Below are 143,826 nucleotides of genomic sequence, written 5' to 3'. Positions count from 1 at the left end.
TCAAAGGCAGCAGCCAAGAAGGGCTGAATTCGAACTCTCTGCTGCCATTTTGCAGGCTCTGAGCCAGCCGGGAGAAGGGAGACGATCTGGGCAAAGCAAAGGGGAAGAGAGATTTTTTCTTTCCGGCCTCCGTCCCAGAAAAGACCAGCAGGGAGGCATGGAAGATGCAGGAAAACGGATCAGCTCTTCTCCCCAGTTGGGAATCCTCCCCCTGCGGCTCCCCCTCCTCTTCCGGGCTGAGGAAGAAGCCTTCTGCTGGGGAAAGGTCTCCCCTCCCCCGTCCCAAATCCAGCTCTGGTCTCCAGGGACAGGATGGCCGGAGCTGCTCCGGGACCCCCAGGTGCCCCATCTGAACTTCTGGGGTCTTCCTGCTTCAGCCACAAAGGATGGTGGAGGCAGCCGCCGTTTTCCCAGGGCCCCTCCGGGTAACACAACTCTTGAAGTGGGGATGTTGTAGACCAAAACTTGTGTGGTTTCTTCCTGTCGATTGTTTGTCCTGAGGCTTGGCCAGAATTTTCCCTGAGGCCCATTTCCCAGAATGACGGGGAGGGGCTTTTCCCCACCTCTGCTGCCCTGCAAAGCCCCTTTTCCATGGGGCAGACATGGAACCTCCTGGACCTGCCAAGAGGAAAGTGATTTCTGGAGACCAGGAATTCCCTCGGCCTGTTCCAGGAGCTCTTTACCCCCTCCAGACAGGGAGAAGCTTCCCTTGTCACACGAGATCCTTTCCTCTCTCCAACCGATCCCACGGATCTGGATCTTGTTAGGAAAACACCTCCAGATTAAAGAGTAATTTCGGGGGTGCAATCCGATGGGATGCAGCTGCCCCTCTTCCCCCCAAATAACCAGCATTACCCCAAACACAGTCCTGGCTAGGCTGTTTTCTCCTTTGGCTTTGCAAAGGGGGATTTTTCTCATTTCTCTTGATCTGAAAGGGTTCAGGGCAGCCAGCAGCACATTCTGGGGCCTCTGCCCACCTGCTCCGGGCACAGAATCCGCCTTCGTCCCTTTGGGCCAGCACCAGCGGTTCTTCCAGGGTCCCTGGTTGAGAAGGGCGTCCAAAGTCCCTGGGATCTCTGGTCCCTCCAGGCTGGCTCTTCAGGACCAGGCAAGCATCCCTCTCTGGGGTCTCAAGTGGGTCCCCTAAGTGGCTGGAGGGAGTCTGCCCAGAGATCCCTTTCCTGTAGTTGGGCAGAAACGGCCCTTCCCAACCTTCTCCCTCCCTTTTGGCCTCCCACCTGCGGAGGGGAGGGGGATCCAGCCAGGCTGAGTCTTGGATGGGATTAGCCCTCCAAACTCACAATCCAGCTGAGGGGCCATAAGGGGCCAGGCAGGCAGACTGATTGACAGATGTAACAGTAGGGGGCTTAGATCCCACTCCCTCCCACGAGGGTCCCCCAACCTCCCCCCACCCAAGTCTTGGAGAGGATTGACCCACCCAACGTTCTGTTGGAGATCCATAAGGAGCCCAGATAGACACAGAGACACACAGACAGAGGGAGGGGAAGGCTTGTCTCTCTCTCCCTCCCAGGAGGGATCCCAAAACAACCCCCTCCCAGCCTGCTGCAGGGAACCCCTAGCAATGCTGCCAGCAGCTCCTTTCCTGCAGGGAAATCCTGGATTGTCTGGGGGGGAGTGGGGGGGGACAGTGACCACCCACCCTTTTCTTGGCAATGCTGGGGAGACCCCCGAAGGGTGGGATTCATTCCTTGGGCTCCCAAAGAGCATCCAAACTTTCCTGGCAGGGAGAGGAAAAGAAGCCGAAAAGGAGAGAAATTCCTGCATTGGCTGTAATTGTGGCTGGGAGGAGATAGGAAACCCCCCTCCTTGCAAGACCCCCCCCCACTTCAGCCTTCCCTCTGGTGGGACCCCCTTCCTTGGGATGCTCCTCCTGGCCCCTCCCTCCCTGCCAGCCCCCTTGCAGCCTCTTGGCCCTGGAGGGAGGGCTTGAGGGTGTCTGGGTGCAAAGGGCGGGAGGGGGGAAGGGGACTCCCATGTCTTTCCATCAGGTGGGGGAGCAAGAGAAGCAGAGACGGGCAAAGGGCAGACATGCATGCTCAGTTCCCTTTTGAGGCTCACAGGCTGCTAGGACTTCGCTGCCTGTGGAGGGAGCCCCCTGGTGGTTCCTGCAGGCCATGGCAGCTCCGCTTGCAAGAGATGTGCCTTTGCCTCTTTCATGCCGCCATCCAAATGGGGTTGAGATCTGATGGGTGGGGGGAGGTGGATGAGGGGACACACAGGAGAGAAAAGCCCAATGCCAGCTGACAGCCTGTAGTCCATGTGCATAGGCCACCTCATCTACGCCTGTCTGACTGAGGTGCAGCGCAAGGGTTAAGGCCAGAGATGTGTTGAGTCCTAGAGTGGAAAGGAGCACCGGCTTCCTTGCAAAAGTTCCTCCCACGTGGAATTCTCCCCCCTCCACCCAAGAGCGACTGCGGGCAATGTTCTCTCACGCATGCTCTGAAGCCTTTGAAGCCGCTGAGGCGGCTTCTCCAGGGCAATTCTGCGCGTGAGGCTCGGAGGCTTCCTTTAAGCGGGTGGTGGTGGTAGGGGGGCTGTCTCCGAGGAAGGGGGGTCACGCAAAACAATCCTGCTTTACTCTGCCTCCCCCCTGCAAGGAGGCAGTGCAAGGAGGACTTGGCCCCTCCCTTTTCCCTGCATTGAACTGTTTGGATGGGCACTGGTGGGGCTTGGCATGCAGGCGCCGCCAGGGGTATTTTGGTGGGGGGGGCTGCGGGGGGCTACATGGGGCCTTTCTGGGTCCCCCCTTGGCACGGGGGGGAGGGACTCTTGGTGGCCGCTGCTAAAAGAGCCTGGGTGACCCTCCCCGTGGGAAAGGAGTGGTGGATTTTCCCATGGGGCGAACGGGGAAGAAGTCTGGTAGTAAGAGGGAATTATGGGTTCTGTGGTCCAGGATATCTGTTGGTGGGTGGAGTTCTGGGGTGATTCTAGTGTTTCTTTCTCCTTTCGCCTCCTCCCCCCTTTCTCTCATACACACAAACTATCACAAATCTCAGAGTAGAATATTGATAACTACCCAGCCCAGCAAAGTGACGTCTCTCTTCCACATCTAGGGGAGCCTCAAAGGTCCCATTCCCAGCCAGTTCCCAGTGGAAGAGGGAGAAAGTTCTTACCCCACCACATCTGGAGGGCCCAGGACCCCCAACCCTTCTACACCATAAAGAGGGGCTTGCGGGTGGGGCAGTGAAGGGGGACAATACAAGGGACTCAAGAAGAAACTTGCACCCCTTGGAAGAAAGCAGAGCTCTCTTTTGGGAAGATGGAAAAGGGGGGATCTTTTCTGGGGTGATCCTGGGTGGCAGAAAGGGGGCTCCCTTTGCCCTCAGCTCTCCTTTCCCCCAAAGTAGCCCCCTTTGATGGGAAGGGATCCAGGCAGCCCTGATCTTCAGTGGGGAGAGAAATCCAGAGTCTGAAATTGTTCAGTGAAACTTTTTGCCTGAAGCCAAGTTTTCCAGCAGGAAAGTTTTCCATTCCGGGGCCTTTGGGGCCAGTGGAGAGAAGAGAGAAGCTGCCTCCGACTCCCTGGGTCTCTGCCCAAAGTCTCCCAGGAGGATTCGGCCAAACAGCAGAGCAGAAACTCAGAGGGTAATAATTCTCCCTCTCAGGAGGGATCCCTGGATAATTCAATGACTTCTTGAACTCTGAGATTGTTGGCCGTTTCTCTGGAGGGAAGTGAGAGGGAAATAATTCCCATGTGGTTCATAATGATAGGGTAGAGAAGGAATTAAATCTGTCATCTAGAATTGAGAGCTTTGGGATCTACAGCCTTGAAATTGGCCCCAGAGGGAATACACAGCACCTGTGGCTGAAGATAAAAAGAAATTTGACATTTGTTGGCATAGCAATTAGAGAGAAAACCTCAGGGGACAGTTAATGCCCGAGCATGTCACGGATCTGCTTGTTGAGTTGGAGCCAAACTTTACTTTACTTTGAAAGCTGATGCTCAATGACAAAAGGGCTGATGTAATAGTGTGGCCTGACTCCAAGAACTAAATGAAAAAAAAATAGTGAAAAACTACTTATCAGAACTTTGCATAGTTGGAAAAAAAAAACCCCACATGAACAGAAAAACAGAGAGAGGGAGAAGTGAGAGAAAACCAAGTGAAAAGAGATGGAGAAATAAAGAAAGCAACTCACCCCTGGAAGGGAGGGAGGGAGGGATATGGAAAACTGCTATGCAAAATCCCCTTCAAACTTCCATTCTCTGAGACCAGGGAATGAGGCAGGGGAACATGGGAATGTCCCATGTTCCCCTGCCTCCCTTTCCCATGCCCAGGCCAGGCAAGGGGGCTCTTGCAGGGATGCCAGACAGGACTCTGCCTGGATGAGTGGGGAGCCCCTCTTGGGAGAAGGAAGCTGGGGAGCCTCGTGTTGGGGAAGGAAAGCAGAGCAAAATCTCCCTCCAGGTTGCATCTTCTGAGTCCTGGAAATGGGGGAGACCTTATCCCATGTTCCACTGCCACTTCTTTCCATATATGAGGCACTCGGAGGAAAGCAAAGCCCAGACCCGTAGAGAAGGCCCAGGATGGCCAGGAAGGAGGAGGGGATCTGGGGCAGCTCCCCACCCTCCACCCCCCATTCCTGGTGTTGGAAGGGAAAATCATCTGGTTCAGTTCCAATCCGGAGAAAGACGCTGGAAATAAAATGGAGGCTCCTTGGGAAGAAGGTCCATTGATTGATGAAGCAGAACCACCAGGGCTCTGGACCTGCTGGACAACTAGCTGGACGAATGCCAGGATTTTATGCAGGTCCTGAAATGCTGCTGGAGGTGGGAGGGGTTGTGCAATGCTTGAAATGCCCTTAGGAAATTGTGCCATGTAGTGAGCTCTGTGTCTTCTGCTAAATGGTGGTGGATTAATTCTAAAGACCGAGTTTGCTTTCTGACTTTAAAAGCCTCTTTCTCCATTTCTCCTTTGGGGAAATATAATATTCTGCCTTTTTCATATTTCCCAAAATATTTCATTCTTCGGGGGGGGAGGGGGGCTTCCCACACTGGGAAGAGTTGAACCTGGTTTATGGGTCCCAGGGTTGCATGTTGGGGGGATGCAGCCCCCGGGGTTTCCCCAGCCTCACTTGGGCTCCGTGTCTTTCCAGGAGAGGCTCCTGTGGGGGAGAAGCCATGCAGGGCTGGGTCTCCCAAGGGGGATCTGGGGTTGCCCAGAAGGGAGAGGGAGGGAAAAAATTGTGTCTGGCTTATTGAGCAACGTGTGAGTTAGCCAATTCTTGGTGCAGGGCTTTAACCCCTTATAGAAGGGAGGAATGTAGAGCTGCATTTTTCAAACTTGGAATTTTAAGATGATCGGACTTTAATTCCCAGAATTTTCTGGCCAGCATGATGAAGTCCCTGCATTGTTGGGTGGGGAATTCTGGGGGTTGAAGTCCATTCATCTTAAAGTTTGAAAAACACGGATGCAGGCCAACAACTCTCCACATGTTGCCTCCATTTTGGAAAAGAACAAGCACACCTGAAGAGACCACCAGTGATTGCATAATGCAGAAACTGTGATTTGTTATGGCCATCAGAAGTGCCACAATTAATTGGACTGACTAATAACTCTTAAGACCCTGATCCTGATTTGGAAGCCCTCCTGGTTGGTTCTAAGAACTCTCTAAGCCAACATTGAGCAAAGGACTTGGAAAAAGCCTCATGAAAGCAGCAGCCTCCATTCTTCCTCCCAACGCCTGGCAGGAGAGAGAGAGAGAAGGGAACCCAGGGAGGGTCACAGCCACATTCTCCCTTCTTCACTTTTATGGGATTCATGCCCAGCCTTTCTGCTCTGGGGAGCAGCCCCAGTATCCTGAGCCATGGCCTCACTGGGAATACTGGAAACCAGCATCCAAAGCCATCTCTGGGGCTCCAAGTGGGAGGAGGGGGATCAAAGTGTCAGGCCTGCCTCCGTTCAAAACCCGAGAAAGTCCCCCCCCCCGACTCCATTGAAGTAGAGAAGAGGTCCTTTTACTGAGTTTGAGATGGTAGCAGCAAAAGCAAGGCAAGATCTGATTCAAAAGGCTTGAAAGTTACAGGTTGAAAGTTTCCCCAAATCCCATCCCTCCCCCCCCCCCAGGGACCCAGGCTGAAAATCCAATCCCTGTCCCACATAGTGTCGTGTGGGGCACATCTTCAGGTGTTTTCGTCCACCGGGAGTCCTAGGACGGTTGGCCTTGACTGGGTGTAAACAACTCCACTGAGCAGCGCAGTCATTCATGAGAGCAAACCTCCCTTTTAGTTCACATGGGTCTTCACCTCACCAGCTCAGCCCCCCAACCCAAATGCCGTACCCCACCCCCTCCCATTACTATGGCAGCTGATAACAAGCATGCATCCAAGGAGAATCCCAGGCTGGAGATCCGGCTGATACAAAGTCACCAATTCCATCCTCTGAACACACAACCACAAAGCTCTGCAAGTCTCTTATCAAGGTTTGTCCAGAAATTGTGGGAAATCACTGAAACCCCCAACCCCCCCATCCCTAAAGACGCCTCTCTGTTCCTCTGCCACAATCCCACCTCTTTTCCCTGAATGCCAAACTCTGATCCAGTTCACACATCCCACCAACCCCCCTTCGCTTATTTATTTATTATTTTATTTATTTATTATTTTATTTATTTATTTAATTTGTCAGCAAGTACAAGGAAACAAGTATCAGTATAAACATAGACATGGACACATAAACAAAATGCCACAAATAAATGGATATAAATTAGCAAACCACAGCCATAAATACATGAAATGAGTACATATAGGATCGGATACGATAGAATAGAATAGAATAGAATAGAATAGAATAGAATAGAATAGAATAGAATAGAATAGAATAGAATAGAATAGAATAGAATAGAATAAGAATGGAGTGGAGTGGAGTAGAGTGGATAGGATAGGATAGGATAGGATAAGATAGGATAGGATAGGATAGGATAGGATAGGATAGGATAGGATAGGATAGGATAGGATAGAATAGAATAGAATAGAATAGAATAAGAATGGAGTGGAGTGGAGTAGAGTGGATAGGATAGGATAGGATAGGATAGGATAGGATAGGATAGGATAGGATAGGATAAGATAGGATAGGAATAGGATAGGATAGGATAGGATAGGATAGGATAGGATAGGATAGAATAGAATAGAATAGAATAGAATAGAATAGAATAGAATAGAATAAGAATGGAGTGGAGTGGAGTAGAGTGGATAGGATAAGATAGGATAGGATAGGATAGGATAAGATAGGATAGGAATAGGATAGGATAGGATAGGATAGGATAGGATAGGATAGGATAGGATAGGATAGGATAGAATAAGAAATAGGAATAGAATAGAATTCTTTATTGGCCAAGTGTGATTGGAGACAGAAGGAATTTGTCTTTGGTGCAGAAGCTCTCAGGGTACATAAAAGAAAAGGGGGACAGGTGGAGGTGGAGGGGGAAGGGAGGTGGAGGGGGAAGGGGAAGGGGAAGGGTGGGGATGGGGAGGAGGGGAGGGGCAGGGGCAGGAGGAGGGGAGGGAGGGGGAAAGGGAGGGGGAGGGGAGGGGCAGGGGCAGGAGGAGGGGAGGGAGGGGGAGGGGAGGGGCAGGGGCAGGGGCAGGAGGAGGGGAGGGAGGGGGAGGGAAAGGGAGGGGGAGGGGAGGGGCAGGGGCAGGAGGAGGGGAGGGAGGGGGAGCGGAAGGGGAGGGGGGAGGGGGGCTGGGGGACCTTAGGGACCTCTGGAGAAGCGGGTGGGGGGTCCAGGGGAGGCAGTGGAGGGTCGAAGGGGAGAGACTTCCAGACATTTCCTATTCTAAGGACTGAAGTCGAGAGGGGAGGCAAAGGGGGCAGGAACAGGCAGGGCCTTATGGGAGGAGAGGATCTTCTGCACTAACTAAGCTGAGGGAGGGAGGGAGGCGGCCTAGTTCAAGGCCATCCAGGCCTAAACTTTCTCTCCTCTGAGGACTCTGAGGGCTTCCATGGGGAGCAGAGACTCTCCTCATGAAAGGCCTCGGCCTCATAAATACAGCCAGAGCCCACAGGCAGCTCGGAGGCCCCGGAGGGAAACCTCCAGGAGGGTGGAGGGGCTCCTGCTTGGGCTGGGGTCTGGCTGGATGACCTCTGGGGGCCCCTCCAGTCCTGGATCTTCTGGGGCTCCCCTGAAAGAACCAGGAGGGGCTGCTGGTCTCCCCCCCCCAAACCTCCCTCCCCCCCTTTGGGGAACCTTCCTGACTCCTGGCTGGAGAGGAGAGAAAATCTCCCCTCAGCTTTTTTCTCCCCTCAAAATGGAGGGAGGGAGAATCGGCTCAGGAAAAAAGAGGCCATGAAATGGAGGAGGCTGCGGGGTCTTTGCCTGCTTTAGCTGTCTTGCTCGCTGCCTGTGGGGGCCAGCTGGGGCTGAAAGGCCGGACTGTAGGCTGCCCCCTACAGGCAGCGTGAGGGACAGCTAAAGCGTGGAAAGAGGACCTCGAGTGGTGGACAGGGGATTCTGGGAGTTGAAGTCCAGAGGCCTTTGCGGAGGTTGAGCCACCTGCCCTGGGAGGCCCTGCACTGGACACTCGGACAGATGACCTCTACTGAAGGGCCCCCAAGGGGGGGAGGCCCAACCCCCCCCCCGTCCCCTTTTCCCTGACTTCACGGGGGCAGGAGGGGGATATGGGACACTGGGGGGCAACCAGGGAATGAAGGATTTTTCCCTCTTTTTTAACATATATATAAATATTTCTTTTCCTCCTCCATCAGCAGAGGATCTAAAGCCTCCACCTTCTTCCTTCTGGTTCCGTTGCTGGGCAGAGGCCGAGGCAGGGCCGGGGGAGCCGAGGGGGGAGGAAGGGCCAGGCCTCCCTTCCCCCCTCAGAGCCTCCATCCTGGCTTCTCTCCTCAGGGGGGACCTGCTGGCCGATCGGCCCAGGAAGCTCTTTGGGGGCCCCGAAGCCTCTGGATCTGGGGGGGAGGAAGGTGGGAGCCTGGATGGAGACCATGGGAGAGAAGCCAGAGAGGCTCTTCCTCCTGCGAGGCTCCTCTTCAGCCCAGACTCTCCTCCGCCCAGTGTGGGGAAAGGTCCCCCCGGCCTCCCTGAGAGGAAAGCGGCCCGAGCCGCCCCTGCCCCCCTCCCCTGGGCCTCTCCTCGGCCCCCGTCTCTGGCTCCCTCCCCTCTGGGCCCCTCCAGGCTCCAGGGAGACCCGGCAGAGACCCTCCGGGAGGAGAGGAGCCCCTTCCCAGGCCTCCGCCTGGCCTTCCACCCAGAGCCCCCAGGACCTCCTAGCCAGGCCCTGAGAGGAGAACCTGGGATGGGGACCCTCCTCTTCCTACAGATCAGCCCCCTCCCCAGTTCACCCTCCTGGGCAAAGGGGGACATCTCCATCTTCCTCATCCAGAGAAGAGACACAATCTGTGAACAATGGATCCCAATGAACCAGGGACTCAGGTGCCCCAAGAGCAGCTTCAAAGCACTCGGAGGCTTTTTAGAGAAGGGGGCTTCACCCCACAGCCTCAGAGATGGGAAAGTCAGAGGGGTCCCCCTTTTTAAAATCAGCTCCAATTTATGAAGTTCTGACATGAAAGAAAATCCCAAACAGGCCCCACTCTTCAGCTTAGGCAGAATCCAAGGGGACTGATTGCTTCCTTGGCATTAAGAAGAAAGGCAGCACAAGAGTTAAGGGTCACCAACCTGGAGTGGCACCAAACTCCATACTTCTGGGTGACCTTCCCCTGCAAGTCCCTGGAGACAAGAGATCCGGTTGAAGGACAGCAGAGGTCAATTCCCTTGTTATTGGACTATCTTTCTCCAGCATTGCTTTCCTGACATGTCCTGACAGGAAGGACCACAACCACGACAGGAATTAACCCCAGGAGTGTAGTTGTGGCTTTTCACAAACAACTTTTTCTCCATCCTCTCCTCTGCACATGGAGCCCAGAAGAAGCTCAGGATCCCAAGAGGAGAAGTTGCTTCTCCCTGTAATTAATAATGATTATCTGGGCCTTGGAGATCTCCATACCTGTGATAGAGAGAGCAGATTGAAGCCATATGCAAAGGATCTTGTATCAGAAAAGGAGAATTTTGTCAAGCTCTGTGGGAACAAGTTTTGGGACAGGCAGGATCTGTGCTCTTGATTGTATCATTTTCTCCTTTCCAGGTGAAGCTGAGTGTTTCTCTGTTTATGTCAGGAAAGTCGCTGGCATTTCCATCTTCTGAGAGTGCTTTGAATTCTCCCAACTGTTCCTGTTAGAAACAGGAAGAGGATTAATAAAGCTCCATGAATTATGGACCTCCTTCTTCTGCTTCTGATGCTGTTTGTGTCCCATCCAGTCTCTGGGAAGCTGAGAATGAAATGCCCTCTGAGTTTGGAGCACAAGGATGGACAACAACCATGGAGCTTTTACAGGCCAGGAGACCATCTCATTGGTATAGTCACAACTGAAACATTAATATCGCCTATAATGTTGCCTTTCCACAGTGCTCCAATACCTTCTCATTCGTAAGTCATTCAGGGTGATGGAGCTGCATCCCCTCCTAACACTCTCCTTCTTTTCTTCTTATTTCACTTACTTTTATATTGCAGGACTTGTCTAATTTCCTGAATGATTTTGATTTCTATAACTTGCCTCCTTTTTTATTTTGTAGAAAAGACTCAAATCCAAAGATGGGGTTATAAAAACCTGAAGGCAATGCAGATTATTTTCCTCTCCCTGTTCACTCCTGAATTCATCAGTTGAATTCATTTTGTGTAAAGGAGGGACTGAAACAGTTGTAGTTGCCTCTGCCCAGCCCATTCCCAGATTTCTATAACCAATTATTGGTTTTGGGTCAATATTGGCTTAAGACTCAGTAGGCTTGTGGAGGCAAAAAGGAATAAATTATTTTAATATGTTTGTTGTTACTGTTGATAATTACTTGAACATTTTTTTACAGTGTGCTTTCTTACCGTTTTTTATACACCCTATCATTCATTTACAACATTCAAGAGGTCAACAAGAACTCCCAGCTCCTGCACAACCTTACACTGGGCTACAACATCCATGACAACCATTTGAGCTCTTTACACACTTCAGATGCCTTGCTGGACATCTTCTCCACTGGAGAAGCCAATGTCCCCAACTACAGCTGTGGAAGGAAGGAGAACCTCCTGGCTCTTTTTGATGCAGCTAGAAGGGACATCTCCATCCAGGCGTCAACATTAGCAGCACCTTACAAAGTCCCACAGGTTTGTGTATCTTTTTTCTCTCTCTGGTAAAGTGAGGGGTGGGTGAGCAATAGATGCAATCATGTCTTCTCCATGGAATTCAAGAGCTGCTTTTCTCCATATTAGCAAACATGTCAGATATGTTTTTTTCTCTTACGTTCTTGTTCAAATTTCTCATACAAGGCCTGAAAAGCAATAAGGTCATTGAAAAGGATTTTCTCCCAGCTATTCAAAAAATATCCTATTTGTGGATAAACTATTGGCATGTTGATTTTCACATAGATATAACACCTGCCATATGCAGTTGTATTCAAGCTGGCAATAGTAGCATCTCTCTCTCTCTCTCTCTCTCTCTCTCTCTCTCTCTCTCTCTCTCTCTCTCTCTATATATATATATATATATATATATATATATATATATATATATATATATATATATATATATATATATATATATATATATATATATATATATATAAGAAATCTAGCAATTACAAGCCAGTTAGATTAACAGATATTGTGGCTGAAATATATTGAGATTGGGTGGAACAAAAGTGAATTCCTTACAGAAGAACAAAAAGGTTTAAGTAAAGTAAAAAGTTTCATAAAGTTGTATAGTAATCAATCCATTAATAATCTAATATTGTCAACAGATTAATTTTGAAGTATCTAATTACACAATATGTCAGTCGGGTAAACCACAGTTTTCTAGCTTTTATAGATGTTAGTGCAGCATTTGACACAAAGAGCAGATCAATATGATGGAGGAAATTGATTGCCCGCAAAGTGTAACTAGCCTGTTGGCCCTGATCCAAGCCCTTGTTTGAGAGGGAGGTTGGGGCTCAATGGAGCCACGAGAAAAAGGATCGATACTTACCAAGGGGTAACGCAGAAGAATGAATATTTGAACCCTTGTTTTTCAGTCTGGATATTAATGACTTACCAGGACTAAGGAAGGATTCTCATGTATATGGCTAAAGTGCTAAAATATTTACTTATTTAGCATATGGCAAAGGTATAATTAGCTAGGAGTCTACAATGTTAGTACATAGTATTTGGTTCGCTGCCAAAGAGTGCGAGTCCATTCAGTTTGTGCCCATGAGCTTCTCCAGGGTTCACCACAGGGGGTGAACCAGCTCCGCACCAGAAAGCCGAGAGGTGTCCTGTGGCATCATCTGGGCCTTCTCTCACCACCGATGGTGCCTCACAGTTGGGTGTCACATCCAAGCAAGTCCAGCATTGTTAGGGGCCTGACATCTGTACCAAACATGCGACATTTCCCACCAAAGCGGTACCTATTTATCCACTAGTGTTGTCACATGCTTTTCAACTGCTACCGTGTTTCCGTGAAAATAGGACGTGTCCCGAAAATAAGGCCAAGCCTGATTTTTGGGATGGCATAAATATATACCCTCCCCCAAAAATAAGCCCTAGTGATGGGGAGGGCATGGCCAGCACAGGAGACAGCCCTTCCCTTCCCCGGTCACCTCAGAGCTTCTCGGCCCCTTAATCAGATCAGCTGAGCAGCTCAGGCTGCCATTCACAGCTGATTCTCGGCTGCTGCTCAGGCCGCTGCCTCCAGCAAGCGTGGCCCCTTTTGCAGCCAATTGCAGCTGGAAAAGAAGCCGGAGGCCAAGCGATGCACCCTATACGCCTCACACCCTCCTTACCTAATAGTGAGAGTTACAGCAGGCAGTTCTGTTCATGGAACAGCTGCCTCATGGGTGCCGCTCCGGCCGGCAGCTCCAGCAAGCACGGCTGTTTTTGCCATGGATTGGGACCACTTCTGCAGCAGGAGGCCAAGCGATGCGCCCCATGTGCCTCGCGCCGGCCTTCCAAAGGGTACTGTAGCAGCAGCTATCCACAATTTTTTAACCCTTATTTCGTCCCGACCGTACTGGGTAGGTGGGCAGAAGCTGAGACAAGTGATGGGAGCTCACCCCGCCATGCAGTGGTAGAACTCAAACTGCTGGAACAGATCCAGTGTCTTCAAGCCACTGAGGCTCCTACTTGCTAAATACACGTTGGTTTAAACTGATAGTAGAGGACAATTATCCTGTGGGTTAGATTGCGTAGACCAGGGGTCAGCAACCCACAGCTCCGGAGCTACAAGTGGCTCTTTGGGCCCTCTGCCCTGGCTCTCTGTCCCATCACTGGTTGGCCCGGTCCCTCATTTCTTCTTTGGACTCCAGCCCGAAGCGGAAAGAAGCGAAGGCAGCCTTATGCACAAATGTGGCAGGTTCACTCCTGCACTCTCCTCCCCTCCTTCCCCTCTTGGGCCCCCTGGCCGGCTGTGGCTGAGCTGGGAGCGTGCGCAGGTAGAGGGAGACCCTCCTCTCCTCAAGCGAGTGCCAAAGCTCAGGAAAGGTGGGTACAGGGCGGGCAGCGGCTCCCTTAAGGAGGGTCTCCCCATGCGTGCGCATGCTCCCAGCTCAGCCACAGCTGGCCAGGGGGTTACGAGAGGAGGAGGAGGAGGAGGGTGAAGGAGCGAAGGTGCCCTGGACCTGCCTTCGTCCCACATTTGCACCTAAGGCAGCCTTCACTTCCTGCCGCTTCGGGATGGAGTCCAAAAAACAAAATAAGAGGGGCGGGGCCAATCAATAATGTGAGAGGAATGGAAACACCTCACTTTGAAATGGCAGCACAAATCCCCAAGGTAATTCCTATCTATGTCAGACAAGAGGGAGAGGAACACATTGCTTTGGCAATTCCCATGACTTCCTAATACGCAACTATGACACATCCACCTGAACTTTTCAATGGCCTCAACAGAGTTCAAGTTCCTCCCTCAGGAAAGACGCTCCCTCCGCGCACGGCCAAAGAGCTGCCAGGGGTGGGCGATGACATGGCCAGGTGATGACTGGAGCATTAGTGCAGGAGAGAAGCCATGTCCTGTTAAGACCCTCCTTAAGCGAGCGGCCGCCCACCCCACACACCCCTTTGCTGTCCTTTGCTCCCAGCCAGGGAGTTATGAGAGGAGAGGGGAAGGAGGAGGACGGTCACCCGAAGGGAGGGGGAAAGACACACACACACACACAGAGACATAGAAAGACATAGAGAGATACACATACAGAGTGATACATAGAGAGCAGGTGTAAGGATTCCCTCTCCTTCCAACTTAAGAAAGTAAAGACTCTTGAAACATGATAGTTCAAACACAAGTGTGAAGATGTTTTCTTTACTAGTTTCCCTGAGAACCTGAGCAACCATGCATTCACACCATTATCCTTTAAAGTCTCATCTGTCCAAAGGAGAATGTTCCAGAAGTCTTGTGGTCTCTTCAGGTGCAACTTGGGAAACCTCAGCCGTGCTGCCATGTTCTTTTTAGAGAGAAGTTTCCTCCTGGCAACCCTTCCAAACAAAGCAAACTTCTTCAGTCTTTTTCTGATTCTGCTGTCAGGAACTGGAACATTTAACAGGCTCACTGAGGCCTGTAGAGTCTCAGGTGGAACTCTTGGTCTTTTTCTGCCATGTCTCTGAGCATTGCACGGTCTGACCTTGGGTGAAGTTGCTGGGATGGTCCCTCCTGGGAAGATTGGCAGCTGCCTCAAATGTTTTCCCCTTCTGAACAATCTTCTTTGCTATAGAATGATGGACATTAAATTGTTTGGAAATGGCCTTGTAGCCCTTCCCAGATTGATAGGCAGCAACAATGGCTCCTCTAAGATGACTGCTGGAGTCTTTGCCCTTTGGCATTGTGTTAACACAGACCTCAATGCTGGAGACCAGAAAACTCCTGAAACTTTGGCTTTTATAGAGGCCGTCACACTTGTGATGATCGATTAATCCAGGTCCCTTGATCAGCAGCACCAGGCTGCCTCTCAGCCTCTTCACACCTATGGAAGCAGTCAGGGTGTCCTTAGCCTTTCACACCTGGCTTCTCCATTTCGGCTCTCTTTCTGTAAAATAAAGGAGGACAGGGTGTTATATCTCCTGTGTTGCTGTTCATCTGAGGTTGCATTTACCTACTTTTAAGAACTGCTGAAGACCAGGTGCTTTTTACTGTGTCCTGATACATGAAACCAAAGAACTCACAGAGGGTCTCCTTCCTTTTCCATATGGCTGAATTTCTTAGTGTACAATTAAACCTCTGGAACCTGACAGAGTCCCCAAGTTCTCTGGGTTAGAAGATGCAGAATTTCAAATAAAGCTCTCTTGGATGATGCATTGTGGAAATTGGGATCGTAGAAACACCCAGGAGCATAGAAGAGTCCAAAGGCAGATGCATGAATAAATGCGGTTCTGACCGGATCTCCTGATCCAGTAGCAAAAATCCCTGTGCCACCCCCTCCCCCCACAAGCCCAGCTCAGCTGTGCGATCATCAAAGGCTTTTTTTTTTTACTTTTAAAAGCATTTTTTCTACAACCTGAAAAATGCTTTTAAAAGTTAAAAGAAAAGTTGGCCACGCCCACCCAGTCACATTACCCCCCCACCAAGCCACGCCCACAGAACTGGTAGTAACAAATTTTACATTTCACCGCTGGTTCAGTCCCTAACCAAGTATCCTACAGGGAGTCCTCGATTTATATCCATTCATTTGGCGACAGTTCCAAGTCCCACCGCCATTGCAAAAAAGCCATCTATGATGGGTCCTCGCACTTACGACTGGTGCAGCATCCCCTTGGACACAAGGTCACTATTTGGGTGCCTGGCAATCAACATGGATTTATGACCAGGAAAATCAGTGGGCGAAACGGTGTTTGTGTCATGACTGCAGGATTCACTCAACAACCCCAGTGATTCACTTAACAACGGTGGCAATAAACATGGTAAAATTCAGCACAACTCACTTAACAACCGCCTAGCTTAGCAATGCCATTTCTGATCCCAATTCTGGTCGTAAGTGGAGGACTAGCTGTAGGATGCAGCAGCAGGCTGATTTGGACAAGCTTAAGCAGGGCTGGGAGACCACCAGGAATTGCCAGGGGTAGGTTGAGGAGAAGGCAGTGGCCAACCTATCTTGCAAGCTATCAAGAAAAGGTGGGCCTTTAATGACTTTGAACCAATCAGTAAGTGACTCTGAGTTCTAGTCCCGCCTTAGGCGTCAAAGGCAGCTGGGGGCTTTGAGCCAATCACCAGGAGGCCCCGATTTCAATTCCCAGGGCCTAGCTAGGACTTCAGGGCCAGACTCTATGCTGCCCCCTACAGGCAGTGAGTCTCAGCTGAACCCTGGCAAGAGGGAGGGGCTGTGATGGGGGGAGGGGCTCTCTGTGTCCAGGAGTTTCTCTCCTTTGCTCTCGGATGGGGCTGCTCTACCCCAGAAAGACCCGGGGGGGGGAGGGGGCACTTGGGGTCCTGCTGCAAGACGAGGCGGCAGTGGGGACCAGCAGGGCCTTTGCCCAAAATCTGCCCTGCCTTAACATTGACAATGGTTAAGGCATCAGGCTAGGAAGCAAGAGATCCTGAGTTCAAGTCCTGCCTTAGCCCTGAAAGCCAGCTGGGTGACCTCGGGACAGACACTCTCTTTCAGACAAGCCCACCTCACAGGGCGATTGTTGTGAGGAAAAGAGGAAGAGGAAGAAGAGTTGGAGATGTTCACCTCCTTTAGTTATTTGAAAAAATAATAAAACACTGGGGAAAAATCTAACAAATATTAAACCGGCTTTCCTGCTTCTGTTTGCATGGATTCTGTCCTAGCCTTGTGCAGATACAGGAATTTCTCTTCTCACAAGAAGGAAGAGTTTTTTTTTTAATCATCCCTTCCAATTTCACTCACTCCCTTTTTTTGCAGCCTTTGGGGGCACCAGTGGGGGCATCGGACCCCCTCCCAGTCCTGGGACAAAGCAGGTTTCTCTGTTTCTTTGGGAAAGATTCCTTCCCCACTCAGAGTCCGACTGAGCCCCATCATCCACTTCCCTCCCTGCCTGGGATCAGCTGAATTCCTCCATTCAGACAACAGGAAAAGGGGAGTTTGACAGAGCCTCCAGGTCAGTCTCCATTCTTCCACATGGAAAGGTCACTCTGACCCCTCCCCCCCAAGCCAAATTCCCCCTCGGTTCCTGGACACCTCCAGACATCGCTCGGCTGAGCTCACAGCAGGGCCAGGGCGGCTGAGAATTGGGTTGGAAGGGACCACAAACACCCCACAAACCTTTCCAGACACAAGAGACTCTTGGACACAGATTGTGGTCTCACACACATTCCTAAACGGTGCCTTTATGTGGCAGTGGGAAGGGATATGGGCTCAATCTTACAACACTCATCCTGTAGGGCTGCCCCATCAGTTGTCCCTGGTGGCAGATGGAAGATTGTGACTCCCACTCCTGACACCAGTTTGTGTGGAATCAAACACAGGAGCCAAAAAACCAATAATCCAGGTTCACTGCAGTTGTGATTTATTTAGCGTCCATTGGAGGAATTTTGCTCCATAAAATAGTGGGAGGAAATATTTACAGATAGAAGGATGCACTCATATTGTTAGTTATCACCTTTAAAGCGCTCCATGGCTTAGGACCTGGGTACCTACGAGACCGTCTTTTGCCACCAATAGCCTCCCACCGACCAGTTCGTCTCACAGGGAGGGACTACTCAGGGTACCGTCAGTCAAATTATGTCGACTGGCGACTCCCAGGGGGAGGGCCTTCTCTGTGGGGGCTCCAACCCTTTGGAATGAACTGCCCCCGGAGATACGGAATATCCCTGATCTCCGTGCTTTCCGCCGTGCCCTCAAGACCCTGATGTTCCAACAGGCGGGGCTAAACATATGAACATGTGAATGATTTTTTTTTTTAAATGTTATCTAATTCTGGGTTTTATTTAATTGACCAAACTAAGTAATAATTTTAATTAGCAATTTTATGATGTTTGTGTGTCTATATTTTTCTTGACTGTACACCGCCTTGAGTCCTACAGGAGAAAGGCGGTATAGAAATATAATAAATAAATAAATAAATAAATAAATAAATAAATAAATAAATAAATAAATAAATATTTATACATTCCAGGAAAGGAGGAGAAAAGGACAATCATACATATGCATATTTCATTTAATAGATGATGTGAGCATGAATATTCAGAATTAGGGAGACTCAAGTTACCTCCCCAGCCTTGTATTGTTGCTACCCTCAAGAAAGAGTTATTGTGGAGACTTCCTGTTTGCTGCTGGCCGCCGCCAGACGTTCCTTAGGGATCGTCAGCTTCCACTGCCTGTTAGAGCCGCCTTCACAACGGAACGGCGGCTCGAAAAAACTCCGTTCCCATGAGGAAACGGAGATAGAGCCGGCAGGGGTGGGTAGAACTCTCTGCAGAGTCCCAAAAGTTTTTCTTTTACTTTTGGGATGGAGCGGATGAGATGCCCCATATCCCCAGCCGTTGCTCCGGGCTTTGGGAGACCTCTGCTAATGCAGAGCCAGGCGTCAAAAGCAAGCTTGCGAATTTGACAGATTACTCAAAGAAAATGTGAGCTGGACCTGTAATACTGAAGCGCAAGTATTTTACTTATCTTTTAAAAATTACTTAAGAGAATAGAGGAAGAGAAAGAGGAAAAAAGTTTCTTTTTAAAATGGCGTCTGCCGCGGCTGGAGAAGAGTTTGAGAGGGAAAGTTCTTCCGTTTTTTATTATTACAATGTAGCGGAATAAATACCACTGGCTACATTTGTAGACAAAACTCCGCTCCTGTTTTTGTTTTTCTCTTTTTTCCCTGGAGGCTTGAGTGTTGCTGGCTGGAAGTCTTTTGTCTTGTTTTTTTTTTTTCTTCTTCTAACAAAGCCTGCTTAGGCGGAAACATGGCACTGAGGCTTGTGAAGTCAGACAAACAAATAGGTGGGGGGGATTCCCCCACCAAGAATTTAAAGCAATATGTTTTAACTCTTCAGTCCCAGAAACCTGATTTTAATATAATAGAATTTCTCTTAGAGGAGATTGAAAGAAGGGATGAGATTGTGAATCAGCAACTTGAAAAATTTAAGCAGGAAACTAAGGAATTGGTGAAATCCAAGTTTGACTTTTTGCAGCAAAAAATTTTAAAATTGCCAGAATTCATGATTCGGTTGGATACAAATACTAATTTACTAGAGTCAAAAATGGATGAAATTCAAGATAAATTGGACAATAGATTTCAAAAAATTGAAAATGATTTGTTAAATATTCAGGATTATAGTTCAGAAGAAAAATTTAAAATGGATGCTGACCAAAAGTCTGGTAATGTAGAATATCTGGAACAGAGGATTCAAAAAGAGGTTCTAAAGATACAATATAATTTCACAGAATATGCAATAAGACTTAGAGGTTTGCAGGAAAATAACAGAGATGACTTAAGGAAAATATCTTCTGAATTTCTAGCTGGGATTTTAAAGATTCAACCTGAGGAAGTGTTTTGTAGGATTGACAGAGCTTATCGAATAAACTCTTGGACTGCCAAGCAAAGGCAATTGCCTAGAGATGTGGTAATCTATTTTTCAGATAAAGAAATTAGGAATAAAATTGTGCAAAATTCCTTCAATTCTAATTTGCAATTGTATGGAAGAAAGATTTGGATTTACAAGGAACTCCCACCTAAGATATTAATGGAAAGGAAGAAATTTGGCTTTCTGGTGTCTGAGTTAAAAAGGAGAAATATTCAATTCCGGTGGGACGTCCCAGTTGGTATTATATTGAGATATCAAGGAGAAAGATACCAGTTAAATACTGTTGAAAGGGCGGAAGAATTTTATCAAAATAGGTTGAAAATGAATTTAACGTCTTCAGATATAATACAGGATAAGCAGAAGGAGCTGGAACTAAAGACAGAGACTGTACCAGATAAATTGCCTTTGGATTTATCGGATACCCCAGCTGGATTATCTACAAATTTGAGAGAAGTGCCATCTGATTTTAATGTGATGACTTATCAAGGCAAGGACAAGCATGGAAACCAATTAGAGGATATACAAGGGATAAAAAAGAAATGCGAGACACAAAAAATTAGGATGGAGGTCAAACCCACAAAAAGAAAACAAAAAAAGAAATAGGTTGTACAAAAATAGAAATTTCTAACCCAAGCAACAGTGAAGCCAGTGATTTTAAAATATGAATGATTATGTGAAAACATAGAGGAGGCGACATATTGGTCAATATCATCCTGAGGATAGTGGCAGATCTCTGCATTGCCGTAATTTTGGGACATGGAAAGAGCCTCAAATTGATGGTTTTGAATTATCTATTTTGAAACTTCTTTTTGTGTTGATAAATATATTATAATTATCTTGAATTATAAGGCAAGAGAATCACATTGGGACATGCAGAAGATCGGGTTGTTACCCAATACGATGATGGAAATTAATAATCCTGATGAAACCCACAATTATTATTATATGGAATACAATTATAATGTCACTCGGGTGGTTGTTTTTACTTTTATATATATAAGAAGATGTTTACTACTGATGGGGGCAGATATGATTGGAGATCTTGAATAAACTGTTGCATCCGCAAGCTATGTCACCCTATTATGGATGTTGGTTTTAACAATCCAGTGGAAAGACTTCAAGAAGATATTATATGGACTATAAATTTAAAGTTATTGTCTTTTCTTTTTTTTATTTAGATATAATGGAATATATATATATATATATTTTTAAGTAGTGTGGGCAGTGAATTAAAGATATCAAGAATTGTTGTGTATGGTAAATTTGTAAGACAGTGGGTGAATAAGCTAGCTACAGACTGATTAGTTTAAGAAAAGGGATTTTTAAGTGATACATTTAGGGGAGTGGAGGAAATGGATAGAGTGGAATAAATGTTAAATTAGATTTTATGGGGAGCCCGCTTTGAAATGTTATTAAAGTAGGACTTATTGTATAGTTTTAAAGTGGAAGGTGGTTTTGAATTGTTGCAATAATGCATAGATATAAAACACTATTATGCTAAATTAGAGTTATTTTATAATAGTTATAGTATAATGTGTTTGTTTTTTTTTGTTTTGTTTTTTTTTCTCTTCTTCTTTTCTGAAATGTATGGATAAAGGGGGATTTATAATACTTTTAGTAAGTAAAGGTCAGTATTTTGAGGAGGGAGTAAGTAATCTGTTATGAATTAGGGTTTTTTTTTGTTACGAAGAAGTCACAGGGGGGGAAGGGTGGGGAGGGGGGGTTAGGGAGGGGGGGGAGGGGGGGGAAAAAGGGGGAAAAATTTGTATTTGAAAACCTTTTCAATAAAAAAAAAAAAAAAAAAGAAAGAGTTATTGTGTAAACAAAAAGAAACCTCTCAGTTGCGTTGCCAAAGCAGTTTTTGGTGAAATGTACTGAGAAATGAGGGCATCAACATTGCTCCATACATTCCTTCTATATTTCTGTCTTGCTAACATGCTCCCATTTCTCCAAGAAATTTTTCTCCTCACAATCTTCCACACACCCTTTATTTATTTCAAGAGAAATAGTTGGCCCACTCATGCATGCAGAACAGCTTGGACCATTTTCTATGTTTGGACCAGGGGTGAAATGCTCCCGGTTCGGACCGGCTTGGGCGAGTAGGTAGCGATGGCGGCAGGCAGTTCAGAGAACGGGTAGCAAAAATCGCTTCCCCCCCAGCCTCCAGCTTGCTTACCTTCACTCTTTGGACCGAATCCTGAGCTGCTGGTTGCAATGCCTGCCTTGCTTTGCTTCCTCTAATCCCTGCAATCCATTGCATCAGCAAGCAATTGAATCTCTCTGCCTGCAGTCAAGCTCATCGGTGAGCAGCTCTATCTGCCTGCATGCTTGCCTGCCTTGTCCCTTCAATTGGGTAAGTTTTTCCCCCCTTTGGGAGCTTTAAAAAAAATAGTTAATTGGGGTTTTTTTTAGTTGTTCTTTTTTTAGACCTAGCCATTTAAAGTTTATGAAGGTTTAAATTTAGCTGCTTTTATATAAAAATAAAAATAAAAAAATAAAATAATATTTGTGCAGCTTTCTGCGATTTTGTGTGTTTCTCTAGTGTTTCACTCTAACTACACAAACACACAAAATCTCACAAAGCTGTATGTGGAATTTTGTGTGTGTAAAGTGTGAAAGTTGGTTTTTTGGACTTTTTGTGACTGTGTGAGGTTCCTGCTTGTTGCAGGGGCCATTGTGGGTCTAGAACAGCTGCTTTTACATTGTGGGTGAGCCAGTTGTGTTGTGTTGTGTGTGTGTAAAGTGTGAAAGTTGATTTTTTGGGGGCTTTTTGTGCCTGTGTGTGGTTTCTGCTTGTTGCAGGGGCCATTTTGGGTCTAGCACAGCTGCTTTTACATTGTGGGTGAGCCAGTTGTGTTGTTTTGTATTGTGCTGTGTATGTGTAAAGTGTGAAAGTTGGTTTTGGGGGCTTTTTGTGCCTGTGTGAGGTTCCTGCTTGTTGCAGGGGCCATTTTGGGTCTAGCACAGCTGCTTTTACATTGTTGGTGAGCCAGTTGTGTTGTGTTGTGTTTTGTAGGTTAAAAAAGGGCAAAGAAATGATGTCGATTTGACCACGCCCACCTAACCAGCAAGCCACACCCACCCAGTCATCTGACCACCAAGCCCCACCCAATAATTGAGGCACACCCACAGAACTGGTAGCGAAAATTTTTAGATTTCACCCCTGGTTTGGACTGTGGAAAATGTTAAAAGTTGAAATTCCTCAGTCTCATATTTACACATTTCTCCTGGCTGTAAGCTGGTCCTTTGTGAAGAATTCAATGATTTCTAAATTTGAAACCTATACATATACATGATTTTCTTTTACTCTGTCTTTACTCTGGCTGTCTTTAGAAGAGCACTTGACGGCCGTGACCGGGAGGATTTTTCATCAGGTTCGCCTGATTCGCCAGTTGCGTCCCTTTCTGGATCGGGACTCTTTACGCACGGTCACTCATGCCCTTGTCACCTCCCGCCTGGACTATTGCAACGCTCTCTACATGGGGCTCCCCTTGAGGAGCACCCGGAGGCTCCAACTGGCGCAGAGTGCGGCCGCGCGGGTGGTAATGGGAGCGACATGGCGTTCCCATGTAACACCTCTCCTGCGCGAGCTGCACTGGCTCCCGGTGGTCTTCCGGGTGCGCTTCAAGGTTTTGGTTACCACCTTTAAAGCGCTCCATGGCTTAGGACCCGGGTACTTGCGGGACCGCCTACTACCACCAATAGCCTCCCACCGGCCGGTACGCTCCCATAGAGAGGGGCTCCTCCGGGTGCCGTCAGCCAAACAATGCTGACTGGCGACCCCCAGGGGGAGAGCCTTCTCTGTGGGGGCACCTACTATCTGGAACGAGCTCCCCCCAGAGATACGGAGGATCCCGGATCTGCGCACCTTCCGCCGTGCCTTAAAGACCTTACTATTTCACCAGGCCGGCCTGGCCTAATTTCCCCCCTCTTTTATAAAAGATTTTTAAAATTTTAAATATTTTTTAGTATTTATATATTCAATTTTAAATTGGTTTTAAAAGTTTGGGGTTTTAAATTTGTCGGGGCCAAAATTATTTAATTTGATTTTATTCTATTTTTAAATTTTGTATTGTATGTGTTTTTATTGTTTGGCTGTGCACCGCCCTGAGTCCTTCGGGAGTAGGGCGGTATAGAAATCTAATAAATAATAATAATAATAATAATAATAATAATAATAATAATAATAATAATACTCCTGCATACTATCTAAATGGAAAAAATATCTCCTTTCAAATAAAAGAAACTTTAATAATTCTTCCACTATCATATTTGTGTTATATCTCATATTTTTACATTTGTTCTGGCTGTGAGCTGCTCCTTTGTGTTGAGGTCTGGCCTCAGAAGGATAATGTAGCACTTGGGGATGAAGATGCAGACCAGCAGACCAGCACTGGAGGCCAGGATGGAGAAGACCTGCACAGCCACCATGGATTTCCCTTTGGTGCTCAGGTAGGTGGGCACAAAAGTCACCCAGACACTGCAGAAGACCAGCATGCTGAAGGTGATCAGCTTGGCTTCGTTGAAGGCCCCAGGCAGGTTCCTGGCCAGGAAAGCCACCGTGAAGCAGATGGCAGCCAGGAAGCCCATGTAACTGAGGGTGACGTAGAACATGACAACGGCCCCTTCGTTGCATTGCAGGATGATCTCTCCAGGCTGGGAGTGGAGGTCAGAGTCAGGGAAGGGGGGAGAAACTCCCAGCCAGATGGAAGAGATGATAATTTGGAGAGCAGAACAACAAAGGATGATGGAGTTGGCCAAACTCTTCCCCAACCATCTCTTCACTCGGTTTCCTGGTTTTGTGGCCAGGAAGGCCAACACAACTGTGATGGTTTTGGCCAAGAGAGAAGAAACGGCAACTGAGAAGATGATGCTAAAAACCGTTTGTTGGAGAAGGCAGGTGGCTTTCCTTGGTTGACCAATGAAGAGAGAAGGAGACAAGAAGCAAAGCAGGAGGGAGACCAGGAGGATGTAGGAGAGGTCCCGGTTGTTGGCTTTGACAATGGGAGTTTCTCGGTATTTCATGAAGATAATTAAAACAAGGCCTGAGTTTAGGAAGAAGAGTAGGGCAAAAGAGACCAGGATGATGCCCAGATGTTCCTCATAAGACAGAAAGGTTATGACTTTGGGGATACATTGGACTCTGTCCACATTTGGATATTTATCATCTGGACACTTGGTGCATTTTTGTGTATCTGAGAAAGCCAAAAAAACAATATTTCTTTAATATACTGATTTTTTGTCAAGAAATACCTTTTTGGGATGACAGCTGTTACCATGGGCATTTTCCAACAAGTATTTCTTAGCTATTTCATTAAAAACAGCATAAGAAGGATATTTTTAAAAAAATGTAGGTAGGTATATGAAGGTGAGGGAAGACATAGGATGTTAATTATTTCCAGTGTAATGCATAGAATCTTCATAAGAACGTATAATATTAGAGGTTAATAATGAATCATATAGTCATTTTAGGCAGACATCCTGAATCCTGCCACATGGCAGTTAATCTCCTGAATTTGGAGGATACCTACAGTATCTTGTAACATCTGGAAGCCATATGGAATTAAGGAGAAACTTCCTATCAGTGAGAACAATTAACCAGTGAAAAGAGCTGGCCTCCAGAGGTTGTGGGTTCTTCAACATTGGAGGTTTTTGAGAAGAGACTGGACAGTCACTTGTCTGAAATGGTATAGGGAGGTAGGGTTAAAAGACCTCCAAGGTGCTTTCCTGTTCTGATTATTGATTGATTGATTGATCTACATGACTGACAGAATATTTGTGTAATGAGTTCCCTCCCATAACTATCCACAGCACCAGATTATGGCCCAGTGACACCTTCTCAATGATCCTCAAGGGGAGGATCCAATATACAGTGGATTGAAAGATCTTTCAGAAGGTGGACCTAAAACAATTCATCAAGTTTCAAAGAACTCAGGTGTTCCTAAAAAGATAAAAATAGCAGCACATATCCAACAGTGGTGGGTTTCCCCTGGTTTGGACCGGTTCGCAAGGACCAGTAGTAAAATCGGCAAGAGGCTCCGCCCACCGAACCGGACGTCATCATAAGAGATCTGAACATGTGCAGAAGCGTGCATGCTCCCATTGTGAACCGGTGGTAAAGGTAAGCAGAACCCACCACTGAAATCTAAACTAAAAAGCAGAAGAGATATTTCCTCTGCTGTTAGTAAAGCTTGCCCAGTCTGCCACCCCCTCCTCCCATCTCTTCCCAGCCCATCCTTCCAAGTCTTTTTGATTTACTTCCTTTTAGCTAAGAAATTGTGCAAGTTAAAAATAAAAAACCAGGTGAGCTTCAATCTGTTTTTTAATTTGGATCCAGTTCCACAAAGCCTCCCATTTTCCTCTGCGTGACCCACCTTCCTGAGTGGAGAAGGTCCCCTCCGGACAAGGAACGCAGTCGTAGCAGCAAACTGGCTCTCCTTCTCGAGCCCTCTTGACAAATCCAGGATGGCAACTTTCCACACATTTGGACTGAGGCAGGGACTGAGCAGAAAAACAAAGAATGCCAAAGAAAAGATGTTAGGACCCTCCGTCCATGGAAAATGGAGGCAGAAATGGATGGAGACAAGTAGCCTCTGATCTTCAGAGGTAAACATGAAACCTCTGACTACTTCTAAACAGATGCAGGAGGTAAAACTGGCAGGTTCTTCATTTAGTTCCTCTCTTTTGCTTTTGGTATTTAACATTACAATAAAGTATTTTTCTATTTAATAAAAGTCTTGAGGGATCGAATTGGAAAAAGATTTAAGCATGATGATATATTCATGTTAAATCTGAGAACAAAGTTTACTGTAAAAGATTGAGGAAACTTCTATTCCATTAGATTTTTTAATATGAAATTAAACTGTGATGAAGAAAGAAACCTCTGACCAGTAAGATCTTGAAAGGTTTCCATAAAACATGGCAAAGCCACTCCACTTAGGTCCCGTCTCTTGAAGAACTTCCATGAGATGACACCACCTGGCATGGGAGGCCAACCACCCAGGAGACTCGAGGCTTTGCCCACTTGAAATGGGACCTCAGGCTTTGGAAAACAGAGAAAAGACACCAACATTTCTCCCACCTTATTGAGCAACTTTAGCCATGAAAGAGCACCTCCTCTGATAGTAAATCTCTGTCTTTTGAAATATGCCAGAGCCTCTGTCTTGGGATATTCCTTGGGGAGAACCAAGGAGGCCTGAATGCCCAGATCTGCTGTTATCTCTCCATTTTGATCCAAGTACAGTTTCTTCTCAGAAATATTGAAAAATTCATTGTTCTCCAGAAATGGATGAAACTAGAATGGGAACATCCAGGAATTTGAAAAACAGAAAACTTTGTTTCTTATCCCACATTGAATCTTTCTTCTGCAATTGTCTAATCTCCAAATATGGTTAAATAGGATACAAATGCTGTCATTATCTTCATAAGTGAATGAAAAGGTTTGAGAAAAAATTTGTCAATCATATACTGACAAAATATAGAGAAAATATAATTGACACAATTGATCAATTATAGGGAACATTCTAGAGCAGATGACAAATAAAATGAACAGAGAAAGAAAAAAGATGATTCATAAACTCTTTGAAAACAAGAGGTTGATTCCCAGAAAGCATGGGTTGATCAAGAAGAAAGTTGTCAGGCTAATCTTCTCCCTGGTCATCCTGATGGAAAACATCTCCAGATGTGCTAATTCTACTTGATTGTAATGCGACATTAACAAAATGTTGCAGATCTGAAAGAACAAATCTCCCACCAACTCTTTTCTCAGCCTGAGAAGTTAGCCAGGATCCTTTCTGAGTTTCTTTCTCTCCCTTTATGCAGCTGCAGGATTCTCCCCTCTTCTCTGATCCTTCCCTAGGCAGCCTCTCTTCCCCTCATCCCAAAAGTCATTCTCACCCATCATTACACTTCCTAAATAGATTATGGGAACTCTGGTGATATCACTGGATCTCAGTAAAGGACTCTGTAAGGTCCGGCCTCTCCTCCTCATTCAGGAAAGTACAGACTCTTGAAACTTGGCCTTTCAAAAGGAAGCTTTTATTGGGAAGGAGTGGTGGAAGAACGGAATCAAAGGAGGCTCTGAGGGCCCTCAGGCAACACAGTTAGAATAAAGGAAAGTGGAAACCCTCCCAACAGTCCAGTGGGGATTCAGCCAATCCACAGGTGTGAAGATGTTTTTGTACCCATAGGTGTGAGGAAATGATAAGAGAACTTTCCCAGGGTCCTCTTCCGACACATGGCCCCCCCTCCCCTTACACTCCCCAGAAGGTGAGAAAATGCCAGGCCGCTTAGGCACCAGGCTAAAGGTTATAAATCAATGGGCTGCAGGATACAAGATACATGGGGGGAGGAAAGGGGTAGAAGGTAAAATATAAAGTATAAATGTAATCCAGGGTCCCCTCCTTCCCCCGAATAATGGCAGATTCACGGAACTGACATGCTGCCCTCCTTAGAAAAAAGGAGAGTCCACCTGGAAAGACACAAGAAAACAAATGATACAATAGGTATCTACGATGGTTTGTTTGGATATTTAAGGTACTAGCAGCCTAGTAGTGTATTGAAAGTGGTTTTCCATTCGTCCCCTTCCCTTATTCTGATGGGGTAATATGCCTCGCGTAAGTCCAATTTAGAGAAGATCCTCCCCTTGGAGAGGTGTACCAACATGTCCTTCATGAGGGGGAGGGGATATATGTTCTCTACGCTCACCGTATTTAAATTTCTATACTCCACGCAAAGGCGCAAAGTGCAGTCCTTTTTCTAACGGAACAACACTGGGGCCGCAATTTTTGGTCGGGTAGGTTTGATAAATCCCCTCACCAGATTTTTGTTGGTGAATGTTCTCAGTTCCTCAAGTTCCTGAGGGGACATGCAATACATTTTTGGCTTTGGAAGTTTGGTCCCTTGTAGAATTTAATGGCAGTGTGTGCCGCGGTTGGGGGCGGGGGGAAGTTCGTCAGAGCATTCCTCGCTGAAGACCTCGGCTAGGTCCCTGTACTCTTTTGGGATGCCCTGAGTTGGCATAGCCCGGCTGGGCATGGCCGTTTCTTTGCTCCCCCACTTTCCGGGTTTCTTCTCTCGCTCGTCTGTGAATGTCACATGCTTTTGGAATTTTATGGTCCCTTGTTTCCAGTTTACTTTAGGGTTGTTTCATGTGAGTCCCAGAACTAACGGCCATTCCATGCCAGGGGCTGCTATGAATGTCAGAGTCTCATTATGGTCCCCCATGCTTATCTGCACAGGCTCTGTGGCCAAAATGGCAGGTTCCTCCTTGCTACTGACCCATCAAACTGGCAGAAAGCGATGGATTTTTTAACTTTCTCAGATGGATCGCTAGTCTCCTTACTAGGGTTGGGCTAATTAGGCATCGGATGCACCCCGAATCCAGTAGCGCCAAGATTTTCTCCCCCTTCCTTCAGCTGGGGATGAACAGTCTTAGGGGTAGGGTGAGTGGTTCAATTGGGTCACTTACCAGTTGGTCATCTTCTGGATTGCTTTCGGGTGGACTCTGGTCCTCCCACTGGGGTGCCGGAGTTTCTTCCCCTGGGGTTGAGGAGAGTCAAAACTCCACGGCCTCTCAGCTTTTTAAGGCAGTCTCCTTTCCTTGGGGGGTTGAGTTTGTCAGCTTCCCTCTGGATGGCCACTCGGGCTTTCTGGTGGGAGTTTTTGAATGGCATTCTGCTGCTTCCTTTCCACACTTAAAACAAGTTGATGGCCTCGGTGCTAGGTGGATTTTGGCTTGAATGGCTCTCTTTTCCCCTGGGGTGGGGATCTTCTTCTGACCCTTCCTGCTTGGTATTGGTTTCTGGCCATGTCGATCTCGGCTTCCTCCGCCATGAGGTACCATTCATATAAGCGGTTAGGGGCCCCTCGGGCTACGCAGGCGATGTACAAGTCGTCATTCAGTCTGTCTTTGAACCAGCTCACCAGGATGTCTTCCAGCCAGTCCACTCGGCATGCGAGGTCTCGGAACTCCTCGTTTATTCAGCTACTGGCCGGAGACCTTGCTTCATGATTCTGATGAGATCACGGGCTTTGCAATCCACTAGTGGGTCCTCGAACTGACATCACAGGGCCATCATGAAACAGTCAAAGTTTCACAGCTCAAGGGCATCAGTGTTGAGGAGCGTTACCATCCACTGAGCAGCTGCCCCTTCTAAGGCCATGGTCACTATTTGAACTTATGCCCCTTGGGTGGGGAAGTTCTGGCTGTATTCCTGCATGTATGTGAGGACTTATTTATTTATGTATTTATGTGTTTATGTGTTTATGTGTTTATTTATTTAATTTATATACCGCCCTTCTCCCAGAAGGACTCAGGGTGGTGTACAGCCAGAATAAAGCACACAGATATAAAATTTAAAAACAATTTAAGAAATATTAAATAGTTTGGCCCATATCTAATTAAAATAAAACTACCCATTTTAGACATTTAAAATTAAGTTAATGATTAAAAAATTTAAAAGAATTAGGCCAGCCCAGCTTGTTGGAATAAAAGCGTCTTGAGGGCCCGGCGGAAGGCGCGCAAGTTGGAATCTCCACATCTCAGGGGGCAATTCATTCCAGAGGGCAGGAGCCCCCACAGAGAAGGTTCTCCCCCTGGGGGTCGCCAGCCGACATTGCTTGGCCGATGGCACCCGGAGGAGCCCCTCTCTGTGGGAGCGAATTGGCCGGTGGGAGGCTATTGGTAGAAGAAGGCGGTCTTGTAAATACCCCGGTCTTAAGCCATGGAGTGCTCTGAAGGTGGTAACCAATACCTTGAATCGCACCCGGAGGGCCACCGGAAGCCAGTGCAGCTCGTGCAGGAGAGGTGTTACATGGGAGTGCCATGACACTCCCATAATCACCTGCGCAGATGCATTCTGGACCAGTTGGAGCCTCCGGGTGCTCTTCAAGGGGAGCCCCATGTAGAGAGCATTACAGTAGTCCAGGCGGGAAGTGATGAGGGCATGAATAACCGTGCGTAGGGAGTCCCGATCCAGAAAGGGATGCAACTGGCGAATCAGGCAAACCTGATAAAAAGCCCTCCTGGCCACGGCCATCACATGTTCTTCTAAGGACAGCCGTGCATCCAGGAGGACACCTAAGTTGTGAGCCCTCTCTGTGGGGGCCAATGACTTGCCCCCAATAGTCAGAGAAGGCACCAACTGACTATATCGGGATGCTGGAAGCCACAACCACTCAGTCTTGGATGGGTTGAGCTTGAGCCTGTTTCTCCCCATCCAGATCCGAATGGCCTCCAGACACTGGGACATCACGTCAAGGGCATCATTGGGGTGGTCCAGGGTGGAGATGTACAGCTGAGTGTCCTCAGTGTACTGGTGGAACAGCACCCCGAAACCACAGATGATCTCACCCAGCGGCTTCACATAAATGTTAAACAGAAGGGGCGAGAGGACCGATCCCTGAGGCACTCCACAAATGTGAGGCCTCGAGGTCGACCTCTGCCCCCCTGTCAACACAAACTGCGACCGGTCAGAGAGAAAGGAGGAGAACCACCGCAGCACGGTGCCTCCCATTCCTAACCCCTCTAACCGGCGCAGCATGATACCATGGTCGATGGTATCAAAAGCCGCTGAGAGAACTAATAGGACCAGGACAGAGGAAAAACCCCTATCCCGAGCCCTCCAGAGATCATCAACCAATGCGACCAATGCTGTTTCCGTGCTGTACCCAGGTCTGAAACCCGACTGGAACGGATCAAGATAGACCGTTTCATCCAGGTACTGGGGAAACTGTCGCACCACCATATTCTCAACAACCTTCACCACAAAGTGGAGGTTGGAGACTGGACAATAATTTGCTAAAACAGCCGGGTCCAGGGAGGGCTTCTTGAGGAGGGGCCTCACCACCGCCTCTTTCAAGGCGGCGGGAAAGCAACCCTCACTCAAAGAAGCATTGATAATCCTCTGGAGTCAGCCTTGTGTAACCTCCCGGAGGCCAGCACCAACCAGGACGGACACGAGTCCAATAAACATGTGGCCACGCTAAGTCTACCCAGAATCCTGTCCATGTCTTCGGGAGTCACCGGGTCAAACTCCTCCCGGATAACACTCTCAAGACCTTCCTCCATCACCCTGTCTGAACCTACCCCATCAGAGTCCAAGCCTTCCCAAATTTGAGCGATTTTGTCATGCAGATACTGTACAAAATCCTCAGCTCTACCCTCCAAGGGGTCTTCCCGTGCTCCCAGATGGAGCCTGGGGGCCGCCAAAACCTCTAATCAGCTTGCCTTCTGGACTCTGGATCAGAAGGTAAGTAGCCTGAACAAAGAGGTGGTGGTGGGGGAGGAAGGTGGCTAGGGCCAGGGCCGCTAAAGGAGGGGAAATGGGGGTGACAGGCAAAGGGAGGGCAAGGAGAGATAGGTGGAAATTCCCTACCTTTCCTAACTTTTCCTGTGGGTGTGGCTAAGTGGGGGAGTCATGTGACTGAGTGGGTGTGGGCATGAGTGACATCAAGTTGGCCATGCCCACTCAGTCACATGCCGCCACACCTAGCCACACCCGCCGAACCAGTAGCGAAAATTTTTGAAACCCACCACTGGACAGAATAAAGATGAAATTCCATGATGCTAATAACAAATTCAACCATACAGGAATTTATTTAAGAAAGAATACAGCATTTTCAAATGATCAGTGCAAAATATTAAAATGCCATGCTATCTATTTTTTGGAACCATTATTCCCTGAGTAACTGAATTGGCCAGATCTGTTGAGATGGTTCCCCTCCTTCTCCTCTGGATTCCTCCTCCAAAGGATCTAAGATTAATGGATCAATATTGGGACCCCCATACCTGCCACGGCTGCAGCCTTGGAGACCCCAAAGTCTTTTCTCCCTCCTTCCTTCTCCTCCTCCACCTGGAGGAATAGGCGGCATTCAAGGCCTGGGCCAGAGTCTGAATGAGGCTGTAATATTGATAGTAATTTGGGAACTTTCTACTGTTCTCTTTCTTCTGGGTCTCCAGTGGGGCTTTCTGGGTGCATCTTCTGCGGCCTTTGACAGAAAAGACGTTCTTTGAAAGAGAACAGAGAAAATAAGGATCTTGAAACTTTTCTTCCACAAAGAAATAGGGTTCAAAGGCAGAATCCCTTGGCCTTTTTTTTGTCAGAAAACCAAACTTCCAAATACTATGGATGTATTTGAGAAGTCTGCGCTTGTTCATTTCATACCCTTCGAAACTTGTGAGGATCCAGACTTTTTCTTCAATGGGTCCTGGCAAATGCATAAGTGCTAAATGTAAAGGAAGAATTCTTCCCCAAATGGAATCATGTTCTATGAAGTGAACAAAGACGTTGACTTGTCTCCATTTAGAGAGGGAATCCCTGAGGGCTGCTGTATATCCAGTTGTTGACAATCTTTGTGATATAACAGCACAAATTCCATTCTTGACAAGCATAGGAGGGAAAGTCCTCATGAAATTCTCTCCCTTCTCTGTGTCTGAAGCAAAGAGACCAATCAGGGTCCATCTGAAATGGAGGAGCAGTTGGACAATTACTGGGTACAGGATCCCTTGTTTGGGATTCATCCGGTAGAAAAAAGGGAATTGACTTTTATCACTCAGAGCTTCTGAAGCAGTTTCCAGATTGATCTAAAAAAGCAATGAAGAATGCTATGTTATATTTGGGGTCAAATCAAATCCAAAATATTAGATTTTAATAAATCCAACCTGGTTCTCATGAATGTATTAGAATAGTTTGTTAATCAGGCATAGTTTAATTAAAGACAGAATATTGGCAAGATTGTATAATAAAAGTGGAAAATAATAAACAAATTAAAAAACTATAAATAATGTAATTCATACTACTCTATCACCCCTACAATTTATTGCAATTAGATTAACATGTGTAAATGCCAATTGGAGTATTCTATTCCAATAAAGGGCCTATTATAATTTTTGAGGATTGCTGCAACTTTTTTTGCTTCTCTATCCCAGATTCTTTCTGGAGGAAATTTTTTAACTTCTTTCTCCAGTTATACAAGAAACAGGCAGACCTCAAAGCCTAATAAGATTTGTCAATTGCATAATCCAAGTTTGGTCTTTAATTGAAGTTTTGTCCGTTCCAACAGCCACAACTGTCAGAGTCTGTCACTTTCTATAGATTAAATTTTATGCCAATGCCCATATTTTCTGAATTTAGACAAAGCAGAAGTTGTGTAAATTCCCAAATAAGCTCTGAGGGCAGCAGCTGGAACCCTTTTACCCACCCCAAGATCCTCCTCAGAGGCTGAGATTGGGTTGGTTCTGCTGGTGGTTTCTCTCTGGAGCCCCAAACATCAGATTGATGGAAGAACATGGGGGAAAACTGGGCCTCAGATCCTTTAATAGTTTGGGGATGAGGAAGCTGGAGAGCTTTGAGGTTTTCATTTAAGCACCACTTTCACTCCTGCCCTTTCTCTAACTGAGCTCCTTGGATGATGAGGGAGCCAAGATTCAGGCTCAGAGAAAACAACCCCAGGTAAGGAAAGGGGTTACTTGCTCTAATGGCTGACCATCTATGGCTATGATGTCATTTCACATAGACCATAACTTGCTTTGTAAATTATCAGATAATTATTAAGACAAAACAATCCAAGTCTTCTTCACAGGGTATACAATCCAATGTGTAAGTAGGATAATATAACATAAATCAGTGTGTTCCAATAGGAATTTAGCATGATAAACATGTGTACCTATAATAGAACTTATAACAAAATAAAGGGACCTTGGAGGTTTTCTAGTCCAACCCCCTCAAGCAGGAGCCCTTATACACATATAGACTGGGTGAAACCAGGCTTAATAGCAGTAACTGTGAGAGGGATTTATTAATTAATTAATTTATTTATTTTATTTCTATACCGCCCTTCTCCCGAAGGACTCAGGGCGGTGTACAGCCTGATTAAAAGCACAAAGACAGACAAAATTTAAAAATAATTAAAATTATTAAATGATAGGCTCAATTTAAAACCCCAAATTTAAAATCTCATTTTTAAAAACCAATTAAAATCTTTACCTTGACAGCCCAGCCTGGCGGAACAACAAGGTTTTGAGGGCACAGCGAAATACACGGAGATCAGAGATTTTATGAATTTCTGGGGGCAGTTCATTCCAAAGGGCAGGGGCTCCCACAGAGAAGGCCCTCCCCCTGGGTGTCGCCTGCCGACATAATTTGGCCGATGGCACCCTGAGGAGACCCTCTCTGTGGGAGCGGACTGGCCGGTGGGCGGCTACTGGTGGCAGAAGACAGTCTCGGAGGTATCCGGGTCCAATGCCATGGAGCGCTTTAAAGGCGGTAACCAACACCTTGAATTGCAGCCGGAAGACCACTGGGAGCCAATGCAGCTCACGCAGGAGGGGTGTCACATGGGCACAACGAGTTGCACCTATAACCACCCGCGCGGCCGCATTCTGGACCTCCGGGTGTTTTTGAAGGGGAGCCCCATGTAGAGAGCATTGCAGTAGTCCAGTCGGGAGGTGACAAGGGCGTGAGTGACTGTGCGCAAGGTGTCGTGATCCAGAAAGGGCTGCAACTGGCAGATCAGGCGAACCTGATAAAAAGCCCCCCTGGCCACGGCCGTCATATGTTTTTCTAAAGACAGCTGTGCGTCCAGGAGGACACCCAGATTGTGAGCCCTCTCTGTGGAGGGTAAAAACTCACCCCCAATAGTCAGCGATGGCACCAGCTGACTATATCGCGACGCCAGGAACCACAGCCACTCAGTCTTGGAGGGGTTGAGTCTGAGCCTATTTCTCCCCATCCAGACCCGCACGGCCTCCAGGCAGCGAGACATCACATCAAGGGCATCGTTGGGGTTGTCTGGGGTGGAGATGTACAGCTGAGTATCATCAGCGTACAGATGGACTCTCAGCCCAAAACCACGGATGATCTCACCCAGCGGCTTCACGTAAATGTTGAACAGAAGAGGCAAGAGGACCGACCCCTGCGGCACTCCCCATGAAAAGCACTTCGAAGTCGACCTCTGCCCCCCTGTCAACACGAACTGCGAGCAGTCAGAGAGGAACGAGGAAAACCACCGCAAAATGGTGCCCCCTATTCCTAACCCCCTCAACCGCTGCAGCATGATAACATGGTCGATGGTATCAAAAGCCGCTGAGAGATTTAACAGGACCAGGACAGAGGAAAAACCCCTATCCCGAGCCCTCCAGAGATCGTCCACCAACGCGACCAATGCTGTTTCAGTGCTGTACCCCTGCCTGAAGCCTGACTGGTACAGGTCCAGATAGATAGCTTCATCCAGGTGCCCGGGCAGTTGTCGTGCCACCACACTCTCAACAACCTTCACCACAAAACAAAGTCTTAGTGGACAACCAATTAAATATGAGTCAAGAGTGTGCAGTGTAGCCAAAAAAGCCAATGAAATCCTAAACTGCATTATCAGATGGATATAATCAAGATCAAGAGAGGTACTAATAACACTCTATAAAGCCTTAGTAAGACCACACCTAGAATACTGCATCCAGTTTTAGTCACCACACTATAAAAAAGATGTTGAGACTCTAAAAAAAATGCAGAGAAGAGCAACCAGGATGATGAGGGGACTGGAGACTAAAACATATGAAAAAGGTTGCAGGAACTGGGCATGGCTGGTCTAGTGAAGAGAAGGACCATGGGAGACATGATAGCAGTCTTCCAATATTTGAGGGGCTGCCACAGAGAGGACGGGGTCAAGCTATTTTCCAAAGCACCCAAAGGTCGGAGAAAGGCCGGACGAGGAATAATGGATGGAAACTGAACAAGGAGAGATTCAACCTGGAAATAAAGAGATAAAGTTGCCTTCAGAAGTTGTGGGAGCTTCATCACAGGAAGCTTTCAAGAAGAGGCTGGACCGTCATCTGTCAGAAACGGTGTAGGGTCTGCTTGGACTAGATGACCTACAAGGTCCCTTCCAACTCTGTTAATCTGTATCTATCTATACTATTCCAGACAAGTGGCTGTCCAGTCTCTTCTTAAAAGCCTCCAGTGATGGACCACCCACAATTTCTGAAGGGTAGACGTTCCATTCCTCACCATTAGGAAAGTCCTTCTTATTTCTAGATTGTTTCTCTCCTTGATTAGTTTCCATCCATTGTTTCTTGTCTTGCTTTCTAGTACTTTGGAAAATAGGTTGACCTCCTCTTCTTTGTGGCAGCCCCCCAAATATTGGTACATTGCTATGATGTCACCCTTAGTCCTTTTCACTAGACTAGACATACTGAATTCCTGCAACTGTTCCTCATATGTTTTAGTCTCCAGGCCCTTAATCATCTTTTCTGCACTCTTTCCAGAGTCTCTACATCTTTTTTATAATATGGAGACTAAAACTGGATGCACTATTCCAAGTGTGGTCTTGCCAAGGCATTATAAAGCAGTACCAATAATTCATGTGATCCTGATTTTATCCCTCTGTTAACGCAGCCTAGGACTGAATTAGCTTTTTTGGCTGCTGCCACACATTGCTGGCTCATATTTAAGTGATTGTCCACTTAAAATAAAGAGAAAAAAGAATACACATTCTATTCTAGTCCACATCAATCATGGTCTAGAATAGACATGGTATGGATGATGAAAGAACTTAGAAAAGATGTAGAAGAAGTGGAAATAATGACAAATATGTGGGTAGATCATAACCCAGTAAAAGTAATATGGAAAGGACAATGGACAAGAAAAAAATGGATGATGAATAAAGATATATAAAAAGATAAAGAATACGTTCAGATGACTGAAAAAGAAATGAACATATTTTTCAGGATAATCACAAAAGAGGAAACTTCTCTTCAAAATCTATGGGATATGGCAAAAGCATACATAAGAGGTCTAACTATTGCATATATGGTGAAGAAAAATAAAAACAAACAGGAACGAGACAACCTGTTAAAAGAGCTTAAAGAATGCGAATCTGACCTACATAAAACGACCAAAGGAAAAATAAATTTGATAAAACATAAAATTAATTTGACCACACAAATAGAGATAGCATGGAAAATTAAGTCAGCAAAGCAAAACCATTTTGAATGTGCAAATAAAACGGGATGTTGGTTGGCGTATAAACTGAAAAAAGAAAAAGAGAAAAGAACGATACACTAATAACAAGATGGGAAAGGAGAGACGCATTATAGAAATGAGGATAAAAAAAATATAGCAAAACTTTTGCTCATATTTTGCTATATGAGCAAGAGGAGATATTTGAAGAAGACATTAAACAATATTTAAATAAATCAGATCTAAGGGAATTAGAAGAGACACACAGGGAAATATTGAATAGACCAATTAGTATGATTGAATTAATGGAGGCAAGGAAAAAATAGAAAAATAATAAAACTCCAGGTCCAGATGGCACCCCAGCAGAATTTTATAAGTCTTGTCAACAACCACTAGATGAAATTATTCTCGAAACTTTTAATGATGCATTTTTGAAGGCCAAAATACCCAATTCTTGGATGGAAGCCATTATCATGCTTATCCCAAAAGAGGAGACAGACCAATCACAAATCAAAAATTATAGACCAATATCGTTACTAAATGTAGACTACAAATTATTTACATTGATTATTGCGGAAAGACTAAAAAAAGTAATAAACAAATATATTCACTCTGATCAGAATGGCTTTCTGCCAAAAAGACAAATAAAAAATAATATGAGAATTATAATTGATGTATTGGAATACTACTAAGCAAACCCAGATAAACAAATCGCACTAATATTCTTGGATGCACAAAAGGCCTTTGACAATATAAATTGGAAATTTCTTACTTTACAGTTGGAAAATATGAAATTTGGCGATAAATTTGTAAATATGATAAAGAAAATATACTCATCTCAAACAGCAAAAATAAATAATAAACGGAGATATGACTGAACAATTTATAATAACAAAAGGAGTGAGATAGGGATGCCCTCTATCCCCTTTATTGTTCATATCATATCCTTAGAGATACTGTTAAATGAAATTAGAAGAAACAAGGAAATAAAAGGACTGAAAGTTAAAAAAGAGGAATAAAAACTTCAAGCCTTTGCCGATGACTTGGTCTTCATCATAGAACAGCCAATATCGACAGGACCCAATTTTTTATCACGAATAGAAGAATATGGGAAGGTAGCAGGACTCAAAATTAACAGGCAAAAAACAAAGGCATTAACGAAAAACCTCACAAAACAACAAGAGAAAGAACTAGAAGACAGAATGGGTATACAAATGACAAAAAAAGTAAAATATCTAGGAATATGGCTAACAAACAAAGGATCATCGATTAGAGAAGATAACTACAACAAATTAACAAGACAGATAAAGAAAGATCTAGAAATCTGGAGCAAACTACAATTATCATTTCTTGGGAAGATAGCCTCAGTTAAAATGAATGTGCTACCAAGAATGTTATTTTTATTCCAAGTGATACCGATAAAATTGGGGAAGAATTTTTTTTAAAGATTTTAACAAACTTATAGCGAATTACATTTGGCAGGGGAAGAAAGCAAGGATCAAAATAAAACATTTACAAGACACGAGAGAGAGAGAGAGAGGAGGATTAGCACACCAAGACTGGGAAACATATTACAAATCAATTTCATTGATATGGATTAAAGATTGGATGGAACTAAAAAACAAAAGAATATTTTCATTAGAGGGGTTCGAGCTACAAAGAGGATGGCATGCTTTCTTCTGGGAGGGAAAAAGTAGACAGCATGGATATTTTCAATGACATTTGATCAGGGAAGCATTGCTACATATAAAAAAATTATAAATAAATAAATAAATAAATAAATAAATAAATAAATAAATAAATAAATAAATACAGACATGGCAGGGGATAAAAAAGAAACATAATGACAAAATTCCGGAATGGCTATCCACTATGGAGGCACAAATCTACCCAAATGCTCTAGATATTGGCAAAATGAAAACTTACAAAGATCTGTTGAATAATCAAGGGGAATTAAGAAAAAGACAGGAATTGAAAGAATTGGGTACAGACATTGATTGGTGGCCCTATATGCAAATAAAATCTAGATACAGGACAGATTTGGCACAATTTGGATTTCAAAAGGGAACATACGAATTAGATAAAATTCTTCATGGAACAGAGGATAAATTGATAAAAAAATACCCTATAATTATTTATTAAGATACAAATTGGAAGAAGAGATAGTTAAAGAAAATATGATAATTTGGGTGAAAAATTTTTGATACAATATTGAATTAGATAAATGGGAGAAATTATGGAATATAAATTACAAACTAACAATGTCTGTACCTTATAAAGAAAATATGTATAAAATGTTTTATAGGTGGCATCTCCCACCTGCCAGATTGGCAAAGATGTTTCCAAATGCCTCCCCGCTATGTTGGAAATGTAAACATCAAAAAGGAACTTATTATCACATGTGGTGGTCCTGCCAAAAGGCAAAACAAATTTGGCAAACAATTAAAACACAAATAGAAGAAATTATAAATCAACAAATAGAAATGAGGCCAGAAACTTTTTTACTGGGAATAATTACCGGGTCATGTGAAAAAGAAATAAGATACTTAATTATTCACATAATGACAGCAGCACGAATAGTTTTCGCCCAAAACTGGAAAAACAATGACATACCATCAGAAGACAAAATGATTAGAAAAATTATGGAGTGTGCGGAAATGGATAAACTCACAAAGGAGATACAAGAAAAAGATGAAAGAGATTATTACTTAGTCTGGGAGAAATGGTATAAATGGTTGGAGGAAAAAGGGGGAAAAAGTGGGGGGACAAAAGAAAACTAAACAATGGTTAATTAGGTGGAGAAATATGGAAACAAATGGGAAGATATAAATTGTGAAAAGGAAACTAGGTACCTGTTTATGTTAAATGTAAATAAAATATTTAGATTAAGAGAATATATATATATGATATACTAGAAATATATGTATAAAAGATAGATTAAGATAAGAAAGAGAAAATGTATAAATATAGATTACTGATGTGAAGATGTTGAAAAGAAGATGTAAATATCTGTTTTTGTTTGTTTTTTATTTGTTTGTTTGTTTTTTAAAAAATGTTTAATAAAAATTATTTTAAAAAAATAAAAAATAAAGCCATACAATACTTCATGTGATCTTGATTTTATCCCTCTGTTAATGCAACCTAGGACTGAATTGGCTTTTTTGGCTGCTGCCACACATTGCTGGCTCATATTTAAATGATTGTCCACTAGGACTCCAAGATCCCTTTCACAGTTACTGCAATTGAGCCAGATTTCACCTAATCTGTAAGTCTACATTTGGTTTTCTAGCCTAAGTGTAAAACCTTACATTTCTTTACATTGAATTTCATTTTGTTAGATAGGCCCAGGGTTCAAGTCTATCTAGATCCAGCTAGATCTTCAGCCTATCTTCTGACACTAACTTTAGTGTTGTCTTCAAATGTGATGATTTCCCCATTTCTCCCCTCATCCGAATCATTCATGAAGATGTTGAAGAGAACTGGGCCTAAAATGGAACCTTGGGGTCCCCCATTGCTTGTTTCCCTCCATGCAGATGTAGTTCCATTGAGGACGACAGGCTGAGCCCATCTGGGGGTGATGCTGTCTATCCCACATATTTTTAGCTTACCAAGAAATAGGTTGTGGTTTCCTTTGTCAAAGCCTTTCTGAAATCCAAGTACTGTATACTACATGCACTGCATTTCACTGGTCCACTAATTTAGTCATTTTTGTCAAAGAATGAAATAACATTTATTTATGATCTCTTTTTTGATCCTGCATTAGTCCTAGTAAGTCATTTCATATCTATACTGACTAACAAGGGTTCAAATACCCAGCTTTCCCTTCCCCCTTGCTAAGCCTAGATCCTTCTTCTCATGCCTCCATTGAGCTCAAACCTCCCTCTCAAACAAGGGCTTGGATCAGGGCCAACAGTCTGAGCTCCATTTTGAGGGCAAAACATTTTCTCCATCATATTTCTCTGTTTATTGAGTCAAATGCTGCACTAACATCTAGAAAGCCTGCAAACCTTATTTTACCTCACTGATATAGATTAGATATTTCAAGACAAACTTGTTGCCAATATATGATTATTAATTTATGCATTATTTCATATAAAATCTATATAGCATTTAACTCTACCTAAAACATTCTGCTTCTTCTGCAAGGAATGAATTTTTCTCAAGTTTAACTAAGAGGATCATGGCATAAATTTTAGCCACAATATCTGCTAGTCTATTTGGTCTATAATTGCTAGAGTCCTTTTTATTCACATTTTAGATAGATAAAATGGTACTATTGGCAACTTCAATCTGAGTGGATAGGGCAGGCATTATTTATGTGAAAATGAAGATGCCAATAGAGACCCCAACAACCAGGGATATTTTTTGATCAGTTAATAGTTGTTAGAATATCTTCTTCTTGCTTGCATTTCAGGCCTTTTATGATTAATCTCAACATGAACATAATGGGGTAAAGTATTGACATTTTTGCTAATATGCAAAAGCAGCTTTTGAATTCCATGGAGAAGACATGATTGCAACTATTGCTCACCCACCACCACCCACCCCTCACTTTACCAGATGGAGAAAAAGACACACAAACCTGTGGGACTTTGTAGGTGCCTCCTAATGTTGACATCTGGATGGAGATCTCTCTCTCGGCTCCATCAAGAAGAGCCAGAAGGTTCTCCTTCCTTCCACAGCCATAGTTGGGGACATTGGCTTCTCCAGTGGAGAGAATGTCCAGCAAGGCATCTGAAGTGCGTAAAGTGCTCAAATAGTTGTCATGGAGGTTGTAGCCAAGTGTGAGATTGTGCAAGAGATGGGAATTCTTGTTGACCATTTGAATGTTGAAAATGAATAGTAAGCCGTATGAAAAACTATAAAAATCCCTATTGTAAAAAAAAAAAGTGTTATTATAATCAACAGCAACAATACCTTTTTTAATATATAATCCTCCAGAAGCCTACTGAACCTTAAGCCAACTTTGATCCAAAAGAAATGATCAAATATGGAAATTGGCTGAGGTATGGCAACTACAACTGATTCCACCACTACTTTAAATAAAATTCATTATTCAAATGATAAATTAAGGATTGAACTGAGAGAGGAAATCTGCAGCCCTTTCATCTTTTTTCCAGACCCCTTTTTGAGTCTCTTCTACAAAACAAGACAAAAGAGAAAAGCCATGGAAATCAAAATCATTTAGGAAATTGGACATATTCCCCAATATAGGAATAAATGAAAAATATAAAAGAGAAAGGGAGGGTGTTAGAATGGAGGGAGTGCAACTCCATCACCCAGAATGACTTACGGATCATGGAAAACAAACTGAAGAGAAGGAGTCATGTTGAAAAGCAACTTTATACCCAATCTTTCATATCCAGTGAGGACTATACCAATGAGATGGTCTCCTGGGCTGTAAAAGCTCTGTGGTTGTTTTCCATCCTGGTGCTCCAAACTCAGCGGGCATTTCATTCTCAGCTTCCCAGAGACTGTATGGGACAAAAGCAGCATCAGAGGCAGAAGCAGGAGGTCCATCATTCATGGCGTGAATCAATGAATCCCTTTCCTGTTTCTAAAGAAGAATTAGAAGAATTCAAAGGACTCTCACAAGGTGGAACAACCAGTTGCTTTTTCTCAACACAGAGAAACACTCAGCTTCACCTGGAAAGGAGAGAGACGTACATTCAAGAGCAGACTCTGCCTGTCCCAAAACTCCATATTTCTCTGCCCAAAGTCTCCCCTGGAGGATTCAGCCAAACAGCAGAGCTGAAACTTTTACCATAATTCTCCCTCTCAGGAGGGATCCCTGGATAATTCAACTAGTTCTTGCAGTCAAAGATTGTTGGGAAATTCTCTGGAGGGAAATGAAAGGGAAATAATCCCCATGTGATTCAAAATAACAGGGGCAGAGATGGAATTAAATCGGTCATCTAGAATTGAGAGGTTTGGGAGCTCCATGCTTGAAAGTGGCCCCAGAGGGAATACACGACACCTGTGGCTGAAGAAACAAATAAATCTGATATTTGTTTGCATAGTGATTAAAGAGAAAATCCCAGAGGCCAGTTAATTCCAGAGTATGTCACAGATCTGAAATAGCTGCCAGCTGAGTTGGAGCCAAAATTTACTTTATTTTGAAAGCTAATGCTCAAGGGCAACACAGAAGGGCTGTGTAAGGATCGCCTCTCCTTCCAACTTAAGAAAGTACAAACTCTTGAAACGTGGTTGTTCAAAAGGATTTCTTTTATTAAGCAGAAGTGAAAGCCATCCAGCTAAAGCACAATCTGAATACCCTTAGGCAAGACAAGTAGGATTAAAGCAGTAGAGACCCCCTCCCTTTAAATCAGAATGCAGATTTTAGTCAATACACAAGTGTGAAGCTGTTTTCTTTATTATTTCCTCTGGGAACCCGAACAAACATGCATTCCCACCATTATACTTTAAAGTGAAGCAACGCACATGGCTATCATATAAATTCCTCCAAGTGCCGTCGGCTAGACAATGTCGGCTGGCGACCCCCAGAAGTACAGTAGAGCTTTCTCTGTGGGGGCTCCCACCCTTTGGAATCAACTCCCCCTGGGGCTCCGGTTGGCCCCTGACCTTCACACCTTCCGCTGCGAACTAAAAACATGTCTGTTCACATTGCCCAGCCTGGACTGATGGGGTTTGGATTATCTTAATATGTTTAATATGTGTTTAATATGTATTTTAACATGTTTTATCTGGTTTGATTTTAATTGTTGTGAGCTGCCCTGAGTCCTATGGAGATAGGGCGGCATACAAATCAAATAAATAAATTAATAATAATAATAATAATAATAATAATAATAATAATAATAATAATAATAATAATAATAATTGTAATTGGAGCCCTTGGAGCAATACCCAAAGGGCTACCCCGCTACTTAGAAATTCTAAATTTGCCGGACTTGAACATTTTGACTTTACAAAAAACCACCTTACTCGGAATAGCTTACATCCTCCGACGATACCTTAACAGTTCCTAGGTCCTTGGTTAGGACTCGAGCTGCTGAGCTATTAACCAGCCTCAAAGGCAGTGAATCTCACTAAAGATTAAATAATAATAATAATAATAATAATAATAATAATAATAATAATAATAATAATAGGAATCTCAGGCCTCTGGCGCCAGGATATAGGTTGTAAAATATCTGTTGACACAGGCCATGCTAGTAAATCGAATCCAAGTCCCCCCTTCCTCCACTTGAATGGCAGTATCACTTTTAGGGATCTGACATGCTACCCTCCTTAGAAAACAAAAGGGTCCACCTGTAAAAAAAAAACAAAAACAAAAACAAATACACACAAGATTTCAAGATAGTAGATCAACAAGGCTTGTTAGGGTATTGGGAGTGAAATTTTCTCAGTAAGGTTGGAGCCCTAACGTGCTGTTTAGCGACCCATTCATTGTGTGCTGATGGTAAATGTTTCCAAGCAACTAAGTATTGGACTTTCCCTCTGTGGATCCTAGAGTCCAGGATTTCCTTGATCTCAAAGTGTTGTTCACCTTCAATCATGATGGGAACAGGTGGTGTAGATGCAGGTGGTCTGAGGGATGAGGTTACTTCTCGTTTGAGTAAACTGATATGGAATATTGGGTGGATCTGCCTGAGTGTCTTTGGAAGAAGTAGTTCAACTGCTACTGGATTGATGATTCTAGTGATGGGGAAAGGTCCAATGAACTTTGGCCCTAGTTTTTTGATGGTTGTAATGATTTCAGGAATTTTGTAGATAAGTGTACTCTGTCTCCAACATGAAAAGATTTGGGTTCCATCCTTTTCTTGTCAGCTTGAATTTTAAAAGCTTCTCTAGCTTCCTTTAAACTAGTCTAACCACTGGCCACGTGTTTTGCAAATTATCCACCCACTCCTTAAGTGAGGGGATGGTGGGTTCTTCCGTGGGTAGTTCAGGCATGGGGCTGAAATCCTGGCCTGTTGCTACTCTTAAAGGGGGTAAAACCAGTGCTTGAATGTACAGCATTATTAAACGCAACTTCAGCAAAAGACAAAAGTTTGGTCCAGTTATCCTGTTGAAAATTATTGAAACATCTTAAATATTGTTCGAGTACCGAGTTCAAAATTTCAGAATTTCCATTAGTACATGGATGAAAAGAGGTGCTCAACCCCTGGCCAATACCAAGTAAGCCCAAAAACGCCCTCCAAAAGTTGGAGGTGAATTGAGCACCTCTGTCGGAGATGATCCTTTGTGGAGCACCATGAAGTCGATAAATGTGTATTAGGAATAGTTTGGCTAAACTTTTAGCAGTTGGGATCTTTTGGCAGGGTATAAAATGTGCCTGTTTTGAAAATAGGTCTGTCACAACCCAAATAACAGTATTTCCCTCACTGTTTGGCAATTCCACGATGAAATCCATAGCAATCTCTCTCCAAGGCACTGCAGGTTCAGCTACCTTCTGCAATAGACCTGGGGATTTCCCCTGGCGTCTTTTTGCTGCTGCACAAATGGGGCAGCTAGCTACATAGCTTTCTATGTCCTTTTTTAGTGATGGCCACCAAAACTGTCTTTTAATCAGGTGTAAAGTTTTCACAAACCCAAAATGTCCAGCTAATTTGGAGTCATGGCACCGTACCATTAAGCATAGTCTTTGGCTTGCAGGGACATACAACTTCCCCCCCACCCAAGCCAAGTCTTCTTTCATCAGACAGCTGGATTTGGTATTCAAAAACCATTCATCAGTGGCCAATGCTTGTTTAAAATTTTGGGTGATGTCATTGTCTGTCACTGTTTCTTGTTTTTCCTGGGATCTGGTGACTACTTTAGCGGCTAGTTGACTGTTTTGTACTATAGGTTTGATTACGTCTGACCTTACACGAATGTATTGCGGTTTTCTGGATAGCGCATCCGCCAGAAAGTTCCCCCCCCCGGGAGGTATTTTAGAGTAAAATCAAACCGTTTAAAGTACTGAGCCCATCGTACTTGTTTTGGGGAGAGTTTCCTTGGGGTCTTTAGGGCTTCTAGATTTTTATGATCAGTCCAGACTTCAAAAGGGGTCTTACTGCCTTCTAGGAAATGCCTCCAGGTTAACAATGCCCAACGAACTGCATATGCCTCTTTCTCCCAAATAGCCCACCTTTGCTCAGTCTCATTCAACTTTTTGGATGTGTAAGCACAGGGTTGTAGTTGGTCTTGCTCATTCTTCTGAAGCAGGACCGCTCCTATTGCCACATCGCTGGCATCTGCTTGTATGACAAATGGTTTCTCCGTGTCCGGGTGTTGTAGAATTGGTTCTGCTGAGAACAGCTGTTTAAGTTTTTCAAATGCTGCCTGGCATTCCATAGTCCAGTTCAATGGTTGCTTTGGTTTAGGGTTGTCCTCCCCCTTTGTTTTTAAGAGCTTGGTGATGGGGAGGGCAATCTGAGTGAAAGCAGGGATAAACTGGCGGTAAAAGTTGGCAAACTCCAGGAAGCTCTGTAACTGTTTACGTGGGCGTGGAGGGTCCCAATCAAGTACAGCCTGCACTTTTAGAGGATCCATCTCAACCCCCTGGTGTGAAATGCGGTCTCTCTTGATTTTATGATTTTATGGTTGGTTTTAAATTTTGATATGGATTTTAAATTGATAAATTTTAAATTATGGGCCAAATTTAATTATTTTAAATCTATTTTAATTGTACTTATGTATAAATGTTTTTTATTTTGGCTGTTCACCGCCCTGAGTCCGAAAGGAGAAGGGCGGTATAGAAATTCGAATAATAAATAAATAATAAATAAATAAATAGTCAATCTTCTCTTGATGGAATTCACATTTGGAAAGTTTGGCATAAAGTTTGGCAGCGTGGAGTTTGTTTAAAACTGCCCTGACTAGTTTTACATGTTCTGCTTTGGTCTCAGTATAGATTAAAATGTCATCCAAATAGACCAGAACCCCCTTATATAAATGCTGATGCAGCACTTCATTTATTAACTGCATAAACACTGCAGGGGCTCCTTGTAACTCAAAGGGGAGCACCTTGAATTGGTAGCAGCCGAGGGGGGTGTTAAATGCAATTTTCCACTCATCCCCTTCCTTAATTCTGACACGGTAGTAAGCCTCCCTTAAGTCCAGCTTTGAAAAAATTTTCCCTTTAGCGAGGTGTGCTAACATATCTTTCATAAGGGGGAGAGGATACACGTTCTGCACACTGATAGTATTAAGGTTTCGATAGTCAACACATAAGCGTTTTGAACCACCTTTTTTCTCTCTAAACAACACTGGGGCTGCAATTTTTGGTCGGGCTGGCTCGATGAAACCCCTTGCTAGGTTTTTCTCAATGAATGTTCTCAGCTCTTCCAACTCCCTCGGTGACATGCTGTACATCTTGGGTTTAGGGAGTTTCGCGCCGGGTAAGATTTCTATTGCACAGTCAGTGGCGCGGTGGGGGTGGAGCTCATCTGAGGCTTTTTCGCTAAAAACCTCAGCTAAATCCTTGTATTCTATGGGTATGCCCTCAGTTGGTGTGGCGTGACCAGGCATGGCTGTTTCTCGATTCTCTGCCCCCTCAAGTCCTTTATGTGGATACTCAGCAAAAGTCACATTCCTCTGAAATTTTATGATGCCTTGTTTCCAATTGATTTGTGGGTTCCATCTTTTTAGCCACGCAAGGCCCAGAACCAATGGCCATTCCATGCCAGGTGCCACTATAAAGGTAAGCCTTTCCTCATGGCTTCCAATGCCTATATGTAGAGGCACGGTGGCCAGAGAAGCTGGCTCCCCTCCTGCTATTGACCCATCTAGTTGGCAGAAAGCAATGGGGGTTTTCAGCTTTCTTACGTTAATCCCCAACTTCCCTACTAAGGTTGGGCTGATCAAACAACGGGTGCACCCCGAATCCACTAGGGTGGGGATACTTATCTCCCTGTTCTGGTTTGGGATAAATAGTCTTAAGGGGAGGGTAAGCGGTTTAATTGGTTTGCTTACCAGTGGCTCATCATCTGGATCGCTTCTGAATGAGTGTGATTCCTCCTGTTCAGATGCCAGGGTTTCTTCCCCAAAGAGGGGAGGGGATGGGACTTCTATGGTCTCCCTGCTCCTCAGAGCAGTCTCCTTCCCACGCCGACCCGGTTTTGCAGGACCCTCCCCCAGTGGGTGGTTCCGGGCGGGTGTTTGCGAACGACACTCTGCAGCTCGGTGCCCTTCTTTTCCACACTTGAAACAGGCTGAAGATCTCGGGGAGAATGCGGTTTGTGGTTTGTGTGGATCTTGCTTCCATTGGGGTGAGGATTTCTTCCATGCTCGCCCCGCTCGATACTGGTTTCTGGTCATATCTATCTCAGCTTCTTTGGAGGTGACATACCATTCATGTAGGTCATTCGGTGCCCCTCGGGCCACGCAGGCATTGTATAGATCATCACTCAGTCCATCCTAGAAACAGCTCACCAAAATATCTTCCGGCCAGTGCACACGACACGCGAGGTCCCGGAATTCTTCAGTATACTCTGCTACTGGCCGTCGCCCCTGCCTCACCACCTTAATGCGGTCACGTGCTTTGCGATCTGCCAGTGGGTCCTCGAACCGACGTCGCAGGGCCATCATGAAATGGTCGAAATTCCGCAGTTCTGGTGCGTTGGCATTATGTAGGGTCACCATCCATCTGGCTGCGGCACCCTCTAGGGCTAGGGTCACAACTCGCACTCGGGAGCCTTGGGTTTGGAAATCACGCCCATACTCTTGCATGTAAGTGAGCACATGTGCCACAAAGAATCCTAATTGTTGCGGATTCCCATCAAACTTCACCCCAAGGGGGGGAGTTTCTCTTTCCAGCTGAGGAGCCCGGGGTTGATTGGGAATGGGCGCCGGTGTGCGTGCTGCCTGGGGTGGAGGGTTTGCTGGGTCTTCTCCCGCTGCTGCTGCACCATCTGCTCGATAGGCAGCCTCCAGGAGGGGGGTGCCTCCCCTGGCATCATCCATGACTGCTGCCCTTTCAGTGCTCTTTGGTTGTTGTCCTGGCTCCCTTCGGATGTTAATATTTCCCAAAGTCTCCATCACCAATTGGGTTATATGCCTCTTCAGATAGTCCTCCCTCAGGGGTGCTTCGGTCAGCCCCCCCTGGTCAGTAAGGGCTTCTAGTTCCAGTTTCCACCCCGGTTTTCGGTTGCCACGGTTGAGGGTGACTCCTCTGGTTCTCTCATCCCAGCCATCTTTCTTCCCAATGCCAATCGACCAGCGGGGCTTTTCAGGATTCCCCAGGGTTACCTCATCCTCTCCGATGGGTCACACGAGGCAGGCATCCGACTGGGGGGTGGTTGCTGTCTCCCCCCAGCAATCGGTTCCTCCCAGCTCTCTGCTTTGTTCAGACATGGTTTGCAAGGTCCCCTCAGTAGAGCAGAGATTGCTTCTCTGGGTTGACCGTTTTGCAGATCGTGCTTTCTGTAAGGATCGCCTCTCCTTCCAAATTAAGAATATGAGAACTCTTGAAACGTAGTTGTTCAAAAGGATTCTTTTATTAAGCAGAAGGGAAAGCCATCCAGTTAAAGCAAGACCTGAATACCCTTAGGCAAAGCAGTAGGATTAAAGCAGTAGAGACCCCTCCCTTTAAGTCAGAATGCAGATTTTAGACAATACACAAGTGTGAAGATGTTTTCTTTACTATTTCCTCTGAGAACCCGAACAAACATGCATTCCCACCATTATCCCTTAAAGTGAGACAACCCACATGGCTATCATAAAAATTCCTGCAGGTAAAGGGGATCTCAGGCTTCCTTGGCGCCAGGATATAGGTTGTAAAATATCTGATGACACAGGCCATGCTAGTAAATCGAATCCAAGTCCCCGCTTCCTCCACTTCAATGGCAGTATCACTTTTAGGGATCTGACACAGCCTTGATTTCTCCATCTTTTTTCACTTGGGTTTTTTTTGTAACGTCCCCTTCTCTCTCTTTCTCTCTGTATCTGATTTTTTTTTTAACTCTGCAAAGTTCGAAAAATTAGTTTTTCACTAAAGTTGATTTTGTTCTTAGAGACTGGCTGCACTATTGCATCAGCCCTTTTGTGCGATGCCCTTGAGCATTAGCTTTCAAAATAAAGTAAATTTTGGTTCCAACTCAGGTGGCAGCTATTTCAGATCTGTGACATGCTCCAGCATTAACTGGCCCCCGGAGTTTTGTCTTTCATCACTAGGCAAACAAATATCAGATTTATTTATTTCTTCAGCCACAGATGCCATGTATTCCCTCCGGGGCCACTTTCAAGCATGGAGCTCCCAAACTTCTTAATTCTACATGACTGATTTAATTTCATCTCTGCCCCTGTTATTATGAATGACATGGGGATTATTTCCCTTTCATTTCCCTCCAGAGAATTTCCCAACAATCTCCAAGTCCAAGAACTAGTTGAATTATCCAGGGATCCCTCCTGAGAGGGAGAATTATGATAAAAGTTTCAGCTCTGCTCTTTGGCTGAATCCTCCAGGGGAGACTTTGGGCAGAGAAATATGGAGTTTTGGGACAGGCAGAGTCTGTGCTCTTGAATTTACGTCTCTCTCCTTTCCAGATGAAGCTGAGGGTTTCTCTGTGTTGAGAAAAAGCAACTGGATCATATTCCACCTTGTGAGAGTCCTTTGATTCTTCTAATTCTTCTTTAGAAACAGGAAAGGGATTCATTGATTCATCCCATGAATGATGGACCTCCTGCTTCTGCCTCTGATGCTGCTTTTGTCCCATCCAGTCTCTGGGAAGCTGAGAATGAAATGCCCGCTGAGTTCGGAGAACCAGGATGGAAAACCACCACAGAGCTTTTACAGACCAGGAGACCATCTCATTGGTATAGTCAGCAGTGGAAAGGAAACATTGCATACAAAGTTGCTTTTCAACGTGGCTCCTTCTCTTCAGTTTGATTTCCATGATCCGTAAGTCATTCAGGGTGATGGAGTTGCACTCCCTCCATTCTAACACTCTCCTTCTTTTCTGTTTTTTATGCTTCATTTTTCCTATATTGGGGAATATGTCTAATTTCCTGAATGATTTTGATTTCCGTGGCTTCTCTCTTTGGTCTGATTTTGTGAAAGAGACTCAAAAAGGGGTCTGAAAAAAAGCTGAAAGGGCTGCAGATTATTTTCCGCTCTCTGTTCAATCCTTAACTTATTACTTGGATAATGAATTTTATTTAAAGTAGTCGTGGAATCAGTTGTAGTTGCTGTACCTCAGCCAATTCCCATATTTGTGTAACTGATCTTTCCTTTTGGATCAATGTTGGCTTAGGGCTCAGTAGGCTTCTGGAGGATTATATATATTATATGTAACAAAAGTATTTGTTGTGGCTGTTGATTACAACAACTTTTTTTTTCAATAGGACTTCTTACAGTTTTTATTATTGCTTAATATTCATTTTCAAGATTCAACTGGTCAACAAGAATTCCCATCTCTTCCACAATTTCACACTTGGCTACAACATCCATAACAACTATATGAGCACTTTCCACATTTCAGATGCCTTGCTGGACATGCTCTCCACTGGAGAAGCCAATGTCCCCAACTACGGCTGTGGAAGGAAGGAGAACCTTCTGGCTCTTCTTGATGCAGCTAACAGGGAGATCTCCATCCAGATGTCAACATTAGGAGGCACCTACAAAGTCCCACAGGTTTGTGTGTGTGTTTCTTCTTCTGGTAAAGTGAGGAGTGGGTGGTGATGGGAGAGCAATAGATGCAATCATGTCTTCTCCATGGAATTCAAGAGCTGCTTTTCTCCATATTAGCAAAAATGTCAATATTTTACCCCATTATGTTCATGTTGAGATTAATCATAAAAGGCCTGAAATGCAAACAATACATTCCCTGGAGAAGACATTTAACTGATCAAAAAATATTCCTGGTTGTTGGGGCCTCTATTGGCATCTTCATTTTCACACATAAATGATGCCTGCCATATCCACTCAGATTGAAGTTGCCAATAGTACAATTTTATCTATCTAAAATGTAGAATAAAAATTATTCTAGCAATTATAGGCCAAATAGACTAGCAGATATTGTGGCTAAAACTTATGCCATGATCCTCTTAGTAAAACTTGAGAAAAATTCATTCCTTGCAGAAGAACCAGAATGTTTTAGGTAGAGTTAAAAGCTATATAGATTTTGTAAGAAATAATGCATAAATTAATAATCTAATATTGGCAACAAGTTTGTCTTGAAATATCTAATCTATATCAGTGAGGTAAAATAAGGTTTGCTGCTTTCTAGATGTTAGTGCAGCATTTGGCTCAATAAACAGAGAAATATGGAGAAAATGTTTGGCCCCCAAAATGTACCAATATTTGAGGGGCTGCCACAAAGAAGAGGAGATTCACCTATTTTCCAAAGTACTAGAAGGAGCCTTGGTGGTGCAGCAGACTAAAGTGCTGTTAAAACTAGCACTTAACTGCCAGCTGCCTGCAATTACTGCAAGTTCAAATCTCACCAGGCTCAAGGTTGGCTCAGCCTTCCATCCTTCCAAGGTAGGTAAAATGAGGACCGGATTGTGGGGGCAATAAGCTGACTTTGTATAAAAAAGAACACCGCTTAGGGGGGGCCGAAAGCCCTACTAAGTAGGTATATACAAAAGTATGAAGGTTATTCCTTAATGCATTGACGGCTGCCCTGAGTCTCCGGATAAGGGCGGCATATAAATCGAACAAACAAACAAACAAACAAACAAACAAACAAACAAATAAATAAGACAAGAAACAATGGATGGAAACTAATCAAGGAGAGAAACAACCTAGAACTAAGGAGAAATTTCCTAACGGTGAGGAATGGAACGTCTCCCCTTCAGAAATTGTGGGTGGTCCATCACTGGAGGCTTCTAAGAAGAGACTGGACAGCCACTTGTCTGGAATAGTATAGATAGATACAGATTAAGAGAGTTGGAAGGGACCTTGTAGGTCATCTAGTCCAAGCAGACCCGACACCATTTCTGACAGATGACGGTCCAGTCTCTTCTTGAAAGCTTCCAGTGATGAAGCTCCCACAACTTCTGAAGGCAACTTTATCTCTTTATTTCCAGGTTGAATCTCTCCTTGTTCAGTTTCCATCCATTATTCCTTGTCTGGCCTTTGTCCGGCCTTTGGGTGCTTCGGAAAACAGCTAGAACCCCTCCTCTCTGTGGCAGCCCCTGAAATATTGGAAGACTGCTATCATGTCTCCCCTGGTCCTTCTCTTCACTAGACCAGCCATGCCCAGTTCCTGCAACTGTTCATTGTATGTTTTAGCCTCCAGTCCCCTAATCCTCTTGGTTGCTCTTCTCTGCACTTTTTCTAGAGTCTCAACATCTTTTTTATAGTGTGGTGACCAAAACTGGATGCAGGATTCTAGGTGTGGTCTTACTAAGGCTTTATAGGGTGGTATTAGTACCTCTCTTGATCTTGATCGTATCCCTCTGTTAATGCGATTTAGGATTGAATTGGCTTTTTTGGCTGCCGCTGCACACTCTTGACTCATATTTAATTGGTTGTCCACGAAGACTCCAGGATCCCTCTCACAGTTACTGCTATTATGCCTGGTTTCCTGCTTGAACAGGGGGTTGGACTAGAAGACCTCCAAGGTCCCTTCCAACCCTTTTATTTTGTTATAAGTTCTGTTATAGGTACACATGTTTAGCCTGCTAAATTCCTATTCGAATACACTGATTTACACAGATAATGTGATATTATCATACTTACACATTTGATTGTATAGACTTGGATTCTTTTGCCTTAATTATTATCTGATAATTTATAGAGCAAGTTCAAAAGTTATGGTCTTTCTGAAATGACATCGTAGCCATAGTTGGTCAGCCAATAGAGCAAGCAACACCTTTCCTTACCTGGGGTTGTTTTCTCTGAGCCTGAATCTTGGCTCCCTCATCATCCAAGGAGCTCAGTTAGAGAAAGGGCAGGAGTGAAAATGGTGCTTAAAGGAAAACCTCACAGCTCTCCAGCTTCCTCAGCCCCAATGATTAAAGTATAGGAGGCCCAGTTTTCCCCCATGTTCTTACATCAGTCTGATGTTTGGGGCTCCAGAGAGAAACCACCAGCAGAACCAACCCAATCTCAGCCTCTGAGGAGGATCTTGGGGTGGGTAAAAGGACTCCAGCTGCTGCCCTCAGAGCTGATTTGGGAATTTACACAATTTCTGCTTTGTCTAAATTCAGAAAATATGGGTATTATTGGCATAAAATGTAATCTATGGAAACTGACAGACTCTGAAAATTGTGGCTGTTGGAACGGACAAAACTTCAATGAAAGACCAAACTTGGATTATGCAACTGACAAATCTTATTAGGCTTTGAGATCTGCCTGTTTCTTGTATAACTGGAGAAAGAAGTTAAAAACTTTCCTCCAGAAAGAATCTGTGATAGAGAAGCAAAAAAAGATACAGCAATCCTCGAAAATTATAATAGGTCCTTTATTGGAATAGAATATTCCAGTTGGCATTTGCACGTTTTAATCTAATTGTGATCAACTGTAGGGGTGATACAGTAATATGATTTACATTTTTATTGTTTTTTAATTTGCTTATTATTTTTCATTATTATGATACAATTTTGTTAATATTCTGTCTTTAATATTTTAAACAATGTCTGATTAACAAACTATTCTAATACATTCATGAGAACCAGGTTGGATTTATTAAAATCTAATATTTTTGACTTGATCTGATCCCAAATGTAACACAGCTTTCTTCATTGCTTTTTCAGATCAGTCATGACATTGTTTCAGAGGCTCTGAGTGATAAAAGTCATTTCCCATTTTTCCACCATATTCTCCCCAAAGAAGGATTCCAGTACCCAGCAATTGTCCACCTGCTCCTCCGTTTCAGATGGACCCTGATTGGCCTCTTTGCTTCAGACACAGAGAAGGGAGAGAATTTCATGAGGATTCTTCCTCCTATGCTTGTCAGGAATGGAATTTGTGTTGTTATATCACAACTGTTCTCAACAACTGGACACACAAGAGCATCCCTCAGGGATTCCCTCTCTAAGTGGAGACAAGTCAATGTCTTTGTTCACTTCATAGAAAATTTTTCCATTTGGGAGAGAATTCTTCCTTTCCATTTAACATTTATGCGTCTCCCAGGACCCATTGAAGGGAAAGTCTGGATCCTCACAAATTTTATAGGGTACACTCTAAACAAGCGTAGACTTCTCAAATACATCCATAGTATTTTGAACTTTGGTTATCTGGGAAAAGAAAGGCCAATGGATGATGACTTTGAACCCCATTACTTTGTGGAAGAAAAGTTTCAAGATCCTTATTTCCGCTGTTCTCTTTCAAAGAACGTCTTTTCTGTCAAAGGCCGCAGAAGATGCACCCAGGAAGCCCCACTTGTGTCCCAGTGGAAATGGGACGGGATCCAGATCCGAAATGACTACCATGAGTACAGTATCATTCAGACTCTGGCCCAGGCCTTGAATGCCGCTTATTCCTCCAGATTGAGGAGGAGAAGGAAGGAGGGAGAAAAGACTTTGGGGTCTCCCAGGCTGCAGCCATGGCAGGTATGGGGTCACGATATGGATCCATTAATCTTAGATCCTTTGGAGGAGGAATCCAGAGGAGAAGGAGGGGAACCAACTCAACAGATCTGGCCAATTCAATTACTCAGGGAATAATGGTTCCAAAGAGTAGATATCATGGCATTTTGATATTAAACTCTGCTCATTTGAAAATGCTGTATTCTTTCTTAAATGAATTCCTGTATTTGTGGGTTTGTGATGAGCATGGTGGAATTTCCCCTTTGTTCCGTCCCCACTGCAGGTGGGTCTGTGTTCAGCTCAACAGGCAGCTCAACCCCCTCTTCTCCTCCAGTGAAAGGGAGCCTGGGGTGGATCTGGGTGTTTCATTGGGAGAAAAGGGCACAGAGAAACTGAGGAGATGCAAAGAGTGAGAATCAAATATAAATAGGAGATAGGCAGCATTAACTATCAGCCAACAAAGAAGCAGCTGGAACCTCTCCAGCGATGCTCCGTGTGAGGGACGGAGGCCTCCGGATGACCATGTGTCTCGGTCAAACCGGCTGCTTCCGTCTCCTCCAAAGGCTGAGAGAAAAGGGAGTCTGGCTTCAGACCATACAGTTAGGCTTATCTGCCCCCGGCCACTAGGTGGGGCTACAGCAACAACAGCACAATAGATACATGTTGTGGCATGACAACCTTTATAAATTTGGAGGAGACCCTGAGACCATCTAGCCCAACCCCTCCTCTGCAGGAATCTAGTTAAAGCTTCTCTGACTGATGGCTGCTCCGTCTTTGCAATCAGATAATCCATGAAGAGGAGACTGAACTTCTCTGCTTTACTGGCTCAGCTCTAAAACAGCTCATCCCTTTATCATATTTTTTTTCTCTCATTCAGCTAAAATCTCTCTCTTTCAACTGAATTTATTTTTCCGTGTCTGACACTCTGGAATAATAGTGAGCAGATCTTACGCTCGTGTGTAACCTGTGTCAGTGATTGGAAGAGGGCTGCATCCTCCCTTCTCCAACCGAGAGATTGTGTCAGTTGGAAAAGGGGCTCCCAGACTCCTCCTGATCTTCAGCTCTTCTCCTTGTTCTCTTTCCTCAAGGCTAAGAGCTGCTCCTTTGATCTCTTCCTTGGCTTCATTGTCCTTCCCTGAAGTTCACATAAACTTTGTGCAAATTCTCCTCCAAGCGTGGTGTCTGCAAGGGGACCTGGTCCTTGAGTTGGGGTCTCCCCAAACCACAACATTCACTTCCTTAGATTCTTATGACTGCATTTGCCTTCTTTCCATGAACATATCATAGTCTGTTTCCAGTTAACTACGATTTTGAGACCATTTTCACAAACATGCATATCAAGTTTGGTATCCCTCATCTTTCTTCCAGTCCATCATTCGTGTTCTTTTACGAGACTCTATTTTTAGTCAAGTCCTAGTTGCTGAAACTCAGATTTTTTTCTATTGCTTTTTACTCATGCACCCTTCTCTCTGTCCTAATCATAAATATTGTTTCTGGAAACTTGATATTATTTTATTCAAAAAGGTAAAATATAAGCTTAAAAAAATAAAACTATTACAAAAACAAAACAAAACTAAACAAAATATTTTTTTTAATTGTGCATTAAAAACAGACAAAAACATGCATATTGTCCCCCCAGTTGAATACAAAACAGCAATAATAGTTTCTCCCCCTTGCAAAATAGGCCCACAGTTATAAACTTCACATCTATTTGCAACTACTTGACCTGTCATCTATCTGCTGTATATAAAAAACGTAGTTAACAGGCAATCCAACAATAAAGTTACATATCAAAACTTCAAAATGGTCTGTTATCTGCTATTGTATTTAACACAGAGAAAATTTACAGGAGCTTCTTATCTACCACAGACCACCACAATTATTATCTCTGATCCATTCAGAATCTGTCCAGGGTTAAACATCTTTCTTTGATTCTTAATAATAATGCATTTCCTTAAAATTGTAATTAGAATCTTTCCCAACAACTTCTTTCCATTCCCCAAAGTCACAGGACCTCCTGTACATTGAAACACAAAGATTCTTAAGATTTGTTTTCCAGTTAAATATGGCAAGTCCATTCCCCAATCTCCCTCAATCTTCCTGAAAGAATCCATTTCTTCAGTCATCCGTTCTGTCCACTCTGAGTCTTCAGGGTCCATGGCCTCTCCAGCCGTCTCCAAGCAGCCTGACTTCAAACCAGACTCCTCCTTCAGGGATGCCAGCAGGAAATTAAGTTCCAGTCCATCCGATTCAACAATTGTAGCTTTCTTCTGATTATCATCTTTAAGTTGATTTGAAAGCATTGTTATTTTATCAAACTTTTTAAATGAAGTTTCAAAAAAGGCTTGTAAGTTGAAAGACTTTATATTCTTTAAATCACATCAAATTAGCTTATTCTAAGATCGTATTAATTACCGTATTAATGACAACATAGAAAAATTGATGAGCAATGGCAAATTGTTATTCATCACCTTCAAATTTCATAGGAAAGATTAAAAAGGGTTAAAAACTATTTGAGTTTCATTTTGAAGACAGTTTTTATCCACTTATTATCCAGGCCTCAGGTTTCTAATCACATCACACAATTGTTTGTGAGTCCTTTACTGAAATCCAGTGATATCACCAGTCTTCCCATAATCTATTTAGAAAGTGTAATGATGTGTGAGAAAGACTTTTGGGATGAGGGGAAGAGAGGCTGCCTAGGGAAGGATCAGAGAAGAGGGGAGAATCCTGCAGCTGCATAATGGGAGAGAAAGAAACTCAGAAAGGATCCTGGCTAACTTTTCAGGCTGAGAAAAGAGTTGGTGGGAGATTTGTTCTTTCAGATCTGCAACATTTTGTTAATGTCACATTACAATTAAGTAGAATTAGCACATCTGGAGGTGTTTTCCATCAGGATGACCAGGGAGAAGATTAGCCTGACAACTTTCTTCTTGATCAACCCATGCTTTCTGGGAATCAACCTCTTGTTTTCAAACAGCTTATGAATCATCTTTTACATTTTATTTGTCATCTGCTCTAGAATGTTCCCTATAATTATAAATTATATTTTCTCTCTATTTTGTCAGTATATGATTAACAATTTTTTTCAAACTTTTTCATTCACTTTTGAAGATAATGACAGTATTTGTATCCTATTTAACCATATTTGGAGATGAGACAATTGTAGAAGAAAGATTCAATATAAGAAATAAAGTTTTCTGTTTTTCAAATTCCTGGACGTTCCCATTCTAGTTTCATCCCTTTCTGGAGAAGAACGAATTTTGGAATATTTCTGACAGAAAAATGTACTTGGACCAAAATGGAGAGATAACAGCAGATCTGAGCATTGACAGCTTCTTGGTTCTCCCCAAGGAGGATGTCATGGAAGAGGCTCTGGCATATTTTGAGAGACAGAGACTTTCTATCAACCAAGATGCTCTTTCACGGCTAAAGTTGCTCAATAAGGTGAGAGGAATGTTGGTGTGTTTTCTCTGTTTTCCAAAGGTCCCATTTCAAGTGGGCAAAGCCTGGAGTCTCCAGGGTGGTTGGCCTCCCATGCCAGTTGGTGTCATCTAATGGAAGTTCTTCAACAGACGGGACCTAAGTGGAGTGGCTTTGCCATGTTTTAGGAAAATCTTTCAAGATCTTCCTGGTCAGAGGTTTCTTTCTTCATCACAGTTTAATTTCATATAATAAAAGTTTCCTCAATCTTTTACAGTAAAATTTATTATCAGTTTTAATAAAAATATATCATCATATTTAAATCTTTTTTCAATTCCATCCCTCTGGACTACATTAAATAGAAAAGTCCTTTATTGCAGTGTTAAATGCCAGAAGCAAAAGGGAGGAACTAAAGGAAGAATCTGCTGTGGTCACATCTCCTACACCTGTTTGGAAGGAGTCAAAGACTTCATATTTACCTCCATGTAGCCCAGAATCTACTTGTTTAATGTCTATTTCTCCCCCCATTTTCCATGGATGGAAATCCTAACATATTTTATTTGGCATTCCTTGTTTTTCTGTTCAGTCCCTGCCTCAGTCCAAATGTGTGGAAAGTTGTCATCCTGGATTTGTCAAGAGGGCTCGAGAAGGAGAGCCAGTTTGCTGCTACGACTGCGTTCCTTGTCCGGAGGGGACCTTCTCCACTCAGGAAGGTGGGTCACACTGAGGAAAATGGGAGGCTTTCTGGAACTGGATCCAAATTAAAAAACAGATTGAAGCTCACCTAGTTTTTTATTTTTAACCTGCACAATTTCTTATCTAAACAGAAGTAAATCAAAAAGACTTGGAAGGAGGGGCTGGGAAGAGATGGGAGGAGGGGATGGCAGACTGGGAAAGCTTTACTAACAGTGGAGGAAATATCTCTCCTGCTTTTTAGTCTGGATATGTGCTGCTAAGTTTACCTTTCTAGGAACCTCTGAGATCTTTGAAACTAGATGAATTGTTTCAGGTCCACCTTCTGAAAGACCTTGCAATCCACTGTATATTGGATCCTCCCCTTGAGGATCACTGAGAAGGTGTCACTGGTCCATAATCTGGTGCTGCGGGTAGTTATGGGGAGAACTCATTACACAAACAGTCTGCCAGTCATGTAGATCAATCAATCAATCAATCAATCAATCAATCAATCAGAATAGAGTAGAAGGAACTTTGGAGGTCTTCTAGTCCAGCCCCCTGTTCAAGCAGGAGACCCTAGACCATTTCAGACAAGTGACTCTTCAGTCTCTTCTTAAAAACCTCCAATGTTGAAGCACCCACAATTTCTGGAGGCCAGCTGTTCCACTGGCTAATTGCTCTCACTGATAGGAAGTTTCTCCTTAATTCCAGGTTGCTTCCAGATGTTACAAGATGCTGTAGGTATCCTCAAAGTCAAAAACATTAACTGCCATGTGGCAGGACTCAGGATGTTTGCCTAAAAAGATTATACGATTCATTATTTACCTCTAATAATCTAGGTTCCTATGAAGATTCTACACATTACAGAGGAAAGAATTAACATCCTAGGACTTCCCTCAACTTCATATACCCAGCTACATTTTTTAATAAAAAAATATATCTTTCTTATGCTATTTTTATGAAATAGTTAAGAAATACTTCTTGGAAAATGCCTGGGGTATCAGCTGTTACCCAAAGAAGCTTTTTCTTGCAAGAGAAAAGGACAGAATATTAAAGATAGATTGCTTTTTTGCTTTCTCAGATACGGAAAAATGCACCAAGTGTCCAGATGATAAATATCCAAATGTGGACAGAGTCCAATGTATCCCCAAAGTCATAACCTTCCTGTCTTATGAGGAACAACTGGGCATTATCCTGGTTTCTTTTGCCCTTCTCTTGTTCCTAAACTCAGGCCTTGTTTTAATCATTTTCATTAAATACGGAGAAACTCCCCTTGTCAAAGCCAACAACCGGGACCTCTCCTACATCCTCCTGGTCTCCCTCCTGCTTTGCTTCTTGTCTTCTTCTCTCTTCATTGGTCAACCAAGGAAAGCCACCTGCCTTCTCCGACAAACAGTTTTCAGCATCATCTTCTCAGTTGCTGTTTCTTCTCTCTTGGCCAAAACCATCACGGTGGTGCTGGCCTTCCTGGCCACAAAACCAGGAAACCGAGTGAAGAGATGGTTGGGGAAGAGCTTGGCCAACTCCATCATCCTTTCTTGTTCTGCTGTCCAAATTCTCATCTGCTCCATCTGGCTGGGAGTTTCTGCCCCCTTTCCTGACTCTGACCTCCACTCCCAGCCTGGAGAGATCATCCTGCAGTGCAACGAAGGGGCCGTTGTCATGTTCTACGTCACCCTCAGCTACATGGGCTTCCTTGCTGCCATCTGCTTCCCGGTGGCTTTCCTGGCCAGGAACCTGCCTGGGGCCTTCAACGAAGCCAAGCTGATCACCTTCAGCATGCTGGTCTTCTGCAGTGTCTGGGTGACTTTTGTGCCCACCTACCTGAGCACCAAAGGGAAATCCATGGTGGCTGTGCAGGTCTTCTCCATCCTGGCCTCCAGTGCTGGTCTGCTGGGCTGCATCTTCATCCCCAAGTGCTACATTATCCTTCTGAGGCCAGACCTCAACACAAAGGAGCAGCTCACAGCCAGAACAAATGTAAAAACATGAGATATAACACCATTATGATATTGGAAGAATTATTAGATTTTCTTTTATTTGAAAGGAGATATTAATTCTCTCTATTTAGATAGTATGCAAGAAAAGAAAATCATTTCAATATGTTTCAAAATGGCGATTCCCCCCCTCCAACCGGATTGCCTTCTCTTCCAACACCGGCCGGCAGAATGACTCCCTACGTTCCCCCCGAACCTTTCAACCCGAACCAACATGACTGGCTCGCATATATGGGACAATGCAGGATTTTACTGGAAGCTAATGGCCTGCGAGGAACTGGGGACGAAGGAAAGAGAGCCCTGTTCCTCAGCTATTGTGGCAACCGCCTGTACAAGACAGCTGAAAGCCTGGCTGCCCCAAAGAACATCAAACCATGGAATGGAAGGAATGACAAGAAATGCTGGAGGAACATTATGCCCCCGCAGCATCGCCATTCGCCCACCGACTCGAGTTTTACCATAGAGAGAAACAACCAGGTGAGACCATTAATGACTAAGTTACCAAGTTGAGGGATATAACAGCCGGTTGCAAATTCGAAAAGGTAGATCAAATGCTACTGGACAGAGTCCTTGTGGGCATGAGAGACCTGAGATTGCAGAGGAAATTAGTGACTAAGAAAGCGCTCACTTTAAAAGAGGTACTGGAAGAGGTGAGGGCAGCTGAACTTTCTGATAAGCCGTTGACCGATAACCCCAAGTCAGGAAGTCTCCATTCCTCCAGGGGGGCTGACTATAGATACATAGACAGGGGTGAAGAGGAGAGAAGCAGGAAGAAGAAGAAGAGGAAGAAGAAGAAGGAAAAGGAGAAGGAGAATAAGAAGAGGAAGAAGGAAAAGGAGAAGAAGGAGAAGGAGAAGGAGAGGGAGAGGGAGAGGGAGAGGGAGAGGGAGAGGGAGAGGGAGAAGGAGAAGGAGAAGGAGAAGGAGAAGGAGAAGGAGAAGGAGAAGAAGAAATCTATAGACTCAAAGCAGAGAGAAAGCTGAGGCAAAATGAGGCACAACAGGGAACCCCGTGGTGTGCAGGATGCAAAGGGAATCACCCCAGGTCGGCGTGTAGGTTGAAGGATACCAGATGCCAATGGTGTGAAGAGGGGGCACATTGCAGAAGTGTGCAGAGCGAGCCTGCCAGCATATCCCAACCACAGGCAGCCTCCCAACAAAGGGGATTCCAGAGGGCACCAAACTCAAACTACAGGCGGGAAGGAGACAGAACCGCAAGAGAGAGAGCCTTTTTTTCCCCCCAAATCATTTTTTATTTTAAAACAAAAAAAGAAAAAGAAAACATACAAACATCGTTCATTCAATCAAGTACAGACAGTACATCGGTCGGTTTGCATCCCTAGTGCCCTCTCCTCTCTTCACAATAGTGCTGCATATCCAAAATTTAATCTTACATAAAATATATCAGTTGTATCATCATTTAAGTATTTCGACATTTGCTTCCATATCACCATTTTTTGTTATCTACCCAGTGGTAAAATAAATCCCATATCAAATAACATTGTTTTTCTTCCTGCTCTCTTATTTCAAATGTCAGTTTACTCATTGCGGCACAGTCCAACATTTTCCTAATAATTTCTTCATCCGAGGGTATCATTTCTTCTTTCCAATTTTTAGCAAATACAATTCTAGCTGCTGTTAGAAGATTCACAGTTAAATACTGCAGTTCTTTGTTATATATTTCTGGTAAGATCCCTAATAAAAATATCTCTGGTTTAAAGTCTATGTGTCTCTTGGTCATTTTTTCCAACCACATGTGTATCTTAGTCCAATATCTCCTTGCTTCTAGGCATGTCCACCACATGTGGTAATAGGATCCTGGGGTCTGATGACATTTCCAACACTTCTCTGATTTGTTCTGGAACATTCTGGCGATTCTCGATGGGGATAAGTGCCACCTGTAAAACATCTTATACAAATTTTCCTTATATGCTGTAGACATTGTCATTTTATAATTATGAGACCACAATTTTTGCCATTTTTCTAAATCAATCCCATAACCAAAATTTTCCCCCCATGCTACCATCGATTCTTTAACTTGTTCTTCTTCCAGTTTTAACTCTAGCAAAAACCCATACAACTTTTTAATAATATAATCATAAGCTCCCATTAAAATCTTATCTAAATTAGTCAAAGCATTGTAAAACCCTTTACAATCTTCTCGATACCTAGAAAATATTTGCATATATGAAAACCAATCCGTCTTAAATCCCTGTTCCTCTAGTTTCTGTTTTAATTTGAGTTCACCCTTTTCATCCAATAGTTCACTATACCTGATAGTTTCTTCCTTTCTAAATATTACGAAATATTAAGAAAAAGCCTCTGCTGTGGATACCCAAACAGGTATTTTAAAATAATAAAGTTTTTTAACCTTCTCCCAATTCAGCCCTAAAGCTTCATGTATTTGATATCTTCTAAAACACCCTTGTATTTTTGTTCCTTTATACCATAAGAAAGCATGCCAACCCATCAACAAATCGTGTCCCTCCAAATTTAATAGTCTAGTATTCCTCAGAGTTATCCATTCTTTTATCCACGTTAAACTTGCAGCTTGATAGTACCATTCAAAATTGGGCAGGCCGAAGCCCCCCCTTGATTTAGCATCTTGTAACAGCTTTAACTTTATTCTCGCCTTTTTCCTTTGCCATATATATCTCGTTATCATTTTATCTAAGTCTATAAAAAATTCTTTATCCAACTTAATTGGAATTGTCTGAAATAAGTACAAGACTCTAGGCAAGACATTCATCTTAATGGTTGAAATCCTGCCAATCAAAGACAATTGGAAGTTGCCCCATTTCAACAAATCTTGCCCTATCTGTGGTTTAAGCTTGTTGTAATTGTTTTCTTTCAGAGCACTACATCTTGGTGTTAAATGTATCCCCAAGTATTTCACTTTGTTTGTGATCTGCATTTTTGAAATCTCCATCAACTCTTCTTTCTGTTTTTTCAACATATTTTAGTCATTACTTTCGTTTTATCCTTGTTAATTTTCAAACCAGCTACTTTTCCAAAATCTCCAATAATTTCTATTAATTTACTTATTGTCGTTAATGGTTCTTCAATAATAATAAAAACCAAATCATCTGCAAAAGCTTGGAGCTTGTCTTCTTCCTTTTGAATCTTCATGCCCTTTATCTCTTTTTCTCCTCTGACACGCCTATTTAAAACTTCTAATGTCAATATAAACAACCGTGGGGATAAAGGACATCCTTGTCTCTCGTGCCTTTTTCTATTTCAATCGCATCCGTCAATCCTCCATTTATCATTACTTTTGCCGTTTGTTTAGAATAAATAGTTTCAATGGCCTGTACAAATTTCCTCCCGAAGAGAGCCTTTGAGCACAGGATAACGGGGCATTCTGATGCCCATAGAGGAAAGAAAAATGCACATCACCGTACAGATTGGGGAAGAGCCGTGTAGTGTGGAGATAGATGGTGGATCCTAGATCTCCACAGTCTCCTGGGCAGCTATAAAGAAGGCAGCCCCATGATCAAGGAAAGAGCATCCCAGTCCTGGGAAGAGGATTTTCCCCTGTGAAATTCAAGCCGTTCAGGGGCCACGAACAATCCTGGAGAAGGACCTGCCCAGCCTGCTTGGGGCAAAAAGGTTTAAAGACATTGGCAGAGAAGGAACCACACACACCCTACAAGGAGAGGACTTTCGTGGGGGGGGGGGGCTGGTGTCCTTGTCCCCACTGTCCCCGGGTGCAAAGGGAGGGGGACACGCAAGGGGCGGCCGCCACGGCTCTGTCTTTGGGCAAGGCAAGAGGGGGGTGAGGAGGCGCTTTGCTGTCCGTCCATCCATCCATCCGTCTGTCTACTAGGGTGAGTAGGTTGAGGCCCAGCAGCCACGCAGCCCCTCCGCTGCCTTCGAAGCCTTTGCGCCGCGCTCCCCGACCCCCTCCCCGCCCTTTGGAGAGGAGCCTTCGCCTGCCGTCGCCCCTCCAGCCTCCCACCCGCGGAGGACGCACCACGCTGAGCCGCCAATCAACCGACTCCCCCCTCCCCAATTTTCTCCCCCTTCCCTTGAATGGCCTCCTCCCCCCCCACCTCCGTCTCTGAGCACCGGGGGAGGTTCCGCACCTGGAGGGCCCCCCTCTCCTCTCCCCTCGCCTGGCCCAGGTGTTGCCGCCTGGAGGTTGGGGGCGGAGACGGCTGAGCTTCCCCAGCACAGAGGCTGCGGGCCTTGGGGGGGTCCGGGAGGGGCTCAGCGCAGCCCTTGGCGGAGGCAGGAAGGGGCTTCTCAGTCCTGGGGGGGAGGGGGGGACCTCCGGGGCTTCTGGGCAGCCGCTGCCAGGCGGGAGGAGGGCCGGGTCGGAGGAAGAGCGGGGAAGCTAAAGGGGGGGGGGGAGGGAGGAGGGGAGCCCCCTTAACTGGATGAGATCAAAAGGGGGGATTTACACCCAAACACACCGCTTCCCTCCCTCCCCCCTTTCCTTCCAAGAGCCTCCAACTTTGCAGCTGCTGCTGCTCCTCGCCTCTCCTGCTCGGGGACTGGAGCCGGGCGCCGTTTCTCCCCCGCCCGACGGCTGCACCCTTAGCCGGAGAGCAACCTGGCCCGGATCCATTCCTCCCATGACCGTCTTCCCCGTCGCCCCCTCCGCAGTGCTCGTCCTCCCGTCCAAGGCCCGAGGCGGCTTCTGCAGGGACGAGGCGGCGGGAGAGGAGGCGGCTCAGGCGGACTGCCTGCCGAGGGTGCCGCTGCAGGACAGGGGCTTGAGTGACAGCTGTCTGTTCGAGGGGGGGAGGGGAGAAGGGAGGCAGGGGCAGGAGGAGCCTTTGGTGCTGGGGGGGAGAAGGGGGGCCAGGAGTGCCCGGGGAGGGTGCAGAGAAGCAAAGGCAGCCGAGGGACTTTTCTCCCCTCACTAAAGTTTTCAAAGCAGCTTTAGAATAGAATCCAAATGGGCGCCTTTGAGACAATCACTGGGAGATTGTGAGTTCTAGCTCTGCCTTAGGCAGGAAAGCCACTTGGGGGAGTTTGGGCCAAGGTCCAGGAGGCTCTGAGTTCTAACCTTCCCACAGGCATGAAATCTTCCCGAGTGACTTTGGATGAATCCCCAGGAGACTCTTGAGTTCCAGTCCCGCCTTAGTACTTTTTGATTGCGAGTGTGAAACTTGGAAACATTTTCTCAGATTAATGTGTCCAATATTGTGTGGTGTGATGGAGGAAAGTGAAATTGTGGGAAAAGACCAGTTCCATGTTGAGCAAAGCCATAAGTCTCTCTGCCTTCTGCTTGTGGGAGAACCAGAGATATTTGTGTGGTTACTGTGAATCTGTCAGAGTTTCTTACGAAAATCAAATCCAGAAGCACACAGAAACTGATTCAGCTGGATTCATTAACTTCTTTATATACACAATAATAATACATTAAGTAAGTTTACAATACAGTTTCACAGTTTCATTTCAGCTCAGAACAGCAGACAAGTTCACACACTGGTTTCAGTTTCTTTTCTCTGCACAAAGTCAGAAGCTGCAGACTAAGACATGCCCTGGATCCAGTCTGTCTCAGCTCTCAATTGGCTGACTTTGTTACCATGTCTTCCCAGTCATGAACATTCTGACAGAATCTTAGACTGACCTTGTTCTGATGCCATCAGAGCTTTTTTTATTTTCCTTAAAATAAAATTTGCAAAGGGATTCTACTCACAATTGGGAGCCATTCTGAAACGTAAAAATTGATTCCCAATTGATCAGCAATCTCTATGGTTCGAGAGCAGAACAGCTTCCATGGATGCCTCTTCCTAGAAAGCTAGAAGTCCTCACCCTTATTCATCTCCTTCTTGGACCTGGATGAATATTATGCAGCATTGAAGGTTTGTGACCTGGTCAGTGATGCGGCTGCCTTTAGACAGGATCCCCTCAACCTCCTTCTGGGGAGAGTCTCAAGGTCCCCTTTCTCTGGGCATCTTCTCCAGCCCTTCATAGACAAGACAAGCTTGGAAGAGGAGCAGAGAAAATGCTTTAGGTAGAAATTGTAGAGTGGAAAATTAAAGGCCTGAAAATCGCTATTTTATTTCTTTGGTTGATGAAAGAAAAAAAAAACACAGTGGAAATTTCTTTATACATTTTATTTTTTTATTTACTTTTTTATTATTATTTTGGTGTGAAGTACATACCAAAAAAAAACCAATCCCAAACTGAAATCCCAGACAGCTGTTCTGCTGAATTCTTTCTGCAAACGAGGTTTTTATGAGGAAATCAAAAAAGAATTATATAAGAGAGATGAAGATTTCCCTCTTCAGCTGAGAGCCAGCCAAACATGGCATTTCACATCATTCCGGCATTTTCACGGAGAGGATCAGGCAACCAGGCTGGTTCCCTCAGCTTCCTCCTAGCCTCTTTTCCTGCTCTCTCTCTCTCTCTCACACACACTTTTAGCTGCTGTCAGTAGGAACAAGTGCCTCAATTATTTCTATAAGGTGTCGCATTCAGTAGCTGTTCCTGAACATCAAATTCCTCTAAATGACTTCTACAGAGTTCTCTTTAGCAAGATTTATTGAGCTGAAAGGAAAGGGAGCTAGAAGAATTCCAGTCATTCAACAATTTCCAATTATGAAACATATAGATATGATTTTCTTTGACTCCTGCATACAATCTAAATGGAAAGAATATCTCCTTTCAAATAAAATTAACTTTAATAATTTTTCCAATATCACATTTGTGTTAGATCTCATGTTTTTACATTTATTCTGCCTGTGAGCTGCTCCTTTGTGTTGAGGTCTGGCCTCAGAAGGATAATGTAGCACTTGGGGATGAAGATGCAGACCAGCAGACCAGCGCTGGAGGCCAGGATGGAGAAGACCTGCACAGCCACCATGGATTTCCCTTTGGTGCTCAGGTAGGTGGGCACAAAAGTCACCCAGACACTGCAGAAGACCAGCATGCTGAAGGTGATCAGCTTGGCTTCGTTGAAGGCCCCAGGCAGGTTCCTGGCCAGGAAAGCCACCGTGAAGCAGATGGCAGCCAGGAAGCCCATGTAGCTGAGGGTGACGTAGAACATGACAACGGCCCCTTCGTTGCATTGCAGGATGATCTCTCCAGGCTGGGAGTGGAGGTCAGAGTCAGGGAAGGGGGGAGAAACTCCCAGCCAGATGGAGCAGATGATAATTTGAACTCCAGAACAAGAGAAGATGATGGAGTTGGCCAAGCTCTTCCCCAACCATCTCTTCACTCGGTTTCCTGGTTTTGTGGCCAGGAAAGCCAGAACCACCGTGATGGTTTTGGCCAAGAGAGAAGAAATGGCCACTGAGAAGATGATGCTGAAAACTGTTTGTCGGAGAAGGCAGGTGGCTTTCCTTGGTTGACCAATGAAGAGAGAAGGAGACAAGAAGCAAAACAGAAGGGAGACCAGAAGGATGTAGGAGAGGTCCCGGTTGTTGGCTTTGACAATGGGAGTTTCTCGGTATCTAATGAAGATGATTAAAACAAGACCTGTGGTTAGGAACAAGAATAGGGCAAAAGAGACCAGGATGATGCCCAGATGTTCTTCATAAGACAGGAAGGTTATAACTTTGAGGATACATTGGACTCTGGCCTCATTTGGATATTTATCATCTGGACACTTGGTGCATTTTTCTGTATCTGAGAAACCAAAAAGCAACTTTTTTTAATATTCTGTCCTTTTATCTTACAGAAAATGCCTTCTTTGGATAACAGCTGATACCACAGACATTTTCCAAGAAGTATTTCTTAACAATTTCATTAAACAGTCACTCCTTTGAAATGGCATAAGGTCTCCTGCTTGATCAGGGGGTAGGACTAAATGACCTCCAAGCTCCTTTCCAGCTCTGTTCTGATTGATTGATCTACATGACTGGCAGACTATTTGTGTAATGAGTTCCCCCCATAACGATCCACAGCACCACATTATGAACCAATGACACCTTCTCAGTGATCCTCAAGGGGAGGATCCAATACACAGTGGATTGAAAGGTCTTTCAGAAGGTGGACCTAAAACAACTCATCAAATTTCAAAGAACTCAGATGTTCCTAGAAAGATAAATTTAGCAGCACATGTCCAAATTAAAATGTTTCCTCTGCTGTTAATATAATTTGCCCAGTCTGGCACCCCCTCCGGCCGTCTCTTTCACAAACCCTCCCATTTTCCTCAGTGTGACCCACCTTCCTGAGTGGAGAAGGTCCCCTCCGGACAAGGAAGGCAGTCGTAGCAGCAAACTGGCTCTCCTTCTCGAGCCCTCTTGACAAATCCAGGATGACAACTTTCCACACATTTGGACTGAGGCAGAGACTGAGCAGAAAAACAAGGAATGCCAAAGAAAAGAGATTAGGACTCTCGTCCATGGAAAATGGAGGTATAAATGGATGGAGACAAGTAGCCCCTGGTCTTCACTGAGGTAAATAGGAAACCTCTGACTACTTATAAACAGATGCAGGAGGTAAAACAACTGGCAGATTCTTCCTTTAGTTCCTCCCTTTTGCTTTTAGAATTTAATATTACAATAAAGTAACATTACTTTTATTTTTACTTTATTTATTTATTTATTTTACTTTTCTATTTAATAAAAATCTATTTCATAAAGTCTTGAGGGATGGAATTGAAAAAAGATGAAAAAGATTTAAGTATGATGATATATTTATATTAAAATTGAGAATAAAGTTTACTGTAAAAATTTTAGGAAACTTTTATTCCATTCATTTTTTTAACCACCCTGGAGACGATAGGTTTAGCCCACTTGAAATGGGACCTCAGGTTTTAGAAAAAAGAAAAAGGACACCAAAAATTTCTCCTACCTTATTGAGCAACTTTAGCCGTGAAAGAGCACCTTCTCTGATAGTAAATCTCTGTCTTTTAAAATACGCCAGAGGCTCCCTCCTGACATCCTCCTTGGGGAGAGCCAAGAAGCCCCAAATGCCCATATCTGCCATTATCTCTCCATTTTGGTCCAAGTACAATTTTCTTCGAGAAATATTGAGAAATTCATTCTTCTTCAGAAAGGGATGAAACTAGAATGGGAACATCCAGGAATTTGAAAAACAGAACACTTTGTTTCTTATCCCACATTGAATCTTTCTTTTACAATTGTCTAATCTCCAAATATGGTTAAATAGGATACAAATATGGCCATTATCTTCAAAAGTGAATGAAAAAGTTTGAGAAAAATTTGTCAATGATATACTGGCAAAATAGAGAGAAAATATAATTGACACAATTGGTCAATTATAGGGAACATTCTAGAGTTGCTAGTTAGTTCCAGTACTCAAAGTCATTCCATTAGATATCCTCCAGGTTTTCAAGGTTGATCCTCTAGTAACCATAAAGTAGATAAATATAGAACAGTAGATAATACAGCAGACCTCCAGGTGTTGTTCTTCTCTTATCAAAATTTTCCAAGGTTGTTTTATTATTCTAGGAGTATGATATAGTATATATATCCATTCACCAGTAGATGGCTTACTGGTGTCTTCAGCTTAAAAATCAACATTAAAAATCCACTTTAAAACTATTCTGCCAGTTATACATTTCAAGTTGATTCAAACAGAATATTCAATAAACGGTCAGATGTTCAGCATTTTAAAATGCCTGATCAAAGTCATGCCAGTAAGATTAAGACATTGAGTCTTTTCATATTTTATAGCTTTTGCTTATTTCCTGTTAGGGTGCAATTTCTCTCTGCCTCTCCTTAATCGCAACTTAAAAACATTCCAGAGAGCCCTTTTCCCAGATTGATTTTCTTTTCGAGTCAAATCCTAAGCAAAAAGTAAAATTCACCTTACCCAGCTCTAACTGTCCACTCTCACTGCTCCAGCAAAATCTTAGTTTCTTCAGCTGCCCCTGATTCACGGTGGCCATGATGGCTGCCTCGTCTTCATCAGAGAGGGAAGAAACTCTGGGTCTAGCAGGAGAGCTGCCGCTCTCTGTGACCTGCATTGTGCCCCTTCATGCCCCTGCAGGGCGAAATTAGCCCCTTTGGGGGCCCTCCAACGAAGAGGATTCAGCGTGGGGGTGCTGAGATCCGCTCCCCTGTGTCGATCTCGTAGCAACATCACTGGCAGAAGCCATGTTGAATGCTGTTTCTCTCAGCCACAGTGCTTTCCGGATGGGACTTAGAGGAAAGTGGCGGCTCACAGCTGCTAAATTGCACAAAACGCTCTCTCTCCCAGCAAGAGCAGCAGCGGAGAGAAGCAGCTGCCGACCCAGAAAGCACTTGGAACATCTCCGCGAGCGACCAAGGCTCAGCAAGAGACGGCTGCAGGATCTCTGCTGCAGCACTTTCCGGCTGGGACTTCTTACATGTAAGAAGAACCGTCTAGGTCCGGTGCTTTGGCCTGAAGGGCCGTAGATTGAGACCATAGGGGGGCAGCGGAATGTGAGTGGAGGCTCCGGGGCAAAGCCGGAACCAGGAAATGGCATGTCCCTGGGTCCCAACCTGAGGGGAAGGGTGAGTAGGCAGCATGCTTACCTTTGGTGACCAAGCGGATGAGGCCTGGAGGCGAGGCCTGGAGATTAGCTGGGCTGCATGGTGAAGGGAAGATAATATACAGGGTGGGGTGGGGCGGGGTGATTCTCCCAACTGCACAAAATCTAAAAAACCAGTTTGCCCAAACCGGTCCAGACTGGCTGAATCCCATCCCTGCCTTGCAATTGAAAGAGAATTTGCACAAAATCTACGTGAACTTCAGGGAAGGACAAGGAAGCCACGGAAGAGATCAAAGGAGCTGCTCTTAGCCTTGAGGAAAGAGAACAAGGAGAAGAGCTGAAGATCAGGAGGAGTCTGGGAGCCCCTTTTCCAACTGACACAATCTCTCGGTTGGAGAAGGGAGGATGCAGCCCTCTTCCAATCACTGACACACGTTACACACAAGCGTAAAATCTGCTCACTATTATTCCAGAGTGTCAAACACGGAAAAATGAATTCAGTTATAAGAGAGGAGATTTTAGCTGAATGAAAGAAAAAAAATATGATAAAAGGATGAGCTGTTTTAGAGCTGAGCCAGTAAAGCAGAGAAGTTCAGTCTTCTCTTCATGGATTGTCTGAATGCAAAGACTGAGCAGCCATCAGTCAGAGAAGCTTTAACTGGGATTCCTGCAGAGAGGAGGGGTTGGGCTAGATGGTCTCAGGGTCTCCTCCAAATTTATGAAAGTTGTCATACCACAACATGTATCTATTGTGCAGTTGTTGCTCTAGCCCCACCTAGTGGCCGGGGGCAGATAAGCCTAACTGTATGGTCTGAAGCCAGACTCCCTTTTCTCTCAGCCTTTGGAGGAGATGGAAGCAGCCGGTTTGACCGAGACACACCGTCATCCGGAGGCCTCCGTCCCTCACACGGAGCATCCCTGGAGAGGTTCCAGCTGCTTCTTTGTTGGCTGTTAGTTAATGCTGCCTATCTCCTATTTATCTTTGATTCTCACTCTTTGCACTTCCTCAGTTTCTCCGTGCCCTTTTCTCCCAATGAAACACCCAGATCCACCCCAGGCTCCCTTTCACTGGAGGAGAAGAGGGGGGTTTAGCTGCCTGTTGAGCTGCACACAGACCCACCTGCAGTGGGGACGGAACAAAGGGGAAATTCCACCATGCTCATCACAAACCCACAAATACAGGAATTCATTTAAGAAAGAATACGGCATTTTCAAATGAGCAGAGTTTAATATCAAAATGCCATGGTATCTACTCTTTGGAACCATTATTCCCTGAGTAATTGAATTGGACAGATCTGTTGAGATGGTTTCCCTCCTTCTCCTCTGGATTCCTTCTCCAAAGGATCTCAGATTAATAGACCCATATTGGGACCCCCATACCTGCCATGGCTGCAGCCTTTGAATCCCCAACCTCTTTTCTCCCTCCTTCCTTCTCCTCCTGGATCTGGAGGAATAAGCAGCATTCAAGGCCTGGGCCAGAGTCTGAATGAGACTGTAATATTGATACTGATTTGGGATCCTTTTCCTGTTCCTTTTCTCCTGGGTGTCCAGTGGGGCTTTCTGGGTGCATCTTCTGAGGCCTTTGACAGAAAAGACGTTCTTTGAAAGAGAACAGAGAAAATAAAGATCTTGAAACTTTTCTTCCACAAAGTAATAGGGTTCAAAGGCAGAATCTCTTGGCCTGTCGTTTGCCAGATAAGCAAAGTTCCAAATACTATGGATGTATTTGAGAAGTCTGCGCTTGTTTAGTGTGTACCCTAAAAAATGTGTGAGGATCCAGACTTTCGCTTCAACGGTTCTTGGCAAATGCATAAGTGTTTCATGGAAAGGAAGGATTCTATCCCAAATGGAATCATATTCCATGAAGTGAACAAAGACGTTGACTTGTCTCCACTCAGAGAGGGCCTTCCTGAAGGCTGCTGCATGTTCAGTTGTTAAGAATCGTTGTGATATAACAACACAAATTCCATTCCTGACAAGCAAAGGAGTAAAAGTCCTCATGAAATTCTCTCCCTCCTCTGTGTCTGAAGCAAAGAGACCAATCAGGGTCCATCTGAAATGGAGGAGCAGCTGGACAATTGCTGGGTACTGGATCCCTTCTTTGGGCTCCATCCGGTAGAAAAAGGGGAATTTACTTTTGTCACTCAGAGCCTCTGAAGCAGTTTCAACTTTGATCTGAAAAAGCGATGAAAAAGCTGTGTTACATTTGGGGTCAAATCAAATCCAAAATATTAGATTTTAATAAATCCAACCTAGTTCTCAGAATGTATTAGAATAGTTTGTTAATCAGACATTATTTAAAATATTAAAGACAGAATATTACCAAGATTGTATAATAAAAGTGGAAAATAATAAGCAAATTAAAAAACCTCCCTCTCAAACAAGGGCTTGGATCAGGGGCAACAGGCTGAGCTCCATTTTGAGGGCCATCAATTTTCTCCATCATATTTTTCTGTTTATTGAGTCAAATGCTGCACTTTTACCTCACTGATATAGATTAGACATTTCAAGACAAATTTGTTGCCAATATTAGATTATTAAATTATGCATTATTTCTTATAAAATCTATATAGTTTTCACTCTACCTTAAAACCTTCTGGTTCTTCTGCAAGGAATGCATTTTTCTCAAGTTTAACTAAGAGGATCATGGCATAAATTTTAGCCACAATATCTGCTATATCTGTTAGTCTATTTGGCCTATAATGGCTATAGTCCTTTTTATTCCACTTTTTAGATGGATAAAATGCTACTATTGCCAACTTCAATCCAACTTGATAGGGCAGGCATTATTAATCTGTGAAAATGAAGATGCCAACAGAGGCCTCAACAACCAGGGATATTTTTGATCAGTTAAATAGTTGGTAGAATGTCTTCTCCAGGGAATGTATTGCTTGCATTTCAGGCCTTCTATGATTAATTTCAACATGAACATAACGGGGTAAAATATTGACATTTTTGCTAATATGGAGAGAAGCAGCTCTTGGATTCCATGGAGAAGACATGATTGCATCTATTGCTCACCCACCGCCACCCACCCCTCACTTTACCAGAGAGAGAAGAAACACACACAAACCTGTGGGACTTTGTAGGTGCCTCCTAATGTTGACATATGGATGGAGATGTCCCTTTTAGCTGCATCAAGAAGAGCCAGAAGGTTCTCCTTCCTTCCACAGCCGTAGTTGGGGACATTGGCTTCTCCAATGGAGAGCATGTCCAGCAAGGCATCTAAAGTGCGGAAAGTGCTCCGATAGTTGTCATGGATGTTGTAGCCAAGTGTGAGATTCTGCAGGAAGTGGGAATTCTTGTTGACCATTTGAATGGCCAAAATGAATAGTAAGCCATTTCTAAAACTATAAAAATTCCTATTGTAAAAGAAAATATTATAATCAACAGCAACAGCAAATACTGTTTTTAATATATAATCCTTCAGAAGCCTACTTAGCCTTAAGCCAACATTGATCCAAAACCAATGATCAATTACACAAATAGGAGCCTTGGTGGCACAGCGGACTAAAGTGCTGTTAAGTAGCACTTAGCTGCAAGTTCAAATCTCACCAGGCTCAAGGTTGACTCAGCCTTCCATCCTTCTGAGGTAGGTAAAATGAGGACCTGGTTTGTGGGGGCAATAAGCTGACTTTGTATAAAAAAGAACACCAGTTGGGGGGGGCTGAAAGCCCTACTAAGCAGGTATATACAAAGGTATGAAAGTTATTGCTTAACACATTGTAAGCTGCCCTGAGTCTCCGGAGAAGGGCGGCATATAAATCAAACCAATAAATAAATAAATAAATAAATAAATAAATAAATAAATAAATAAATAAATAAATAAAGAAAGAAAGAAAGAGAAAGAAAGAAAGAAAGAAAGAAAGAAAGAAAGAAAGAAAGAAATTGGCTGACTACAGTTGGTTTAACAACTACTTTGAATACAATTCATTATTCAAATGATAAATTAAGGATTGAACTGAGAGAGGAAAATAATCTGCAGTCTGTTCAGTTTCAGACCCATTTTTGGATTTGAGTCTCTTTCACAAAATCAGAGAAAGAGAGAGAGAGAGAGAGAGAGAAGCCATGGAAATCAAAATCATTCAGGAAATTAGACATATTCCCCAATATAGGAATAAATGAAAAAAAAAGCAGAAAAGAAGGAGAGGGTTAGAATGGAGGGAGTGCAACTCCATCACCCTGAATTGACTTACATATCACGGAAAACAAACTGAACAGAAGGAGTAACGTTGAAAAGCAACTTTATACGCAATCTTTCATCTCCACTGAAGACTATACCAATGAGATGGTCTCCTGGGCTGTAATAGCTCCATGGATTTTTTCCATCCTGGTTCTCCAAACTCAGCGGGCATTTCATTCTCAGCTTCCCAGAGACTGGATGGGACAAAAGCAGCATCAGAAGCAGAAGCAGGAGGTCCATAATTCATGGCGTGAATCAATCAATCTCCTTCCTGTTTCTAAAGAAGATTTAGAAGAATTCAAAACACTCTCACAAGTTGGAATATGATCCAGTTGCTTTCCTGATTCAAACACAGAGGAACACTTGGCTTCATTTGGAAAGGAGAGAGACGTAGATTGAAGAGCACAGACACTGCCTATCCCAAAACTCCATATTTCTCTGCCCAAAGTCTCCCCTGGAGGATTCAGCCAAACAGCAGAGCTGAAACTTTTATCATAATTCTCCCTCTCAGGAGGGATCCCTGGATAATTCAATTAATTCTTGGACTCAAAGATTGCTGGGAAATTCTCTGGAGGGAAATGAAAGTGAAATAATCCCCATGTGATTCTTAATAACAGGGGCAGAGATTGAATTAAACTCATCATTTAGAATTGAGAGGTTTGGGATCTCTATGCTTGAAACTGACCTCAGAGGGAATACATGGCACTTGTGGCTGAAAATAAAAAGAAATGTGACATTTGTTGGCATTGTGGTTTAAGAGAAAAATCCCAGGGGCCAGTTAATGCCAGAGAATGTCACAGATCTGAAATAGCTCCCTGTTGAGTCAAAGCCAAAATTTATTTTATTTTGAAAGCTAATGCTCAAGGGCATCGCACAAAAGGGCAGATGCAATAGTGCAGCCAGTTTCTAAGAACAAAATCAACTTTAGTGAAAAACTAGTTACCAGGACTTTGTAGAATTAAAAAAAAAATCACACCCACATACAAATACAGAAAGAGAGACATTAGAAAAAACCCAAGTGAAAAGAGATGGAGAAATCAAGGCTGCCTCTCACCCCATGTGGGGAGGGAGGGAAGGAGAGCTCAGGATGTTGCAGATGGAAAGCTGATCTGCAAAATCCAACTTCCATCTTCAGAGACCTGGGAATGCAGAAGCCCATATCCCATGTTCCCCTGCCACCCTTTCCCATGCACAGGCCAAGGGGCTCTTGCAGGGATGCCAGACAGGACTCTGCTCGGCTGAGTGGGGAGCCCCTCTTGGGAGGAGGAAGCTGGGGAGCCTCATGGTGGGGGAGGGAAGCAGATCTGCAAAATCCCCCTCCAGGTTCCATCTACTGAATCCTGGAAACGGGGGAGACCATATCCCATGTTGCTCAGCCACCTCTTTCCATGCATGGGGCACTCAGGGGAAAGCAAAGCCCAGATCCACGGAGAAGGCCTAGGGTGGCCAGGAAGGATGAAGGGATCTGGGGCATTCCTGGGAAGAGACTAACATGGTTTATGGGTCCCAGGGTTGAATGTTGGGGGAACGCAGCCCCCGGGGTTTCTCCAGCCTTGCTTGGGCTCCGTGTCTTTTCAGGGGAGGCTCCTGTGGGGGAGAAGCCATGCAGGGCTGGGTCTTCCAAGCGGGATCCGGGGTTGCCCGGGAGGAAAAGGCAGCCTGTCTCACCCTGGAGGGGAACCTCCGTGACTCTGAGGAAGATGGGGGTCCCCTGTGGCCCCTCCAGAGCACCCAGCTGAGGAGACCCTCTTCATTGAGCCTTTTCTGGGGAAGGGGCTTAAGCCCCCCCTCCCTCTACAATTCTAGGAGCTTTTGCCTCTTTCTCATCCCCCCCAAAGCTTTGAATTTTGCTCTTTATTTAACCTCCCCCCCCCTTTGGCTTGGTTTCTTTAGCCTCTTCTCCATCAGGCTGAGGGCAGGGAAGCTCCCAGGCAACCGTCTCTTCCCCCCGTTTGATTGGCTACAAGGTTGTCATGACGAAGGGGGAAGGAATAGAAGTAGCCAGTAGAGAGAAAGAGAGGCAGGACTTTTGCCTTCCCTGAGAATTGGAGGATTTGAATGCGAAATCTGCTTTTTTTTTTAGGAAATCCTGCTCAGATAAAGCCCAGAATCAGAAGGAGAGAAGAGACGGAGAAAATGAGGGAACGTTTAAAAGATATATTAAAGAATGAAAGAAAAATTAAAACTTTGGAGAACAAGAATAGAAAACAGAAACTAAACAAAGATTTTAAGAAAGATCAAAGTCTGTAGGAAATGTTACGATCTGATGAGCAGCCACCCAGCAACGGAGGCTTCCTGATCGGCTGAGCTGATAGCTCGGCCGGCGGGAGGTGTGAATGTTTTAAAGTGTTTTATTGGCCGTGCGAGCCCAGCTGCAATATAAATAGCGGCTGCGCACGACCGATGTCAGGTTACATATTTTAACCCTTGTGTTGTTGCTGGAATAAACCGTGTTGCTTATCTTGGTCTCTTATCCGCCGTTCTCAATTCAGAACACTGGCGATGAGGATGGGATGACTCCCACTGAGTATGGCCACGAGAGAAGAATTGTTCTGTTGTTGGCATTTCGGAAGGTAACTACGTGAGGCAAACATTTTTTTTTTCTCTTCTCTCTCGTTTCTTGTGGGCCTGCAACTCTTTCTAATGAGTAATCTGGCTATCTTTACACCTTTTGTGCCCAGCGCAGAAACTTGGGACGCTTATATTGAGCATTTCAAGTGTTTTTTGCAGGCAAATGACTATACTGACTTTTCCAATGACCGGAAACGAGCCCATTTTCTCAACGCGTGTGGGCCGCAGATTTTTGCAATGGCGCAGGCGTTTGTAGCGCCCCAACAGCTGTCCACCGTTTCTTGGCCTACTTTGCTGGCTAAATTGAAGGGCCATTATGCACCCGCACCTTCCCGCATTTTTCGCCGTTTCATGTTTCGACAACGGGTGCAAAAGGAAGGGGAGTCCATTAATGACTATCTCACCGCCCTTCGGACTGAGGCGATAAATTGTGAGTTTGAAAACCTTGATGACTCCCTCCTCGAGCAACTAGTTTGCGGCGTGTGCGATTTGCAGTTGCAGCGCTGCCTTTTGGCCAAATCTGTCATCAATTTGGAGACTGCTGTTGAGGAAGTGGCTGCGTTTGAGATGTCTGACCGGTGTGCAGCGGAAATTCAAAACTTCCCACACGTTCTACCAGCCTCTCGTTGTGCAGCCATACAGCTAGGGGAGTCCTACGAACGGTCTGATACCATTGCTGATAGCGAAGAGGAGGTGGACCGCCTCAAGGCGTCGGTCTTCAATCGACACCCACCCTCCAAAGGGCAGGCTCCAGCATTTTGTTTGAGTTGTGGGGATTCACATCCTCATGTTTTTTGCCATTTTCGAAATGCCGTTTGCCACCACTGTGGAAAGAAAGGTCACCTGGCAAAGGTTTGCCGTTCGAGATCCTCCACGGACCATCTTCCATTAAATTAGGCCGGGAAGGGTTCAACGGTCCTCAGGACTCTTGTTTCGCTATTTCCCGCTGTGATCTTCTCTCGTCTGGCAGCCATGCTGTCTCGGGTCACAAGAAGATCTTTCTGACTGTTCGTATCGAAGGAAAACCGTGCAGGATGGAAGTGGATACTGGTTCATCTAAGTCCATCATCGCCTGGCAGACCCTCAAAGAGCTGGTGCCGTCCTTCGCTTGTGACCGTTTGCAACCCTGTTCTACTCGTCTTCACGACTACCAGGGAAATGGCATTCCCATTTTGGGTTGCAGCCAGTTTATGGTGGAGTGGGGGGAGTTTGCAGGTCCCCTCCCACTTTTGGTAGTCAAGGGCAGGCTCCCTAGCCTTTTGGGTTTAGACTGGTTCGGGGCGTTGGGGCTTTCCATTGCTGGCATCCATACCACGTCTAGTGATGATTTCAAAACCTTGACGACAGAGTTCGCTGAGGTTTTCGACGGAACCTTGGGTAAATATAAGGGTACCCCCATATCTCTTAATTTAGACCCCCAGGTGCCACCTATACGCCTTAAGCCTCGATGGGTCCCTTTTGCCCTTCGCCCTAAGGTGGATGTTGAGATAGATAAGTTGCTGGCTCAGGGTGTACTTGAGCCTATGGATCATTCTTGATGGGAGACCCTTATTGTTATCCCCACTAAGGCGGATGGTTCCATCCGTATTTGTGGTGACTTTAAGTGTACCCTTAATCGCGCCTTGCAGGCCCACCCATATCCGGTCCCGGTAGTTCAACACCTCTTACATTCTTTGGGTAAAGGGTCTATTTTTGCTAAATTGGATATGTCCCAGGCTTCCTGTTGATGACGCCACAGCCGCTTCCCAAACAATCGTCATGCATTGGGGCGCTTTTAAGTGCCGCCGATTACAATTTGGGGCCTGTGTAGCTCCTGGCATTTTTCAGAGCCTTATGGAGCGGTTGCTCCAGGGAATTCCTAGCGTCGTTCCTTATTTCGATGATGTTTTGATCTCGGCTACCACCAAACACGACCTCGTCGAACGTGTTCGCCAGGTGCTACGCAGATTTCAACAAAAGGGCCTGAAACTTAAAAAAATCTAAGTGTAAGTTTGGCGTTCCCCAGGTCGAATTTTTAGGGTTCCTTGTTGATAAGTTTGGCATTCATCCTACACCTTCTAAGGTCGATGCCATAAAGAATGCTCCAACGCCATCATGTAGGGCCGAGCTTCAGGCTTTTCTGGGCCTGCTTAATTTCTATAGCATATTTTTGCTGCATAAGGCATCTGTGGTGGAACCACTCCATCGGCTATTGGACAGAACGACCCCCTGGAAGTGGGGGCAAGCCCAAGCTACTGCTTTCAGGGCTGTTAAAGATCTACTTACTTCTGATGCCGTGTTAGTCCAGTATAGTGACCATATACCCCTCACTGTGGTTTGCGATGCCTCCCCATATGGCATCGGCGCTGTGCTGAATCATGTTTTGCCCAACGGGTCCGAAACTCTAGTTGCCTATTATTCCAGAACTCTGTCGATGACAGAGAGGAATTATAGTCAACTGGATAAAGAAGCGTTGGCACTCGTGGCCGCCGTAAAGCGGTTCCACGATTATATTTACGGCCATTCCTTTCAATTAGTTACGGACCACAAGCCACTTTTGGGTTTGCTGGCCGGAGATAAGCCTACTCCCCAGATTATCTCCCCGTGTTTGGCGCAGTGGTCTGTTTTCTTGGCCGCCTATTAGTTAATTTATCAGTTAATTTATCACCCCGGGAGCGCTTTGGGAAATGCGGATGGCCTTAGCCACTGCCCCCTTCCTTTGGCCGTAGAGGATCCTGTTCCGGACCAGCTGGTTTTTTGATAGACGATGTTCCGTCCCTTGTGATGGCTGCGGATGTAGCTAAACACTCCGCTAAGGACCCTACCCTTGTACAGGTCATGGATTGGGTGCGTAGGGGATGGCCGCATGGGCCGTTACCCACGGAGGTTAAGCCATATTCCATCCACCAACACGAGCTTTCTATTTCCCGGGGGTGCCTTTTGTGGGGCTGCCGAGCGGCCAACTATTCTGAAACGGCTGCACGATAGCCATCCCGGTATTGGGAGAATGAAGGCCTTAGGCCGTACTTATGTTTGGTGGCCTAAGCTTGATCAGGCCATCATAGATTGGGTAGCAAGGTGTCAAGTTTGTCAGTCATCCCGGCCAGGGCCCCCGGCTGCCACACCTAGGGAATGGGAGATACCCAGGAATCCATGGTCCAGGCTGCATATAGATCTAGCAGGGCCGGTTCAGGGCCAGACTTTTCTAATCGTGGTTGATGCGTATTCTAAATGGGTGGAGGTTGTTCATATGGCATCAACCACGTCGGACGCTGTGAGCAAGGCTCTCCGTAACATATTTGCCACACATGGACTTCCCGATGTAATTGTCTCAGACAATGGACCCCAATTTGTTTCGGCAGCGTTTCAGATGTTTTTGATGGGGTTGGGTATTCGTCACGCCTTAGTGGCATCTTATCATCCGTCCAGTAATGGCCAGGCAGAGAGGGCCGTCCGCTCGGCCAAGGACGCTTTGGCCCGTTTCGGCCCTGGAGATTGGCAAGAGAAGGTGGAGCGGTACCTTTTGGCGCAGCACTCGACCCCGTGCCCGGTATCCAATCGTAGCCCGGCTGAACTTCTTATGGGCCGGCGACTAAGGACTGTGTTAGATAGGCTACATCCAGATTATACATCTGAGGCACCCGTGGATTCCTCTAGCCAGACCCGGGTGTTCAGGGTTGGTGATAGCGCTTATGCCAGGAATTATGGGGGTGATCCCTTGTGGCTTCCTGGACGTATTATTTTAGTCACGGGACCCTGTTCCTACAGGGTCGAACGTGAGGATGGCTGGACCTGGCGGTGCCATATAGATCAGCTAAGGAGTCGCATTACGGCTCGGACCCAGGGTAACGAGGAGCCGGATATGTTTGGTGCACTTCCGATGGCTGATCCGGTGGACGATAGTACTCTAGAGGCTCCGTCGTTGGGGTCTTCACGTTAACCTGTTGTAATTACAGCTCCTTCATTGCCAGAGGTACCCGTAGATGTTCTTGCACGATCATCATATATTCCACCGTCTTCAGACCAACTACCTCCGTCTATGACATCTCAGGAAGTACCGGAGACGGCGTTACCCCCTGATCGCTTGGATGGCGATTTGCGCCGGTCCAGGCGTATATGCAGGCGCCCGGGTTATCTGGACGATTATTGTACTATCTAAAGGGGGAGGAGTGTTACAATCTGATGAGCGGCCGCCCAGCAACGGTAAGCTTCCTGATCAGCTGAGCTGATAGCTTGGCCGGCGGGAGGTGTGAATGTTTTAAAGTGTTTTATTGGCCGTGCGAGCCCAACTGCAATATAAATAGCGGCTGCGCACGACCGATGTCAGGTTACATTTTAACCCTTGTGTTTGTTGCTGTGAATAAACCATGTTGCTAATCTTGGTCTCTTATCCGCCGTTCTCAATTCAGAACAGTGGCTGTGACCCTCCCTGGGTTCCCTTTTCTCTCTCTCTCTTCCCTGCCAGGCATTGGGAGGAAGAATGGAGGCTGCTGCTTTCAAGAGCCTTTTTCCAAGTCCTCTTTATGAATCTCTGTCCTGCCTGAATGGAGTGAATTCCCCTCCTCCCCTTCCAAATGAATGGACTTCAGCTCCCATCATCCTCAGACACAGCTATGCCGTTAGCAGATGCCAAAGATGGAGGTTCAGAGGAGGCTGTTCTGTCCCCCAAGGAGGAGCTGGTGGGCTCAGTGGTTACAGCCACAGAGAGAAAGAGCCAAGGAGGCTCTCCTGGAAGGTCCTGCCAGCCATTCCTGCTCCAGGGAGGTTTTGGGCCTGAGAGCCTCACTTGGAATATCTGGGAAGGTTTTGTGACTCTGCCAGAGTCTGAAGGGCCAGGAAGGGGCCAAATTCGCAGGGCATCCCAGGCTTTGCTCAATGTTGGCTTAGAGAGTTCTAAAAACCAACCAGGATGGCTTCCAAACCAGGATCAGGGTCTTAAGAGTTATATGTCAGTCCAATTAATTGTGGCACTTCTGATGGCCATAACAAATCACAGTTTCTGCATTATGCAATCACTGGTGGTCTCTTCAGGTGTCCTTGTTGTTTTCCAAAATGGAGGCAACATGTGGAGAGTTGTTGGCCTGCATCCATGTTTTTCAAACTTTAAGATGAATGGACTTCAACCCCCAGAATTCCCCACCCAACAATGCAGGGACTTTATCATGCTGGCCAGGAAATTCTGGGAATTAAAAGTCCATTCATCTTAAAATTCCAAGTTTGAAAAATGCTGGTTTACATTCCTCCCTTCTATAAGGAATTAAAGCCCTGCACCAAGAATTGGCCAACTCACATGTTGCTCAATAAGCCAGACACAATTTTTTCTCTCCCTCTCTCTTCTGGATCCCCCTTGGAAGACCCAGCCCTGCATGCCTTCTCCCCCACAGGAGCCTCTCCTAGAAAGACACGGAGCCCAAGTGAGGCTGGAGATACCCCGGGGGCTGCATCCCCCCAACATTCAACCCTGGGACCCATAAACCAGGTTCGTCTCTTCCCAGTGTGGGAAGCCCCCCTCCCCCACCCATTCCTAGAAGAATGAAATATTTTGGGAAATATGAAAAATGCAGAATATTATATTTCCCCAAAGGAGAAATGGAGAAAGAGGCTTTTAAAGACAGAAAGCAGACTCTGTCTTCAGAATTAACCCACCACCATTTAGCAGAAGACACAGAGCTCATTACATGGCACAATTTCCTAAGGGCATTTCAGGCATTGAACAACCCCCCCACCCCCCCACCCCCCAAGCAGCATTTCAGGACCTGCACAAAATCCTGGCATTCGTCCAGCTAGTTGTTCAGCTGGTCCAGAACCCTGCTGGTTCTGCTTCATCAATCAATGGACCTTCTTCCCAAGGAGCCTCCATTTTATTTCCAGCATCTTTCTCCGGATTGGAACTGAACCAGATGGATTTTCCCTTCCAACACCAGGAATGGGGGGTGGAGGGTGGGGAGCTGCTCCAGATCCCCTCCTCCTTCCTGGCCATCCTGGGCCTTCTCTATGGGTCTGGGCTTTGCTTTCTCCTGAGTGCCCCATACATGGAAAGAAGTGGCAGTGGAACATGGGATATGGTCTCCCTCATTTCCAGGACTCAGAAGATGGAACCTGGAGGGAGATTTTGCTCTGCTTTCCTTCCCCAACACGAGGCTCCCCAGCTTCCTTCTCCCAAGAGGGGCTCCCCACTCATCCAGGCAGAGTCCTGTCTGGCATCCCTGCAAGATGCCCCTTGCCTGGCCTGGGCATGGGAAAGGGAGGCAGAGGAACATGTGATATGGGCTTCCTTATTCCCTGGTCTCAGAGAATGGAAGTTTGAAGGGGATTTTGCATAACAGCTTTCCATATCCCTCCCTCCCTCCCTCCTTTCCAGGGGTGAGTTGCTTCCTTTATTTCTCCATCTCTTTTCACTTGGTTTTCTCTCACTTCTCGCTCTCTCTGTTTGTCTGTGCATGTGGTTTTTTTTCCCAACTATGTAAAGTTCTGATAAGTAGTTTTTCACTATTTTTTCATTTAGTTCTTGGAGTCAGGCCACACTATTACATCAGCCCTTTTGTCATTGAGCATCAGCTTTCAAAGTAAAGTAAAGTTTGGCTCCAACTCAACAAGCAGATCTGTGACATGCTCGGGCATTAACTATCCCCCGAGGTTTTCTCTCTAATTGCTATGCCAACAAATGTCACATTTCTTTTTATCTTCAGCCACAGGTGCCATGAATTCCCTCTGGGGTCAATTTCAAGGCTGTAGATCCCAAAACTCTCAATTCTAGATGACAGATTTAATTCCATCTCTACTCTATCATTATGAACCACATGGGGATTATTTCCCTCTCACTTCCCTCCAGAGAAATGCCCAACAATCTCAGAGTTCAAGAAGTCATTGAATTATCCAGGGATCCCTCCTGAGAGGGAGAATTATTACCCTCCGAGTTTCTGCTCTGCTCTTTGGCCGAATCCTCCTGGGAAACTTTGGGCAGAGACCCAGGGAGTTGGGGGCAGCTTCTCTCTTCTCCCTCTTGGCCCCAAAGGCCCTGAATGGAAAACTTTCCTGCCAGAGAACTTGGCTTCAGGCAAAAAGTTTCACTGAGCAATTTCAGACTCTGCACTTCCCTCCACACTGAAGATCAGGGCTGCCTGGATCCCTTCCCATCAAAGGGGGCTACTCTGGGAAAAAGAAGAGCTGAGGGCAAAGGGAGCCCTCTTTCTGCCACCCAGGATCACCCCCCAAAAGACCCCACTTTTCCATTTTCCCAAAAGAGAGCTCTGCTTTCTTCCAATTGGTGCAAGTTTCTTCTTGAGTCCCTTGTATTGTCCCCCTTCAATGCCCCCCCTGCAAGCCCCTCTGTATGGGTTGGGGGTCCTGGGCCCTCCAGACATGGTGGGGTAAGAACTTTCTCCCTCTTCCACTGGGGAGTTGGCTGGGAATGGTACCTTTGGTGCTCCTCCAGATGTGGAGGAGAGACGTCACTTTGCTGAGCTGGGTAGTTATTAATATTCTACTCTGAGATTTGTGATAGTTTATGTGTGTGTGTGAGTGGGGGAGGGGAAAGAGAAAGAGAAAGAAACACTAGAACAACCCCAGAACTCCACCCTCCAACAGATATCCTGGACCACAAAACCCATAATTCTCTCTTAATACCAGACTTCTCCCCCCCACCCCCTGGGAGAATCCACCGTTCCTTTCCCATGGGGAGGGGCAGCCAGGCCCTTTTAGCAGCACCTGCCAGAAAGGCCCCTTGTAGCCTCCCCCCAACAGCCCCCCCCAAAACCCCCCCGGTGGCACCCATCTGAACAGTTCAACGCAGGGAAAAGGAGGGCGCAGAGTGGAGCCAGATTGCCTCGTGAGTCCCCCCCTCTCAGAACCCCCCCCAGCTTGAGGGAAGCCTCCGAGCCTTGCTCACAGAATGCCCTGGAGAAGCGGTCTCGGTGGCTTCAGAGGACAAACGGAGCATGCGCGAGAGAATGTTGCCCGCAGTCGCTCCTGGATGGAGGGGGAAGAATTCCACATGGGAGGATCTTTTGCAAGGAAACTGGAACTCCTTTCCGCTCTAGGACTCAACACCTCTCTGGCCTTAACCCTTGCGCTGCGCCTCAATCAGACCGGCGTAGATGAGGTGGCCTATGTACACGGACTACAGGCTGTCAATTGGTGTTGGGCCTTTCTCTCCTCTATGTCCCCTCATCCACCCCCCCACCAATCAGATCTTAACCCCACTTGGATGGCGGCACGAAGGACGCAAAGGCATGTATCTCACAAGCGGAGCTACCATGGCCAGCAGGGACCAGCAGGGGGCGCCCTCCGTAGGCAGTGAAGTCCTGGCAGCCTGCGAGCCTCAGAAGGGAACTGAACATGCGCATCTGCCCTTTGCCTGTCTCTGCTTCTCTCGCTCCCCCACCTGATGGAAAGACATGGGGGTCCCCTCACCCCTGCCCTTTGCACCCAGACATCCCCCAGCCATCCCTCCAGGGCCAAGAGGCTGCAAGGGAGCCTGTCAGAGAGGGAGGGGCCAGGAGGAGCATCCCCAGGAAGGGAGTCCCACCAGAGGGAAGGCTGCAGTAGGGGGGAGGGGGTCTTGCAAGGAGGGGGGTTTCCTATCTCCTCCCAGCCACAATCGCAGCCAACGCAGGAATTTCTCTTCTTTTAGGCTTCTTTTCCTCTACATGCCAGGAAAGTTTGGATGCTCTCTGGGAGCCCTAGGAAGGAATCCCTCCTATCCTTCGGGGGTCTCCCCAGCATTGCCAAGTAAAAGGTGGGCAGCCACTGTTCCCCCCCACTACCCCCCCCCCGGACAATCCAGGATTTCCCTGCAGGAAAGGAGCTGCTGGCAGCATTGCTGGGGGTTCCATTCAGGGGGCTGGGAGGGGGCATTTTGGGACCCCTCCCAGAAGGGAGAGCAAGACAAACTTTCCCCTCCCTCTGTCTGTGTGTGTGTGTGTGTGTGTGTGTGTGTGTCTGTCTGTCTGTCTGTCTGGGGCCCTTATGCATCTCCAACAGAAAGTTGGGTGGGTCAATCCAAGACTCAGGTGGGGGGAGGTTGGGGGACCCTCGTGGGAGGGAATGGGATCTAAGCCCCCTACTGTTACATCTGTCAATCAGTCTGCCTGCCTGGCCCCTTATGGCCCCTCAGATGGACTGTGAGGTTACTGGGCTAATCCCATCCAAAACTCAGCCTGGCTGGATCCCCCTCCCCTCCGCAGGTGGGAGGCCAAAAGAATGGGAGAAGGTTGGGAAGGGCCAATTCTGCCCAACTACAAGGAAGGGAGCTCTGGGCAGACTCCCTCCAGCCACTTAGGGGACCCACTTGGGACCCCAGAGAGGGATGCTTGCTTGGTCCTGAAGAGCCAGCCTGGAGGGACCAGAGATCCCAGGCACTTTGGATGCCCTTCTCAACCAGAGACCCTGGAAGAACCGCTGGTGCTGGCCCAAAGGGATGGAGGCGGATTCTGTGCCCGGAGCAGGTGGGCAGAGGCCCCGGAATGTGCTGCTGGCTGCCCCGAACCCTTTCAGATCAAGAGAAATGAGAAAAATCCCCCTTTGCAAAGCCAAAGGAGAAAACAGCCTAGCCAGGACTGTGTTGGGGGGAATGCTGGTTATTTGGGGGGAAGAGGGGCAGCTGCATCCCATCGGATTGCACCCCCCAAATTAATCTTTAATCTGGAGGTGTTTTCCTAACAAGATCCCAGATCAGTGGGATTGGTTGGAGATAGGAAAGGATCTCATATGACAAGGGAAACTTCTCCCTGTCTGGAGGGGGTAAAGAGCTCCTGGAACAGGCCAAGGGAATTCCTGGTCTCCAGAAACCACTTTCCTCTTGGCAGCTCCAGGAGGTTCCATGTCAGCCCCATGGAAAAGGGGCTTTGCAGGGCAGCAGAGGTGGGGAAGGTCCTGGGCCTCAGGGAAAATTCCGGCCAAGCCTCAGGACAAAGAACCCGCAGGAAGGAACCACAAGTTTTGGTCTACAACATCCCCACTTCAAGAGTTGTGTTACCCAGAGGGGCTGTGGGAAAACGGCGGCTGCCTCCACCATCCTTTGTGGCTGAAGCAGGAAGACCCCAGAAGCTCAGATGGGGCTCCTGGGGGTCCCAGAGCATCTCCGGCCATCCTGTCCCTGGAGACCAGAGCTGGATTTGGGACAGGGGAGGGGAGACCTTTCCCTAGCAGAAGGCTTCTTCCTCAGCCCGGAAGAGGAGGAGGAGCCATAGGGGGAGGATTCCCAACAGGAAAGAAGAGCTGATCCATTTTCCTGCGTCTTCCATGCCTCCCTGCTGGTCTTTCCTGGGACGGAGGCCGGAAAGAAAAAATCTCTCTTCCCCTTTGCTTTGCCCGGATCGTTTCCCTTCTCCCGGCTGGCTCAGAGCTGGCAAAATGGCAGCAGAGAGTTTGAATTCAGCCCTTCTTGGCTGCTGCCTTTGACTCCCCTTTTTCTTGGCTTCCAGCTGAAGCAGCTGATATAGAGAGGACCCCTTCCAGGCAAGAGGGAACCTACACAGCCCTGACCCCAACAGCCACACTGTGTGTGTGTGTGTGTGTGTGTGTGTGTGTGTGTGTGTGTGTGATCCCACCGCTGTTTCAGCAGAGACACAACTGTCCTGGCAGCTGCCTTCTGCCTCAGTCGGAGTCCCCGGACGCTCTCCAAGGGCAGCCCCACAGAGAGAGCTCTGCAGTAGTCCATCCTGGGGGCGAGCAGGGCGTGAGTGGCCGTGAAGGGAGCAGGTGGCCCATGAAAGGGAGCGACTGGGGCAAAATTCAAAACTCTGCCATGGCCCCTCCAAACTATGGCTGCCCCCTGATCCTCAGGCAGGAGTTGTGGCTCCAGAAGGACCCCCAGATCAGGCCCTGGGGGGAGGGGTCTGGGCTGGTGCCCCCCCATCCATCCTCAGAGGTGATAAATCCCAGAACCAAAAGGTGAAAACAACTCAGGAGCCTCCTTCACTCCTGCCAGGTTCAGCTGAAGGTTTTGTCACCCATCCAAAGTGCTGGGACCTTCAGGCACCTGGAGAAGGACCCTGGTCTCTCTTCCTGGGACCCCTTTGTCTTCCCAAAGAGAGGAAAGGAAAGTTGTGGTTGCTCCAAGAAGCAAAGTCTCCCCTTGTGGAGGGGCAGAAAAAAGGATGAAGCCACCAGTTCAGGGAGGAGGGGGCTTTCTAGAAGCTGGAGGGGCTCCTGGAGGAAAAGCTCCTTCAGGCCGCATTTCACTCCCCTCTGCAGAAGATGGAAAAAAGGTTGATGGTTTCTTAGAGGTGAATTTTTCTCTTTAGTCCGGTCTTTCCTGCCACTCCCTCATTCTCTGAGTCAAACAGAAGTGGGACACACTTAGGAATAGAGACAAATCAGTTTCTCCTGTGGCCAACAGGAAAGGCCTAGCAAGGAGGCCTTAAATTGTTTGGGAGGGAGTCAGAAGGAAAACAACCTCAGGGTCCTCCAATTATAAGCAGAGAGGAAAAATATATTGGTGGTGGTAAAAGAAGACACACAAAGTAGGTAGATGGATCTCTTGTTCTTGTATTTTAATGGGAGTTTCTTTATTTGTGTCTAGGAGTGGATGAGCCAAATCTTGCAAGGAACTGGACGTAACCCGGGAGGAGAATCCCCTCCATCTCAATGAGGACCCCAAAAGGCCGGAGGAAAAGGAGCCAGAGAGCTAAGAGGAGAAACCATTTCAACTCTTGATGGATGGAAAGAGTCTCAGGAAGAGGAGATCCCTCCCTTCCCATCAAAGGATCCCCTCAGGAGGAAACCAGATCCATGCACGGAGTGTGGAAAGTGTTAAGTGTGGGTCAAGTGAAGAGGCAGGGCTCTTGGCTAAGACAACAGCTCATTTATTTGGTAGACTGGTAGAAAAAGTGAGTGAGTGAATGTCCGGCAGCTCCCTCTTTTAAAGGGAGCTGTCTGACAGCTCAGCTGCTGAGATCTCTTGAATTTCCCACCTGTAGTGTGATCCAATCAATTTAAAACACCTGTCAGATCCCTAAAAGTGATACTGCCAATCAATTGGGAGAAGGGAGAGACTTGGATTTGATTTACTAGCATTCCCTGTGTCAACAGATATTTAACAACCTATATCCTGGCGCCCAAGAGCCCTGAGATCCTCTTAACGTGGAGGAATGTTTATGATAGCCATGTGGGTTGTTTCACTTTAAAGGATAATAATGATGGAAACATGGGAAAAGATATGGGTTAGAAATGTAAGATTCACAAAAGCTCAAAACTTAAGAGAGAACTTTTACAAAATGTTTTATAGATGGCATTTAGACCCAAAAAAACTAGCTTGCATGTATCCAAATTTACAACCCAAGTGTTGGCGATGTGAGTATGAAGATGCTACATATTTTCATATATGGTGGGCATGTAAAAAAATTAAGGCTTTTTGGATTAAAATATGGTGGATTATTCAAAATATTTTAAGGAAAAAAAATAAATTTACACCACAGTTTTTTTTGTTGGGAATAGTCACGGATTGTACTGTAATAGAGACTAAGTTGGTTTTGAATTTAATAACAGCTGTCAGGTTACTGGTGGCACAGTACTGGAAGAAGGAAAATCCACCTACCATTGAGAAATGGACATTAAAAGTTGTGCATCTGGCTGAGATGGCAAAAATTTCATCATATCTTAAAGATCATTCAAATGAAAGATATATATCAGAATGGAGAAGATGGATTGACTATATGCAAAAAAAGTACCCAAACAAGAAGATTCATATAGCTTATGAATGAAATATTTTTAAGTAGTTTATGTTTATAGTTTTTGAGCTATAAGGAGTTAAAGACCTAGGGAGAATATGAATGCAATAATTTGTTAGCATATTTTAGCTTTATGTTTGTGAATGCTATACCCTGTGCCTGTTCTGGGAAGTCTAGGGAGGGGGGAGGGGGGAAAGGGGGGAGGGGGGGAAAGGGGGGAGGGGGAAAGGGTGGTGGGGGAAAAATGTTTGTATTTCTTATAAAACTTTTCAATAAAAAAAAAAGATAACGGTAGGAATGCATGTTTGTTCCGGTTCTCAGGGAAACTAGTAAAGAAAACATCTTCACACCTGTGTATTGACTAAAATCTGCATTCTGACTAAAAGGAAGGGGCTTCTACTGATTTAATCCTACTTGTCTTGCCTAAGGGTATTCAGCTCTTTCTTTAACTGGGTTGCTATCATTTCTGCTTAATAAAAGGATCCTTTTGAACTATCACGTTTCAGGAGTCTTTACTTTCTTAAGTTGGAAGGAGAGGCAATCATTACAGATGGAGAAGAGGCTGAAGAAGCCAAGCCAAAGGGGGGGGGGTCAAATAAAGAGCAAAATTCAAAGCTTTGGGGGGGATGAGAAGGAGGCAAAAGTCCCAGAATTGCAGAGGGTGGGGGGGGGCTTAAGCCCCTTCCCCAGAAAAGGCTGCAATGAAGAGGGTCTCCTCAGCTGGGGGCTTTGGAGGTGCCACAGGAGACCCCCATCTTCCTCAGAGTCACGGAGGGTCCCCTCCAGGGTGAAGCCGGCTGTCTTTTCCTCCTGGGCAACCCCAGATCCCCCTTGGAAGACCCAGCCCTGCATGGCTTCTCCCCCACAGGAGCCTCTCCTGGAGAGACAAGGAGGCCAAGCGAGGCTGGAGAAACCCCGGGGGCTGCGTCCCCCCAACATGCAACCCTGATACCCATAAACCAGGTTAGTCTCTTCCCAGGAATGCCCCAGATCCCCTCCTCCTCCCTGGCCATCCTGGGCTTTCTCTGTGGGTCTGGGCTTTGCTTTCCCCCCTGAATGCCCCATGCATGGAAAGAGGTGGCTGAGCAACATGGGATATGGTCTCCCCCATTTCCAGGACTCAGAAGATGGAACCTGGAGGGGGATTTTGCAGATCTGCTTCCCTTCCCCACCACGAGGCTCCCCAGCTTCCTTCTCCCAAGAGGGGCTCCCCACTCAGCCGGGCAGAGGCCTGTCTGGCATCCCTGCAAGAGCCCCCTTGCCTGGCCTCTGCATGGGAAAGGGTGGCAGGGGAACATGGGACATGAGCTTCTGCATTCCCAGGTCTCTGAAGACGGAAGTTGGATTTTGAAGATCAGCTTTCCACCTGCAACACGAGGGTCCTGAGCTCCCCTTCCCTCCCTCCCCTCCCCACATTGGCAGCCTTGATTTCTCCATCTCTTTTCACTTGGTTTTTTCTAACTTCTCTCTCTCTGATTTTTTTTTAATTCTGCAAAGTTCGAAAAACTAGTTTTTCACTAAGGTTGATTTTGTTCTTAGAGACTGGCTGCACTATTGCATCAGCCCTTTTGTGCGATGCCCTTGAGCATTAGCTTTCAAAATAAAGTAAATTTTGGTTCCTACTCAACTGCCAGGTATTTCAGATCTGTGACATGGCTTGGCATTAACTGGCCCCTGGGATTTTCTCTTTAATCACTGTGCAAACAAATATCAGATTTATTTGTTTCTTCAGCCACAGGTGCCGTGTATTTCTCCCAGGGCCACTTTCAAGCATGGAGACTCCAAACCTCTCAATTCTAGATGACCGATTTAATTTCATCTCTGCTCCTGTTATTATGAATCACATGAGGATTATTTCCCTTTCATTTCCCTCCAGAGAATTTCCCGACAATCTTTGACTGCGAGAACTAGCTGAATTATCCAGGGATCCCTCCTGAGAGGGAGAATTATGATAAAAGTTTCAGCTCTGCTGTTGGGCCGAATCCTCCAGGGGAGACTTTGGGCAGAGAAATATGGAGTTTTGGGACAGGCAGAGTCTGTGCTCTTGAATGTACGTCTCTCTCCTTTCCAGATGAAGCTGAGTGTTTCTCTGTGTTTGTAGAAGGAAAGCAACTGGATCATATTCCACCTTGTGAGAGTCCTTTGATTCTTCTAATTCTTCTTTAGAAACAGGAAAGGGATTCATTGATTCACCCCATGAATGATGGACCTCCTGCTTCTTCCTCTGATGCTGCTTTTGTCCCATCCAGTCTCTGGGAAGCTGAGAATGAAATGCCCGCTGAGTTTGGAGAACCAGGATGGAAAACCATGGAGCTACTACAGCCCAGGAGACCATCTAGTCAGTATAGTCATCAGTGGAAGGGAAAGATTGCATACAAAGTTGCTTTTCAACGTGGCTCCTTCTCTTCAGTTTGTTTTCCATGATATGTAAGTCATTCAGGGTGATGGAGTTGCACTCCCTCCATTCTAACACTCTCCTTTTCTATTTTTTATTATACATTTATTCCTATATTGGAGAATATGTCGAATTTCCTGAATGATTTTGATTTCCATGGCTTTTCTCTTTGGTCTCATTTTGTGAAAGAGACTCAAATCCAAAAATGGGTATGAAAAAAAGCTGAAAAGGGTGCAGATTATTTTCCTCCTTCAGTTCAATCCTTAATTTATCACTTGAATAATGAATTTAAAGTAGTGGTGGAATCAGTTATACTTGCCATACCTCAGCCAATTTCTGTATTTGTGTAACTAATCATTGGTTTTGGATCAATGTTGGCTTAAGGCTCAGTAGGCTTGTGGAGGATTATATGGTATATTAAAAACAGTATTTATTGTTGCTTTTGATTATAATAACATGTTTTTCCAATAGGAATATTTTTGGTTTTTTATATGGCTTACGATTCATTTTCAACATTCAAACGTTCAACAAGAATTCCCAGCTCCTGCACAACCTCACACTGGGCTACAACATCCACAACAACTATTTTAACACTTTCCACACTTCAGATGCCTTGCTGGACATGCTCTCCACTGGAGAAGCCAATGTCCCCAACTATGGCTGTGGAAGGAAGGAGAACCTTCTGACTCTTCTTGATGGAGTTGACAGGGACATCTCCATCCAGATGTCAACATTAGGAGGAGCCTACAAAGTTCCGCAGGTTTGTGTGTGTTTTTCTCCATCTGGTAAGGTGAGGGGTGGGTGGTGGTGGGTGAGCAATAGATGCAATCATGTCTTCTCCATGGAATTCAAGAGCTGCTTTTCTCCATATTCTCAATATTTTATCCCATTATGTTCATGTTGAGATTAATCATAAAAGGCTGTAATGCAAGCAATACATTCCTTGGAGAAGATATTCTAACAACTATTTAACTGATCAAAAAATATCCCTGGTTGTTGGGGCCTCTATTGGCATCTTCATTTTCATAGATAAATAATGTCTGCCATATCCAGTCGGATTGAAGTTGGCAATAGTAGCATTTTATCCATCTAAAAAGTGGAATAAAAAGAACTCTAGCAATTATAGGCCAATTAGACTAACAGATATTGTGGCTAAAATTTATGCCATGATCCTCTTGGTTACACTTGAGAAAAATGCATTCCTTGCAGAAGAACCAGAAGGTTTTAGGTAGAGTAAAAAGCTATATAGATTTTATAAGGAATAATGGATAAGTTAACAATCTAATATTGGTAACAAATTTGTCTTGAAATATCTCATCTATATCAGTGAGGTAAAACAAGGTTTTCAGGCTCTCTAGATGTTAGTGCAGCATTTGACTCAATAAACAGAGAAATATGATGGAGAAAATTGATTGCCTTCAAAATGGAGCTCAGCCTGTTGGCCCTGATCCAAACCCTTGTTTGAGAGGGAGGTTTGGGCTCAATGGAGCCATAAGAAGAAGGATCTATGCTTACCAAGGGGGAAGGGAAAGTTGCATATTTAAACCCTTCTTATTCAGTGTAAATATGAATGACTTACTTCAACTAATGAAGGATCCAAAAACAGATCATAGATAAATGTTATTTCATTCTTTGACCAAAATTTCTAAATTAGTGGACCAGCAAAATGCAGTATACTTGGATTTCAGAAAGGCTTTGACAATGTAAACCATCATCTACTTCTTGGTAAGCTAAAAATATGTGGGATAGACAGCATCACCCCCGGATGGAGTCAGCCTGTGGTCCTCAATGGAACTACGTCTGCATGGAGGGAAACAAGCAGTGGGGGACCCCAAGGTTCCATTTTAGGCCCAATTCTCTTCAACACCTTCATGAATGATTCGGATGAGGGGAGAAATGGGGAAATCATCAAATTTGAAGACAACACTAAAGTGGCAGGAATAGCCAACACCCCAGAAGATAGGCTGAAGATCCAGATGTATCTAAATAGACTTGAACTCTGGGCCTATCTAACAAAATGAAATTCATTGAAGAGAAAAGTAAGGTTTTATATTTAGGCTAGAAAAACCAAATGTACCTTACAGATGAGGTGAAACCTGGCTCAATAGCAGTAACTGTGAAAGGGATCTTGGAGTCTGAGTGGACAATCACTTAAATATGAGCCAGCAATGTGTGTCAGCAGCCAAAAAAGTTAATTCTGTCCTAGGTTGCATTAACAGAGAGATAAAATCAAGATCACATGAAGTATTGGTACTGCTTTATAATGCCTTGGCAAGACCACACTTGGAATTGTGCATCCAGTTTTAGTCTCCATATTATAAAAAAAGATGTAGAGACTCTGGAAAGAGTGCAGAAAAGATGATTAAGGGCCTGGAGACTAAAACATATGAGGAACAGTTGCAGGAATTCAGTATGTTTAGTCTAGTGAAAAGGACTAAGGGTGACATCATACCAATGTACCAATATTTGGGGGGCTGCCACAGAGAAGAGGAGGTCCACCTATTTTCCAAAATACTAGAAGGCAAGAAAAGAAACAATGGAGGGAAACTAATCAAGGAGAGAAACAACCTAGAACTAAGAAGAAATTTCCTCATGATGAGGAATGGAACATCTACCCTTCAGAAATTGTGGGTGGTCCATCACTGGAGGCTTTGAAGAAGAGACTGGACAGCCACTTGTCTGGAATAGTATAGATAGATACAGATTAACAGAGTTGGAAGGGACCTTGTAGGTCATCTAGTCCAAGCAGACCCTACACCATTTCTGACAGATGATGGTCCAGTCTCTTCTTGAAAGCTTCCAGTGATGAAGCTCCCACAACTTCTGAAGGCAACTTTATCTCTTTATTTCCAGGTTGAATCTCTCCTTATTCAGGTTCCATTCCTTATTCCTCGTCCGGCCTTTGTCCGGCCTTTGGGTGCTTTGGAAAACAGCTTGACCCCCTCCTCTCTGTGGCAGCCCCTCAAATACTGGAAGACTGCTATCATGTCTCCTCTGGTCCTTCTCTTCACTAGACCAGCCATGCCCAGTTCCTGCAACCGTTCATTGTATGTTTTAGCCTCCAGTCCCCTAATCCTCTTGGTTGCTCTTCTCTGCACTTTTTCTAGAGTCTCAATGTCTTTTTTATAGTGTGGTGACCAAAACTGGATGCAGGATTCTAGGTGTGGTCTTACTAAGGCTTTAGAGGGTGGTATTAGTACCTCTCTTGATCTTGATCGTATCCCTCTGTTAATGCAATATAGGATTGCATTGGCTTTTTTGGCTGCCGCTGCACACTCTTGACTCATATTTAATTGGTTGTCCACTAAGACTCCAGGATCCCTCTCACAGTTACTGCTATTATGCCTGGTTTCCTGCTTCAACAGGGGGTGGACTAGAGGACCTCCAAGGTCCCTTCCAACCCTTTTATTTTGTTATAAGTTCTGTTATAGGTACACATGTTTAGCTTGTTAAATTCCTATTGGAATACACTGATTTACAGAGATAATGTGATATTATCATATTTACACATTGGATTGTATAGACTTGGATTGTTTTGTCTTAATAATTATCTGACAATTTATAAAGCAAGTTCAAAAGTTATGGTCTTTGGGAAATGACATCATAGCCATAGATGGTCAGCCATTAGAGCAAGTAACACCTTTCCTTACCTGGGGTTGTTTTCTCTGAGCCTGAATCTTGGCTCCCTCATCATCCAAGGAGCTCAGTTAGAGAAAGGGCAGGAGTGAAAGTGGTGCTTAAAGGAAAACCTCATAGCTCTCCAGCTTCCTCAGCCCCAATTATTAAAGGATCTGAGGCCCAGTTTTCCCCCATGTTCTTACATCAATCTGATGTTTGGGGCTCCAGAGAGAAACCACCAGCAGAACCAACCCAATCTCAGCCTCTGAGGAGGATCTTGGGGTGGGTAAAAGGACTCCAGCTGCTGCCCTCAGAGCTGATTTGGGAATTTACAAAATTTCTGCTTTGTCTAAATTCAGAAAATATGAACATTGGCATAAAATTTAATCTATGGAAACTGATAGACTCTGAAAATTGTGGATTTCAATTAAAACTTCAATTAAAGACCAAACTTGGATTATGCAACTGACAAATCTTATTAGGCTTTGAGGTCTGCATGTTTCTTGTATAACTGGAGAAAGAAGTTAAAAAATTTCCTCCAGAAAGAATCTGGGATATAGAAGCAAAAAAAGATGCAGCAATCCTCAAAAATTATAATAGGCCCTTTATTGGAATAGAATACTCCAATTGGCATTTGCATGTGTTAATCTAATTGTGATGAATTGTAGGGGTGATACAGTAATATGATTTACATTTTTATTGTTTTTAAGTGGCTTATTATTTTCCATTATTATGATACAATCTTTTTTTTAATCTTGCTAATATTCTGTCTTTAATATTTTAAACAATGTCTGATTAACAAACTATTCTAATACATTAATGAGAACCAGGTTGGATTTATTAAAATCTAATATTTTGGACTTGATCTGATCCCAAATATCACAGCATTCTTCATTGCTTTTTCAGATCAGTCTTAAAGCTGCTTCAGAGGTTCTGAGTGATAAAAGGAAATTCCCCTTTTTCTACCGGATGAATCCCAAAGAAGGGATCCAGAATCCAGCAATTGTCCAGCTGCTCCTCCATTTCAGATGGACCCTGATTGGCCTCTTTGCTTCAGACACAGAGAAGGGAGAGAATTTCATGAGGATTTTTTCTCCTGTGCTTGTCAGGAGTGGAATTTGTGTGGTTATATCACAACTGTTCTCAACAACTGGATACACAGCATACCTCAGGGATTCCCTCTCTAAGTGGAGACAAATCAACGTCTTTGTTCACTTCATGGAAAATGAGTCAACTTGGGAGAGAATTTTTCCTTTCCATTTAACATTTATGCGTCTGCCAGGACCCATTGACGGGAAAGTCTGGATCATCACAAATTTTGGAGGGTATAAAATAAACAAGCACAGACTTTTCAAATATATCCATAGTATTTGGAACTTTGGTTATATGGTAAAAAATAGGCCAAGGGATTCTGCCTTTGAATCCAATTTCTTTGTGGAAGAAAAGTTTCAAGATCATTATTTCCACTGTTCTCTTTCAAAGAACGTCTTTTCTGTCAAAGGCCGCAGAAAATGCACCCAGAAAGCCCCACTGGAGACCCAGAAGAAAAGGATCCGGATTCCAAATGACTACCAACGTTACAGTATGATGAAGACTCTGGCCCAGGTCTTAAATGCCGCTTATTCCTCCAGATTGAGGAGGAGGAGAAGGAAGGAGGGAGAAAAGAGTTTGGGGTCTCCAAGGCTGCAGCCATGGCAGGTATGGGGGTCCCTATATGGATCCATTAATCTTAGATCCTTTGGAGGAGGAATCCAGAGGAGAAGGAGGGGAATCAACTCAACAGATCTGGCCAATTCAATTACTCAGGGAATAATGGTTCCAAAGAGTAGATATCATGGCATTTTGATATTAAACTCTGCTCATTTGAAAATGCTGCATTCTTTTTTAAATGAATTCCTGTATTTGTGGGTTTGTGATGAGCATGATGGAATTTCCCCTTTGTTCCGTCCCCACTGCAGGTGGGTCTGTGTGCAGCTCAACAGGCAGTTAAACCCCCCTCTTCTCCTCCAGTGAAAGGGAGCCTGGGGTGGATCTGGGTGTTTCATTGGGAGAAAAGGGCACGGAGAAACTGAGGAGATGCAAAGAGTGAGAATCAAATATAAATTGGAGATAGGCAGCATTAACTAACAGCCAACAAAGAAGCAGCTGGAACCTCTCCAGGGATGCTCCGTGTGAGGGACGGAGGCTGTCTCCGGATGACCGTGTGTCTCGGTCAAACCGGCTACTAGGTGGGGCTAGAACAACAAGAGCACAATAGTTACATGTTGTGGCATGACTACCTTTATAAATTTGAAGGAGACCCTGAGACCATCTAGCCCAACCCCTCCTCTCTGCACGAATCCCAGTTAAAGCTTCTCTGACTGATGGCTGCTCAGTCTCTGCATTCAGACAATCCATGAAGAGGAGACTGAAATTCTGTTTTACAAGCTCAGTTCTAAAACAACAAATTCTCCTCCAAGCATGGTGCCTGCAAGGGGACGTGGTCCTTGAGTTGAGGTCTCCCTAAATCAGAATGTTTACTTCCTGAGATCCTTATGGCTGCATTTGCCTTCTTTCCATGAACGTCTCCCTGCTGAGTCATAGTCTTCCAGTTAACTACGATTCTGAGATCATTTTCTCAAACATAAATATCAAGTTTGGTATCCTTCATCTTTCTTCCAGTCCACCATTAATGTTCTTATATGAGACTCTATTGTTAGTCAAGTCCTAGTTGCTAAAAATCAGATATTTTTCTATTGCTTTTTACTTACGCACCCTTCTCTGTGTCCTAATCATAATTATTGTCTCTGGAAACTTGATATTCCTCTTATTAAATTTTATTTTATTCAAAAAGGTAAAATACAAGTTTTGGAAAATAAAACAATTACAAAGACAAAACAAAATTAGATAAAGTATTTTTATCTACTTAGTTATCATACCACCCCTCAGGTTTCTAATCGTATCACAAAAATTGTTTCTGAGTCCTTTACTGAAATCCAGTTCTATCACCAGAGTTCCCATAATTTATTTATTTTATTTATTTATTTATCATATTTGTATACCGCCCTACTCCCAGAGGACTCAGGGCGGTGAACAGCCAAGATAAAAATATAAAGAACATACAAAAGTTAAAAACTATTAAAAATAGATTAAATAATTTGGGCTCAAAAAACAAATTTAAGACATCCAATTTATCCAAAACATTTAAAACCCAATTTAAAATTTAAAATAATCTATTTTTTTAATTAATTACAACAATTTTTCCAATCCCTCCTCTCCCCATCCCTCCTCCACCTACCCCCATCCCTCATCCCCCCTCTCTAAGTCCTTCCTTTTTTTCCTGTTTATGTCTATATTTATTATTCAAATATATCAAAATACCTCTCATATATGCTTTACTTGCGTCCCAAACCATTTCCATAGATATACCCTTATGCATATTCATAATGAAAAATTCTTTCATAAATTTTTTACATTCTTTTACATTTTCCTCATATCTAAACAGATTTTCATTTAATCTCCAAGACCTCTTAAATCCCTTTCCATACTCTAATTCCATCCAAACTGGACTATGATCAGTTAAAACTCTTGGACAGATCTTCATCTTCTTCACCCTAGAAAACAGATCATTAGTAATTAATATGAAATCAATCCTAGAGAAGGATTGATGTCTATCAGAAAAGAAAGTAAAATCTTTTTCTTCAGAGTTCCTCTCTCGCCGGATATCTCTCAACTCCATATCATCCATCATTTCAAAAAACGATTTTGGCAATCTGGCACGTGTTGAGATATTTTGCAAGAGCCCCTTCTTATCTTTTTTAGTGTCTAAAACTTTCCAATCACCCAATAAATTAGTGTCTAAAACATTCCAATCACCCAATAAAATGCATGATTTATAATCCCATTGTAGTAACTTGGAATGTAAATGCTTGTAAAATTTTTCCTGTTGTTGGTTCGGTGCATATACTCCAATTAAAAGTATTTTTCCCCTTTTATTAAAAGTTAAATTGCTATGAATCTTCCTTGATCATCTGTTTCAATTAGTTTAGCAATTAAGTCTTTTTTTAGGTATATAACTATACCATTCTTCTCTCAGGAGCAGATGCAACAAAATGTGTACCTAACCTTGCATTTATTAAATATTTTTGATCTTTCCTTCTAATATGAGTCTTTTGTAGACAGATTACTTCATTTTTAAACTGTTTCAGATAATGAAATATTTTTCTCCTCTTTTGTGGTGAATTTAGGCCGTTAACATTCCAAGTCAGAAATCTAGTTGCCATTCTTGGCATCCTGAAGGTTGCGGAGCATCTGCTGGAAATCTCCATGCATTTTGCTCTTTGGCCTTGCTCCTCCCACTGCTTCTGTTTTTGTAGTTTCTTGAGTTGTCATCTGGAGTTGCTGCGCTCTTTTGGGATGAGGGGAAGAGAGGCTGCCTAGGGAAGCATCAGCTAAGAGGGAAGAATCCTGCAGCTGCATAATGGGAGAGAAAGAAACTCAGAAAGGATCCTCACTAACTTTTGAGGCTGAAAAAAAAGAGTTGATGGGAGATTTGTACTTCCAGATTTGCAAAATTTTGTTAATGTCTTATTTCAATGAAGTAGAATTAGCACATCTGAATGTGTTTTCCATCAGGATGACCAGGGAGAAGATTAGCCTGACAACTTCTTGATCAACCCATGTTTTCTGGGAATCAACCTGCTGTTTTCAAAGAGTTTATGAATCATCTTTTTTCTCTCTCTAATCATTTTATTTGTCATCTGCTCTAGAATGTACCCTATAATTGATTAATTGTGTCAATTATATTTTCTCTATATTTTTTCAGTATATGATTGACACATTTTTCACAAACTTTTTCGTTCACTTATGAAGATGATGACAGTATTTGTATCTTATTTAACCATGTTTAACCATAACTCATGGTTCCTATCACCCATCTCCTCCCACTTATGACTGTATGGCTGTAACCTTGTTGCTGGTATCCTTAAGATTTATATTGACTGTTTCCCTATGACTATCATTAAGTGTTGTACTTTATGATTCTTGATGAACGTATCTTTTCTTTTATGTACACTGAGAGCATATGCACCAAGACAAATTCTTTGCGTGTCCAATCACTCTTGGCCAATAAAGAATTCTATTCTATTCTATTCTATTCTATTCTATTCTATTCTATTCTATTCTATTCTATTCTATTCTATTCTATTCTATTATTTGGAGACCAGACAATTGTAGAAGAAAGATTCAATGTGGGATAAGAAACAAAGTTTTCTGCTTTTCAAATTCCTGGATTTTCCTATTCTAGTTTCATCCCTTTCTGATAAAGAATGAATTTTGGAATATTTCTGAGAGGAAACTGTACTTGGACCGAAATGGGGAGATAACAGCAGATCTGGGCATTCAAGGCTTCTTGGTTCTCCCCAAGGAAGATGCCAGGAGACAGATTCTGGCATATTTTGAAAGACAGAGACTTACTATCAGTCAAGATGCTCTTTCACAGATAAAGTTGCTCAATAAGGTGGGAGAAATTTTGGTGTCTTTTCTCTGTTTTCCAAAGCCTGAGGTCCCATTTCAACTGGGCAAGGCCTGGAGTCTCCAGGGTGGTTGGCCTCCCGTGCCAGGTGGTGTCACCTAATGGAAGCTCTTCAACAGACGGGACCTAAGTGGAGTGGCTTTGCCATGTTTTATGGAAACCTTTCAAGATCTAGAAAGAGCCGAGGTGGCGCAGTGGTTAGAGTGCAGTACTGCAGCTACTTTAGCTGACTGCTAGTTCAGCAGATTAGCGGATCAAATCTCACCGGCTCAAGGTTGACTCAGCCTTCCATCCTTCCGAGGTGGGTAAAATGAGGACCCAGATTGTTGGGGGCAATATGCTATTTAGTATACTGTCAATTGTTGTAAGCCGCCCAGAGTCCTCGGAGAGTGGGCAGCATCGAAATATGAATAATAATAAAATAATCTTACTGGTCAGAGGTTTCTTTCTTCATCACATTTTAATTTCATATTAAAAAACATAAAGGAATAAAAGTTTCCTAAATCTTTTACAGTAAACTTTATTATCAGTTTTAATAAGAATATATCATAATATTTAAAACTTTTTTCAACTCCATCCTTCTAGACTACATTAAATAGAAAAGTCCTTTATTGCAGTGTTAAATGCCAGAAGCGAAAGGGAGGAATTAAATGAAGAATCTGCCAGTTGTTTTACCTCCTGCATCTGTTTAGAAGTAGTCAGAGGTTTCATGTTTACCCCAGTGAAGACCAGAGGCTACTTGTCTCCCTCCATTTCTACCTCCATTTTCCATGGGCAGAGAGACCTAACCTATTTCCTTTGGCATTCCTTTTCTTCTGCTCAGTCCCTGCCTCAGTCCAAATGTGTGGAAAGTTGCCATCCTGGATTTGTCAAGAGGGCTCGAGAAGGAGAGCCAGTTTGCTGCTATGACTGCGTTCCTTGTCCGGAGGGGACCTTCTCTACCCAGGAAGGTGGGTCACACTGAGGAAAATGGGAGGCTTTGTAGAACTGGATCCAAATTAAAAAACACATTTAAGCTCACCTGGTTTTTTTATTTTTAACCTGCACAATTTCTCATCTAAAAGGAAGTAAATCAAAAAGACTTGGAAGGAGGGGCTGGGAAGAGATGGGAGGAGGGGGTGGCAGACTGGGCAAGCTTTACTAACTTCAGAGGAAACATCTTTTCTGCTTTTTAGTTTGGATATGTGCTGCTAAATTCACCTTTCTAGGAACATCTGAGATCTTTGAAACGACCTGAATTGTTTCAGGTCCACCTTCTGAAAAATCTTGCAAATCACTGTATATTGGCCTCCCCTTGAGAATCACTGAGAAGGTGTCACTGGTTCATAATCTGGTGCTGTGAATAGTTATGGGGGGAACTCATTACACAAATATTTTGCAAGTCATGTAGATCAATCAATCAATCAATCAATCAGAAAAGAGCTGGAAGGGACTTTGGAGGTCTTCTAGTCCAGCTCCCTGATCAAGCGGGAGACCCTAGACCATTTAAGACAAGTGACTGTCCAGTTTCTTCTTAACAACCTCCAATGTAGAAGCACCCACAAATTCTGGAGGCCAGCTGTTCCACTGGTTAACTGCTCTCACTGCGAGGACTCAGGATGTTTGCCTAAAAGATTATATGATTCATTATTAACCTGCAATAAGGTAGGTTCCTATGAAGATTCTACTCATTACACCAGAAATAATTAACATCCTGGGACTTCCCTCAACTTCATATACCGATCCAAAGAAGGTATTTCTTGTAAGATAAAAGGACAGACAATTAAAGAAAATTGTTTTTGGTTTCTCAGATGCAGAAAAGGCCTGGTGGAAATGGATTTATCCAGAGCATTTTGATGAAAGTGCAAATTAAAACATGCATTGAAGCTCAACTCTTTTTTATTTGTTTATTCAAAATGCACTAGAAATCCTCTGATTTCATATTCCTTACCTATAAAAGTATTAGAAAATTATATTATCATTTTTTTTTCTGTGGAATGGTTAAACATCTTGGAAAATATTCCTGGAATCGGGCTTTGTCCAAAAAAGTTATTTTTTGAAATGTAAAAAACCAGAATATTAAAGAAATATTGCTTTCTTGCTTTCTCAGATACAGAAAAATGCACCAAGTGTCCAGATGATAAATATCCAAATAAGAACAGAGTCCAATGTATCCCCAAGGTTATAACTTTCCTGTCTTATGAAGAACTTCTGGGTATCACCCTGGTCTCTTTTGCCCTCCTCTTCTTCCTAACCACAGGCCTTGTTTTAATCGTCTTCATTAAGTATTTAGAAACTCCTCTGGTCAAAGCCAACAACCGGGACCTCTCCTACATCCTCCTGGTCTCCCTCCTGCTTTGCTTCTTGTCTCCTTCTCTCTTCATTGGTCAACCAAGAAAAGCCACCTGCCTTCTCCGACAAACGGTCTTCAGCATCATCTTCTCAGTTGCCGTTTCTTCTCTCTTGGCCAAAACCATCACGGTGGTGCTGGCCTTCCTGGCCACAAAACCAGGAAACCTAGCAAAGAGATGGTTGGGGAAGAGCTTAGCCAATTCCATCATCTTCTCTTGTTCTATAGTCCAAATTATCATCTCCTCCACCTGGCTGGGAGTTTCTCCCCCCTTCCCTGATTCTGACCTCCACTCCCAACCTGGAGAGATCATCCTGCAATGCAACGAAGGGGCCGTTGTCATGTTCTACGTCACCCTCAGCTACATGGGCTTCCTGGCTGCCATCTGCTTCACGGTGGCTTTCCTGGCCAGGAACCTTCCTGGGGCCTTCAACGAAGCCAAGCTGATCACCTTCAGCATGCTGGTCTTCTGCAGTGTCTGGGTGACTTTTGTGCCCACCTACCTGAGCACCAAAGGGAAATCCATGGTGGCTGTGGAGGTCTTCTCCATCCTGGCCTCCAGTGCTGGTCTGCTGGGCTGCATCTTCATCCACAAGTGCTACATTATCCTTCTGAGGCCAGACCTCAACACAAAGGAGCATCTCACAGGCAGAACAAATGTAAAAACATGAGACATAACACCATTGTGATATTGGAAGAATTTGTAAGGAGATATTCTTTCCATTTAGATAGTATGCAGGAGTCAAAGAAAATCATATGTATACAGTATGTTTCAAATTTGGAAATTATTGAATTCTTCACAAAGGAGCAGCTTACAGCCAGAAGAAATCTGTTAATGTGAGAATGAGGAATTTCAACCTTTAACATTTTCCACAGTTCAAACATAGAAAATGGTCCAAGCTCTTCTCCATGCATGAGGGGGCCAACTATTTTTCTTGAAATAAATAAAGGGTGTGTGGAAGATTGTGAGGAGACCAATTTCTTGGATAAATGGGAGCATGTTAGCAAGACAGAAATATAGAAGGCTTGTATGGAGCAATGTTGATGCCCTCATTTCTCAGTACATTTCACCCAAACTGCTGTGGCAATGCAATTGAGACGTTTCTTTTTTTTACACAATAACTCTTTCTTGAGGGTAGCAACAATACAAGGCTGGGGAGGTAACTTGAGTCTTGCTAATTCTGAATATTCATGCTTACATCATCTATTAAATGAAATATGTATGATTATCATTTTCTCTTCCTTTCCTGAAATGTATAAATAGGACTGCATCCTTTTGTCTGTAAATATTTCCTCCCACTATTTTATGGAGCAAAATTCCTCCAATGGACGCTAAATAAATCACAACTGCAGTGAACCTGGATTATTGGTTTTTTGGCTCCTGTGTTTGATTCCACACAAACTGGTGTCAGGAGTGGGATTCACAATCTTCCATCTGCCACCAGGGACAACTGATGGGGCAGCCCTACAGGATGAGTGTTGTAAGATTGAGCCCATATCCCTTCCCACTGCCACATAAAGGCACCGTTTAGGAATGTGTGTGAGACCACAATCTGTGTCCAAGAGTCTCTTGTGTCTGGAAAGGTTTGTGGGGTGTTTGTGGTCCCTTCCATCTCAATTCTCAGCCGCCCTGGCCCTGCTGTGAGCTCAGCCGAGCGATGTCTGGAGGTGTCCAGAAACCGAGGTGAATTTGGCTTTGGGGGGGAGGGGTCAGAGTGACCTTTCCATGTGGAAGAATGGAGACTGACCCAGAGGCTCTGTGCAAACTCCCTTTTTCCTGTTGTCTGAATGGAGGAATTCAGTTGATCCCAGGCAGGGAGGGAAGTGGATGATGGGGCTCCAGCAGACTCTGAGTGGGGAAGGAATCTTTCCCAAAGAAATAGAGAAACCTGCTGTGTCCCAGGGCTGGGAAGGGGTCCGATGCCCCCACTGGTGCCCCCAAAGGCTGTGAAAAAAGGGAGTGAGTGAAATTGGAAGGGATGATTAAAAAAAAAAACTCTTCCTCCTTGTGAGAAGAGAAATTCCTGTATCTGCACAAGGCTGTGACAGAATCCATGCAAACAGAAGCAGGAAAGCCAGTTTTTATTTTTGTTAGATTTTTTCTCCAGTGTTTTATTATTTTTTCAAATACCTAAAGGAGGTGAACATGTCCAACTCTTCTTCCTCTTCCTCTTTTCCCCACAACAATCGCCCTGTGAGGTGGGCTTGTCTGAAAGAGAGGGTCTGTCCCGAGGTCAGCAAACAGGCTTTCAGGGCTAAGGCAGGACTTGAACTCAGGATCTCTTGCTTCCTAGCCTGATGCCTTAACCATTGTCAATGTTAAGGCTGGGCAGATTTTGGGCAAAGGCCCTGCTGGTCCCCACTGCCGCCTCGTCATCCAGCAGGACCCCAAGTCCCCCCCCCCCCGGGTCTTTCTGGGGTAGAGCAGCCCCATCCGAGAGCAAAGGAGAGAAACTCCTGGACACAGAGAGCTCCCCCCCCATCACAGCCCCTCCCTCTTGCCAGGGTTCAGCTGAGACTCACTGCCTGTAGGGGGCAGCATAGAGTCTGACCCTGAAGTCCTAGCTGGGCCCTGGGAATTGAAATCGGGGGCTCCTGGTGATTGGCTCAAAGCCCCCAGCTGCCTTTGACGCCTAAGGCGGGACTAGAACTCAGAGTCACTTACTGATTGGTTCAAAGTCATTAAAGGCCCCCCCACCTAATTTTCTTGATAGCAAGATAGGTTGGCCACTGCCTTCTCCTCAACCTACCCCTGGCATTTCCTGGTGGTCTTCCAGCCCTGCTTAAGCTTGTCCAAATCAGACTGCTGCTCCATCCTACAGCTAGTCCTCCACTTACGACCAGAATTGGGACCAGAAATGGCATTGCTAAGCTAGGCGGTCGTTAAGTGAGTTGTGCTGAATTTTACCATGTTTATTGCCACCGTTGTTAAGCGAATCACTGGGGTTGTTGAGTGAATCCTGCAGCCATGAAACAAACGCCGCTTCGCCCACTGATTTTCCTGGTCATAAATCCATGTTGATTGCCAGGCACCCAAATAGTGACCATGTGTCCAAGGGGATGCTGCACTAGTCGTAAGTGCGAGGACCCATCATAGATGGCTTTTTTCAATGGCCGTGGGACTTGGAACTGTCGCCAAATGAATGGATATAAATCGAGGACTCCCTGTAGGATACTTGGTTAGGGACTGAACCAGCGGTGAAAGGTAAAATCTGTTACTACCAGTTCTGTGGGCGTGGCTTGGTGGGGGGGTAATGTGACTGGGTGGGCGTGGCCAACTTTTTTTAACTTTTAAAAGCATTTTTCAGGTTGTAGAAAAAATGCTTTTAAAAGTAAAAAAAAAAAATAGCCTCTGATGATCGCACAGCTGAGCTGGGCTTGTGAGGGGGAAGGGGGGGGCACAGGGATTTTTGCTACCGGTTCCCTGAACCACCCGCCGCCATCGCTACTGGATCAGGAGATCCGGTCAGAACCGAGAGCATTTCACCCCTGCCGTGGGGGGAGGGGAAACAGGGTCAGGGCCCAGGTGCGAATTAAGTGAGCTCAGAGTTGGCTTCCCTTGGTCCGTGCCTACCTGAAGCTCCTAATCAACACCTGGATTTCTTCTGAAGCTCCGCTCGAGGCTCACGATTCAATTAGGGCATCGGTCGGAACCCTGACAGCCTCCCTGAGCCCCATCGTCCACTTCCCAGCTAGCATGAATTACCTTGGCTAAACCAGGTGAAAAAGCCAAGGAAGCCGGCACTTTTCAGACTCCTTGCCGGCCTTTGCCAGACAAACTAATTCAAATCAAATCACAAAATGCACAAAAGAAGCCTCTAAATTCCAAAATGCTGCAGAAGAAACTGCCTCCAAATCCCCGTCCTGACCGAACCGAGAACCGAAGGCTGTGGTGGCTTCCGCCTCCATTCAAGCTTCTTTTTGAGCTGCTGGCTTCCCTCTTCCTTCTCCCTCGGATCCTCCCAGCTGAGGACCCAGCGGATCTCTTCCCTGAGATTGGCAAGATCCTGCTGATCTTGCGCAGAATCCAAAGGATTCCCCCTCCTTTGATCTAGAAATTAGAAATCCTTCTGGGTTAAATACCAGGCAGGTAGGAGTTCATATAGAGGATCTTCCTTAGTTTCCCCTAATGAATATAGTACAGGTAAGTCCTCGACTGACAGGAATTCATTTAGTGACCGTTCAAAGTTACAACGGCATCACTGAAAAAAGGTGACTTATGACCATTTTTTACACTTTCGACCTTTCTAGCATCCCTTTTGATCGCTTGATCAGAATTCAGCCACTTGGCAAATGGTTCGGACTTATGACCATCTCTGTGTCCCAAGGCCACGGGATCCCCTTTTGCAACCTTTCCACAAGCAAAATCAAGGGGGAAGCCAGATTCACTTAACAACCATGATACAAACTTCACAACTGCTGTGATTCACTTAACGACTGTGGTGAGAAAGGTCGTAAAATGGGACAAAATTAACTTAACAAGTATCTTTCCTAACAACAGAAATTTGAGGTTCAATTGTGGTCGTAAGTCAAGGACTACCTGTAACTCCTTTTTCATGCAATGTCCTGGTGTCTGATCTTTGTCTCATCCCAGCTATGAACTCAGCCTAAAGTCTCCTCTGATATCCACCGTTTCCCTCGTCTCCTGATAACCCCATTCCTTCCTTCACCCTCCGTTGTGGCTGACATAGTCAATGGGGGGGGGGATCTGGCAGCCCCTCTTAGTTCCTCAAACTGATGTCCCCCCCACCCCCCTTGGATGCTTTCCTCCCAAGGTCCTCCTGGCTGGAGGGGCAGAGAGGAGCCAAGGGCTGGCTTTTCCAGAGGGGTCTGTGGATGGAAGCCTCCCCGGTGCTTCCTAAACCCCTTGAGAAGCTCCTGTTCAATGTAGGCTTCCTGGCCATGAAAAAGAGCATGGAGTGTGTTAGTTCTTTTTTTTTTTTTTGGAAATTTTTTAAAATTTATTTTTAAACATAAAACATAAAACACATCTTTTTAGAGCAAGGGTTTGATCCGATATAAAATAAGTATAAGTTCCAAATTTCGTCCATTAACATCTTAAAGAAAAGGGGAAAAAAAGGGGGGGGAAAAGAAAAAAAAGAGAACAAATCTAAACCCAATTTTTATTATTCAGTCTAACATCTTATTCTAGCATTGGACATTCTACTATGTATCACCCTAAGTCTTAAACTCCAAATCTAAACAGCTCTTTATAATATGCATTTATCATTTTAACCATCAGTATTTCATATATTTTCCTTACTTCAAAGACCCAAATCAAATCAATGTTTCTTTTGAATCACATCTAATGACCAACGTAAGATATTTTACTCCTCTCTTAAAAATTTATTCCACATTTCCACCTATAATTTATTATACTCAAAATATTTTGTTTTTGCTAATTACAAGCTTCTTCTCCATTACAACTATTTCTGATATTGAAATGGTTCATAGCTTATATAGCTATTCCCCAACAATATTTTCCTCCACTTCTATCAATTTGGCTTTAACTGTTCTCCTTCACTCCTCCTAGGTTTATTTTTGGCTGGATTGCAGCTTAATTAGCTAGTTTCCAGGGATGCTTCCCTCCACTGCTAACCTTATTTGTTGGCTGGATCACAGTTTGGCTTTAACTGCTCGAGTGTGTTAGTTCAAGGCCAGTTTGACCTTCCTTTGAAGGACTCTTGGAATCTTATGCTGCACAAAAGGTCAGTTTATATCAGGAAGGGAAGTTGGATTCCGTCAGTTGTAGGTTTCTGATTCGGCCATTACTAAGTGAATTACAGGGTGTGTTTTTTTTTATGCTTCAGATGATAATGAGTCTCTTTAGAGCCAGACTTTTACTGTTTTTACTACTTTTATTCGTTTTTCAACACTGCACAGTTGCCCTGCCTGGTTGATGCTCTCAGGACAAACTGTATAAAATATATACCATCCTCATTCTGATACTGTTAAGTCTGCTGTTCTCTATAACCTTCACAGAGATCATAAGATTTCTACTGTCCATCGTACGAGTCAAATGGACAGAAGCAGAAGCAATCTGGGCGCCAGGTGCTAAATTCTGTGCAGCCTCCATCCCCCCACCTGCTGTAAAGTAAGACATCCCCCCAAAATAAGACTTAATATCCATTTTTTTATACTTAAAATGGTCACGAGGGCACAGAACCGGTTGTTAAATTATTTGAATCTCACACCTGCTGGATTTTGTTGAACTCTTTTCCATTGATGGTGGGGCCATGCAGGCTATAAAAGCTTGAGTGGATCAGAGAGACAGAGAGATGGACCCAAATGAGCTGCTGTGACCATCCCTTGACAGACCCCATGCATTGGTTGGCCTCTGCGTTTTCTTCCACCAGTGCAGGTAAGTTGCTCCTGATCAGGGGAGTGGCATCTCCACAACCTGGGGAGCCTTAAGGCAATGAAAGCCCCTCAAAATCTTGGTGGGACTAACAGGAGAAAGGATAGAGTCCCTCAGGGCTGGAAGGAACCTCAGAGGTCTTCTAGTCCAACCCCCTAATGGTTTTCTGATCTTTTCTAGAAAACCTCCAGTAATGGAGCCCCCATTAAGAATAAGCCTTATTATCATTGCTAAAGAAACAATTTACCAGTCAGTTATATTTTATTCTTTTTTCCTTCTTCAATCGACGACTGCGGTTTCTGGCCCTTCCCAGCTTTCGTGAGAGGGCAGCTGGTGTTAACATCTGGCCTCGAAGCGGCCTAAGACTCCATCCACTGCTGTGAGAGAGCAGTGGAGTTTATTGACTTGGAATTGATTGAATATCCCTTTCCAGACTTTGGACTATCTTGATTACCCCCAGGCCGTTGATTTTCCCCCGATTGATTGATTAATTAATTGATTGATTAGATGTATTCGCCAACAGAACTTCTTATTCTGCGAGACTCCCCCCTCTCGCAGGTGTGGCCCTCCACTTTATCAAGGGCCTACCTTTATGACGGGCTTTGGCACCCCGAGAGGTGGCATGCTGCAAAAAGGGGATTAAGGGGTTTTTTAGGGAAACTTTTTGATAGATTTTTAAGGGATTTTAAGGGGCGGGAGGGTTGTGTGGGTTTGGGGGTTAACCCACGGGGGGAGGGGTCCGGCCCAGCTGTTAGTGGGGCCACGGAGGGTGTAGATTCTGGGGGTAAGGGGGACATCAGAGTCCATTCTGTCGAGGGCTTTTCTATCAATGTGTTGAGTGGGAGGGGCAGATATGGTGGGAGCAGGGGGCCGCATCATGTAGTGGGGGCGCGCACTCGCTATCTTCGAGCGGTGGCACGCCCCGGTCCCCATAGCCCTTCTCGTATCCCAGGCTGTTCAGACTCTCAGGGCCCGAGCCTTCGGCTGCTGTCGTGCAATGCCAGGTCCGTGGTAAATAAAGCCCCCCTCATTTGCGATCTTATTCAGGAGGGGGGAGCGGACCTGGCAGGTATTACGGAGACCTGGTTGGGCCATGAGGGGGGGGTTCCCCTCGTGGATATGTGCCCACCAGGTTTCCGAGCATTCCATCAGCCGAGAGCTCAGGGCAGGGGCGGGGGGGTGGCGGTTATTATAAAGGAAAGTCTTGATCCGAGGGAGACCACTGTTCCACAGATAGCCGGATGTGAGTCCCTTTTTGTGAGGTGGGGTCGTGGAGTACAGATGGGCTTGTTGATCACGTACCTGGCTCCCTGCCGCGTGGCAACGGCCCTGCTCGAGCTGCTCAACGTCATAGCTGAGGTGGCGGTTGGTACCCCCAGACTTCTAGTCATGGGGGATTTCAACTTGCCATCTGTCGGCGAAACGTCTGAGGTGGCTCGAGAGTTCATGGCTTCCATGACGGCCATGGACCTTACTCAGTTAATTCATGACCCCACTCACACGGGTGGACACACTCTGGACTTAGTTTTTGTCTCTGGTCAGTGGTTGAGTGGCCTTGATACAGGGGATATAGTCATCGAACCCTTGTCATGGTCTGACCACTCGCTCCTTCGACTGGACTTTCTAACCGCCGCACCCCGCCGCAGGGAGGCGGGACCGACCAGGTGGTTCCGCCCCAGGCGCCTGATGGACCCTGATAGGTTCCAGATGGAGCTTGGGCCATTTCCTGAGACTCTGGCTCACGACTCGACTGAGGACCTGGTGGCCGCCTGGGATAGTGCGGCTGCCGGGGCCTTGGACCGTGTCGTGCCTTTGCGGCCTCTGACCCGGCACCGAACTCACCTAGCTCCTTGGTTCTCCGAGGAGCTCAGGGAGATGAAGCGCCGGAAAAGACGCCTGGAGAGTAGTTGGAGGACCAGTCGCTCCGAATCCGACCGAACACTGGCGAGGTCTCATATTAAGACCTACCTAGTGGCGATAAAAGCGGCGAAATCTAGTTATTTTGCCGCTCTTATCGCGTCATCAGATAATCGCCCGGCCGCCCTGTTTAGGGTGACCCGCTCCCTCCTCCATCTGGAAGCGCGGGATGACCCCTTGCAGGGCCGAGCCGAGGACTTTGTGCAGTATCTGTATGACAAAATCGCTCAGATTCGGGAAGGACTGGCCTCTGACTGGGTATGTCCGGACGGGATGACTGAGGCAGGTCTTGAGAGTGTTATCTGGGGGGAGTTCGATCCTGTGGCTCCCGAGGACATGGACAGGGTCCTGGGACGGCTGAACGCGACCACATGTTTATTGGACCCGTGTCCCTCCTGGTTGGTACTGGCTTCCCGGGAGGTGACACGAGGCTGGCTCCAGAAGATTGTTAACGCTTCTTTGAGTGAGGGGGTCCTGCCGGCCGCTTTGAAAGAAGCGGTTGTGAGGCCCCTCCTCAAGAAGCCCTCTCTGGATCCGGCTGTTTTGGCTAACTATCGTCCAGTCTCCAACCTTCGCTTTGTTGCGAAGGTTGTTGAGAGTGTGGTGGCGCAACAGCTTCCCCGGTACCTGGATGAAGCTGTCTATCTAGACCCGCTCCAGTCCGGCTTCCGGCCTGGGTACAGCACGGAAACGGCATTGGTCGCGTTGGTGGATGATCTCTGGAGGGCTCGGGATAGGGGTTGCTCCTCTGTCCTGGTCCTGTTAGACCTCTCAGCGGCTTTTGATACCATCGACCATGGTATCATGTTGCACCGGTTGGCGGGGTTGGGGGTGGGGGGCACCGTTCTGCGGTGGTTCTCCTCCTACCTCTCTGACCGGTCGCAATCTGTGTTGACGGGGGGGCAGCGGTCGACCCCGAGGCACCTTGCTTGTGGGGTGCCACAAGGGTCGGTCCTCTCGCCCCTTCTGTTCAACATTTATGTAAAGCCGCTGGGTGAGATCATCCGTGGCTTTGGGGTGGAGTTCCATCAGTACGCTGATGACACCCAGCTGTACATCTCCACCCCAGGCCACCCCAACGATGCCCTTGAAGTGATGTCCCAGTGTCTGGAGGCCGTGCGGGCCTGGATGGGGAGAAACAGGCTCCGACTCAACCCCTCCAAGACCGAGTGGCTGTGGCTTCCAGCGTCCCGATATAGCCAGCTGACGCCATCGCTGGCTATTGGGGGCGAATCACTCGCCCCCACGGAGAGGGCTCGCAACTTGGGCGTCCTCCTGGACGCACGGCTGTCTTTAGAAGATCATTTGACGGCCGTGGCCAGGGGGGCTTTTTATCAGGTTCGCCTGATACGCCAGCTGCGCCCCTTTCTAGATCGGGACTCTCTACGCACAGTCACTCAGGCACTAGTCATTTCCCGCCTGGACTACTGCAACGCTCTCTACATGGGGCTCCCCCTGGGGTGCACCCGGAGGCTCCAGCTGGTCCAGAACGCGGCCGCGCGGGGGATTATGGGGGCGACGAGGCGCTCCCATGTGACACCTCTCCTGCGCGAGCTGCACTGGCTCCCAGTGGTCTTCCGGGTGCGCTTCAAGGTGTTGGTGACCACCTTTAAAGCGCTCCATGGCTTAGGGCCGGGGTATTTACGAGACCACCTTCTGCCACCAATAGCCTCCCACCGGCCAGTACGCTCGCACAGAGTGGGCCTCCTCAGGGTGCCGTCCGCCAGACAATGTCGGCTGGCGACCCCCAGGGGGAGAGCCTTCTCTGTGACGGCGCCCACCCTCTGGAACAACCTTCCCCCAGAGTTACGTATAATAACAGACCTCCGGATTTTTCGTCGGGCCCTGAAAACCTATTTATTTCAACAAGCTGGGCTGGCCTGAGTTAAATTTTAAATTGATTTTAAATTGGGTTATCTTAATTTCGGCCAAAATATTTAATTATTTTAATACTGTTCTTAAATTTTGTATGCTTTGTTTTTATCTTGGCTGTGCACCGCCCTGAGTCCTATTGGAGAAGGGCGGTATAGAAATTTAATTAATAATAATAATAATTAATAATAATAATAATAATCCCCAGAAAAAGGTGTCTGCAAGTGTCACTAGAGCAACGAAGTAAAGATGTGGAGGCTGCCATCATCATGGTGAAGCCCTACATACCGGAACCCATCAACCCCAACATCATCATCATTGATGAACGAAGAAGGATGTCAGACGTTCTACCTTGCTCGACAATGTGATGGTTGGTAAGTGTTTGAACTTATTTGGTTGTCAGTTTTTCTTTATTTTTCTATTTGAAAGATATTGTTATTATTGTTGTTGTTATTTAATTCTTAATGCCTTTTGTTGTTTTGCATTTCTTGCTTTGGAGTTTTGGGTGGGGGTGGTTGGACTATGGAAGACAACAGGAAAGAAAACTAGGAGCCTTTGATCTTAATTTGGTTGCTCAGTTTTGTTTTGTTTCTTGCTTACTATTTCATTGTTATTAAAATATTCAATCTGTGCTTCTTTTGCCCCAGGACAAAGAGCGGCCACGGCTGAGATGCCAACCATCGCATTGTTGACCAAGGCTGAACGTCTGGCATCGTCTTTCATCAATTATGGTGATATGGGAAGTGATGGATTCCGGTATGGAGGTTCCACAGTGATGGAGGCCGCCTCCTCATCTTCAGCTGGTGCTTCTGGTGACACTTGCAACCCCTTCAACGCAGAGGCCAAACCAAGCATGGACCCCAAAGAGGAACAAGGTCACTTTCCAGGGTCTCCAAGGAACTTTGGGGGTTTCTGTCTGGATGGCCCCAGCAGTTCTGTGTGTAAATATGTATTATACATGCAATATATATAACTATGTAATATACCTTTTCTTCTGTTTGTGTATTTGAGGCTGCAATAAATTAATTTTAAATTCAAGATTGCTCTCTAAATATTTCTTCTTTTAGATCTTCTTTCTTTCAGATTTATTTTGGTCTGATTTTTTTTTTTTTTTTGGTGTCTCAGAAACCTCAGAAACATCTCAGCATTTTAATGGGGTCTGTAGACTTTCTACCTTGCACGACAATGTGATGGTTGGTAAGTGTTTGAACTAATTTGGTTGCCAAGTTTTTTTCCCCGTTATGATGATATTATTGTTATTTAATTCTTGGATGGGTCCCATTCAAGAGGCGGAAAAACCCAGGTGACTGCAGTCAGTGGACAACTTGGAGGCGGCAAGAAGTGAGTGGACCAAGGACTTGTCCACAAGAAGAGCCCTAGCTGAAGGGAGAGGATTTGGGGTCTCTTGAGGTCACCTGGTGTCCTTGGTTGCGCTGCATTTCCTGCTTTGGATTTTTGGGTGGGGATGGCTGGCCTTGGAAGCTAAAAAGAAAGAAGAGTGGGAGCCTGGTACTTTTAAATACTAACTAGGTTGCTAAGTTTTATTTATTTATTGCTTCTTGCTTATTTATTATTTTATTATTAAAATATTAAATTGGTGCTTGTTTTGCCCCATGATGAATAACTGCCATCAGTGAAATCCCAAAACAATTGGAGCCCCATTTGGACACCCATGGCATTGACAACCTCACCATCGGTCAATTGCCAAAGGCAGCTTTCCTTGGAAGAGCTGACATCCAATCTGGCTGACGGTGTGAAGAACCACAATCCCCCTGTGAGGCAGGACCTTGACGTGGTTGTGGGGCTTGTGTGCTCAGAGGAAGATGAGGGCTACACCTGAGGTTCAACCATACTGGACAGGAATCATGAGGGGAATCGGACAAAGAATGCCTCTCCCATAAACAATAGGGAAAAACACACATGACAGAAACCCAGGTGGGCTCTCCAGTTGCCCAGGTCAGGAAGGACCGTGCCAGGGGTTGAAATTCCTGGACATCTGGTGGAAAATGACCTGCAGGACTCAGGACTGCTGGCTGAGCATCCAGGGGTGGCAGCTGCTGAACCACTGGAAGGAAAGTGTTTTTCCGACTCTCCCCAAGATGGCAGCCAGACTCAGCAGGGTTTTTTCCCTTACTCCTGGTTTCCTCACCTGAATTGGTTCTTTTCTCCCCTTTTTTCTTTTTATGCACTTTTTAATCTAGTTTTATTTATCTTTGGGGGCTTGTTTGTCATTTTTTTTTCATTTTTTGGAGGTTTTGAATGAAATAAAAAAAATGATTTAAAAAAAAAGAAATGATATGAGAAAAAGTACAAATGAAATCTTAATGAAAGATTCACATTGTAGCTGCCATTCGTTTGTTCTTATATAAAATAGGAGAGCTTGTTAAGTCCTCCTGCTAAAAATTATATATTTTTCTACTGGATTTTACTTATGCACTCTATTAGGAATTCATAGATATTGTTCTAAAAACTGGGTGGTATTTTTAAAACAACATCAAAGTAGCTTTGTCTGAGAGTTGATATAAAGGTTGCATCCTGAAAAAATCCTATTTCTTCAACTATCCTGCCTGTATTAATGACAATATAGAAGAATAGATGGAGAAGATGCTGCACAGGGAATAATCAGATAAGGGGGGAGGGGAGCCCCCAGGTGCATAATTGGCAGAGAAAGAACCTCAGAAAGGACCCTCCCTCACTTTTCAGGCCTCCAAAAGCATTGGTGGGAGATTTGTACTTTCAGACATGCAAGATTCTCTTATGTGCCCTTCCAATAAAGTAGAGTTACATCATGTTTCCCATCTGATGTACCTGGGAGAAGATGTGGGGGGGCTTGCTACCTAGTGTGCCAGGTGACTCTGGCCAGAGGCGGATCTGGGAGGTCAGATGTGGCTGCTGCAGACTTTTGAGGTGCTTCTGCTTGTTTTCTCTCATATTCTGACTTTCTCAGTTGGCTGGAGTGGCTTTTCTCCACATGGTAATTGTGGTCCATCTCAGCCAGTTCATGCTGCAGACTCTGGAGGAATTTCTTACCTTCTGGCGGAAGGTTCCTCACCTCTTCGAGGTCTTTCTCAGAGTCAGCCTTCTCTTGGTTGAGATGGACACTTGGCTAGTGACCTCATGCAGTTCTTTGTGGAGTTCTTCAATGTATTTCACCAAAGATTTCTTCTCTAGCTCTAACTGATGGCATGATCTTCTGCAGGTTTTCTGCAGGTCTTCCGTTGTGGTCTTAAGTTGATCCACTTTCTCCTGGAGACAGCTGTGCTGTTCTTTCATCCATTGATTTTCTTTCTGGAATTTCTGGGACTGAAAGTCAAAGGAGTCTCTCAGTTCATCAACTTGGAGGTTGGGACCATCAGTGGTCACTGAGAGATCTCCCAAGGACATTGACCGTATGACCATTTCTTCCTTGTTGCTGACCTGTTTGAAAAATGGAGAGACACAGTCACATCCTCTCTCAGTTCAGGGCCAATTTTGCTAACCTGCCTTCTCCATTCTGGCTTTTTCCTACGGTTTTGGAGTCCATCATCTTCTGCTAGAATGAGATGCAGGAGGAGTGACGACCCAACAATCTGCAGAGGGGTCTCCTGGCAAAGGAACCTTAAGATATAATCTACCCAGATCTGTTCTCAACTAAAAACCACCAGGTTCAAAATATCATATTTGAGGGCACATCAAGTGAAAACCAGCTCTCTGGAGACGTTCCTAATGCTGGGAAAGGTGGAAGGGAAGAGAAGGAGAGGACAATTTGGGGTAAGGTTAGTGGATTTGATTATTGTGTGGAGGGGTGAACTTTAGGGAGACCTGAAAATCCAGACTGGGGACAGGTCATCTATCTACCTCTTTGGCCACTCAGAGTCCACACAGTTTCAATGCTGTCAATCAATGCAGACGAAGCTCCCTGGAGAGGTCGGTAATGCTGACATGGGTGAAGGAAAGAAAAGAAGGGAAGGATCACTAGTAAGCAGCTATAGTGGGGATGGGGGAAGGTTGGGAGACCCGAAGGACCAGGTTGGGGCAGATCTACATGGAGAAAATCATCTATGGGCTGCTAGGCATCAACATTCAACTTGATGACATAGAATTAATCCATCAATCAGTCAATCAATCAATCAGGCAGGCAGTTGACTTACAAGGTCCCTTTCAGCTGTAGGCTTCTATTGACTACTTCCTTTTCATTGTCATCTTAACCTACAAATAGGGAACAGATGAGGGTTAATACAATCAAATGACAATAGCCTACATCAGTCATTAAATTACACGACAACAACTTTGTGTAAAAACCACAGTCTTGGCCCCTTTAACACATGGATGGTCTTCAACTCCCAGAATTCTGCATGCTGGCTGGTTGGAGAATTCTGGAAGTTGAAGTCTCCCCCCCCATACCTTAAAGGGGTCTAGTTCAAGAAACGCCAACAGAATCCCTCAATACTGATCTCTCTTCAAACTATCCTGACTTCCCATTTGATTCCAAGTCCAACTCAAGGCATATTGTTGCTCAAAACCCTCCAAAGAAGCTGGTATCGGCTCTCCATCAATTTGGACGTCTTTGTATTGCTATGATTTCTGATAACAGGAAAAGGTGATGACCATTGGAATTAAGACAGATCCCCCACAAGTACTTACGAATCCCATATCTCAGCCACGAAAGCCAGGTGGGTGACCTGGAACCAGTCTCTCTCTCAGCCTTCACAAGGTTGTTTTTGTGGGGATGAAGGAATCTTAGATTCGTTCACTGCCTTGAGCTATTTAGAGAAATAATAAAGGTGGTATAAAAACCTAAGTGTCAGGTATTTTGTCGCCCTTCTTTTGGCCGGCCCCGGTAGCTTTTGGCGGTGGCTTGGAGAAACATTCGGCCGCCCGGTGACCTTCCTTCCCACATTTGAAACAGGTGAAAGGCTTTGACTTGGGCTTGAATTCGGTCATCCCGTCAGTCATCTTGGGTGCCCCCTTACAGTAGAAAGAGGATGACTGGTCCCCCATCCGCCTTCCTCGGAGTTCGCTCCGTTTCAGCTCGATCTCCACATCCTCAGCTATTATGTACCATCTATCCAAATCATCAGGGACCCCTATGTTTCTGCAGTCTCGATATATCTCTTCATTCAATCCATCCTTGAAACTCTCCAAAAGAGCCATTTCTGACCAGCCTGTCATATAGGGTGCCAGTTCACGAAATTCTTGGATATACTCTGCCACCGGCCTCCGGCCCTGCTGAATGCTCTTCATTCTGAGTCTCGCCTTTCTTTCAGCTAAATGGTCTTCAAAACGCCTTCTAAGGGCCCTCATGAACTGGTTGTAATTTCTCAGCAAGGGGGAGTTGTTATTGTGGAGAACCACCATCCACTCAGCAACTACTCCCTCTAGGGCATTCGCGACGCTTCTGACTTTAGCCGCCTCTGTTTCGTAGTCCTCCCCCCAGTCCTGCATGTGGTTCCACACTTGGGTCAGGAAAAATCCCAAGGCTTTAGGATTCCCATCAAACTTCCCAGGAAGGGGGGGGATTTTTGGCTTTTTACGTCTGCGGGGGGGGGGCTGCAAGGCTGGGGTTCTCTGGCCGGCTGCATCTCTCCCTCGAGCTGCCGAAGCCTGGGATGTTGCCTCCTCAAGCTCTTCCTCTCCCCCGCAGGCTGTCTCTTCTGGCTCTCCCCTGGGGCTTGCTCCCCCCTTCTCCACAGGAATTCCAAAAGACTCACAGTTTTTTCTGCTTTCTTCTACATCACGGAAAAGCTGCAAGGCTTGTTCTATCATGAGACATTCTTTCTGTTCCTGCATCCACACTGCCTCTTTTTTTCGGGGTCTGGAAGTTGTCACTCCCCGGGGGTCCTCCCCCCAGTCCGGCAGTCTCCCCACTCCTTTCGACCATCTGGCTTCCTCCGGCTCCAAGCGGAGTTTTTCCAACCATTCTGCAGTCTCCTTTTCCGACTGGAGGGCGGCTGAACTCACTGCCCCCATCTTCTCTTCTCCCTCACTCCCTCGATCTGACATATTTTGAATTTACAGTCCCCTCGGTTTTTGTCTGGATGTGACTTCCAGCTTTACCTGGGTTGCTATCTTTTCATATTCAGTAAAAGTACTAAATTCTTCAAAATGCTTGAGTTTGGGGTTTTCTTTCCTGGATACTGAAGGAAGCATACCTGACACTAAGTAATAAAAAATGAAAATAAATGAATACTTGAGTTGCCAAGCCAAATGTGTTTGGGAAATAGCTACTATCTGGCCAATGGAATCACAGTTTAGGTGAACTTCCCCAAATCAGGTCAACCTGATAAGCCTTGCAGATTTTTTCTAGCACACTTCACTGCCAGCCAGCCAGCCAGCCCCAGCCCCTTTCCTGAGACAAGGACCTTCGACATGGTGGATGAGGAGTTTGGTGACAGGTATGGAGGCTGCAGACATGGCAGGTATCAGCATGTCTGTCGTGTTTGGTTGAACCTCATTTCATTCATTTCCCCCGCTCCTTAATTCTGCCTTAAAGGGGAGGGTCTCTCCCTCCTGAGGAGCCCAGGCGAGGGAGGCCCTGCGATGCCCCCAGTGCTGCCATCCAATCCAGCCACTTTCCAGGGATGCTGAGCAGAGCCTCCATTATGTGGTCCAGACTCTCCAAGGATGCTGGAGGTTGCCAAGGCAACAGCCAGCCAATGAGCTCAGGAGGAGCCTCTGACGTCACAAGCCAAGGCTCTGATTGGCCTGGACCTGAGATTTGAATAATAACCCCCAACTGCCTGCCTTCACCTGGGGGCGGGGCTTATCCATGGATGAACCGACTCTGAAGGGGCTTCAAGCCCCGAATTCCCTTCAGCCACAGCGGCTCCTTCTGAGGGGGGAACCGTTGGTCGCCTGGAGAGGTCGGGGGAGCCCCAGATTCTGCCCCTTCTGTGGGGATGGAGCCCAGATTGAAATGTCGCCCCTTGGATCTGGAATGAAAGCTCCAGAGAGTCCAGGTTTTCCTCTCCAGGCCCAGATGATGAAGGGGAGCTGAGAGGGAAACACCACAAAAGATTAAATATTATTCGTATCCAAAAGGCCTTGTGAAAATGTACCTAAAGGAACACAGGGGTCTTTGCCAGCTTTAGGTGTCCTCCTCACTGCCTGCAGAGGCCAAGTATGGCTTAAAAGGCCAGAGTATAGGCTGCCCCCTACAGGCAGTGAGAGGGACCACTAAATCATGGAAGGACCCGGTGGAGGAAGGACCCTGAATGCTGACTGGAATTCTGGGAGTTGAAGTCCACACCTCTTCAGGTTGCTAAGGCTGAGAAAGACGCTCTAGTAAACACTTCACTGGGCAGTTGGACAGATGACCTCTGAGGTCTCTTTCGACTCCATTTGTCCATTATTCTAACTCCTCCCCTCTTTACAGAGGGCAAAAGAATCCTCTCCAAAAAGGGACTTGGGCGACAAAATGGAGGATGCGGGGTCTTTTCCAGCTTTAGCTGTCCCTCTCAGTGCCTGCGGAGGCCAGGTGTGGCTTAAAGGCCAGAGTATAGACTGCCCCCTACAGGCAGTGAGAGGGACAGCTAAAGCGCAGCCTCCTCCATTTTGTGGCGGGAACCTCTAGTAGAAAGAGGGAAAGGAGGAAACTGGATGTAGCTAGAATTCTCTTTGTGGCTTTTTTCATCCCTTTTCAAACTCTGTTCTGTGTGTGGAACTTAATCTCTTCTTTTGGCTGCTTGAATAAAGCCCATCTTGGTTTAAGCCCCGGAGTTTCCTCAGGGCCTCCCTGTCTCCCCCTCAGGCCGGCTGAGCCCCTGAGTCCCAAGGCCAGAGCTTCTCCCCTCAGATCCCCTCCTGGCTCCCCAGAATTAGAATATTATGAATTACCCCCATTGAAGCAAATAGAGCTGCTGTTTTCAGATGCATAAAAGGTGTTTGATAACATGAATTATGGCAATTTATGATAAAACAGTTGAAAATGATGGATTTTGGAGACAGATTCATAAATAGGATCCAAACTATGTATAGAGAGACCAAGCGGGCAAAGGTGAAATGACAAAGAAAATAGATATCAGAAAAGGAACAAGACAAGGATCCCCTTTATCTCCATTATTATTTATATTGACATTAGAGGTTTTAAATAGAAAAGTGAGACAGGAAAAGGAAATAAAAGGAATGAAAATAAAAAAAGAATATAAATTACAAGCATTTGCAGATGATTTGGTGTTTATCATGGAAGCTCCAACAGAGACAGCGCCAAAACTATTAGAGCAAATAGAAGAATATGGGAAAGTAGCAGGACTGAAAATCAACAAAGATAAGACAAAAATATTAGTTAAATATATGAGAGAAAATCAAAAGAAGGAGATGACAGAGACACTGGACATCCAAATTGTGAAGAAAGTGAAATATTTGGGTATCCATCTGACATCAAGATGTGCAACGCTCAAGGAAGACAATTATTATAAACTGAAAAAACAAATCAAAACAGACCTGGAGAAATGGAGAAACTTGCAATTACCACTAATGGGTAGAATAGCTGTCAGATGTAAATGCCTTATTCCCTAATGTGTAAATAATGTATATATGGGATATCAGGGGTTAACTTATTCTTTGTTTCTTAATGTATTCATAATTCACCACTCCCACTCTTGGCTCCACCCTTTGTATATATAAGGAGCCACCTTCGCCATTTTCCTTGCTTCTATCTGTGAATATTCAGTGAATATAGAATGCCTACTATAATTAAAGAGAAATATATTTGAACCTCTAACTCTCATTATTATTATTGAGTCTGATCCTAAAAATATTGCAACAAACTGGTAGCAGAGGATGGTTAATTGACTCAATAAATAACTAAAAATGTCTAAGAAAGATAGGCCCAACACCAGGGCCTACAGCAAAGAAATAGAAACTGAACAAGAAATAATCAACGAATCCACAAACGCGATTTCGAGAGAATCCGAAGAATACACCACTGAAGAAGAAGAACTAATAAATGAAAATGATGGCCAGGAGGAAATCGAAATAGAAAATAACGAACTCAGGTCAGAGATACTGAAGCTTTTAAAAAGCCAGAAGAATGATGAAAGCCTCATCGCGAACCTCCAAGAAATGCTGAAGAACAGCGGAGCAGCGAGAGAGAAAAACATCGCTAAAGAGAAACCCAAAGACCAAAAAACTGTGAGTGATATGACTACAGAGAAAGTCGTTATGAAAAAGAAAAGATGTGATCCCGCGCGAAATTTTGAATGGCAGCCATCTTGGTTTCAACAAGCCTCCAAAGTGAGCGAAGCAGAGCCAATCAAAATGCTCAGTTCAAAATTTCTGGCGCGAAAAACGTTATCAGACAACGAAAGTGAAAAGGAGGATTCAAACTCTTCGGAAGAGTCAGAATCAGAAAATGAAAACGACTTAACGAAATCCCAAGTAAAGTCAGCAATGAAGACGCTTTTTGCTGCATTCGGGCCAAAATTAAAAATTTCCAAAGCGCCAACGAAGAAGCAAGCGAACAAGCCGATACTTCAAGACCTGCACGCTCCCATCCTGACTTCGAGAACGACGACGCCCGAGCCCAGAGAGTCATGTCGATTCCGCCCTACACCGCAGACCGAAGCAAGTGCCAACGCACCCAAAAGAAAGAGAAGAACAGTCGCCGCCATCAGAACTCCTAAGACCGAGCCAGAGACCGACTCGTCTGAAGAGGAACGGAGCGAGCGAGCTGCAATGGAGAGAACCTTCCACGACGACGTCAAAGAAGAAATGAACAACGCGCATGTGCGAAACTACGTAGACGGTCCGGAAAGACTTGAACTGGCCAGAGAACCGCGCAGACTCGTTGCGAGCATTCCCATGCCGTTTTGCAATTTCCTACACTTGCGAGACCACGGACTGCCTCAGGTTGTAAGTAATGGACAAAATAATGTGGGTAACTTACCCAGTGACTTCCCAAAACTTAGGGTTGATGGCATTAATTTACAAGAATGGTATCAACAGCTCCAGGTTGTCTTTATGAAAGAAAATTTACTATTTTTTATCACTAGTCCCCCAAGAAGACCTTGGACTTTAAAAATAGATTGTTTACACCATAAGGCATTTTTCTTAATAATATCTAGCGTGTCTCCTGCAATGTATCATAGCATCAAACCAAATCTAACTGTTTCAGAAATAATTCAATGCATGTTTAATTTGTTTCACAGCGATAGTGTAGCTACCACCACAAGAATGTCTAAGGACTTCTTTTCTTCCAGAGTAAAACCAGGGGTTTCCATAAGTGAGCATTTAATATCTTTAAACAAAATAAGAGCTGAGCTGCATTTGAGGGGGGAAGTGATTTCAGATCAAACAATGAAAAGTGTTATTATCAACTCACTTGATTCATCATGGGATAGTTTTATGTCACACTTAGACACCATCAATCTAGGATATTTGTCAATAGAAAGTCTGTCTAACAAATTGATAGCAGAAGACAATTCAAGAAAAAATCGTTATAGCAATCACACAGAACACAAACCTTTTAGGAAGGTAGCTTTCCAAGAAAAATATAATGAAACTTTTAAATGCCACAATTGTGGGTCCAGAGAACACAATAGAAGAGATTGCCCCAAAATTTCAAAGGAAAGACATAGGTCAGAATATAGGAATAAATACAATTATAGACAGTCTTCCACAGATAGACATAAATATAGAAGCCCACCAAATTACAGAGAAAGTAGAGGGGGCAGAGAAAATTCAAAAGAGAGAAAATCTGGTTCACTGAATGGACTAAATAAACAAGATAGCACCAAAACGCAACCAAATGAGAACAATAATTGGCTTATTGATTCTGGAGCAACTAATCACACCACTAATAACAAAAATATATTGTCTTCATTTACAGAAGATAAGTTTGTAATAAAGGTAGCTAATCAAGAAAAAGTTCAAGTATTAGGCAGAGGGAATGTGACCTTGCCTGGTCTAGGAAAAATAGAGGGGGTATTGTTAATACCAGAAATACCTCATAACATACTAAGTGTCATAAAATTAAGCAGAGATTCTGACATCAATATAGTTTTCTCAAAGGGAAAAGCAACTTTAGAGAAGAATAAAACAAATGTAGGCACTGTGATGATTAAAGGAGGCCTACCCTATCTGATAACAAAAGAAAGATGGTTACATAACATTGATTCAAATATGGAAGATTGCATTGAGGCAGATGATGAAAATATTAGTAACAGTGACAATGATGAATGTAAAATATCTCATGATCACACAGATACACACAATGAGAAGAAACCAAAAATAGGTAAACCAATTCATGACGAGTGTGCTCATATCTTACATAGGAAGTTAGGACATGCAAGTTTTCCTGTAGTACAAAAAATGACTGAACACGCAGAAGGTGTCAAAATAAAAAATTGTGAAAATTATTTGGAATGCTCAGTATGTAAATCTACTAAATTAAAAACTAGTCCCAGGCCAAAAAAATCCACCAGATCAACTAACAAAATTTTTGACTTAGTACACATGGACTTAGTTGGTCCATTAACTCCATCAATCACTTATAGAAAACGTTACTTCCTAACAATAGTAGACGATTACAGTCGCTATGGTTTTGTTTACACATTAAAACACAAGGATGAAACCTTTCAAAAATTTAAGGAATTTTACAAATGCATAGAAACACAACATAATATCAGAATAAAACAAATTATGACAGATAGGGGATGTGAATTCATGTCTAAGGAATTCTCCCAATGGTTAAAGGATAGAGGAATGCTACATTACACGTCTAGTCCATTTTCTGCGTTCCAAAACGGGATTGTAGAGAGAAAGAATTCCACATTACAAACCATGATTAGATGCACATTAGAGGATGCTGGTTTAGGCAAACAATTTTGGTCAGAAGCCCTACATTATTCAAATTACACTCAAAATAGAACCTGGTCCAGTATTGTGAATAAGACACCATATGAGGTGATGTATAATAGGAAACCAAAATTAGCACACATGCACATATTTGGGGTCACTGCAGACGTACACATACCCAAACAATTGAGGAGAAAGGGAGAAAACGTATCCAGAAGATTAAGATTTATGGGATATGAAACTGGCACCAAAGGGTACAGATTCATTGATAATAATAATAAATTTATAGTTTCCAGAACAGCTGTGTTCCATGAACAGGCCAACTGGTCTAAATTACATCTTAATGAAATATTTCCGAATAAATGCAAGGATACCAAATCTCGTGAGGAAGGGACGATAGGAAATCAAAATATTAACAAAAGTAAAAGCAAAACCAAAACATGGACAAATAGTCAACACAAAATAAAGACAGACACATTAACAAAAAAGGAAGCAAGATATTTGCATGACTACCATAGCAAACCAGAAAGAGCTATTAGGAACAACAGAAATCAAATACCAAATAAATACAAAGATTACATAATGCATATGGATGGTGAACAAATAACACCTAATACATATGAGGAAGTATTAAAACTACCTCGTGAAGAAAAAGAAAAATGGGAACTAGCTATGAAAAAAGAGATGGAGAGTTTGCAAGGATTAAATGTATTCACACCTGCGATTGCACCCAAAGATAAAACAATTATTGGTACCAGGTGGATTTATAAAATTAAGAATCTAGAAGGAGGCAATACCTTATACAAAGCTAGATTGGTTGCACAAGGTTATGCACAAAAATATCCGGAGGACTATACTGACACATACTCCCCCACAGTAAGAACAGAGAGTGTTAAAACAGCTCTAGTAGTAGCATCCACACTCAATCTTGATGTATTTCAATATGACATACAGACTGCGTACCTACACGCAAAACTAGATAAGGAAATATACGTAAGAGCACCTCACAGTCAATACACTAATAAAAATGAAATTTGGCTATTGAACAAGAGTTTATACGGATTAAAGCAATCTGGCAAAAGATGGTACGATTGCTTGGTAAAAGTACTTAAAACCATGGATTTCAACGCTACCACTGCTGATAACTGTTTCTTTGTCAAAAAGAGTGATGATCACGTTGAGTTTGTATTGATTTATGTAGATGATATTTTATATATAGGAAAACACAGAGAGAGAAGAGAAATCTTTGTAAACAAGTTAAATGAACATTTCTCGTTGAAATCTCTAGGTAAAGTAAACAAATACCTTGGTGTACAAATTAACAAAACTAGAAGGGGATTCAAACTTACTCAGAAAGATAAGATTATTGAACTTCTAAACAAATGCAATTTAAACAATGCCAAACCCTGTGACACTCCTATGCAAACTGATTTCCTTAGAAATACTGATGAATCTTCCCCTGAATTCAAGGATAATACATTTTATAGATCAGTCATAGGTTCACTTCTTTATATATCTAATTGGACCAGGCCAGATATTGCATTACCACTCAATTTATTATCAAGGCACGTTAGCAAACCAACAATGTATCACTGGGAAACTGTCAAAAGAATTTTAAGATATCTGAAAAGTACATTAGACTTTTGTCTAGTATTAGAGCCTAGTGATAATAAAGAACCAAGACTTACATGTTACGCAGATGCGGATTGGGCTGGAGATACATCATGCAGAAAAAGTACTTCTGGTTATATTTTTCTGTTAAATGACTGTCCAGTTTACTGGTACACTGGTAAACAAGAACTGGTAGCCACTTCAACCACAGAAGCGGAATATGTTTGTTTATCCAAAGCTGCAAATAACCTTGTATGGTTTAATGATTTAATTTCAGATGTTTGGAAAAAACCTGCTTTGCCTTTTGTTATGCATGAAGACAATAAAGCGGCCATTGAAATATCTAGATCTGATGCCATTGGACAAAGATCCAGGCATATAGATATAAAATTTAAGCATGTGAGACAATTGTCCCAAGATGGATTTATCAAAGCAGTGCATTGTGATACCTCTGAACAATTAGCTGACATATTGACGAAGCCTTTACCTTCTAAACAGCACAAATACTTAACTTCCAAATTGTATGTCTTATATTGTCCTGAATCTGAATGTAATTGGTGTTGTATAGCGAACCGGCATTTAGAGGGGGATTTGTCAGATGTAAATGCCTTATTCCCTAATGTGTAAATAATGTATATATGGGATATCAGGGGTTAACTTATTCTTTGTTTCTTAATGTATTCATAATTCACCACTCCCACTCTTGGCTCCACCCTTTGTATATATAAGGAGCCACCTTCGCCATTTTCCTTGCTTCTATCTGTGAATATTCAGTGAATATAGAATGCCTACTATAATTAAAGAGAAATATATTTGAACCTCTAACTCTCATTATTATTATTGAGTCTGATCCTAAAAATATTGCAACAATAGCATTAATAAAAATGAATGTATTACCAAAAATATTATTTTTCTTTCAAACTATACCAATAAAACTGGAGAAAAAAATACTTTGAAGAGCTGAAGAAAATAAGGTGGAAATATGTGTGGCAAGGAAAGAGCAAGAATTAACATTAAAATGCTACAAGATGCAAGAACTAGAGGTTGCTTGGCTTGGTGGACGTGGCAGAGGAAGGTTACTGCAAAATCCCCATTTCCTCCTGATCAGCTGGGACTCTGGAGGCAGAGAATAGATGGGGGTGGGGCCAGTCAGAGGTGCAATTTACTGGTTCCCCAAACTACACAAAATTTCCGCTACTGGTTCTCCAGAACTGGTCAGAACCTGCTGAAACCCACCTCTGTTCCAGTCCTGCCTTAGTACTTTTTGATTGGGGTGTGAAACTTGGAAAAATGTTCTGAGATTGATGTGGGATATCAGAATTGGGGATTCCTAGAGTGTGAGATGGCCAAGTGTCCAATATTGTGTGGTTTGATGGAGGAAAGTGAAATTGTGGGAAAAGACCAGTTCCATGTTGGGCAAAGCCATAAGTCTCTCTGCCTTCTTCTGCTTGTGAGAGAACCAGAGGAATTTGTGTGGTCACTGTGAATCTTAGACTGATCTTGGTCAGATCCATCAGAGCTTTTCTTATCTCCTTAGAATGGAATTTGCAAAGTGATCCTGTTTGCAATTAGGAGCCATTATAAGACATAAAAATTGATTCCCAATTGATCAGCAATCTGTGTGGTTGGAGAGCAGAACAGCTTCCATGGGTGCCTCTTCCTAGAAACCTGAAAGTGCCCCCCCCTCTTATTCACCCCCTTCTTGGACCTGGATGAATATTATGCAGCACTGAAGGTTTGTGACCTGGTCAATGATGTGGCTGCCTTTAGACAGGATCCCCTCAACCTCCTCCTGGGGAGAGTCTCAAGGTCCCCTTTCTCTGGACATTTGGCCCAGCCCTTCACAGACAAGAAATGCTTTACGTACAAATTGTAAAGTGGAAAACTAAACAGCCTGAAAACTGCTATATTATTTCTCTGGTTGATGAAAGAAAAAATATACAGTGGAAATTTCTTTACACACTTTAATTTTTTTATTTACTTTATTTTTTTATTTTGGTGTAAAGTACCAAACAACAAATAAAAACAACCCCAAACTGAAATCCCAGACAGTTCTTCTGCTGAATTCTTTCTGCAAAGGAGGTTTTTATGAGGAAATCAAGAAAGAATTATATAAGAGAGATGAAGATTTCCCTCTTCAGCTGAGAGCCAGTCAAACATGGCATTTCACATCATTCTGGCATTTTCACGGAGAGGATCAGGCAACCAGGCTGGTTCCCACAGCTTCTTCCTGACCTCTTTTCCTGCTCACTCTCTCTCTCACACACTTTTAGCTGTAGGAAGAAGTGTCTGAATTATTTTTTATAAAGTGTCACATTCAGTAGCTGTTGCTGAACACCAAATTTCTCTGAATGACTTCTGCACAGTTCTCTTTAGCAAAATTTATTGAGCTAAGAAGATACAAGAATTAGAGTTATTTCTCATTTGGAAACATGTAGATATTATTATTATTTGACTCCTGAATACTATTTAAGAGGAAATAATTAATGTGTACTTTCAAATGAAAGAACATTTTACAATCCCTTTAAATATTAGGGTGTTACGTCTCATGCTTTTACATTTGTTCTGGCTGTGAGCTGCTCCTTTGTGTTGAGGTCTGGCCTCAGAAGGATAATGTAGCACTTGGGGATGAAGATGCAGACCAGCAGACCAGCACTGGAGGCCAGGATGGAGAAGACCTGCACAGCCACCATGTATTTCCCTTTGGTGCTCAGGTAGGTGGGCACAAAAGTCACCCAGACACTGCAGAAGACCAGCATGCTGAAGGTGATCAGCTTGGCTTCGTTGAAGGCCCCAGGCAACTTCCTGGCCAGGAAAGCCACCGTGAAGCAGATGGCAGCCAGGAAGCCCATGTAGCTGAGGGTGACGTAGAACATGACAACGGCCCCTTCGTTGCATTGCAGGATGATCTCTCCAGGCTGGGAGTGGAGGTCAGAGTCAGGGAAGGGGGGAGAAACTCCCAGCCAGGTGGAGGAGATGATAATTTGGACTGCAGAACAAGAGAAGATGATGGAGTTGGCCAAGCTCTTCCCCAACCATCTCTTCACTCGGTTTCCTGGTTTTGTGGCCAGGAAGGCCAGCACCACCATGATGGTTTTGGCCAAGAGAGAAGAAACGGCAACTGAGAAGATGATGCTGAAGACCGTTTGTCGGAGAAGGCAGGTGGCTTTCCTTGGTTGACCAATGAAGAGAGAAGGAGACAAGAAGCAAAGCAGGAGGGAGACCAGGAGGATGTAGGAGAGGTCCCGGTTGTTGGCTTTGACAAGGGGAGTTTCTAAATACTTAATGAAGATGATTAAAACAAGACCTGTGGTTAGGAAGAAGAGAAGGGCAAAAGAGACCAGGATGATGCCCAGATATTCTTCATAAGACAGGAAGGTTACAACTTTGGGGATACATTGGACTCTGTCCACATTTGGATATTTATCATCGGGGCACTTGGTGCATTTTTCAGTATCTGAGAAAGAAAAAAGCAATATTTCCTCAATATTCTGTCCTTTACATTTCAAGAAGTCCTCTTTTTTTTTGGGACTGATTCCAGCAATATTTTTCAAGATGTGTTCTTTAAATATTCCACAGAAAATAATGATAATATACTTTTCTAATATATTTATAGCTAACTATATGAAATTGGAGGATTAGTGCATTTTACATAAACACAAAAAAGAGTTGAACTTCAAGGCATGTTTTAATTTGCACTTTCATCAAAATGCTCTGGATAAATCCATTTCCACCAGGCCTTCCTTTCCTCTGATGTCACCCACCTTCCTGAGTGGAGAAGGTCCCCTCCGGACAAGGAACGCAGTCATAGCAGCAAACTGGCTCTCCTTCTCGAGCCCTCTTGACAAATCCAGGATGACAACTTTCCACACATTTGGACTGAGGCAGGGACTGAGCAGAAAAACAAGGAATGCCAAAGAAAATGTGTTAGGACTCTCCATCCATGGAAAATGGGGAGAGAAATGGACATTAGACAAGTAGCCTCTATGCTTCACTGAGGTAAATATGAAATCTCTGACTCCTTCCAAACAGATCTAGGAGATGTGACCCTGGAAGATTCTTCCCTTAGTTCCTTCCTTTTGCTTCTGGCACAACACGTTGGAATAATAAAGGACTTTTCGACTTAATAAATTCTGGAAGGATGGAATTGAGAAAAGATTTAAGCATTGTGACAAATGTAAAGGTTCCTCCTCATGACTGTATTAAAAGGCATTCCTCCACTCTTCATCTATCTATCCATGGTGATGATGATCATATTAAATTTTTAAATACAGTCATTGTCAAAGATTTATTAAATTATTTTATTTAATAAAGATTTATTTAAGTAGAGTAAAATGTTATTAAAAAGGAAACTTCTGACCAGTAGGGTCTGGAAAGGTTTCTTCTGGACTACAGAAAGCCTTGCAAAGCTGGTCCCCTTTGACACTAGTTCAAAACAGTCTCCCCGTTAAGAGACAAAGCAAAAATTCCTCATAAATTATAGCTGATGATGTTACCTAGTTGGGTAATGAAACTCCTGCAAGAAAACAAGCAAGCTCAGAGAGCACCAAGGAGCCCTCATGTCAGTCCTGAGCTACCAATATTCTCCTTTATTAAGACTGAAGGTTTCTGCATAGTTTCTAGAACTGTAGTGAGATTGAGGGGAGATCATGAGAAGGTTCCCTGAAAAAGACTGAGTCACCAATCTTTGGCTGCAACAGAGGGGACATGAGTGTGAGTCCTGGGTCAGGAGGAGATATTTCTAAGGTCCATCTAGTTAGCCAAGAAAAAGTCCTTTGTGTTGAAGAACTTCAATTAGGAGACTCCAACTGGCACGGAAAGACAGACCCACATTTAATAGTAGTTGAATTTGTAGACTCCTTTTCAAGCAGAGGGACTGAAGATAGCTAACACTCAAGATCAACAAGGCCATTCATTTTCAGATGAAGAGCCCTCTTAATTAGCAAAGGCCAAATCTAAGTAGCATTTCCTGTCACAATCTGTCTCCTTACTTCTGATATCGGGAAGACCTTTTCTTTGAACTAAAGTTATGTTTCAGGTTTCTGGGACAAGGGATTCTCTCACTGGTCACTCTCATTTTATGTGACCTGAAAGTCTTGGACCTCCTTCCTAGGGGCAGAAGATCAATTGCTCCCCCCAGTTGGGTGAAAGACAGATAGGGCTAACTTTGACCAGGTCTGGACTACTTAAAAACATCACAGACCATGGACCTGCCCTTTCAGGGAACCATTTCCCAACCTCCTTTCCCTAAGCAGGACAAGAGGAAGCTTCTCTCCCAATGGAACCCCCAGGAGCTCCATCCAGCCATGATCCAATTTCATCTCATTCAGTCCAAACCTCAATTCAGGGTCTCTTCAACAGAATCCCCTTCAGCTTTGCTCTTTCAGGACAAGGAACAAGCAAACCTGAGGCTCTTAACAACACAACCTCCAGCACTTGAGGGTTTCTCATCCCAGGTTGGACATGGCTGAACCAGCTACAAAGAGTCTTCAGTATTACAGCAGCTGAAGAACAGCTTGGTCAATAGTGCTGAAGGCTCCCAAGTGGTCTATAGAAAGAAAACTATAAGGTTTCTACTCCCCATGTTCAATTCTCAATGAAGGTCATGGACCCTGGAAACTAGGCTTAGTCCATATGAAATGGGTCCCAAATCTTTGGAAAAAAGAGGAATCACACCAAAATTTCTCCCACCTGGTTGAGGAACTTTAGCTGTGAAAGAGCATTCTGGTTGATAGTAAGTCTCTGTCTTTCCAAAGTCCCCATTCGAAGTTTGATGGGATTCTCCATGGGGCGAATTAAATGGCTCAGGATTGCCAGATCTGCTGCTACATCTCCATTTTGATCCAAGTAGAGTTTTATAATGGAAATATTGCAATACTCATTCTTCTGCAGGAAAGGATGGAACTAGAAGGGGAACATCCAGGAAGTTTAACATCTGAAAGCTTTTTTTAAAAAAATCCCCTTTAGCATTTACACATTTGAATCTTTTTTCTACAGCTGCCTAACATCAAAATATACATTTAGAAAAATAGGCGTTACTCCCTTCATAAATAAAACAAATGTTCAGCAAATTGCTCAACCCTATATTGGCAAAATATATATTAACAAAAAATAATTGATGCAATTGGTAAATTATAGGGGACATTCTAAAGCAGATGATAAATGAATCATAGGGAAAAAATTATTTATAAACGCCTGGAAAACATCAGGTTGATTATGAAAAATGGTTCATTTAGTGGCCATTTCAAAGTCATTTCAGATCTCTTCCATGTTGCTCCAGAGGGAGGAGGGGAAATGGGGCAATGAGCTCAGTCAGAAGGGAGGAGATTCTGGCTGAAGGAGAGGAAAAAGACCCTGAAAAGAGGAGCCATTTCAGAGCTGAGCCCTCAAAGCAGAGAAGTTCAGCCTCCCCTTCACTGAGGAGGCAAAGACTGAGCAGCCGTCAGTCAGAGAAGCTTTGACTGGGACTCCTGCAGAGAGGAGGGGTTGGGCTAGATGGTCTCAAAGTGTCCTTCAAAGTTATAAAGGTAAAATTCAACTATGCTAATCACAAACCCATAAAGAGATGAGTGTATTTAAAAATGCATACATCCTTTTAAAATTCAGGGGCCTGGTGGCTCAGCAGACTAAAAGCATTGTGATTAACACCACCTGCCTGCAATTACTGTAAGTTCGAATCTCACCAGGCTCAAGGTTGACTCAGCCTTCCATCCTTTCTAAGGTAGATAAAATGAGGACCCAGTTGTGGGGGAAATAAGCTGACTTTGTATAAATATACAAAAGTATGAAGGCTATTGCTTAACGCATTGTAAGCCACCCTGAGTCTCCGGAGAAGGGCGGCATATAAATCAAATTAAAAAAAAAAATTAACTGCGTTTAAAACCAAAATCTATCTGTCGTGGGGCCTGGTGCTTAGAAGATGATATCTCCAGCAATCGGATTGGCCCAACCGTTGATCTTCTGAAGCCCAATGTGGTTGAGAAGGTTCCCCTCCTTCTCCTCTGGGTTCCTTCTCTGAAGGATCTAAGATTGATGGATCCATATTGTTAGAAATAGGAAAGCAGCAATAAAACAAGGGAGGCAATCTGGTACCCAAAAGGAGCAAAAGTTTATCAAAGCATCTGCAATTAGCACAGCCCCCCAAACCCCTCCCCCAAGGCTGTGTGTTCTCCCCACTTCTCTTCTCTCCGTATACCAATGACTGCATCTCTAAGGATCCATCTGTTAAACTACTGAAGTTCGCAGATGGCACAACAGTGATCGGCCTCATTCGAGACAATGATGAATCCGCATACAGACGGGAGGTTGAACAACTAGCCTCGTGGTGCGACCGGAACAATCTGGAACTGAACACATTCAAAATGTAGAAATGGTGGTGGACTTTAGGAGAAATCCTCCCATACTTCCACCTCTCACAATACTAGACAACACAGAATCAACAGTAGAGACCTTCAAAATTCTAGATTCAACCATATCACAATACTTAATTATAGTCATAGGGTTATAATTATAGTCATTCAGTGTTGTACCTTATGATTCTTGATGAACGTATCTTTTCCTTTTATGTACACTGAGAGCCTATGCACCAAAGACAAATTCCTTGCGTGTCCAATCACACTTGGCCAATAAAAAAATTCTATTCTATTCAAATCCACCAGGTGGACCCAGATCAAAGCATGCAAGAGGTTTTATGCCCTTCCTCCCGTCACTCAACACTGTCCTGCTTCCCCATTGGCTGAAGGACTAGCAAGCTCTCGGCCTATCCGGAGCTCCTTTTCAACTCCTGGCCTTATTTTCCCCAGCAACCCCCTGTCTCCATGGCCTGGTGTGATTGTGCACCACTAACTTTCCATTGCTCTTTTGCATAAATTGGTTATTTTTGAAATGTGTCCATTAAGCTCTTTCTCAGAAATCCCTCCCCCCCTTTTCTTTCTAGACTTTTCTGAACCACTTTGTTCACTCTAAGAACAATACCACTTTAACTAGTTTTTCAAAAAGTTCCTTGACTTTCTAGTCCCTTATTTTCTTTATTTATTACGCAGAAGTGGAAGCTGTAATGAAACATTATTTTAGAAGCAATTTTCTTCATATCTGACAATATCGGGACCCCCATACCTGCCACGGCTGCAGCCTTGGAGCCCCCAACCTCCCTTCGCCCTCCTTCCTTCCCCTCCTCCATCTGGAGGAATAGGCAGAGTTCAAGGCCTGGACGAGAGTCTGAATGAGACTGTAGAAAAGGTAACGATTTAGGATCTTTCTTCTGTTCTTTTTCTCCTGGGTCTCCAGTGCGGCTTTCTGGGTGCATCTTCTGCGGCCTTTGACAGAAAAGACGATCTTTGAAAGAGAACAGCGGAAATAAAGATCTTGAAACTTTCTTTCCACAAAGAAATTGTATTCAAAGGCTTCATCCATTGGCCTTTTTTTTAACAGATAAGCAAAGTTCCAAATACTATGGATGTATTTGTGAAGTCTGTGCTTTTCCAATGTTAATGTTCCCAAAGCTGTACAGATCCAGACTTTCCCTTCAATGGGTCCTGGCAAATGCATAAGTGTTAAATGGAAAGGAAGGATTCTCACCCAAATGGACACATATTCTAGGAAGTGAACAAAGACATTGACTTGTCTCCACTTAGAGAGGGAATCCCTGAGGGCTCTTGTGTATCCAGTTGTTGAGAACAGTTGTGATATAACCACACAAATTCCATTCCTGACAAGCACAGGGGGAAAAATCCTCATGAAATTCTCTCCCTTCTCTGTGTCTGAAGCAAAGAGGCCAATCAGGGTCCATCTGAAGTGGAGGAGCACTTGGACAATTGCTGGGTAGTGGAATCCTTCTTTGGGCTCCATCTGATGGAAAAAGGGAAATTTCCTTTTATCACTCAGAGCCTCTGAAACAAGGTTATTACTAATCTGAAAAAAACAATGAAGAAAGCTGTGTTATATTGGGGGTCAGATAAAGTCCAAAACTTTATTTTTTTAATAAATTCAACTTGGTATTGATGAACAAATTAAATAGATTATTGTTGATTAGCAATTATGCCATATCAAGAAACAAAATATTAAGCACAGTGTTAACAACACTGTATATAAAAATGGAGCCCAAGAAACAAATTAAATAAAAAAGAATAAGAATAAAAAAACATATTTCTGTATCACAATTTATTGCAATCAGACCCACATGTCTACGGAGATTCTCAGTCGTCCAGGTTCTTCAGCTCTGGATGAGAAGCAAAAGGTCTTCAAAGAAAAACCAGAAAGTCCAGTTGCCTCTTGAAAAAAGCACCTTTGGGACAATCAGATCCAGATGTGCAGGTGTCAAGTGAGCGTTTCCTTCCAATAAAGGGCCCTATTATATCTTTAATTCTGACTGAACAGCAAATGTTTTGCTTTAACACAAGTTTCCCAATAGGTTGTTTGTCTAATATGCAGTCCAAGACTCTGATCTCTCTCTTTCTTATGCAGTTGACATTCAATATTCCAGATTCTTGGTGAAGCAATATTTGTTTATTTATTTGTCTACCACTTTGATCATTTTTGGCCTTTTCTCTAGTTACACAAGAGATAAGGAGACCACAGCTCCTAATATAATTTGTCAGATGCATCATCCTAGAGAGCTTTATTTGAAATTCTGCATCTTCTAACCCAGAGAATTTGGGGACTCTGTCAGGTTCCAGAGGTTTAATTGTACACTAAGAAATTCAGCCCTGTGGAAAAGGAAGGAGACCCTCTGTGAGTTCTGTGGTTTCATGTATCTGGACAGAGGAAAAAGCATCTGGTCTTCAGCAGTTCTTAAAAGGAGGTAAATGCAACCTCAGGTGAACAGCAACACAGGAGATATTACAACCTGTCATCATTTACATTACAGAAAGAGAGCCAAAATGGAGAAGCCAGGTGTGAAAGGCTAAGGACACCCTGACTGCTTCCATAGGTGTGAAGAGGCTGAGAGGAAGCCTGGTGCTGCTGATCAAGGGACCTGGATTAATCGATCATCACAAGTGTGACGGCCTCTATAAAAGCCAAAGTTTCAGGAATTTTCTGGTCTCCAGCATTGAGGTCTGTGTTAACACAATGCCAAAGGGCAAAGACTCCAGCAGTGATCTGAGAGAAGCCATTGTTGCTGCCTATCAATCTGGGAAGGGTTACAAGGCCATTTCCAAACAATTTAAAGTCCATCATTCTATAGCAAAGAAAATTATTCAGAAGGGGAAAACATTCGAGGCAGCTGCCAATCTTCCCAGGAGGGACCATCCCAGCAAGTTCACCCAAGGTCAGACCGTGCAATGCTCAGAGACATGGCAAAAAAAGACCAAGAGTTCCACCTGAGACTCTACAGGCCTCAGTGAGCCTGTTAAATGTTCCAGTTCCTGACAGCAGAATCAGAAAAAGACTGAAGAAGTTTGGTTTGTTTGGAAGGGTTGCCAGGAGGAAACTTCTCTCTAAAAAGAACATGGCAGCACGGCTGAGGTTTCCCAAGTTGTATCTGAAGAGACCACAAGACTTCTGGAACATTCTCCTTTGGACAGACGAGACCAGAGTGGAGAAGTTTGGCCATAACGCAGAGAGCCACGTTTGGTGGAAACCACACACAGCCTATCAGCACCATGACACACCAACCGCCTAGCACGGAGATGGAGGGGTGAGGATTTGGGCTTCTTTTGCAGCCACGGGACCTGGGCACCCTGCGATCATTGACTCGGCCATGAACTCCTCTGTCTACCAAAACATCCCAGTGTCCGATGTGAGACCATCTGACTGACAGCTGAAGCTTGGTGGACTTTGGGTCATGCAAAAGGCTGATGACCCCAAGCCGACCAGCAAGTGGCTGAAAGAGGAAAGGATCCAGGCGTTGCAATGGCCCAGTCAATGCCAGACCCCAACCCAATTGAAATGAGGTGGTGGGGCCTCCAGAGAGCTGTGCAGAAACAAACCCCCACAAACCTCAATGAACTGTTGTAAAGAAGAGGGGGCCAAAATTCCTCCCTCAACATTGTGAGAGACTGATAAAGTCACACAGAAAAGGATTACTTCAAGTTGTTGCTGCTAAAGGTGATTCTACAAGCTATTGTATCATAAGGTGCATTTAGTTTTTCAAACATGGCTTCTCCATTTTGGCTTTCTTTTTGTGAAAGAAATGATCACATGGTGTAATATGTCCTATTTTGTTGTTCATCTGAGGATGTATTTACCTACTTTTAAGAAGTGCTAAAGAGCAAGTAGTTTTTTATCAGATGTCCTGATACATAAAATCGTAAGAACTCAGCGGGTGGACTTTCCTTTTCACATGACTGTATTTCCTCTGATTTTAGAGAAAGACGAAATTGTGGAAATTCCCAACTCAGCTCTGAATCAGCACTTGAAGTCCTTTTATCCACCCCCAAAATACTCCTCAGGTGCTGTGATTGGGTTTGTTCAGTAGAGGTAGATATTAAGCCCCAAACTTCAGTTCAATTGAAGGGCTTGGGGGTAACTTTGGCATTATATTCTCGTCTAATAATTGGGGAGAAAGCTGGATAGCTATGATTTTCTTTTTCAGGTTCACCATTTAAACTTTAAATTCAATCCTGCCATTGCTTTAGGTGAGCTCCTTTGATGACGGCAGATCCAAGATTCCGTCTCAGAGAAAAGTGACACTGAGTAAAGAAAGGTGTTACCTGCTGCATTGGCCACATTTGTTTTCCAAAGACCAAAACTTTTGACTTTGATTGATCAATAATCAGAATTATTCTCTCAGTAGGAGCCACCTTTTCTCCAGAGTCCACGCCAGGGGTCGGCAACCTTAAACACTTCAAGAGCCACTTGGACCTGTTTCAGTCAGATCCCTAAAAGTAATACTGCCAATCAATTGGGAGAAAGGGGAGACTTGGATTCGCTTTACTAGCATTGCTTGTGTCAACAGATATTTTACAACCTATATCCTGGCGCCAAAGAGCCCTGATATCAGTAGTGGGATTCAAGTAATTTAATAACCGGTTCTCTGCCCTAATGATTTCTTCCAACAACCAGTTTGCCAAACTGCTCAGAAAGTTCTCCCGAAGTGGTGCGAACCGGCTGAATCCCACCACTGCCTGAGATCCTCTTAACGTGGAGGAATGTTTATGATACCCATGTGGGTTGTTTCACTTTAAAGGATAACGGTGTGAATGCATGTTTGTTCGGGTTCTCAGGGAAACTAGTAAAGAAAACATCTTCACACTTGTGTTTGAACTATCATGTTTCAAGAGTCTTTACTTAAGTTGGAAGGAGAAGCAATCCTTACACCTGCTCTCTATGGATCACTCTGTAATGTGTGTCTCTCTATGTCTTTCTATGTCTCTGTATGTGTGTGTGTGTGTGTGTGTCTCCCCCTCCCTTCAGGTGACTGTCCTCCTCCTCCCCCTCTCCTCTCATAACTCCCTGGCCGGGAGCAAAGCGCAGCAAAGGGGTGTGTGGGGTGGGCGGCCGCTCGCTTAAGGAGGGTCTTAACAGGACACGGCTTCTCTCCTCCACTAATGCTCCAGTCATTGCCTGGCCATGTCATTGCCCACCCCTGGCAGCTCTTCGGCCGTGCGCGGAGGGAGCGTCTTTCCTGAGGGAGGAACTTGAACTCTGTTGAGGCCATTGAAAAGTTCTTGTGGATGTGTCATAGTTGCATATTAAGAAGTCATGGGAATTGCCAAAGCAATGTGTTCCTCTCTCTCTTGTCCGACATAGATAGGAATTACCTTGGGGATTTGTGTTGCCATTTCAAAGTGAGGAGTTTCCATTCCTCTCCCATCCCTGGTTGGCCCCGCCCCTCTTATTTCGTTTTTTGGACTCCATCCCGAAGTGGCAGGAAGCGAAGGCTGCCTTAGGTGCAAATGTGGCGGGAAGGCAGGTACAGGGCAGCTTCGCTTCTGCACTCTCCGGCGACCTTCCTCCCCCTCCTGCTCTCGTAACCCCCTGGCTAGCTGTGGCTGATCTGGGAGCATGCGCATGCATGGGGAGACCCTCCTTAATTGAGCCACTGCCCTCCCCGTGCCCACCTTTCCTGAACTTTGGCACTCGCTTGAGGAGAGGAGGGTCTCCCTGTGCCTGTGCATGCTCCCAGCTCAGCCACACCTGGCCAGGGGGCCACAAGAGGAGAAGGAGGGGAGGAGAGTGCAGGAGCGAAGCTGCCTTGTACCTGCCTTCACACCACATTTGCGCATAAGGCAGCCTTTGCTTCCTGCTGCTTCGGGCTGGAGTCCAAGGAAGAAATGAGGGATGGGGCCAACCAGTGATGGGACAGGGAGCCGTGGCAGAGGGCCTAAAGAGCCGCTTGTGGCTCCAGAGCCGTGTGTTGCCGACCCCTGGTCTACGCAATCTAACCCACAGGATAATTGTCCTGTACTATCTGTTTAAACCAACGTGTATTTAGCAAATAGGAGCCTCAGTGGCTTAAAGACACTGGATCTGTTCCGGCAGTTCGAGTTCTACCACTGCATGGCGGGGTGAGCTCCCATCATTGCCTCAGCTTCTGCCCACCTACTGTGTTTCCCCAAAAATAAGACCCTGTCTTATATATTTTTTTTGAACCCCGAAATAAGGGCTTGGCCTTATTATTGGGGGGGGTGTTATTATTTTGGGGTTGCAGGAGGCGGCGAGCGTGGCCACCTCATGGCTGCTCCTGTGTTGTGCTGCTGTGACAATGCTCATCAGCTGTTCGCTGGGGCAACCAAAGGTGGGAATCTCCCCGGTGTTCTTCGCACTCGCCCGCCTCCCATCCATCCATCCATCCCTCGCCTGCAAACTCCTGCCATGCTCCTACCTCTCTTCAGGGCGACTCCCGGCAGCCCCAGACGTCCAAAGTCTGCGCCCACCCGGCTCCCTTTTCCACAGCACCTGGCTCTTTATCGCGAGGGGTGGCATGTGGGGCAGGGGAGAAGCAAGACACGTGGGGCGAGATGTGGCTTGCTCCTCTTGCCATCTCTTCTCCCCCCATCACCAGGGACCGGGGAGACCCAAGACGTGCATCTTACCTGCCTTGCTGCTCTGTCCCGTGTCTCTCTTTTGTCTGCAGGCAAACATTTTGTAGGGTAAAAAAACCCTTGCAAGTTTTATCAAACATCTCGAACTCACAAGAAGTTTGTTTTTACCCTACAATGTGTTTGCCTGCAGACAAGAGCGAGACACACGACAGAGCAGCAAGGCAGGTAAGATGCACATCTCGGGTCTCCCCAGACCCACCTCTCCCCACCTGCCACCCCCAAATTGCATCCAATTTGGACAGGGGCAGGAAGCCCTGCCATGCACGGCGAGAGGAGGAGAAGAGACGGCAAGAGAAGCGAGCCCTGTCTCGCTCCATGCGTCTCGCTTCTCCTCCACCCCACCTGCTGCCTCCCTCAACAAGGAGCCGGGCACTGTGGAAAAGGAAGCTGGGCGGGTGCGGGCTTTGGGCGTCTGGGGCTGCCGGGAGTTGCCTGGCAGAGAGGCGGGAGCGGGGCGGGAGTTTCCCCTTTTCCTTCTCTCCCAAAAGCGGTCCTTGGGCACAGCCACTTCTGCAGCAGCAGACTCGAGACTCACGCTGGCCTTCCAAAGGGTACTGGAGCAGCAACTATCCACAATTTTTTAACCTTTATTTTGTCCCAACCCACATGGCCCAGTATGGTCGGGACGAAATAAGGGTTAAAAAATTGTGGATAACTGCTGCTACAGTACCTTTTGGAAGGCCGGCGCAA

General features: G+C 44.7%; 3 protein-coding genes and 2 long non-coding RNA genes across 5 annotated transcripts in view; all 5 read right to left on the bottom strand.

Moving 5' to 3' along the window:
• Positions 1–23,793: 23,793 nt before the first annotated feature.
• Positions 23,794–26,539, bottom strand: LOC148111937 (vomeronasal type-2 receptor 26-like). Its single transcript, XM_087879172.1, has one exon. The coding sequence runs from the start codon at positions 24,534–24,536 to the stop codon at positions 23,796–23,798; it is 741 nt and encodes a 246-aa protein (XP_087735298.1). The 5' UTR covers positions 24,537–26,539; the 3' UTR covers positions 23,794–23,795.
• A 5,546-nt stretch (positions 26,540–32,085) lies between these two features.
• LOC148111936 (vomeronasal type-2 receptor 26-like) lies at positions 32,086–43,060 on the bottom strand. The gene is made up of 3 exons (XM_087879171.1): positions 42,759–43,060; positions 42,048–42,336; positions 32,086–33,096 (listed from the first exon to the last, which is right to left on the bottom strand). The coding sequence occupies exons 1-3, from the start codon at positions 42,986–42,988 to the stop codon at positions 32,281–32,283; spliced, it is 1,335 nt and encodes a 444-aa protein (XP_087735297.1). The 5' UTR covers positions 42,989–43,060; the 3' UTR covers positions 32,086–32,280.
• Positions 43,061–68,454: 25,394 nt separating this feature from the next.
• On the bottom strand, positions 68,455–76,794 carry LOC148111935 (vomeronasal type-2 receptor 26-like). The gene is made up of 6 exons (XM_087878843.1): positions 76,557–76,794; positions 75,434–75,722; positions 73,741–74,535; positions 70,734–70,946; positions 70,104–70,230; positions 68,455–69,563 (listed from the first exon to the last, which is right to left on the bottom strand). The coding sequence occupies exons 1-6, from the start codon at positions 76,781–76,783 to the stop codon at positions 68,653–68,655; spliced, it is 2,562 nt and encodes an 853-aa protein (XP_087734969.1). The 5' UTR covers positions 76,784–76,794; the 3' UTR covers positions 68,455–68,652.
• Positions 76,795–131,101: 54,307 nt separating this feature from the next.
• On the bottom strand, positions 131,102–133,946 carry LOC148111934 (uncharacterized). The gene is made up of 2 exons (XR_015729985.1): positions 132,916–133,946; positions 131,102–131,424 (listed from the first exon to the last, which is right to left on the bottom strand). It is a non-coding gene; the product is annotated as an uncharacterized LOC148111934 (long non-coding RNA).
• A 3,212-nt stretch (positions 133,947–137,158) lies between these two features.
• LOC148111933 (uncharacterized) overlaps positions 137,159–143,826 on the bottom strand; it is an 11,292-nt gene continuing 4,624 nt past the window's right edge. The window contains exon 2 of the long non-coding RNA XR_015729984.1: positions 137,159–137,998. This is a non-coding gene — a long non-coding RNA (uncharacterized LOC148111933). The remainder of the gene's footprint in view (positions 137,999–143,826) is intronic.

This window comes from Pantherophis guttatus, chromosome 15 (genome assembly GCF_059756535.1).
Source record: "Pantherophis guttatus breed Tessera chromosome 15, ASM5975653v1, whole genome shotgun sequence".
Lineage (NCBI taxonomy): Eukaryota > Metazoa > Chordata > Lepidosauria > Squamata > Colubridae > Pantherophis > Pantherophis guttatus.
Note: the sequence above shows the minus strand (reverse complement) of the source record. Positions and strands in the feature narration are given on the sequence as shown.

Coding starts and splice junctions, on each gene's coding strand:
- LOC148111937 (XM_087879172.1), bottom strand. CDS start 24,536: ATGAAATACCGAGAAACTCCCATTGTCAAAGCCAACAACCGGGACCTC.
- LOC148111936 (XM_087879171.1), bottom strand. CDS start 42,988: ATGATGGACCTCCTGCTTCTGCCTCTGATGCTGCTTTTGTCCCATACA. Junction 42,337..42,758: donor CAGTTTGTTTTCCATGATCC/GTAAGTCATTCT, acceptor TTTTTACAATAG/GGATTTTTATAGTTTTTCAT. Junction 33,097..42,047: donor GCACCTACAAAGTCCCACAG/GTTTGTGTGTCT, acceptor TTGCTTTTTTAG/ATCAATCTGGAAACTGCTTC.
- LOC148111935 (XM_087878843.1), bottom strand. CDS start 76,783: ATGGACCTCCTGCTTCTGCTTCTGATGCTGCTTTTGTCCCATCCAGTC. Junction 75,723..76,556: donor CAGTTTGTTTTCCGTGATAT/GTAAGTCAATTC, acceptor CTTTTACAATAG/GAATTTTTATAGTTTTAGAA. Junction 70,947..73,740: donor AAAGGCTGCAGCCATGGCAG/GTATGGGGGTCC, acceptor TTCCCATTCTAG/TTTCATCCCTTTCTGAAGAA.